The sequence below is a fragment of the Pelobates fuscus genome, chromosome 3 (genome assembly GCF_036172605.1).
Source record: "Pelobates fuscus isolate aPelFus1 chromosome 3, aPelFus1.pri, whole genome shotgun sequence".
NCBI classification, from domain to species: domain Eukaryota; kingdom Metazoa; phylum Chordata; class Amphibia; order Anura; family Pelobatidae; genus Pelobates; species Pelobates fuscus.
The window spans coordinates 12,018,045-12,129,519 of record NC_086319.1 but is presented as its reverse complement, the minus strand read 5'-3'; the positions used below and the strand labels follow the sequence as shown (position 1 = coordinate 12,129,519).

The 111,475-nt window shown below is 44.4% G+C and overlaps 1 protein-coding gene across 3 annotated transcripts; it reads left to right on the top strand.

Moving 5' to 3' along the window:
- Nucleotides 1–24,816: 24,816 nt before the first annotated feature.
- On the top strand, nt 24,817–97,667 carry PACSIN2 (protein kinase C and casein kinase substrate in neurons 2). Of its 3 annotated transcripts, none has more exons than XM_063446706.1 (11): nt 24,817–24,910; nt 65,825–65,957; nt 76,828–76,984; nt 77,150–77,385; nt 81,863–82,018; nt 83,210–83,385; nt 85,811–85,931; nt 88,262–88,386; nt 91,171–91,287; nt 93,435–93,613; nt 94,183–97,667. In XM_063446706.1, exons 2-11 carry the CDS (start codon nt 65,898–65,900, stop codon nt 94,293–94,295), a joined length of 1,440 nt encoding a protein of 479 aa, XP_063302776.1. In that variant the 5' UTR covers nt 24,817–24,910; nt 65,825–65,897; the 3' UTR covers nt 94,296–97,667. The 3 variants fall into 3 exon arrangements, with proteins under 3 accessions (XP_063302776.1, XP_063302779.1, XP_063302777.1); XM_063446707.1 differs by lacking the exon at nt 24,817–24,910 and adding an exon at nt 48,008–48,092; XM_063446709.1 differs by lacking the exon at nt 91,171–91,287.
- The last annotated feature ends 13,808 nt before the right edge of the window (nt 97,668–111,475 follow it).

Genomic DNA, 111,475 nt, shown 5'->3' with positions numbered 1-111,475 from the left:
AATGGTTTGTTTTTGGGAAAGCCATAGATTGTGGATTTGGTGGTGGGTCTGGTTTATTACTTGACCCTGATTAATGTAAGAAACATAGCCCACTAAAACTTTCAAATAATCAATTTTCTGAGAATAAACACTTTTGTGGAATTTTTGTTCCAGGATTTTCTATATATTTTTTGTCGATGTTCATGTACCGCTCTCGATCTGTGTTATTGATGAACTGAAAAATAATCCATGTTGAAAAGTAAATATATATTTTTGAGGGGGGGGTGTTAATTTATTTTATATTCATTTATAGATGTTTATTCACTAGACCACGAGTTGATAACCTTATTCTAACATTTATACCAACTTTGGGAAAATTATGGATTAACTAGATGGCAAATTTAAACGTGCTTTAGTTCACTAATTGCTTTCACTGGATCCTAGAAACGTGTTGAACATATTTATTGAAAAGAAATTAAATCATTCTGTTCTGTTCCTCCATTTATTGAAGGCAGAGCGGATAGCGTGTAAATCATGCAGGATTAGCCAAATTAGTGTTCCCACTTCATCGGAATACAATACACTCAGAAAGTGAACCTTCGTGGAGGCACAGGTGAAAGAGATTTATAGATTCTATTAAGTTTACTATTTAGAGGGCAGCAGTACAAGTTAATTGTAATTCACATAATTGCTAATTCAAGAGATTTGTTTGGTGCTGTTTATAAAACACTAGATAATTACACAGCAGATGTGAATGTCTAATGGAACAGGAGTATTCTAATTGGATGCACAAATGGCACACACCTACGCACTCAAGGAACAGCACGCTACAGAGCTGCAACTCCTGCAAATTGCAAATACTCAAATAGTGATGCTACGGCCTACAGAGGTCATCCCGAGAAGGCTGGAGCCAACGCATACCATCCTGGCATGATCGTGATCCTGGTGTGGCGTGTGCCCAATGCATACCATCCTGGTGTGACCTCTTGGCCAATGGATATCATCCTGGGATGACTGTGCCCAACGCGTACTATCCTGGTGTGACTGTACCCAACACATACTATCCTGGTGTGATTGATCAATGGATGCTGTAGCAGACCACCAGCCCCTCAGGAACCCTTAGAACAAACAGACAGTCATTCCCCCAGTAACTGGACGACACACAATTGGCGGTACAATACGATTTTATTATGCCACACTCGGCTTTTATGCATAGCCCAGGCAAGGGGTCCACTTCACAAACACACAGGGGTTGTATCCCAAGATCCTCTACACCTGGGATCCAAAGTGTGGGAAAGGGGTCGCTGTCCCTTTTTCTCCCAGGTCTAGGGAGCCCGCCACTCAGGTGAGGGGTCTCCCGCCCTGGACAACAGGGGGGAGGGGGTTTAATCCAGGATCCCTTGTGTCTGGGAGTAAAAGCGCGGGACAGAAATCATCCCTTTGTCTCCCAGTCACCGAAAAGCCTGCCAAATTAGCCAGTGCCCCAAAATCGTCCCTACCAACCTCAGGTGAACGCACAACGGCCAGTCTCTGTTTGCGAGGTTCCTGTGCTGAAACCTGCAAGGAAAGCGTCTTCTTTCGGGATACGAATGCTCCCCCTGGCTGGCATTCATCTATAGGAAATGGCGGCCTCTCAGGGGAGCACTCATTAATTACTTACCTTGCAGTTTCACAGTTATGTTGCCAGTGTGAACATTCTGGTTATTGGTGGGAACGTTCTAATGGGGCCCTGGGGTGGTCCGCCTTCGGGAGACCAATGGGTTTTGTTCGTATGAATGCTCTCGAACGGGGAAACATGGTATACTGCACGACAGTCAGGGAAAACACATAAAACAAAGGGGAAAATGCACGAATAGGCAGCGGTTCTGCCACAAATGCCTTCTTGATTCGTATATGGTCAATGAGTTAAAGTTGACATTTGGATTAAGGAGCATTCCCCCAAACGGTAACTAGTAATAGAGTTGCAGTGTTTTTATTATTATTATCTTGAGGTAGTGTGTCCCTGGGTACTGCCCCCACATTCGTACACTGGGAGATTTGCCTTTGAACATAATTGGCTTTTTGCATGACTGCCCCCTCCCCCCTGAATCTACCATCCTGGCATGAGTGCCCCCTCCCCCCTGAATCTACCATCCTGGCATGACTGCCTCCTCTCCCTTAAGTCTACAATCCTGGCATGACGGCTGCCTGAATCTACCATCCTAATGAAGCTCCAGTCTACAGATACCATTCATGAAAGACTTTGGTCTAGAGATTGCCATCTTGGTGAGGCTGCTAAGTAGAGGTGGGCAAATAATTAATTTTATTAAAGGAACACTACAGGCACCATAACCACATATGGCAGTAGTGATTGTAGCGCCCTATTGCTTTACATTGAGGAATAAAACCATGTTTAAACTATTTGACTTCTTACCTAGGATTTCCCAGGCGTCCTGCTAATCATACGCTACTAATGTCACAGATCCATTTAATGCAATAAGCTGTAATAATATAATGAGCTGTAATAATGCCCTGAATTATAATAGAAGAATGAGCTATAATAATACAAGGAGCTGTTATAACACACTGAGCTGTAATGATACTATAAGCTGTAATAATATAATGAGCTGTAATGATACACTGAGCTGTAATGATACACTGAGCTGTAATAATATAATGAGCTGTAATGATACAATAAGCTGTAATAATATAATGAGCTGTAATGATACAATGAGCTGTAATAATACAATGAGCTGTAATGATACAATGAACTGTAATGATACACTGAGCTGTAATGATACAATGAGCTGTAATGATACAATAAGCTGTAATAATACACTGAGCTGTAATGATACAATGAACTGTAATGATACACTGAGCTGTAATAATATAATGAGCTGTAATGGTACAATGAGCTGCTGTAATGATTATGATTAACACGCCCCTTTAACCAACAGATTTCAGTGACAGATGAAGCTACCACTGGCCAGATTAATGATGGCTAACTCTAGCACTGCATTTTTTTGTCCTGTAAATCTTTGACCAAATAGCTGACAAAGTATTATAGAAAATATAGTCCTCTAACATTTGCATTCTACCTGTAAAAGGACAGCAGTGATATTTTTATAGGTTCTGTTGAACAATGAACAGTAATGTTTCTGCTGCTGTGCCTGTGAAGATATGAGAGGAATGTTAAAGGGTGTACTCTGACCTTGAACCTGCTGCTTACACAGAACGATTTCACTGTAACTTACAGGCCAGAACCTGGGGCCCCGGGGCCTATACATACACTGGGTCTCTGTCTGCTTCTCTGCAAAAATACTATTCATTTACTGACACAGAGTGTATCTACCAAGCTCCAGATACACATGTGAAAAGTATTGGAATGTCAGGTGAAATTGCTATTTGTCCATTTACTAAAGGCAATCCAAGGTTTGGGCTTCGCATGGAATGCTTCAATTTTGACTTTTATTTATTTGGTGTCTGATAAAATAAATAAAAAAATGCAAAACAGCATCTGAATTCCTTGCAAACTAGAAGTGTGTGAGTATAAATACAGTGTAGGCGTTAAAGCGTCTTAATGTAGTGAGTTTGCTGTTTCTTTACGTGGACATTGGTTGAGAACATGCTACAAACCGCCACTAGAGGCATTTCCTCCTTAAAATCTGTGATAAAAAAAAAAAAAGAAATATTTCATGTTCTGCATCATTGTTCGCTTTATATTCAATGATTCTCTGGATTTGGTGGAGCTCAGTGATTATAGTGCACGTGCCATAGTCTATAACAGGGGTAGGCAACCTTTTAGCAGCACTGTGCCGATATAGGATTGTGATGTCCCGTAGCGTGCCGGTCCTATTTTTTTATAAATCGAGGTGTATAGGCTGCCGTATTCTGCTTGTGTTATTTTTACTGTAATTGCTTTGTATCATTGTATTTGTACGTAATATGCAGGACTGTCTTTAATAATGACTGGACCCTGGGCAAAGCATTTGCTTAGGGCCCCCTTGACCCTGTCCCCCCTTTCCAGGCATGCAATCACATCCTCCAACTCAACACAGTGGCGGACCTAAAGTAGAGAGGTGCAAGAATTCTTGGCGGTCTCCCTGTTGCACAGTGATTAAAAGGTAGATCCCCATCTGTCGTGCAACTCCAGAAATGCATTGACAGCTGGAGCTCTACCATTTACTCATGTTTGCAGGTCTGTATTTAGCACTAAGCAGTTTTTGTGTGTTTGTGTGCAATATGTTTGTATGTGATGTTGGCATGATTGCAAGCACACACACACACACACACACACACACAGATATACTGACACACACAGAGACATACTGACATACACACAGACATGCTGTCATACAAACATACTGACACACACACACAGATATACTGACACACACATAGACATGCTGACATACAAACATACTGACACACACACAGATATACTGACACAGATATACGGACAGACATACTGACACATACTGACACACAAAGACATACTGACACACAAACATACTGACACACACAGATATGAGACACACAAACATACTGACACACACACACACTGACAGACATACTGACACAGACATACACTTTAAAACTCACCCTCCAGTTTCCTACCTTTCCTGCTGGTGGCTGAAGGCGTTGGGAGTTGGGGTCTAGAGCTCTTGGCCAGCTCCCCTCCAATCTGCCTACTCTTCTTTCCTGCGCGCTCCTCTCTTTGTGGGAGGAAGTGATGCGTGGCCGTCACTTCCTCCCAGCCTGCTGCCGAAAAGCAAGGGGCCCGCTCGCGCTGTTAAAGCACCTCAGCGTGTGACTGGGTCCCTGCTGACAGAAGCCCAGCGGGTGGTCCTTTGTGCATGGGCCACCCGGTGGGCCTCCTTAGAGTGCAGATTACCAGCCAGAGGGTTAGAAATAGTTGAGGCCAGCAGGGCTCACGGTGCAGCTGCCCAGTTTGCCCCGCGTTAAAGAAGGCCCTGCGTATATGAGCTATTATATTGTTTATGTTCATGAGTAGTTTATGGTATTGTGTATGATACATATGAATGTAAGCTGTGTATGGGTGCTGCTTGTGGAATTGTGTGTGTGTGGATGGATATGTCAAAGTGTGTGTTTGGTAGTGTGTGGGGGCTGTTTGGGGTATTGCATGTGGGGTTGTGTGCATGTATGTGGATTGTTAGTGGTGTTTCGTTTGTGCGGATTGTGTGTATGTTTGTGTGTGGGCTGTCCGTATTATTTGTATGAGGGGAGGGTTATTCTGCATTTCTGTGTATATCTAGCAGTGTGGGTGACTTCCCTGGGTTCCAGTGGGGACTAGTCCGGCCAGGTACATGTCAAGGACAGGAGCTGCAACAGCAACTGCGAGCTGCTCTACTACAGTGTGGATTCCCATTCATAAGTGCTGGGAGGAAGTGATCTGAGATCGCTACCTCTACGTGCTGCAATGCATAAATTGAGGATTGTTCTTCACCACCTTTTCGGATTAGCAGATATCTAAAGTTTTACTGGGACTCCTGATAGGCCAGAGCCTGTTTGACTCTAGCAGCCTTGAGTGCCGTGCAAAGACACCTCGAGTGCCGTGCATGGCACTAGTGCCGTAGGTTGCCTACCCCTGGTCTATAATGTAATTAGATTTATTTTAAACATTAAAGTGTTTCTTTGATTAATATAATAATATAACAGATCTGAATAATAAATCAAACTCTGCGTTGGACTCCAGCGAGCAGTGGAGGCATGGTTTCCATGTTTTAAAGCAGGGGTACGCAAATCTCCTGCACTCCAGATTTTACGGACTACGTTTCCCCTGATGCATTGCCAGCATTATGGCTGTAAAATCCTATGAAAGCACCTCGTAAAGGAAGACTTCAGAGGAAAAGTTTCATTTAATTTTTAGCATACCCCGATGAAAACAGGCATGTGTTTAACTATGCATCTTTATATCTAAAAACTGTTTGCAAAAGCTGCAGATTGCTTGTCTGCAGCCTTTGCAAGCCCTCCCCTTCTAGCCCCGCCCAGACTTCCTGTGTCCCTTTAATGTCTGTGATTATGAGATGAGATGTTCTTCCAGCAAGTGCGTCATGAGATGTATTACCCATTGCTCTATCACCGATAACCACAACCACTTATGGAAAGTATATCCTGCAGTGATGTAAAATTCCCCTCCACGATGCCCTTTATGGTGCGTTTAATAATATTATTATAACGGCCTCTGGATAAAGGGAAAGCACCCCTCCATGACTGCCATGAATACATTGTTATATTCGAAGAACCCGTTGTTCTGTAGCCGCGCAGTGCGAGTGAGAGATGATTAGGAAAGTTTAACCTCAGCCAGGAAAAGTGCAGCTGAAAGGAACAGATGGCGACAGAAGGGAGCATTTACCCCTCACTGGTAAAAGAGATAACGGAACATCTCGAAAGGAAACGGCAAATAATACTCAGGATTATTGGAAAGATTTATAGTGCCAGAGGGGAGCCTTGAAACAGATTGACAATTGTCCCTACAATAAGCTCAGCGTCCGTGCATTGTCACCGCGCACCCTCGCTGCGGCACGGATTAACCAGGGATGTACAGAGAATGCCAGCTATGGCTCTGTACCGCTGGGAGGGGGGGAAAGGAAGGGACAGAAAGATCTATAACGTGCTAGAAAAACTTACTGAGAGACTCTAACCACTCCTTATTCTAGACACAATAATCCAAACTTAAAATCCAACTCCCATCACCCTCCAATAGCCTGCAAAAATATACAAGCCGCCTTTCCTGAAATCTGTGATGGCAACAAAACAAAGATTTAAATAACAGATCAGGGATCTTTTAACTAAACCAAGAATCGGTGAGAATCAAATAGTGAATATTAAGCCAAATAGACACAACTTATATAAAAGTAGGTGAGCTGTCAATTCACCAACGCTGGCTGTTTAGTGAATTCACTTATCGCTACATGATATTAATTGTGGTTTGATCCTATTTACATTATAAGGAATGTGTTGGGGATATTAAATAATAAATGTCGCTAGAATTCCCGTGGACGATCACACGATGTGGAAAAGCAGTTTGAAACCGTTCAAGACTAATTATATATCAGATAACAAGAAATGTGCCAAATGGTGGTTCTGAAGAGGTCAATACTGAGTTTAAATGACTGATCCCTCATCCGACTTCTTGCATGGGCGCATAAAAACAGGACAGGACACCATGCAATGTGAAGCTTTAATAAATTACAATATACAAACAAAAAAATCTGGGCTACAATCTATTATACGATATACATTTATCTCTTTTAAGCTGTGGTGAGAGTTGCTGTTACCGGAATTAAATGGACACTCCAGGTACCAATAGAACTTTAATGAATTTGATAAACATTTTTACTAAAAAGATTTGAGCAGGCAAAGAATACTGCATATTAATGAGGCCAAATTCCTTCAAATGCAGTGCAGTCCTATTAGTGCCCATAGTGTCCCTTTAGGCCGGGTTTATCTCTGGTGGTAGAATCCAGGTGCCCAGAGGGATAAATGGGATCAGGGATGAGTGTACTTCATTACTGGTTATTGTCTGGGTAAGGGCGGATGTTTAAATATATTTTTATTGCTGTCTCCTGACGAAGAGGAGAGTCTCCTGATATTTCTCAGATTGTACTGTCAGACATTAGTGAAAACCAGTAAAATCAAAGTTTCTACTGTAACAACAAGACAAAATCAAATCAAAATAAGGTTTCCTTTCTCCTGTTGTGATTGCAGCTAGACTTATATTAGCTCTATCGCTCTTCCATCCAAACACTAGCCGAGACTTAGTGAAGGTTAAGGAAGAACAGTTTTTTTAGATCAATGGTCACACTTTTATACCGGGGAGGGGGGGGGGGGCCTCAATACCAGGTCTGCAGAAGAACAATGGCATTGTAACATACCCGTCACCTTTGTGTCTGTACCTGATAATTTAATAAGCGGCCAGACACCTTGGCATCGGGTTAACATTACATCGAAAATAACTGGGTTCCTGTGCACCCCCCCCCCCGAGAAGCTCTCTTCTAAGTGCCCACTCTGTCCAAAAAGCACTTGGATTGGAGGTGTTCGCTGGAGGAGGAGTTTTTCACTGGGTTTTAACCATCATCGGATCCGGCGCAGAGCTCCACAGCGTCTGTGTCTGAGTGTATAACAGAGCTCCACAGCAATAATACTCCCAGTAATGTGTCTGAGTGTATAACAGAGCTCCACAGTAATAATACTCCCAGTAATGTGTCTGAATGTATAACAGAGCTCCACAGTAATAATACTCCCAGTAATGTGTCTAAGTGTATAACAGAGCTCCACAGCAATAATACTCCCAGTAACATGTCTGAGTGTATAACAGAGCTCCACAGCAATAATACTCCCAGTAATGTGTCTGAGTGTATAACAGAGCTCCCCAGCAATAATACTCCCAGTAATGTGTCTGAGTGTATAACAGAGCTCCCCAGCAATAATACTCCCAGTAATGTGTCTAAGTGTTTAACAGAGCTCCACAGCAATAATACTCCCAGTAACATGTCTGAGTGTATAACAGAGCTCCACAGCAATAATACTCCCAGTAACGTGTCTGAGTGTATAACAGAGCTCCACAGCAATAATACTCCCAGTAATGTGTCTGAGTGTATAACAGAGCTCCACGGCAATAATACTCCCAGTAATGTGTCTGAGTGTATAACGGAGCTCCACGGCAATAATACTCCCAGTAATGTGTCTAAGTGTATAACAGAGCTCCCCAGCAATAATACTCCCAGTAATGTGCCTGAGTGTATAACAGAGCTCCACAGCAATAATACTCCCAGTAATGTGTCTGAGTGTATAACAGAGCTCCACGGCAATAATACTCCCAGTAATGTGTCTGAGTGTATAACGGAGCTCCACGGCAATAATACTCCCAGTAATGTGTCTAAGTGTATAACAGAGCTCCCCAGCAATAATACTCCCAGTAATGTGTCTGAGTGTATAACAGAGCTCCACAGTAATAATACTCCCACTAATGTGTCTGCGTGTATAACAGAGCTCCACAGCAATAATACTCCCAGTAATGTGTCTGAGTGTATAACGGAGCTCCACAGCAATAATACTCTCAGTAATGTGTCTGAGTGTATAACAGAGCTCCACAGCAATAATACTCCCAGTAATGTGTCTGAGTGTATAACAGAGCTCCACAGCAATAATACTCCCAGTAATGTGTCTGAGTGTATAACAGAGCTCCACAGCAATAATACTCCCAGTAATGTGTCTGAGTGTATAACGGAGCTCCACGGTAATAATACTCCCAGTAATGTGTCTAAGTGTATAACAGAGCTCCCCAGCAATAATACTCCCAGTAATGTGTCTGAGTGTATAACAGAGCTCCACAGTAATAATACTCCCAGTAATGTGTCTAAGTGTATAACAGAGCTCCACAGCAATAATACTCCCAGTAATGTGTCTGAGTGTATAACGGAGCTCCACAGCAATAATACTCTCAGTAATGTGTCTGAGTGTATAACAGAGCTCCACAGCAATAATACTCCCAGTAATGTGTTTGAGTGTATAACAGAGCTCCACAGCAATAATACTCCAAGTAATGTGTCTGAGTGTATAACAGAGCTCCACAGTAATAATACTCCCAGTAATGTGTCTGAGTGTATAACAGAGCTCCACAGCAATAATACTCCCAGTAATGTGTCTGAGTGTATAACAGAGCTCCACAGCAATAATACTCCCAGTAATGTGTCTGAGTGTATAACAGAGCTCCACAGCAATAATACTCCCAGTAATGTGTCTGAGTGTATAACGGAGCTCCACGGCAATAATACTCCCAGTAATGTGTCTAAGTGTATAACAGAGCTCCCCAGCAATAATACTCCCAGTAATGTGTCTGAGTGTATAACAGAGCTCCACAGTAATAATACTCCCAGTAATGTGTCTGCGTGTATAACAGAGCTCCACAGCAATAATACTCCCAGTAATGTGTCTGAGTGTATAACAGAGCTCCACAGCAATAATACTCTCAGTAATGTGTCTGAGTGTATAACAGAGCTCCACAGCAATAATACTCCCAGTAATGTGTTTGAGTGTATAACAGAGCTCCACAGCAATAATACTCCAAGTAATGTGTCTTAGTGTATAACAGAGCCCCACAGCAATAATACTCCCAGTAATGTGTCTGAGTGTATAACAGAGCTCCACATCAATAATACTCCCAGTAATGTGTCTGAGTGTATAACAGAGCTCCACATCAATAATACTCCCAGTAATGTGTCTGAGTGTATAACAGAGCTCCACAGCAATAATACTCCCAGTAATGTGTCTGAGTGTATAACAGAGCTCCACAGCAATAATACTCCAAGTAATGTGACTGAGTGTATAACAGAGCCCCACAGCAATAATACTCCCAGTAATGTGTCTGAGTGTATAACAGAGCTCCACAGCAATAATACTCCCAGTAATGTGTCTGAGTGTATAACAGAGCTCCACAGCAATAATACTCCCAGTAATGTGTCTGAGTGTATAACAGAGCCCCACAGCAATAATACTCCCAGTAATGTGTCTGAGTGTATAACAGAGCTCCACAGCAATAATACTCCCAGTAATGTGTCTGAGTGTATAACAGAGCTCCACAGCAATAATACTCCCAGTAATGTGTCTGAGTGTATAACAGAGCTCCACAGCAATAATACTCCCAGTAATGTGTCTGAGTGTGTAACAAAGCTCCACCGCAATAATACTCCCAGTAATGTGTCTGAGTGTATAACAGAGCTCCACAGTAATAATACTCCCAGTAATGTGTCTAAGTGTATAACAGAGCTCCACAGCAATAATACTCCCAGTAATGTGTCTGAGTGTATAACAGAGCTCCACAGTAATAATACTCCCAGTAATGTGTCTGAGTGTATAACAGAGCTCCACAGTAATAATACTCCCAGTAATGTGACTGAGTGTATAACAGAGCTCCACAGTAATAATACTCCCAGTAATGTGTCTGAGTGTATAACAGAGCTCCACAGTAATAATACTCCCAGTAATGTGTCTGAGTGTATAACAGAGCTCCACAGTAATAATACTCCCAGTAATGTGTCTGAGTGTATAACAGAGCTCCACAGTAATAATACTCCCAGTAATGGGTCTGAGTGTATAACAGAGCTCCACAGTAATAATACTCCCAGTAATGTGTCTGAGTGTATAACAGAGCTCCACAGCAATAATACTCCCAGTAATGTGTCTGAGTGTATAACAGAGCCCCACAGCAATAATACTCCCAGTAATGTGTCTGAGTGTATAACAGAGCTCCCCAGCAATAATACTCCCAGTAATGTGTCTGAGTGTATAACAGAGCCCCACAGCAATAATACTCCCAGTAATGTGTCTGAGTGTATAACAGAGCCCCACAGCAATAATACTCCAAGTAATGTGACTGAGTGTATAACAGAGCCCCACAGCAATAATACTCCCAGTAATGTGTCTGAGTGTATAACAGAGCTCCACAGCAATAATACTCCCAGTAATGTGTCTGAGTGTATAACAGAGCTCCACAGCAATAATACTCCCAGTAATGTGTCTGAGTGTATAACAGAGCCCCACAGCAATAATACTCCCAGTAATGTGTCTGAGTGTATAGCAGAGCTCCACAGCAATAATACTCCCAGTAATGTGTCTGAGTGTATAACAGAGCTTCACAGCAATAATACTCCCAGTAATGTGTCTGAGTGTATAACAGAGCTCCACAGCAATAATACTCCCAGTAATGTGTCTGAGTGTGTAACAAAGCTCCACCGCAATAATACTCCCAGTAATGTGTCTGAGTGTATAACAGAGCTCCACAGTAATAATACTCCCAGTAATGTGTCTAAGTGTATAACAGAGCTCCACAGCAATAATACTCCCAGTAATGTGTCTGAGTGTATAACAGAGCTCCACAGTAATAATACTCCCAGTAATGTGTCTCAGTGTATAACAGAGCTCCACAGTAATAATACTCCCAGTAATGTGACTGAGTGTATAACAGAGCTCCACAGTAATAATACTCCCAGTAATGTGTCTGAGTGTATAACAGAGCTCCACAGTAATAATACTCCCAGTAATGTGTCTGAGTGTATAACAGAGCTCCACAGTAATAATACTCCCAGTAATGTGTCTGAGTGTATAACAGAGCTCCACAGTAATAATACTCCCAGTAATGTGTCTGAGTGTATAACAGAGCTCCACAGTAATAATACTCCCAGTAATGTGTCTGAGTGTATAACAGAGCTCCACAGCAATAATACTCCCAGTAATGTGTCTGAGTGTATAACAGAGCCCCACAGCAATAATACTCCCAGTAATGTGTCTGAGTGTATAACAGAGCTCCCCAGCAATAATACTCCCAGTAATGTGTCTGAGTGTATAACAGAGCCCCACAGCAATAATACTCCCAGTAATGTGTCTGAGTGTATAACAGAGCTCCCCAGCAATAATACTCCCAGTAATGTGTCTGAGTGTATAACAGAGCCCCACAGCAATAATACTCCCAGTAATGTGTCTGAGTGTATAACAGAGCCCCACAGCAATAATACTCCCAGTAATGTGTCTGAGTGTATAACAGAGCTCCACAGCAATAATACTCCCAGTAATGTGTCTGAGTGTATAACAGAGCTCCACAGCAATAATACTCCCAGTAATGTGTCTGAGTGTATAACAGAGCTCCACAGCAATAATACTCCCAGTAATGTGTCTGGGTGTATAACAGAGCTCCCCAGCAATAATACTCCCATTCTTTAAACTACAATAAATGTGTTTAGAAATCAGTCTGTGTAAATAAGGTACATTATTCTTGCTATAAATGTAATTTTAGTTCTATAAACTGTTATTTAGTAAATCACCTAATATTTTTCAGCAGAGCCCCTCCCCTGTTCACACCCTAAAATTAAAGTGTCCCTCTTTGTTCGATTGAAATGTTGGGTGATGTGCCAATTCCTTACTTAGTTACGACTTCCAATAACCTGGCATTGGTTTTCCAGACCATTGTGTCTGATTACTGTTTGTATGTACATTGCCTTCTGGCTCCCCGATGATGGGCTAGTTATGTAGTTATTATAGTTTCTGTTTTTACTTTCTGCCTGTTTAGATTTATTGGTGCTATGTCCGTCCATTTTAGTTATTTGTTAATACACTGCTCTCGTCTCTCAGCGGTTAATTATTGTCTTCATTCTACTTTAAAGAACCCGAAACCCTGTTAATCCTAACTTTATTTCAGTCACACAATAGTAAAATGGACATTTACTGCTTGCAAGGCCATGGGAGATTAGACTGGAAGGTTAGACCATCTTATTATCTTAATAGCTCTGGGTTTACAAACATCACTATCAGCTACCCACCTCCTAGTGATGTCAGATCCAAGTGTTTCCCCAGATATGTTTAATTCGTTCATTGTGATGGGTAGCAGATTAAAAGTGCAGTCCTGCAGTTTGTTAAGTTCACATATCTGTGGTAAGACCTCGTATTTAATATATGGTGGCCTGTTGGGCAACTGTTTTAAAGAAACATGTAATGGATCCAGCTTTCTGGTAATCTGTTCATTAACAGGACTGTACAAAGGACACAATGTCACTCGTTTAGACTTGAAGAAAGGAGATTTCACCAGTGGAAAAGGAAGGGGTTATTAAATAAAGAATTCTCTGCCTAAAGAAGATGTCTTATTTAGATCCTATAGATATTTCAAAACACATTGAATATGATACCGGAGAAACTGACGGAAGCCAAGCACAGAGAGATGGACACAGGTTTCTTCAGGAAGGAAGAGATTCTTTATTGGATCACCGATCGGGACTCAGAGGGACTAATGTCACCAAAATACAGCAAGTTCTGAGCCCCGGACAATAGTGCAGGCTCCTTATATAGGCACATAACTCCTCCCATATTAAGCTCCACCCGCACATTCTCTTGACCAATCAATACAAATAAGAATTAACTTCCTGCTTGACCGCATGGCTTGTCCAGCACAATGGAGGAGGGGAATACTACATCCTGTATTCTTGCACATGCTCCGTACACTACTGATCGTATCTTGCCTCGTGCAACCAACTGATCGATACGTCAGCATATGCACGTACACATGCCACGTGGTAATCTCGGCCTACTAAATTTATTTTTACAGAGATTCCACCACATTCCCCCCTTTGATGCCTCTTGATATTTCACAATTACTTGAGGCATCACTTAACCTTGGTTTGCATACACCGCAAGTTACCTTGAACCAGACCAGACTTATCCTATGATGTGAATCTTCAACACTCGTCTTCCTGCATTGGTTCTCCCTGATCTAGAGCCTTATATTTATAAATTGCCATTATCTGTGCAGCAGCCTTCCTGTCTGCTATATTTTCTATCAGGCTTTGCACAGACCTAACTACTAAGGGTATAAGACACGGCAGGAGTAGACACAACATTAAAATCAGTAGGACTCCACCTACCACTGCCTTAAGCCCTCCAAACCACTCATACCAGCTACCAAACCAACTACTTGGATTGTACCCTTTCCATACCTGAGTAGGCACATGCGCTAGTTTAACCATATGGCTAGTAAGCTCAGCTATTGCTTGCCCTTCGTCATCTATTTGAGCAATTGCTCAGGTTAAACTTCCCACATACACCTCCCTCTACTGCCAAAAGGTAATCCAAGGCTAATCTATTTTGGTATACTGCTGTCCTCATCCTGGTATTATGCTTCGCTAGAAGATTGAGCGCTTGTGATGTCTCGTTAGTAATGATCTCAACCACCGCCTGTAATCTTATAATACGGTTGAGCATATAAATTGGGGTTCTATAACCAAAAGTACCATCCTCTGCCCACGTGGCTGGCCCATAATAATCTATAATACGCTGGGGAGGCCATTCATTATCTTCCCAGATGCCTATCTCTATGGGTCCCCTTTTCTTCCTATGATTCACATCATACACCTTAACACCTAAAGTCTCACCTGTTTCAATAGGTAACAAGAAGAAGGATGGTTTGAGCATACCCAACACACATGCCCCTTCCCAGTCCTGTGGCAACTCCGAATAGGCTTTCTTACCACAGATCCAGTACAAATTTGCTGGGGCTCTCCAGGTAGATGTGATGGATAGATCAAACCACACATCCTTTAAATTGGCGTATCTAGCAAACGGGTTAGATGGTTCTGAGACATTTGAAGCCGACCACCAAGTTGTATTCTTCGTATCATCATCATAAGCTTTTTGCCCTAGACAAGTTAATTCTCCTACAGAAGTATTATACATCATTCCTTTCCTTGCTATGCAAACATAACCTATGATGGAGGTCTTTAATCTCCACTCAGATTTACCTCTAACACTCATATGATAATCGGCTTGTGAAGATATTAATTGGCCAACTGCCTCAGAACCGGACATTACCTCCTTTGCTTCCCAAGGCCATTGGTCTCCCATGTTAGTACCTCCACACACATAGCAGTTGGTAACATTAAGACTACCGGCAATACTTTCGGCTAAATCAATAAACAGGTTTTTAGCATTATGGGGGATCTTATTATCTATGCTCATCTCTTCATAAAAGGAATGGTATACTTGATGAGTCTGGGAGGATACCGTATCAGTCTCTATCCCTATAAACAATACTGTCCCAGGGTCTAAACCCGTCCCATATATTTGAAACCCAAATAAATTACCATATTTATCTAAGAACTTGTCGGGGTTATTTATAAGTATATGGACTGGATTGCATTCCATAGACTTACAATATGGGCTGGTAGGCAACTTAGTCACAATCATGTCCTTGTCTACTGTCTGTCCCCAAGTTGCCCACCCCACACAAGACCAATATGGGCAAAAGTTATAATCTCTATTTGGGCATCTAGGACTCACATATTTATTTTTACTACTGGGACAAATATATTTATCGTTAGACCCATACGTCCTCTCCCATCTAAGATCCCCACATACATTCCACGGCTTTCTACCACTTGATATCGCCTTACACGCATCAAATAGCAGAACACCCGAAGAATGTACGGATTCTAATACCGTCTTATTAATTAGGGTCCCCTGAGGATCTCCATTCCTGAGAGTCAACCAAATTGTACGAGGTTGATACTCTGGACTGAAGCACTTAGGTTCTCCTACTCCTAAATGGCACACACTATATTCTATATATAGGTATCTACATCTTGATACATCTACTTTACACTCGTATTGTGAATGCCAAATTAGGGTTTGGGAAATATGGTTACCTGTTCTTGTAGTCTTAATGCATACCTCACAGCTAGGAGTGTCGGTACCTCTACCTTCCTGAATATAAAAATACACATATAAAAACATTATCAGAAACACATCTTTCGTCGTCATCCTCAGTCTTCGTCCGTGCGAAGGCACCTCAGCTTCCAGGATGTAAGGGCTGCAGGGAATGGAGTTCTGCTCGTCTTCACAGGGGTCCCTTCGGGACTTTTCCTGGCTTATACACTATACGTCGGTGAGCGGACAGGCTTTATTATGGCCTTCTCACTCACTTACCAAATCTCTGAAACAATAAAATTTTGTAATCCACAAGGTTCCTCGTCACTCCGACTGAGTCGTGCGCTTTAACCGGATCTTGCAGGGATTCTCTGGATCTGCTGTAACTTGCCAAGAATCGACTGCTGCTGGTTTAACCCTGGAGTGATGTATCCACGGAGTCACTTCGGCTACTTTTATCGCTGTAGGGGTAGACAAAAGAACAACATAAGGACCTCTCCACTTGGGCCCTAACGGTACATTATTCCACTCTTTAATCCACACTTGGTCTCCTGGGTGGTAACTATGAACTGGGGGATAAATATTCACAGGTAATCTATCTTGTACCCATTTCTGTACCTCCTCCATAGTCTTACCCAACTCTACAACCTGCTGCCGGGTAATTCCTTCTCCCAACTGACTCAAATCCCCCCTTAAGTTACCAAGTACGGGAGGTGGTCGCCCATACATGATTTCAAAAGGAGAGAGGCCCATCCTTCTGGTAGGTGTACTGCGGATTCGCAATAGAGCTATGGGCAAGAGAACGTTCCACTTAAGTTGGGTTTCCTGACACATTTTAGCCAACTGATTCTTAATAGTTCTATTCATTCTCTCTACCTTACCAGAACTCTGGGGTCTATATGCCGTATGAAGCCTCCACTTTATACCAAGCATATGAGTCAGTTGTTGTAGGCACTGATGAACAAAAGCTGGACCATTGTCCGATCCTATAGAGCAGGGTAGTCCATATCGGGGTATTATTTCTCGTAGCAGGAATCTCACAACTTCTCCTGCTTTCTCTGTACGAGTAGGACATGCTTCTACCCAGCCTGAATACTGAATAGGTACACACAACTACCAGCAGGTAGCGATGTCCACCCGATTTAGGCATCACTGTATAGTCAATTTGTAAATTGGACATGGGGAGTCCCCCCATAAACTGGACTCCTGGTGGCTTTACTGGTCCTTGTCTTGCATTATTTTTAGCACACGTTACACATCTTCGTACAATGGCCTGAGTCAAGTTGGACAATCTTGGTATGTAGAAATGTTTTCTGAGAGATTCTTCTGTGCTGTCTCTCCCAGAATGTGTCCCGTTGTGATAGTTTTGGACAATTTCTACCGCTAGTGACGCTGGAATGACTATTCTTCCATCTTCTAACTGATACCATTTGTTCTCCAAATACTTTCCAGGTTCAGTCTTTAACCACTCCTCTTCTTGAGCTGTATAAACTGGAGTCCATTGAGACAGTGGAGTTGGTATAAGAGCAGCTATATGCCCCACATACTCCTGTCTTCCCGATTCAGCGGCACGCTTAGCTGCACTATCTGCCATCCGATTTCCTTTGGTTACATCACCATCTCCTCTCAGATGCGCTCGACAATGTATAATACCGACTTCTCTCGGCTCCCACACTGCTTCCAATAGTTGTAGGATTTCGTCTGCGTACTTGATTTCTTTGCCTTCTGAATTCAATAGTCCTCTTTCTTTATACAAAGCTCCGTGGGCATGAGTGGTTAAAAACGCATACTTGGAGTCCGTGTAGATGTTCACTCTTAAACCTTCAGCCAATTGTAACGCTCGTGTCAGTGCTATCAATTCTGCCTTTTGTGCTGATGTTCCTTTTGCCAGTGGCCGAGCTTCTATCACCTTGTCTATCGTTGTTACTGCATATCCTGCATAGCGGATCCCTTCTTTCACATAACTACTGCCGTCGGTGTAATATTGAACATCGGGGTTCTGGATGGGAAAATCACGAAGATCTGGTCTACTTGAAAATACTTCATCCATTACTTCCAAACAATCATGTTGACTTTCAGTAGGTTGTGGCAAAAGGGTAGCTGGATTTAAGGTATTTACAGTCTCTAAATGCACTCTTGGGTTTTCACACAACATTGCTTGATACTTGGTCATACGGCTGTTACTAAACCAATGATTTCCTTTGTAATCCAACAACGTCTGTACTGCATGTGGGACTCGTACATAATGTTCTTGACCCAGAGTGAGTTTATCGGCTTCAGCTACTAGCAGGACGGCTGCAGCTACGGCTCTTAGACAAGGTGGAAGTCCGCTGGCCACTGCATCCAATTGCTTAGACATGTAGGCAACAGGTCTTTGCCATGATCCCAAGTACTGTGTCAATACTCCCACAGCCATTCTTCTTTGCTCATGTACATACAGGTAGAATGGTCGTGTGTGATCAGGTAGACCTAATGCTGGGGCACTCATCAAAGCCTTCTTCACATCTTCAAATGCCGTTTGCTGTTCTTGAGTCCATAAGAAGGGGTCGTGCTCTGTACCTTTGATAGCTGCATACAGAGGTTTTGCCAGTATCGCGTAGCTGGGAATCCATATCCTACAGAAGCCTGCTGCCCCCAAGAATTCTCGCACTTGTCTTCTATTCTTGGGTATCGGTATTTGGCACACAGCTTCTTTTCTCTCTGGCCCCATAATTCTTTGACCTTCAGAGATATGGAATCCCAGATATTTGACAGTTGGCAAACACAACTGAGCCTTCTTTCTAGACACCTTGTATCCTGCCTTCCAGAGAATGTGTAGTAGATCGTGCGTCGCTTGCTGACATATTTCCTTTGTAACTGCTGCTATCAACAAGTCATCTACATATTGTAACAATACACACTCTCCTGGGATGGACTCGAAATCCAATAAATCTTGACTTAGAGCTGAACCAAATAGGGTAGGTGAATTTTTAAACCCTTGGGGCAGTCTTGTCCAGGTCATTTGGCGTTTTGAGCCCGTTACAGCGTTTTCCCATTGGAAAGCAAAGATACATTGGCTTTCTGCGGCAATTCGGAGGCAAAAGAAGGCATCTTTGAGATCTAAGACTGTAAAATAAGTAGCCCGGAATTAAAGCAAGCAGGTTATATGGATTGGGCACAACTGGATGTATACTAACAACCGCATCATTGACTGCTCTCAAGTCCTGCACAGGTCGATACTCATCTGTACCGGGCTTTTGAACAGGCAGCAATGGGGTGTTCCAGGGGGAAGTACAGAATTTTGGGATACCATACCGTATGAACTTATCCAGATAAGATTGGATGTTCTTCTTAGCCTTCTGCGGGATGTGATATTGTCTTAGGCTCACTGGATAAACCCCAAGTTTTAGTTCGATTTTAATAGGTGGAATATTGCGGGCCAATCCTGGTGGGTTGTTCTCTGCCCAAACTCCTGGTATGTTGAATAAGGATTCATCACTCCTAGGGTTTCGGCTAGTCAACGCTGTATAAAGTCGCCACTCTTCTTCCTTTGGTACGGATAATGTCATAATACCTGAAGGTCCATTAAACTTTAAGGATGTTGTTCCATTTGGTAGGAACGTAATCTGCGCTTGTAACTTAGATAGCATATCACGTCCCAGCAATTGGACTGGACATTCAGGCATATAAAGGAATTGATGTTTTACTACGTGGCCTCCCAATGTACAGAGTCGACTTTTAAGAACCGGTTTTGCAGCACTTCTTCCAGTTGCTCCTATTACAGTAATAGTTCTTCCAGATGGAGGAGCAACTAGGTCAGTCACCACCGAATGTTCAGCACCAGTGTCGATCATGAACGCACTCCTTTTTCCCCCTATTGATACATCGACCATAGGCTCCGCTCGACCAAGGGGGATGGAGCCCGGTCGGTATCAATAGTCCTCCATGACCGTGTCAGCCAATCCTACAAAGTCCCTACCTTCTCTATCGCGAGACCTTTGCGCTGCTGGATAGTACCTATCTTCCCTTACACTTCCTCTGTTCCCATTACTCCCTCTATTACCATTGCTCCCTCCGGGGCTTCCTCTACCTCTCGCTCTGCCTCTAAAGTTTCCGTAACCTGCCCTGGGTAGGTCTCTCTCGTACTGCTCTCTTTGCGGACACTCGTTTCTCCAATGCCCTTCTTCCTTGCAATACGCGCACTGATTCCTACTCAAAGGCTCCCTATTCCATCTACTATCGCCTCTATCTGGGCCCCGTCTATCTACGCCTGCGATCGCTACCGCTAACATATCTGCCTTTTTACGCATCTTGCGCTCTTCCTCTTTCTTCGTCTCTGTTTCCCTGTTCATGTACACTTTATTCGCTACCTCCATTAGTTGGGTGATAGACATACCTGCAAACCCTTCTAACTTCTGTAGCTTGCGCTTAATATCTCCGTAAGCTTGGCTGACAAAGGCGGAGTTTACCATTCGGGAATTATCTGCGTCTTCCGGATTAAAGGGGGTATACAAGCGGTATGCGTCCAATAATCGGTCATAAAAGACACTGGGCGCTTCATCACTTTTCTGAATCACCTCAACTGTCTTCGACATGTTAATGGCTTTCTTCCCTCCGGCTTTCATGCCAGCAATTATAGCGTCTCTATAGGCTTTAAGTTGGACCATATCTGCGCCATTAACATTCCAATCGGGATCGGTATTAGGGTAATGTGTTGCGGCCCATGCTGCTGGATTGGCTTGATTTAAAGCACGGGCTCTATCCTCTAGCGCTTTAATGGCCGCTTGGTTAATCCTTGTCCTTTCCTCATTATTAAACAAAGTCATTAATAACTGCTGGCAATCAGCCCATGTCGGATTATGTGTCTGAACTATCGAGGTGAACAGATCGGTCATAGCTTGTGGTTTCTCAGTGTACGAGGAATTGTGGGTCTTCCAATTCAAGAGATCGGTAGTCGTGAACGGGACATATACGAAGACTGGGTCAGCATGTGCCATTTGACCTGCGGCATCGAGATAGGCTGACCCAGGATTCAGACGAAGAGGCATCTGATAATGCTTAAGTTGTTGGGTACCGGTCAGTTGTCTGGTTAGTATAGGGCTACGTGAAGGGGCGTCAGTTATGGGTTCCAGTCGGGGGGAAATAGGGCATGAGGATGTGGGAGCTTGATTTTGGGAAAAGTTAGTAAATAGAATACTCCCAGCCGAGCTAGAAGAAGCTTGACCGGAAGTTTGAAGTGGCGCCAAATCAGGATATTTAGATCTAACGGGGGTTGGTTCTGGTTCCGGAAGGGGAGGTTTAATACGAGGGGGGGTGGATTCTGTACTAGAGGAGGAAGCGGAAGTGGATGAGGGCAATGAGGGGAGGGGTATAGAACTTCCTGCATTCGCGTCATTTCCTCTTAAAGGGAAGTAAGGGGGCGGCAAAGGAATCTCGGACTCAGGGGGCGTGTCCAAAATGGGCCTAACCACAGTCCTAGTGGACAAACAAGTCCTGGCCACCATGAGGCGACATTGCTCCTCGTGGCATATCTGAATCCATTTTGGTCGTTTACAGCCTGTCTCCAGCAATCAATATATGGAAACTGTCCGTAAAGTTCAGGCCTACCTGATACAGCCACGTGTACACGCTGTATCAGGGTTGGATCCAAACTACCACGTGGCGGCCATGCCGCAACCAAAGTAGGCCACTCCCTAGTGCACAAAGTGACCAAACGTACAGGAGACATTTTAACCCCGAAATCACATGTTTTGAATCCCTTTTTAAAATTCTTTACCATACAACCTAAGGGATCCGGAATCGTTGACTCCGACGCGCCCATACTTATCAATGGAACGTCGTTGACAACGAATACTATGCACGCGTACTATTCAACAGTCACACCCGTTTCCTCTGGCAACAGCACCACGTGGTACGGTTACCAAGTGAAACGTACACAATAACACAATAAACACTCAGGGAATTCCCGTACACACACAGCTGTTACACCAGTCACTAGATAATCAATATTATGCCCTTTGGCGAAACTATACAGTCACCCACGCTATAATTCTCTATATATGAATTACCCGTCTATAACACACCCCAGTAACATCGTCTTTTACAAATAGCGGTTACAGTACGGTTAGCATAGGTCAAAGCACAATTTAAGGTCACAATACAATTATTAGTGGTTATGGTGTTAAACATGCAATAGACTACAATGATTAGTACTTATATACAGTGTCAGTAAATATACAGGGTTATGGTACCGTGCACTATGATACAGCAACACACTATTAACACTCTCGCTAGACGGCTGAGCTCGCGCTATCTAACAAGATATACACTTTACTAACAATCTTTAACACATTTACAATCCCAACTAAACTATTGGCCAGTACCTTGAATGGACTACCTAAAACTATGTACACCCGTTTTGGTTAGCCACACTGCCCAAGCACCACATATAGCGAACTAGAGGACCGAATTTACACAGACGCCTCTTAGTCGATTACTCTATCAAAAATCTAGTGGGTTCCAAATTTACACGCCTTACCACTTAGCCAAGATAGGTTGAGAGCTAGCGAACCGAATTTACACAGGCGCCGCTTAGTCTCCCGGTCCCTCCGACCTAGCGAACGTAATATACACCCTAGAACGCTAGTCTAGACAAGACACCGGTGTCCGGCTAGGGCTATTTACACAGGACCCCGCCTGACTAACCAAATCAAACGGTCTTACTAAAGAGCGTTCGATTGAGCGGTGCGCCTTCGCTCCTTCCCTCCGACAGAGGGGGCAGATTCCATACACAATTCAAATCCCTTATGGGCCTACCGCACAATCGGTATACCCCTAGTGGGTCTGCCGTCTAAAACAGCAGTTGTCTTACCTCCTCGTTCCTGAACCTGAGTTCACACTCATCGACGGGGACACCCCAGCACTTCTTAAGTAGAGGCCGATGATCTCCTGGACAACAGACCAGTGGCGCCGAGACGAAGGGAGGTCCACGCAGAAGTTCAGGGGTGCAGCCGTAGAGAACGTGGGCAAAGATAGACCGTCTCACGCCTCTGCCTCTCAGCTACCGTTGAACGATGAGCTTCCCGGCCAATGCACCAAATGATACCGGAGAAACTGACGGAAGCCAAGCACAGAGAGATGGACACAGGTTTCTTCAGGAAGGAAGAGATTCTTTATTGGATCACCGATCGGGACTCAGAGGGACTAATGTCACCAAAATACAGCAAGTTCTGAGCCCCGGACAATAGTGCAGGCTCCTTATATAGGCACATAACTCCTCCCATATTAAGCTCCACCCGCACATTCTCTTGACCAATCAATACAAATAAGAATTAACTTCCTGCTTGACCGCATGGCTTGTCCAGCACAATGGAGGAGGGGAATACTACATCCTGTATTCTTGCACATGCTCCGTACACTACTGATCGTACCTTGCCTCGTGCAACCAACTGATCGATACGTCAGCATATGCACGTACACATGCCACGTGGTAATCTCGGCCTACTAAATTTATTTTTACCGAGATTCCACCACAAATATTTTTAGGATACCGGAATATTGAAGGATATAATAGTTATATGTGGAATAAAAGCCTGTTGATCCAAAGAGAAACCTGACTATTGTGGAATTCAGAAGAAAATTGGCTTCTTTTTCATCAACAGCCATAATCTAAATATGTGAAAAGTTAAACATGATGGATTTGAGTATTTTGTTCAACCAATATTGCCATGTGACTACGTAACATTTATATCATAAAGGAAGTTAATAGATTCTCTTTCCTGTGGATTGATTTTCTCGCTACATTTTATTATAGTTCAAAACAAGAGAAATCTCAATGTATGCATCCTGGTAAAATATTTTATAAATAAATGAATAAATACATAAATCATTTATAAATATTGCCGGCCATTATTTGGAAACCCAGGTAGTGGGACACATGGTCCCCATTTTGGGAGAATCCCGTCGCTGTCAGGTTTGGCGCTTGTCATCTACCTGGAGGCCCCCGAGCCTGGACTAGGTATGTGCTAGTCTGATATGCAGTATGTTTTATTGCACATGCACCGCCTGCATGTCACCTAATAGGTCTCTGATAAAACGGGGTATTTGGTGTAATATCTGTTTTCCCCTAGTCCGGGGTAAGACTGGACGCCTTGTTTTACAGGAATCATAATCCAGCCTACACTCTCTGTAAATATTGGAGAGAGCGGCCAGTCACTGGGGAGAAATGGAAGACTAAGATCCAGATTAGTGGACTTATTGCCCTGCTGCAGCATATGAATTCTACATACTACATGGGGAGACTTGTATACCCAGGGGGACATGGAGCATGTGGCACCATTTTAATGTCACTGTGAGGTTTAATGACTGTAAAGGCTGTTAAAGGGATTTGTTTAATAAAGTTAGAGTTTGTTCTCTCTGCCATCCAGGCAGTCTGAGCGTTCCAAGCCTCGCTCTCGCAGCTGTTGGATGACAGCTGTATCACGTGTGTGGTCCAAGCCTCGCTCTCGCAGCTGTTGGATGACAGCTGTATCACGTGTGCGTTCCAAGCCTCGCTCTCGATGGTGACACCCTTTGCTGTGACTGGTAGGGCGGGTCCTGCCGGCGGCCAATCAGACGGCGCCTTGCGTGGTACCTGGGTGTGTGCTAGGGGAGTGTGGAAAGGGGCGGGACCAGAGACTGGGAGCCGCGGGATCTCTAGACAGGAGACAGGAGCCGGGAGAGGAGCTCGGAGCCGCCGGGAGGGAGGCTGAGCGGGCGGACACAGGTACCGAGTACCGGGGGGAGGGGCCACTGGGTGTACTGACCGACTGACCTACCGACTGTGTGACCCCCCACCTTCACTCACTGCCCCCCCATGTACACACAGCCCCCCCATGTACACACAGCCCCCCACCTTCACTCACTGCCCCCCACCTTCACTCACTGCCCCCCACCTTCACTCACTGCCCCCCACCTTCACTCACTGCCCCCCACCTTCACTCACTGCCCCCCACCTTCACTCACTGCCCCCCACCTTCACTCACTGCCCCCCACCTTCTTTCACGGCCCCCCTGTACACACAGCCCCCCACCTTCACTCACTGCCCCCCACCTTCTCTCACTGCCCCCCTGTACACACAGCCCCCCACCTTCACTCCCGCCCCCCCCCTGTACACACAGCCCCCCCACCTTCACTCACTGCCCCCCACCTTCACTCACTGCCCCCCACCTTCACTCACTGCCCCCCACCTTCACTCACTGCCCCCCACCTTCACTCACTGCCCCCCACCTTCACTCACTGCCCCCCACCTTCACTCACTGCCCCCCACCTTCTCTCACTGCCCCCCCTGTACACACAGCCCCCCACCTTCACTCACTGCCCCCCCTGTACACACAGCCCCCCCCACCTTCTCTCACTGCCCCCCTGTACACACAGCCCCCCACCTTCACTTGCTGCCCCCACCTTCACTCACTGCCTCCCCTGTACACACAGCCCCCCACCTTCACTTGCTGCCCCCCTGTACACACAGCCCCCACCTTCACTCACTGCCCTCCACCTTCACTCACTGCCCCCCACCTTCACTCACTGCCCCTCCTGTACACACAGCCCCCCACCTTCACTCACTGCCCCCCCTGTACACACAGCCCCCCACCTTCACTCACTGCCCCCCCTGTACACACAGCCCCCCACCTTCACTCACTGCCCCCCCGTACACACAGCCCCCCACCTTCACTCACTGTCCCCCCTGTACACACAGCCCCCCCCACCTTTACTCACTGCCCCCCCTGTACACACAGCCCCCCACCTTTACTCACTGCCCCCCTGTACACACAGCCCCCCACCTTCACTCACTGCCCTCCTGTACACACAGCCCCCCATCTTCACTCACTGCCCCCACCTATACTTGCTTCCCCCTGTACACACAGCCCCCCCACCTTCACTCACTGCCCCCCCTGTACACACAGCCCCCCACCTTCACTCACTGCCCCCACCTTCACTCACTGCCCCCCCTGTACACACAGCCCCCCACCTTCACTCACTGCCCCCCCTGTACACACAGCACCCCACCTTCACTCACTGCCCCCCCTGTACACACAGCCCCCCACCTTCACTCACTGCCCCCCCTGTACACACAGTGCCCCCACCTTCACTCACTGCCCCCCCCCGTACACACAGTGCCCCCACCTTCACTCACTGCCCCCCCGTACACACAGCCCCCCACCTTCACTCACTGCCCCCCCTGTACACACAGCCCCCCACCTTCACTCACTGCCCCCCCTGTACACACAGCCCCCCACCTTCACTCACTGCACCCCTGTACATGTACCCCCCCCTCTTCACTCACTGCCCCCCTGTACACACAGCCCCCCCATCTTCACTCACTGCCCCCCTGTACACACAGCCCCCCCATCTTCACTCACTGCCTCCCCTGTACAAACAGCTTCCCCATCTTCACTCACTGCCCCCCTGTACACACAGCCCCCCATCTTCACTCACTGCCTCCCCTGTACAAACAGCTTCCCCATCTTCACTCGCTGCCCCCCCTCTTCACTCGCTGCCCCCCCCCCGTACAGCCAGCCCCCCCATCTTCACTCGCTGCCCCCCCCCCCATACAGCCAGCCCCCCATCTTCACTCATTGCCCCCATATTCACTTATGCACCCTTCTGGGTGTAACCCCTGCTATACCCACAGCAGCCCTACCTTGTTAGTCATATTATTACCTCTGTACATGCTTTGCCCTCTCTGTACTGGGCGATGGCATCTGACCCATTGTGCTTCCCTAATGGAGCCTGGGCCCACAGTTGTCCAGCTGACAGTGCTGTGCCATCATTATTTATTTATTCATTGTGCCCATCCTGGGAGCTCTGACAGTCCAGCCACTGGGTGCATGTTTGACACAATGTCAGGATCCTTGTTGTTGTGTTCTCACCATTCATACCAAGGCATACAATACCAGCCTGCAAAATGCAGGTTTCTCCCTCTCAACCTCCGGGTGACCTTTGTGTAGGTAAAATAATAATTGTATCCTACTCTGACCTTTCTAATATCTGTTTAACTATCTCCTACTGGAGAGGTAACAGGGGGCTCCAACCTGCCGGTAAATGTCTATCAAACCCCTTGCTGACCTTTAATATCTGGTGTTTGCTGAGTGCGAGGGTTTCTGTGAACCCAGGACGCATTGCGCCCGCTTTGTTTATTGACCTCTGTAATGATGGTCGATTCCAACTGCAAACCTCAATCCATATGTCTGTTACAAAGCAGAGACCAGCAGAGTTTTTATTAACCTTAGGAGTCCGAGCTGTTTAATGAAAGGGTTAAACAGGTTGTGTGTTTCTTGATGCCTTTTGCTGGTGTATAGACAATGTGTGATTCATTCATTCAGAAATTGGCTTTTTTTACACCTCCTCCTCCTACCAGCTGTTCTGACGATATAAAATCAGACGGCTGCGTGTTCTTGGCTTTACAAGACTTTACTCGCCAAACATGAATTGAAAACCAAATTGTAAAAAAAATGGACTATAGCCAGTGAGTTTTCTTAATTCTCTGCAGTGAATACGATGTATTGTCCTGGTTCTATTCTTATTAATGATCACTATTGGTTAGATGTGATGCCTGTTCTTTTAGCTGCTCATTTTTCTGGATCAGATCTTAGTCTTCGTTAAACTTGGCTCTGACTGGTGTGACGCAGATCCCCCTCCCAGTTACACTGTAAATTGTGAATCATGTTGATTAGCAACTTGTAGGAAGGATCTTAGCAGAAGCAGTGAGCTTTCCTTCACCCGGTGATGCAACCTCCTTGGTATGTAATACAAAATGTTCTGGATATCTGTGAACTCCTCACTGCAGAGAGGAATTTGAAGGGCTCCTCACTCACCTGGGGCATTCACTGGATTTCCCATTTAATTTTTACCCTATTCTTATTGTTGCAATGGTTTTACAGAACAAAGCATTCGCAAGCACAGAGTTTAAATAACCCTACGATTTGGTTCTGAATAAATATAAATTCTGGGACAAAGTAATAATCAGTTGGAATGAGCTTGTAGGTGACCGCACCAGTTTTATTTTTTTTAAATCTGAATCGTGCTGTAGATCTGTTGTTTTCTTGATTTTAAGACTTTTTTTTTTTTAAAGTTAGTTTTTGGACTGAAACATTGTTACATTAACGCCCCCGTCAAGCACCTCATGTTGAAGTGTGCCGTGCGGGTATCATTGGCTGAATTGAGTCCATATTTGATGTGCTGCTGTTCAGAGTTTGAGGGGGAGCGTTTGTAGTCTGATCGTGTTACCTAATTCTGTTACCTGTTTGCAAAGTAAAGTGAAACTCGCAGACACTTACTGAAGTGGCTTCGCAGATAAGGATTGTAAACATATGGAGAGACTGTCTTGGCGTAGTCCTGAACCTGTGCAAACAATCTAAACGGAATTTTACAAAATAATCATATTTGACAGAAAATCTATTTATCCTACAACATTTTGACTGTTCCCTCCTTCTCTTAATACGTACCTGTTGGGGTTATTGGGGAGCCCCCTTTTACTCTCTAGTGCTCCATTGATGGAAACATAGAAACATAGAATGTGACGGCAGATAAGAACCATTCGGCCCATCTAGTCTGCCCAGTTTTCTAAATACTTTCATTAGTCCCTGGCCTTATCTTATAGTTAGGATAGCCTTCTGCCTATCCCACGCATGCTTAAACTCCTTTACTGTGTTAACCTCTACCACTTCAGCTGGAAGGCTATTCCATGCATCCACTACCCTCTCAGTAAAGTAATACTTCCTGATATTATTTTTAAACCTTTGTCCCTCTAATTTAAGACTATGTCCTCTTGTTGTGGTAGTTTTTCTTCTTTTAAATATAGTCTCCTCCTTTACTGTGTTGATTCCCTTTATGTATTTAAATGTTTCTATCATATCCCCCCTGTCTCGTCTTTCCTCCATGCTATACATGTTAAGATCCTTTAACCTTTCCTGGTAAGTTTTATCCTGCAATCCATGAACCAGTTTAGTAGCCCTTCTTTGAACTCTCTCTAAGGTATCAATATCCTTCTGAAGATAGGGTCTCCAGTACTGTGTACAGTACTCCAAGTGAGGTCTCACCAGTGTTCTGTACAATGGCATGAGCACTTCCCTCTTTCTACTGCTAATACCTCTCCCTATACAACCAAGCATTCTGCTAGCATTTCCTGCTGCTCTATTACATTGTCTGCCTACCTTTAAGTCATCAGAAATAATCACCCCTAAATCCCTTTCCTCAGATGTTGAGGTTAGGACTCTATCAAATATTCTGTACTCTGCCCTTGGGTTTTTACGTCCAAGATGCATTATCTTGCACTTATCCACATTAAATGTCAGTTGCCACAACTCTGACCATTTTTCTAGTCTACCTAAATCATTTTCCATTTGGCTTATCCCTCCTGGAACATCAACCCTGTTACATATCTTAGTATCATCCGCAAAAAGACACACCTTACCATCAAGACCTTCTGCAATATCACTAATAAAAATATTAAAGAGAATGGGTCCAAGTACAGATCCCTGAGGTACCCCACTGGTGACAAGCCCAAGCTTCGAATATACTCCATTGACTACAACCCTCTGTTGCCTGTCACTCAGCCACTGCCTTACCCATTCAACAATATTGGAATCCAAACTCAAAGATTGTAGTTTGTTGATAAGCCTTCTATGTGCAACAGTGTCAAAAGCCTTACTGAAATCGAGGTAAGCAATGTCTACTGCACCACCCTGATCTATAATTTTAGTTACCCAATCAAAAAAATCAATAAGATTAGTTTGGCATGATCTCCCTGAAGTAAACCCATGTTGTCTCTGATCTTGAAATCCATGTGTTTTTAGATGTTCAACAATCCTATCCTTTAACATGGTTTCCTTCACTTTCCCCACTACTGAAGTTAGGCTTACTGGCCTATAGTTGCCCGACTCCTCCCTATTACCTTTCTTGTGAATGGGCACAACATTCGCTAACTTCCAATCTTCTGGGACTACTCCTGTTATCAATGATTGGTTAAATAAATCTGTTAATGGTTTTGCTAGTACACCACTAAGCTCTTTTAATAGCTTTGGGTGTATTCCATCAGGTCCCATTGACTTATTTGTCTTTACTTTTGACAGTTGAAATAGAACCTCTTCCTCTGTAAACTCACGTGTAATAAATGACTCATTTATCCTTTTTCTTAACTGAGGTCCCTTTCCTTCATTTTCATCTGTAAATACAGAACAAAAATATTCATTGAGGCAGTCAGCTAGACCTTTATCCTCTTCTACATACCTTCCTTCTTTTGTTTTTAATCTAACTAATCCTTGTTTTACTTTTCTTTTCTCATTTATGTATCTAAAAAAGGTTTTGTCCCCCTTTTTTACTGACTGTGCTATTTTCTCTTCTGTGTGTGATTTGGAAGCTCTTATAACTTGCTTAGCCTCTTTCTGCCTAATCTTATAGGTAATTCTATCTTCCTCACTCTGGGTTTTTTTATAATTACTAAATGCTAACTTTTTGTTTTTTACTATTTTGGCTACATCTGTGGAGTACCACAGTGGTTTCTTGAATTTTTTGCTTTTACTGACAAGCCTAATGCAATTTTCTGTTGCCTTCAGTAGTGCAACTTTTAAATAATCCCATTTCTTTTGGACTCCATTTAAATTGCTCCAGTCTGATAATGACTCCTTTACACATATTCGAATTTTGGAAAAGTCTGTTTTTCTAAAGTCTAAAACTTTTGTTTTTGTGTGGTGTGACTCAGTCACTGTTCTTATATTAAACCACACTGACTGATGATCACTGGATCCTAAACTTTCACCTACAGTAATATCTGATACCAAATCTCCATTTGTTAACACTAAATCTAGTATGGCCTCTTTACGAGTTGGCTCCTCAACGACTTGTTTTAGAGACAATCCCAGTAGGGAGTTTAGAATATGTGTGCTCCTGGCACAAGTAGCTATTTTTGTTTTCCAATTTATATCAGGAAGATTAAAGTCACCCATGATGATAACTTCCCCCTTCATTGTCATTTTAGCTATTTCTTCAACTAGTAGATTATCTAACTCTTCAATTTGTCCTGGGGGCCTATAAATCACACCTACACGAGTTACTGTGTGATTACCAAATTCTAACGTAACCCAAACTGACTCTATGTTCGCCTCACTAACCTTTATTAGGCTAGATGTTATGCTATTCTTTACATACAGGGCCACCCCTCCCCCTTTCTTGCCTTCCCTGTCTTTTCTATATAAAGAGTACCCTGGTATATATAAAGAGTACCCTGGTATGGAGCTATTACATTGTACAGCAGCATGTATGCATTTGATGCAGAAAGGAGATATATATATAAATTATTGGCCAATTTTCTGGAAGTGCCTGCTGGGCATGTTACTGGGTGTTCTTGGCTGGTTTTACTCTACTGGATTCAATGTTGTGTCTAAGGGATGCTGAGAACCTGCTTTAGTTTATCCAACAGCTGTTACAGTCCTTACCGGTTCTGATGTGGCCTAGTGATGGCTATTGCTCCTGATGGGGCCCAGTTTCCTACTGCTGAACCTTGTATGGTCCGTTTTTATTTGTCCCTTTCCTTCAGCGTCTCTGTAACCATCAGCCGCACTCGAGTTCTCCAGAGAAGAAACGGGGACATTACACATTGGTTATGTCTTTATCTGTAACAATCTTCAAAACCTAGTTACATATTCAATCTGAGGGAATTTGCGAGCTGTCCTTTTTGATACGTGGAGGGAGCTGAGCTGGGTGACCCCTTGCATACATCTTTTTTTTTTTAATTTTTAAAAAAATTTTTTTCTAAAAGTGCATTTGCTGTTGACCAGTCTCCATTATATTGATTTAATTTTTTTTTTTTTTTTTTTTTAAAAGCCGTGTATTACAGTCCTCCATCTGTGAGTCATATCCTCTTTTTCTCCAATCTAGGATTCCCAATGTACAATTTCAACGTCAGTGTATCCCTGACACAAACACAGATACCTTGTGACTTCCTTTTTGTAATTGGGTTTTGTTACTCTCCAGAAAATGATAGCTGAACTGGCACAATAAACTCCTTAAAAGGATTCCTAAGTAATTGCATTGCCCTGCTAGGGTTTTTCCATGTTATTACGTTGAGGAATGATTGCCAAATATTATTTGACATACTTGGTAACCTGTAATCTGTGCTTAGCAGTTACATACGCTGCTAGTTCTGGGGCTTTGAGTGACCCTGACTGCGATTGTACTACACTCCAGTGTAGGTTGTGGTGGAATAAAGAGCTTTTAGTTTTTGATAGCAGCAGCTATTCACATGTCTGATTCATTCTAACTGCGAATGTGTGAAGGGTGTTTTAGATAATTCATTCTTGGTCTCCGGCCCTTATTGGCTGAGCCATGTTTGCTGCTAAACCTGATAACTCAATAACGCCAGCCTGATAATGTAAGTCGCCATCTTTATTGTGTGGAATCCTGCTTCGCTTTCATTTTATAATGTATATAGAGCGTGTGAGCCATGGTGTGATATTTTGTCTGGCATTACAAAGAATAGAGCGTTCTGTGAATCCCATTTGGTCTCATTATTTTTATATTTTATCTCCCCCCCCCCCCCCCCCCCCCTGTGGACCTTTTTGATTTTTACTGAGTGTCAGAGCAGATAGTCTCTGTCCGTCTGCTCTATAGGTCTCTTACTATGCTGGGCCGGAGTTTGGCGTCTGGGTTCATATCACATGTGGGCTGGAGATCTAGCAGTTACCATGTCATTTATCAAAAGATGGCGGTGGTGGCTGGAGAGATGGGTGTATCACATGAATCCAGACTGGTCTCCTGGCAGCAATTCACGGTTTGCGTGATAATCCACTCTTTTCTCGTGAAGTATTTCTGACTGTAATTTAGCAACTCTGCTGCATAGTAGTGTATTTTTTATTTATTTTATTTAATCCATTATTTTATTTGTGAATTTTCTGCCTGTTTTTTATTAAGATACGATTCCTTAATATTTACTTTACATGTTTTTGAACAAGTTAGGGCTTCTGTTATCTTGTTTTTTTTTTCTTACACTATTTGCAAGAAGAGCAAGGCATGATTTGCAAAGAATATTTACTTTTCGTCACTTTAAACACTCCATTGCCAATATTTTGTTTTAAAAATCACTATTTACCCGCAGGCTGCTGATCTCAGGTCTGTAGCATTTTCAAGCCCCTCCCCCTTTTTTTCCCCAGCTCAGACTTTGCCAGGGTATTCTCCAATCAGAGAATCTTGGCTTTCCAATGCTTCGCAATAAGCTGTAGTACGCGTTGCCACTTCCGATAGGGGGTGTTTCTGCTCCCAATTAAAGTGCCAGTTTCTGTGGATATTGACTTTTATAAACTGTCAAAAAGACAATTTTCAGACAACTTCTATAAATCTCCCGCAGTATGTCTGTCCGCGTGTGAGATAATATATCGGATAATCCATCCGATGTGCTGTACAGCTTGCAGTTTCTCATTAAGGAATACAAACCAATAAATCTCCATGTCATGTTTTGGAAAATCCACCTGGAATTTTAAGATGTGTTTATATCAGTCGGGGTCTGGCAAAGATTACAATTTTAAATGTGGTTTGTTCTCAGTGTGCATGTCTGTCCTGCGGAAGAAGATCTCTGGCTTTTTTCATTAAAGGATCACTATAGGGTCAGGAACATAAACATATAGTGTTAAAACCACCATCTAGCCCCCCTGGGCCCCTCATGCCTCCATAAATATAGCAAAATCTTACTGTATTCAAGCCTGAAGCTGTAACTCTGCATGCTGTTTGCCTCAAAAAAAGACCAGCAGTCTGCTGACATCATTACAAGTGGTGGCCTGATCCAATCACAATGCTTCCCCATAGGATTGGCTGAGACTGACAAGGAGGCAGATCAGGGGCAGAGCCAGCATGATTCAAACACAGCCCTGGCCAATCAGCATCTCCTCATAGAGATGAATTGAATCAATGAATCTCTATGAGGAAGGTTCAGTGTCTGCATGCAGAGGGAGGAGACACTGAATGTTTGGATGCATTTTAGGCAGCCACGACCCAGGAAGGATCTCTAACAGCCATCTGAGGAGTGGCCAGTGAAGTTATCACTAGGCTGTAATGTAAACACTGCATTTTCTCTGAAAATAGTGTTTTCAGCAAAAAGCCTGAATGTCAGGACTGTACACTAAGATGGTTCTATAGCACTTCTCCAAAAACATTTTAAACTATTGAATTCTAGAATGGGATCTGGAGGAATGTGTTGAGATTTCTATGAAGTGCAACAAATATCACAGTAATCCTGTTTAGTGCTCGATTTGTTGTAATCTTTCAGCTGCAGGAATCAAACTCCCATTACCAATCTTCCCACTTCTTTATTAGATTCAGAAAGCCAGCCTGATGGGTCATTGGAATGTCTGCGCTCCGGCCTAGGGTGCCACACCACACCCTGCACTCAGTGATCCGCCACCGGGATTGCGATGGATGTTATTCAGTGAAATTTGGACTGGATTCCAATGTGTAAATATTAAGCCAGCTCTCCCATAGCAGCAGGCTTGTATTGATCCAGTCTCTCCCCAAGCTATTCTTACAGAGACTTTTTTGCAGTGGATTGAAAGTGCCAACGTGTCCTGTTCTTGAAGCTTTATTCAGTGAGCCATGTATCCTCTTATTGAAACTGAAAGTCACTGTGTATCCACCTCCCTTCTTCTCACTGTGTGACTCACTGCTTCCCAAGGTCTTGGCCTCAGCTGATCACAGCGCAGTATCGCCATTAACCTGCGTCCATCCATTCTATATCTCTGGCAGACCAGGACTACCTACAATACATTCCCAGAACTGCAACCGTAAGGCCTGTGGCTTTTTAGAGAGACCTTATACACAACGTGCACCTACTTGGTAGTGTTACCGTACTGCTATAGAGAACAGACTGACCTAGAAGAACACACACGCTCACCTCCTCCATTCACCTGTACCAGCTCTGTAGCCTTAGTTTCAGGATTTTGGTGAGACTCGTCTTGGTTGCCCATTGTTTGATGTGCATTGAGCATGCAGAATTTTTCTGGCACGCTCCGCTCCACAAGGCTGTGTCAGGAGGGGAAGGCAGGGGATTTGAGAGGACACGGTAAACTGAAAGAATAGCTGGACACACGGAGAGCAGGTTTACACCCTCTACAAGGGATCCAAGGGTATGGACCGTGTGCTGCTGCGGGGTGGCAGGGCTCTTACTGTGCGTTAAAGATGGCTGATAATATAGCATAAGAGGCTTCACATAGATGCCAATACCTGTGTCTAATATCCAGTAGGCCTTCTCTGTCCCACCTGACCTAGAATATAAACCAATATCTGGAGTATATCAGCATGTCTGCACTATTTCTGGAACCAGCCAGGATGAACTGAATGTTCACACGTTCATTTATTGAACATCTTATTTTAGGGTGTGAATGATATCGCATGATCAGAAATCAACTTAAATGCAAAAAGCCTGCATCCTTGACTGAGCATTGTGGGAGTTGTGACTCTCTAATAATTAATCCAGTTCAGCGTATCTAAATCTGCAGCCGTGTATTAATGTTTGGTTCTGTTTTTTGCTCCAGGATGCCCCGTGTGCAGATTGCAGGTATTCTGGCGCCATTTACAGATTCACTAATCTCTGCAGGGCTCAGGCTACTCAATGTGTCACCGGCGGTTAGTTCGGTTTTTACATTGCAGTCCTCTGCAGCAGGTATTCTTGGTCGGAGGAAAAAAAACACCTTTATGTTACAGCATCTTGGGAATAAGGTTATAGATGGGCCCCATTCCCATGGATGCCTTTAGATTGATTGTGTGTGTGGCTGCAAAATTGCTAAAAGATTTCTGAAAGGTTTATACTTTGCATTATGCTGGCTCAAGGTCGCAATCCGCGCTCGGTCAGTACATGCAAAGTCTATCTGCATGTATCCGATACTCCTGGGTCAATCATCATCTGCTGGAATGTCTGTGCGTCGGTTTTATCGGAAGAGGGCTAATGGGTTGAAGGACTTGTGCGGCCCCAGTACAAGGAATGCCATAGAATAACAGTAAATCCAAAGAGCCGCAGAGCACCACACCAAGACTGGAAGGTTAATGGTAGCTAAAAAGAAAAGAATCTATAAATTGAAATAGAAATTGTAGTTCTTGAAATCTGATTCCGAGATCTATGGTTTAAAGTGTATGACTTCCTTCCTTTTTATTATGATTTATTTATATAGTGCAAACGTACAATATTATAAATAGGAGGAAATGTAACAATAAACGAGCCAATTACAAAATTTTACTGGAACAATAGGTTGATAAGGACTCTGCTCAGTCCAGACTCTAGAGGAAAACGTTAAACTTGCGTCCTAGACTACTTATTCTTTAAAATACTGGAGAAACCGTTAAAGTAAATACATTGCATGGTGTTTGGGGAATTTAAATATTCTGTAAAAGTAAATCTTGACATGCTCTATCACCCAAGGATAGTGTTTTCTCTGTATTTTGCTCCCCCCTCCGCAGAATGTTTCATAAAAGAGCCGGGTTAATTTATTTCCACTGAGCAGCTCCATTGGTGCCAGTCATTATCTCAATGTGCACAGTGTACGTTTATGTTGTATCAAAGGGTGACTAGTGTGCAATCTCTGTTTGGCCTAGCAGCCTGGATTAAGATAGATTTCTCTATTGTGGCCAGAATGAGAGCCATCGATCACCTTCCAGCTGGTGGGATTTGTGTCTCTATTGTGGCCAGAATGAGAGCCACGGATCACCTTCCAGCTGGTGGGATTTGTGTCTCTATTGTGGCCAGAATGAGAGCCATCGATCACCTTCCAGCTGGTGATATTTGTGTGTCTATCGGGGCCAGAATGAGAGCCATTGATCACCTTCCAGCTGGTGGGACTTGTGTCTGTACAGGAAACTCTCAGGTGAACAGGAAGTGTGATACATCCTTAGCAGAACTGTTTTTGTTTCTCTATATACACGCAATGTAGGTGAGTAGACAAATGACTGTTTTTGCAGTTGGTTGACAACACTAATCACTCTTAGCCGGGCCTTTTATGGTTGTATTTACACAACTAAAGTTTCTCCGGTAGATTCTCCCTGTTCTAGATAGGTGGGTGGGTAAAATTTCAAAATGTACCAATGGGAAAACTGCATCTGTTGGAATTCAGTGCAAACAATCAGTGGTGATGGTCTGGGGCAATATCTCTGCGGGGATTGTAAAACCATAATAATATATACATTCCCACTGCCTTTGTAACTCAACCGTCGGACACACTGTAGGACAGATTGTGCGATTCATTATAGGAGGGTTGCTTAGTATCCATCATTGGTAGCTAAACAAAGATTTTGTGGCAGCTCACAGAGAAGATTGTTTGTCCCCGTTTAACTATTCTCCAGGTTTACCGGCAAGGGAAGAGCATATTGCAGTCCAAATATGCTTTGTTGGCAAATAGTGCAATTGGAGAACCTTTCCAGTTTGACTATGTGGAATCCATCTTGGACACATTTGCCCTTTACCATAACCACATTGCTAATTTAGGAAGTATTCGCATTTTTTAAGTACGTGGCACTTCTGTATGTCTGCCGGATAGTTGATGAGCTTGAAGATCAAATTCCCCATTTGTCCACGATGATTTTGTTCTAAATGAAGTTTTTTTTATAACCTGCAAGTGTGGATTGTGAAGAGCAAAAAAAACTGCAAGGTGCGCAGCATTCCAAATTGCAAGAGATCCGTACTCTGCAGTGTGTGCGTTTCCTCTACCCATAGTTTAACCCTGGGATTCCCTGACTGCATACTGTAGGATACAGAATGACATTGTGGCGAAACCAACTTCGCCACTGTGAACTGGAGAAGCCTGGTTGCTAGCCTCCTGCCCTGCGACTATGGCCCCTGGACATATTTGGGGCATATTGTATTTTATCGTGCGACTGCTGGCCCTTTAAGTACAGTGAATGGTATTTTATTGTACTGCTGCTGGCCCTTTAAGAACTGTCTGGGGACCTATTGAGACTTTGGGTAACAATACCCTTTAAGACTATGGCCCCTGAAAACGTATGGACTTTTATTGGTGTGTATGGCCCTTTAAGAACCGTCTGGGGACATATTGTGACTTTGGTGAACAATGCCCCTTTAAGACTATGTCCCCAGACCGGTAAAATAACTTGTTCCTGGCTTTCCCCCACTTGGTTCAGTAAATAGGGCTTACTGAACCAAGTACCACACAGGCGGACCACCCAGAAGCTAAAGTGTGCAGGCAATTTACCTCCCAGGCTGTGAGGTTACTGCCGGTTAATTGCACGTGGCGGCGGCCATCTTGGTTTCCTCGAATGCGGTCAGCGGTGTATGCTAAATATTCTGTGGAACTAAAATCGGCTACACATTTTGCCGAACACCGCTGACCCTTACCTTCTCCCATACGGAACTTGCAGCTCCAGAGACTAAGTCCCGTTCGAAATGGGACTTAGTCGTTTTTTCGGCATGAAATTGACCGACCGCACAGCCCAAATCTATGGAACTGTTTTGGGCAGGAAATTGTGCTTGCGGTCGGTCATAAAGGACTTCCAGCTAACTTTTGATCCACTGGAGGGATTTGGCTGATTTTTGGAAGTGTTTATGTTTGATGTATGCTGAGTCTGAATATGCAACTTTTATTGAAATTGAATGTATGGTTTTAAAGTTACAGTGTGTGTGTAAAAACTGTATTTTTATTGTATGTAATAATTGGTTTAACTGTTAATCTAAGGGGAGGAAATGTGTGGGAGGTACATCCCTGTGATTGGTTAATTTCATCCTCCCCCTGGGAGTGTCCTGTATGTACTTGTTTGTAATAAAAGCCAGACTGGGTGTCCCAGTCCTGAGTTCCTGTTTTACCCTCAAAGTGATGTGTTGTCTCATTATTGGGGGAAGGATTTATCGCATGCTGTTCCAGTTGACTGCTAGGAGTACAAGCCTATTCGTATGGTTCCTATTCAATGGTCTACAGCATTCATACGCTTGGGAGAAGGTAAAGGTTTCTCGGATTCGGTGATTATGGTGTCTGCCAGAGTGCTTGGAGTCCTCAGGAAGCACTAGGAGCATCCATTAACGGAGGTACCAAGTCGGGGTGCCAGGCGATCCGTTACAGACATCATATGATATACTGGAATAATCAAGTTCTCTGTCCTTGGGAGGAGGTGAGCCATTGAGCATAGTCCCTGCAGCCGATTGATTAAAAGATTGGTCACTGTGTCGGCCAGTTGTGCAGCTCTAAGTGAATCTGTAGGTCAGGCCGATATCTTGGGAGCTGCGTGGGCTATAAAACAATAGGTACACGTATATTTTGTAACTATTTTCTGCAATATAAGCTTGTCACATATAAACACAGATCAAACAAATTGCACCAAACTCCTCATACTGTAAATCGGTCACTGTATTAACCGTTCTTTTCTAAAGTTGTCTTTTTTCCAGTCATTTCTCGCATTGTGCCCATATAGAATAAACTGTGAGTTTGGTTTAATAAAAGTAAGCCGAGAGTCTCCCACATTCCTTGAGACGTTCTTGCAAAGTGTTCTGTTCAGTCATGTTTGAGATTAAAAAAGAAAAAAATCTTCAATAACTTGGTATGTGTGTGGTTGTTTTTTAATTTTTTTTTTTTTTGTTATTAGTATTTGCACCTCATTTCTCATTTCCCGGTTTGCCAGAGTTTATGATTTTCTTAGCTGATCTCCGAGCTGACAAATCTGAAAGGGAGCCAGCATTGCCAAAAGCTGAGTGTTTCGTTAATTGAAACCTGTGAGGGTCATTTCATGGATTCCCGCATGCATGACCCGGCAATATTCTCTATTCCTCCAAGCAAACCGTCACGGTACGCCTCTGAAGTTGTGTCTATCAATTGGTGAAATATTAAGTGCGTGTTTGGTCTGTTTTTTTCATCTGAGAGTTCAGAGTTGGCAACCTCAGCTTTTCAGAGTCATGCAGGTACTCTCCCCTTCTTTCACTCACTTTTTATAAGTTTTACACTTGATTATACGCGACCAATAATAACACGGAAAGTTTTTATTGTTGTGAAACGTGCCCGTGGTGTGTTTAGTATTCCCACTGTCTGATAACTAGGTGACCTTACAGCGAGTGAAGTCAGACCGCACTCCATAAATGTGTACCCTTAGCATTTGTTTTATCAGTTAGCTAATAGCAGCCGTGTTTCAGTTGCTATCGATTTATGGGCTAGTTTAATAAATTTCACTGAAAATGCTGAACTACATATTGCTCAATGGAACGTTCCAAGCACCGTAAGTTCCTCCCTGCCCCCAGCCGATGTAAGTTGTCTGATTTCCTACCCTGGGTCCGCCACGAGCCTCCTCTCCTGTTTGGCTTTCACGTCTGGGAAGGAGGCAAGCTGCCTTGCATGCCGGAGCCCAGGTAAGTTAAGCCAATACCATACAATTTGACTACTTAAAGGGCACGCCTGACACCATAACCTTTCAAAGGCTCACTCCATTACATTTTTTATAACTAAAAAAAATTTTTAATGGCTATTTAGTAGAAATATCCTCGAAAATTATCACGTTCCTGCATGTGTTCCATGGTGTTATATGAGAAAACGGTTTGCAAAAGCTGCAGATTTGCTGTCTGCAGCCTTTGTAAGCCATCACCTTTTTCAGTCTGTGCAGGGGAATACACCAATCAGAGCTGTGAGTGCACAGGATCACCGCTTTCTAATGCCTCTTAATGAGGTGTAATACATCGGTGAGAAGAAGGGGAGACAGTCACATTCTAGCACGGCCGTCTCGTCTGACTAATTGCCATGGATGTGTTTCTTCCCAACTTTCCATTAAAATCGCCACTTTTATAAATAAAATATGATTACAGGCACACAAAGCCCCTCCAAGCTGTGTGCACTCCTGGGGGGGAAGGTTCAGGGAATATGCTTGGCCGGACAATTTCCTCGCCTGGGCAGATGTCTCTGAATATTCTGCAAAAGCCACAAATTAAGACATTTCAAAGGTGTTTATTTTTTTTTTTTGCAAGTGTCAATCCTGACAGGCTGCAGGGAATTGGGTGTATCTATGGAGGATTCCCCTGGTCTTGGGCTGAAGTGCCAGGAGTTGAAGGAGGCTCAGGTTGGTAATCCCACATTTACCTGCAGCCACTGAACCACCTGCGTCGATGTCACGTCATGTCAACGTGATTCGGTAAAGTTCCCAGACAGTGATACTGCCAGTCTTTGTCCATAAGGTTTGTGTGCCTTCCCGGGACACAAGTAATCTGCACGGAAAACCCTTTCATGAGGACACTTATAGCTGTATCTCTCTGTACCATGCTGGATATCTTATAACCGTAACCCTCTCATCTGTTTGATAAAGGGGCCTTTTTTTATTTTAATTTTTTTTGCGCCTCTCCTTATTTCAGCTAAAAAGTATGATCTCTAATGTAACAGCGAGACTGTCGCTAAGAGACTGCTTGTTAATGGTCTGACTGTGCCTCGTTCCTAGCAGCCGGTACATGTAATAATATACACATAATTTACATTTACCAGCCCCGAACTCTTGCTCCAGCTGTGTGACGGCCCAATGATGCGTCTAGAGGTGGAGTTCCAGCAGGTGGGGTTAAACTCTGACCATGCAGAGGTTCATAGTAAAATACCGCACATACAAACATCAGGCCCCATGATCACTGAAGTGGTCCTAGTGCTTGAAATAATCCACTAATGTTTGTTTGAAGTGGACCTCTGACCCTATGTGTGACTGAGGTTTTTTTTAATTTTATTTTTTTAAGTCAAATATAGAACCGACGAATTCTAAGCATATAACCTAGATTATTCAAGCTTAATGTAACAGGTTATTGTGCGTGGGGGCCTGGGGGAATGAGTCGTCACCTGTGGACTGAAGAGCTGAGCTTCGTGGACTGGGGGTGTGGGACGACGGCTGAGCTTCGTGGACTGGGGGTGTGGGACGACGGCTGAGCTTCGTGGACTGGGGGTTGTGGGACGACGGCTGAGCTTCGTGGACTGGGGGTGTGGGACGACGGCTGAGCTTCGTGGACTGGGGGTGTGGGACGACGGCTGGGGGTTGTGGGACGACGGCTGGGCTTTGTGGACTGGGGGGTGTGGGACGACGGCTGGGCTTTGTGGACTGGGGGGTGTGGGACGACGGCTGGGCTTTGTGGACTGGGGGGTGTGGGACGACGGCTGGGCTTTGTGGACTAGGGGGTGTGGGACGACGGCTGGGCTTTGTGGACTAGGGGGTGTGGGACGACGGCTGGGCTTTGTGGACTAGGGGGTGTGGGACGACGGCTGGGCTTTGTGGACTAGGGGGTGTGGGACGACGGCTGGGCTTTGTGGACTAGGGGGTGTGGGACGACGGCTGGGCTTTGTGGACTAGGGGGTGTGGGACGACGGCTGGGCTTTGTGGACTAGGGGGTGTGGGACGACGGCTGGGCTTTGTGGACTAGGGGGTGTGGGACGACGGCTGGGCTTTGTGGACTAGGGGGTGTGGGACGACGGCTGGGCTTTGTGGACTAGGGGGTGTGGGACGACGGCTGGGCTTTGTGGACTAGGGGGTGTGGGACGACGGCTGGGCTTTGTGGACTAGGGGGTGTGGGACGACGGCTGGGCTTTGTGGACTAGGGGGTGTGGGACGACGGCTGGGCTTTGTGGACTAGGGGGTGTGGGAAGACGGCTGGGCTTTGTGGCATAGGGGGTGTGGGACGACGGCTGGGCTTTGTGGACTAGGGGGTGTGGGACGACGGCTGGGCTTTGTGGACTAGGGGGTGTGGGACGACGGCTGGGCTTTGTGGACTAGGGGGTGTGGGACGACGGCTGGGCTTTGTGGACTAGGGGGTGTGGGACGACGGCTGGGCTTTGTGGACTAGGGGGTGTGGGACGACGGCTGGGCTTTGTGGACTAGGGGGTGTGGGACGACGGCTGGGCTTTGTGGACTAGGGGGTGTGGGACGACGGCTGGGCTTTGTGGACTAGGGGGTGTGGGACGACGGCTGGGCTTTGTGGACTAGGGGGTGTGGGACGACGGCTGGGCTTTGTGGACTAGGGGGTGTGGGACGACGGCTGGGCTTTGTGGACTAGGGGGTGTGGGACGACGGCTGGGCTTTGTGGACTAGGGGGTGTGGGACGACGGCTGGGCTTTGTGGACTAGGGGGTGTGGGACGACGGCTGGGCTTTGTGGACTAGGGGGTGTGGGACGACGGCTGGGCTTTGTGGACTAGGGGGTGTGGGACGACGGCTGGGCTTTGTGGACTAGGGGGTGTGGGACGACGGCTGGGCTTTGTGGACTAGGGGGTGTGGGACGACGGCTGGGCTTTGTGGACTAGGGGGTGTGGGACGACGGCTGGGCTTTGTGGACTAGGGGGTGTGGGACGACGGCTGGGCTTTGTGGACTAGGGGGTGTGGGACGACGGCTGGGCTTTGTGGACTAGGGGGTGTGGGACGACGGCTGGGCTTTGTGGACTAGGGGGTGTGGGACGACGGCTGGGCTTTGTGGACTAGGGGGTGTGGGACGACGGCTGGGCTTTGTGGACTAGGGGGTGTGGGACGACGGCTGGGCTTTGTGGACTAGGGGGTGTGGGACGACGGCTGGGCTTTGTGGACTAGGGGGTGTGGGACGACGGCTGGGCTTTGTGGACTAGGGGGTGTGGGACGACGGCTGGGCTTTGTGGACTAGGGGGTGTGGGACGACGGCTGGGCTTTGTGGACTAGGGGGTGTGGGACGACGGCTGGGCTTTGTGGACTAGGGGGTGTGGGACGACGGCTGGGCTTTGTGGACTAGGGGGTGTGGGACGACGGCTGGGCTTTGTGGACTAGGGGGTGTGGGACGACGGCTGGGCTTTGTGGACTAGGGGGTGTGGGACGACGGCTGGGCTTTGTGGACTAGGGGGTGTGGGACGACGGCTGGGCTTTGTGGACTAGGGGGTGTGGGACGACGGCTGGGCTTTGTGGACTAGGGGGTGTGGGACGACGGCTGGGCTTTGTGGACTAGGGGGTGTGGGACGACGGCTGGGCTTTGTGGACTAGGGGGTGTGGGACGACGGCTGGGCTTTGTGGACTAGGGGGTGTGGGACGACGGCTGGGCTTTGTGGACTAGGGGGTGTGGGACGACGGCTGGGCTTTGTGGACTAGGGGGTGTGGGACGACGGCTGGGCTTTGTGGACTAGGGGGTGTGGGACGACGGCTGGGCTTTGTGGACTAGGGGGTGTGGGACGACGGCTGGGCTTTGTGGACTAGGGGGTGTGGGACGACGGCTGGGCTTTGTGGACTAGGGGGTGTGGGACGACGGCTGGGCTTTGTGGACTAGGGGGTGTGGGACGACGGCTGGGCTTTGTGGACTAGGGGGTGTGGGACGACGGCTGGGCTTTGTGGACTAGGGGGTGTGGGACGACGGCTGGGCTTTGTGGACTAGGGGGTGTGGGACGACGGCTGGGCTTTGTGGACTAGGGGGTGTGGGACGACGGCTGGGCTTTGTGGACTAGGGGGTGTGGGACGACGGCTGGGCTTTGTGGACTAGGGGGTGTGGGACGACGGCTGGGCTTTGTGGACTAGGGGGTGTGGGACGACGGCTGGGCTTTGTGGACTAGGGGGTGTGGGACGACGGCTGGGCTTTGTGGACTAGGGGGTGTGGGACGACGGCTGGGCTTTGTGGACTAGGGGGTGTGGGACGACGGCTGGGCTTTGTGGACTAGGGGGTGTGGGACGACGGCTGGGCTTTGTGGACTAGGGGGTGTGGGACGACGGCTGGGCTTTGTGGACTAGGGGGTGTGGGACGACGGCTGGGCTTTGTGGACTAGGGGGTGTGGGACGACGGCTGGGCTTTGTGGACTAGGGGGTGTGGGACGACGGCTGGGCTTTGTGGACTAGGGGGTGTGGGACGACGGCTGGGCTTTGTGGACTAGGGGGTGTGGGACGACGGCTGGGCTTTGTGGACTAGGGGGTGTGGGACGACGGCTGGGCTTTGTGGACTAGGGGGTGTGGGACGACGGCTGGGCTTTGTGGACTAGGGGGTGTGGGACGACGGCTGGGCTTTGTGGACTAGGGGGTGTGGGACGACGGCTGGGCTTTGTGGACTAGGGGGTGTGGGACGACGGCTGGGCTTTGTGGACTAGGGGGTGTGGGACGACGGCTGGGCTTTGTGGACTAGGGGGTGTGGGACGACGGCTGGGCTTTGTGGACTAGGGGGTGTGGGACGACGGCTGGGCTTTGTGGACTAGGGGGTGTGGGACGACGGCTGGGCTTTGTGGACTAGGGGGTGTGGGACGACGGCTGGGCTTTGTGGACTAGGGGGTGTGGGACGACGGCTGGGCTTTGTGGACTAGGGGGTGTGGGACGACGGCTGGGCTTTGTGGACTAGGGGGTGTGGGACGACGGCTGGGCTTTGTGGACTAGGGGGTGTGGGACGACGGCTGGGCTTTGTGGACTAGGGGGTGTGGGACGACGGCTGGGCTTTGTGGACTAGGGGGTGTGGGACGACGGCTGGGCTTTGTGGACTAGGGGGTGTGGGACGACGGCTGGGCTTTGTGGACTAGGGGGTGTGGGACGACGGCTGGGCTTTGTGGACTAGGGGGTGTGGGACGACGGCTGGGCTTTGTGGACTAGGGGGTGTGGGACGACGGCTGGGCTTTGTGGACTAGGGGGTGTGGGACGACGGCTGGGCTTTGTGGACTAGGGGGTGTGGGACGACGGCTGGGCTTTGTGGACTAGGGGGTGTGGGACGACGGCTGGGCTTTGTGGACTAGGGGGTGTGGGACGACGGCTGGGCTTTGTGGACTAGGGGGTGTGGGACGACGGCTGGGCTTTGTGGACTAGGGGGTGTGGGACGACGGCTGGGCTTTGTGGACTAGGGGGTGTGGGACGACGGCTGGGCTTTGTGGACTAGGGGGTGTGGGACGACGGCTGGGCTTTGTGGACTAGGGGGTGTGGGTCGACGGCTGGGCTTTGTGGACTAGGGGGTGTGGGACGACGGCTGGGCTTTGTGGACTAGGGGGTGTGGGACGACGGCTGGGCTTTGTGGACTAGGGGGTGTGGGACGACGGCTGGGCTTTGTGGACTAGGGGGTGTGGGACGACGGCTGGGCTTTGTGGACTAGGGGGTGTGGGACGACGGCTGGGCTTTGTGGACTGGGGTTATGGGACGACGGCTGGGCTTTGTGGACTAGGGGGTGTGGGACGACGGCTGGGCTTTGTGGACTGGGGTTATGGGACGACGGCTGGGCTTTGTGGACTGGGGTTATGGGACGACGGCTGGGCTTTGTGGACTGGGGTTATGGGACGACGGCTGGGCTTTGTGGACTGGGGTTATGGGACGACGGCTGGGCTTTGTGGACTGGGGTTATGGGACGACGGCTGGGCTTTGTGGACTGGGGTTATGGGACGACGGCTGTGGTTATGGGACGACAGCTGAGCTTCGTGGACTGGGGCGAGGGTTAGACTGCCATATCTCATTCTGTTGGCTGGAAAGTATTCACTAAAATCTTAAATATGTTAATGTCTATTAAAATACCACCTTGTTTTTTTTCATGTCAAGTGCAATTTAAATATGATGTCCATGACGATATGTTGTTTTAACACCAATCTGTTACCTCCTATCGTAGAGCTGGTTAAATCTCTAATACCGACAGAGCACGTACTTTCAGAGCTGTGAGAATAGAGCCGCGGTAGGAAGTGGATTTTACACAGATAATTCTATCATTCTGCTCACACATGGAAATATGAAACAGAATTGATCTATATTGATCGCGTGAAAGGCTGGCGGAAACCATCTGCCTTTTATCCACCAGTAATACTACCCATGCGAAGGGCAGCTGGCGTCGCAGTCTCTTTATTTACCCCTTTTGGTTTTAGATTCCAGTTTTCCAGAATTGTTTGTTACCTTGCCAAAAATAGCCTTTGCCGTCTAAGATGACTAGGGCAGTTTATGTGATATATGTACAGATCCAATCAATGCCTGCGTGAAGGTTAATGTGTCCTCCGTGACTTTTTAACCCTTTCACAGCTTGTTGGCTAATTTCTGCACCTTTTAATCTAGTCGCCATACATGGAGTATGCTGTTGCTTTTATGGTGTCTGTCTGTTTATTTTGCCTGATGACCGAAGCCCCTCGTTATTATTTTATCTCATCCTATTATTTCATGTCATCCTGTTTTTCCTAAAAAAGCAATCCTTTTATTTAGGTCCTGGGAGCCACAGTGCTCTATACACCGTCTTCTTCATTTTGTAAATACAGAACAAAGTCCTCTCTGTGGAAGCTGTGTTTACAGTTCCGGGTGCGGGTGACTTTCCATATGACTGCAATCAAACCTTCACGTTCTCTCTGATGCAATAAGGGAAGAGTGAACGGCATCTGAAAGAAAGTTGCTTCGACCTTGACCTCAATGTCTGACGCTTAACGTACATAAGGTGGATTTTATTTAGTGCAGAATGTATTCACCAATTGACAGACATTCTGAATCACACAGTAACCTCCTCTTTCAATTTTAGATTTTATTTTCATTGTTTGGAAGGGTGTCGGTGAGCATTCAGCATTTTATACCTGGACCTCGGCACCGTGCAGTTATGGTTTATCTGAACAAGAGAAACTCATTGGACACAAATATGAGGTTCAAGTATATCATCTGATTCATGATCTGAACCCGTGGCTGGGTTGTTGGCAGGAATGTAATGAAATATCTGTTTTTCTAACATGACGCTGGTTGACGCAATGCCTTGACTGGCCAGGTTGAAGGCATAAAGGGCATGGCTGGTGGTTGTGTGGCGTTGATTGTCAGCTCTCTGGACAAGCCAGTTCTGCAATGTGTAAACATGCACAGTACCGAGAGAGGGGGCTGAGAGCAGCAATGTGTGCTGCAGGGACGCCTATATCCCAGGCTGTGAGCAGCTCACAGAAAATGACATGTACTGATAGATTCGTGCTGTGGACAGAAAGGTCACAGCTGCTGTGCGTGGAGTCCAGGTACCTGCAGACAGACTGCTAATAATGCCAAGAGTGGCTCCTAGCCATGCTGGGGCTCTGTAAGTACTCTGCTGGGGGTCCTCACTGACTCTGTGCCATTCCCATCCACAGCAAGTTCCCTGTCTGGAAAAGAGATCCATTATCTGATTCTCTGTTCCCAGAGGGAGCTGGTATCATCCCATCCATACTCACCGCTCTGTTTTTAATATACATTGTATCTGTGGATCTATCAGCCCTTCCCAGAGCTCGGGTCAGGGTGAGGGACTGCGCAGTCCTAGCATTTAATATCTTCCCACTAGATAGTACTTGATGGAATTCTCACTATCCATAATTTGGTTTTTATTCAAGTAACCTGGCAATGAATGGTGTTATTTATTACTATATATTTTATCTGTGAAGCACCGCAGGTTACATTGCATTCTAATTGTGTTTTGAAACCTCAATATTTTAACGATATGATCTTGGATGATTGTTTCTCTTACAGATTTGTATTTGTTTGTTTTTGTGAGATTCCTTTTCTTTGTCAATATCTTGTGAGGTCGTAGTGAATCACAAACTGTATGTTTAGCTCTGTAGTGGTTATTTAAGTAGTGTTTGTATTTTCTTCTCTTTCTTGCTGCAGCGAGTAAATCTTGTTAATCTTTATTATGCCCCAGAAATCAATGACTCATTTGCAAATTCAGTGTGTGTTTGTTTCACATGCCTGCGTTCCCTGGCCACTTATTTTTGCTGCATTCTGAAGGTGAATTGGTTGGAAGATCCATCTGCCATTGTTTGGAGGTGTTAATTCATTGTATAAATAGGATTCTGTATTCCCTTGGAGTTCATTAAAATAAACGCATGTGATTATCTGTTTCCTGCGTGGGAAGACGCAAACCGTGTTACAATTGCTTGTTTGTCAGTGTAAGGAATATCTTATTCTCTTTAAGAAATGAAAGCCGTGTCCCAGATACATGGGACCACCAGCAAAATGTCTAGATCTCAAACGCATTAATAGGGGTCTCTATATACGTGCGCTGAAGTTGTTGAGTTTAATAGTTGTAACTTTATTGTACCCTGTTCAAAATAAATATTACATCTTTTCATATTTAGGTTCTACCAGCCTCTCATTCATAAACATACAATTGTGGGATGGGCACTCAATTACAATTTATATGGCACCAACAAAATCTGCAGCGCTGTACAATAGGAAACAAGACAGACATTTTAATTCATTCACATGTAAATATCCTGCTAGGATGTAAGAACCTGGAACCGCAATTCAGCAGTAACCTATCTACCAATTCCTGTTTAAATTCTTCTTTAATGTGAGTCTTGTTGGACATGTTTTTTTAAAATATCTAATAGGCATTTTTCTAAAATATATAACTTTGCGTTTTTTTTTTTTTTTAATTTATTTTTAATCTCGAACTGAAACTCTCAAGATAAAAGTGCCTCAGTACCTTATCTACTGTCCTACGCTGTGTTCCCTAAAGATGGTTGCATTATTTTGTCTCCATTTATTTATTCCCCCCCCCCCCCCCCCCCATCCCTCCAAAGAATTTAGCCGTTTGATTTCTTTACGTCTTCGCGTGCCGGCAATCTTTCATGACTCCTGATAGCTTTGGTTTTAGTCTTAGTGATCCGGCCGGTGCGCCCCTAATCACGTTGTTTTGGGAGAGCCTGTCCTGCTACAAGATAAGTAAGGAAGTAGGATATCCACCTGACCTCCCGGCCTTTCCTTCTTTCCCTTTTCATTTCATATTCGAAGCATTTAAGGCTAAATATTTAACAGTCTCATTTTAGGAAAACGTGAACTTTTCACTGTCGGCTTTATTTTCTGTTTATGAATGCTCTGTATATCATTTTATTCTGAGGATTTCATGTAAATAGTTTGCTGTGTGTTTCCTTATCACAGCCCGATGCACGGACTCTTCGCAAAGCTTGTTTATACATAGAGTTTGCGGGTCTGAATAAAACAAAGCAAGGTTTCAGTTGGGTTTTATCCTTAAAAACAAATGAATGCCACAAAGCTGATATCTGTAAATATATTTGTTGGTGCCCCTGCTCCGTTACTGGAGGAACAGGACCTGTGTGATAAGGAGCGGATGGAAATAGCGGCGAGTGGTCTTGGGGTTTAAACAGGGACCTTCTATCTGTGCTCGCTTACGGAAAAGTGAACATCCATCATTTGCAGAATAATCAAGAATTCCTTTTATATGGTAGTGTGTTGGTAAAGGGACACTCCAGATTTGTTTTATTTTTTTCCCCCTTTTTACAAAAATTGCTAATTTTCAGTAAACATTTTAGTTTTATAAATTAACCTAGTTACGCCTTGCTGGCTGTCAATCAGACAACAGTCCTGTTACTTCCTGGTTTGTTTAGCTCAGTGAAGCTAAACTCAGAGGCAGCAGTTTCCCAGAGCACCTGCCTTATAAATACTTCTCATTGAGCTGCATTGGGACGGCTGTGATTGGACAACCACAGAAAGTCTGTGCGGGGTTAGAAGAGGGCTTGCAAAGGCAACAGACAATATTTCACATATCCACCAAAAAATGCAAAACAAATGACATGCTTATCTTAGTTTTTGGGGGGCGTATCTACTAAATTGTTATGTTTTATTTTATTCCAAATCTGTCTGATGGACAAACAGTGTGTGGCTGTTCCACAAACAGAAGGCCTTAAAATAACACACTTCCACAGGACTTGGATATTTAGCTAGAAACCTCTGGCGCTTTTATAGCAAGCCACGGAGACATTGTCTGTTTTATAGATCAGAAACCTAAACAAGAGATTCTGTTTGTAGATCGGACTGTGTGCTGTCAGCTAGTAGACCATGAGTCCTTTTATATTTAGGCAAACTTACTTATTACCATTGGGCACACAAGTCTGGGCAGCATTAAAATCAAAGGGCAAACTCACAAATGGTATGCATATCAGCCGAAGGTTGTGATACAAGTTAACTAGAATCCAATGCCGTGTGTGCTTTTCTGTAAATGCAGCTATGATGTTAAAATTGCCTTTTTATTAAAGCAAAACTGTTCTTGGGACTACAGAGCTCATCTGGCCCACCTCCTCCCCTCCAAAGGCAAAGGCTTGGATATCCCTTTTACACTCGCGTTGCACCACCCTGTTACAGTAAAAGCAAGCTAATTTGCATGAAGTGCCTTGCCTGTGCCTTTTCAGAAGAAAGTGTGTTGCTTAAGGTTGTGTATATGACAAGCAAGGGATGGAATTTTAATTAAAATTTTTCACAATGAGATGTACAGAAGACATGGGCGTAATTGGAAATCTCACAGTACGTGAAATGCTTAAAGCATGAGCATAGTACATCAAAAGGAAGCAACTTGCAAACATATAACTTCATCTTGTTTAGTGGAAGCCACACTCGTGCGAGATCTAAAAAGCAGTAATGAAGTAGCAAATTAATGGCACATCGTATATGTATATGTGTATATATATATATATATATATATATATATATATATATATATATATATATATATATATATATATATATATATATATATATTATAATGAGCAGTGAACATATCTTGGTGAGGGGAGGTAGGGAAAGATAACCACATTATCAATAGAGAGGATGCTGTGGCTCAGTTGTCCACTCCTTGTACCCATGGAGACCAGATGGGAGATATGTGTGAGAACCGAATCTCTTCCTTAATTCTTATCGATGCTGCCCTGTTAATCAGTTCCTTAATATGGGGCTTGAAATCTAGGATCCAGCTAAATGTAAGCAGCCAGGGTTTTTATTTATTTTAATTTAAACAAAGCTTAATTTTCAATGAGACAAATACCATTCTTACTGGGACACTAAAGTCACCAAAACCACTGCAGCTTAAAGTAGTGGTTGTGGTGTCTCTATCCTGTGCCTGCAGACTTTTTAATGAAAAGGCCGTGTTTACATTGCTGCCTAGAAACATCTCTAGTGGCAGTCACTCAGATGGCCAGTAGAGGGGACACCTACATAGAGCGTCTCTACATGGAGGCACTGAATGTTCCCCATAGAGATGCATTGATCTGATATGTGCAATAACCTCCCAATGCTTTACTATGGGTAAGCATTGCATTAGCTCAGTTTATCAAGATTAATTAACTCTGCCATGGAGGGGGCGGGGGGAGTAAAAACAGCGTTCCCATTCGATTTAAGGGGGATCTTCTAAACACAATGTCAGACACTTACTGACTCGCAAACAAACACTCAGACACACACCTATTCACTCACTGACTAAAACTCACAAATGTTTTTTTATTTTTTTTCTTATTGCGATTCAGGTCCTTTCAATGAGTTGGAGTAGGTTGGCTTTCCTTGGGGTCCAGTTGGGTGTCTGATCATGTTTAAGCTCTTATTCCTCTGCTGCATCGTGTGCCGTTTAGTGATGCTGTGGGCCGGAGTGATGTCAGTCATATCCCAGGTCCCAGCATCACTGCAGGCCGCCTGTATTCACCCTCAGCGGCCCGACAAATACCCAGGTTCCAGGACAAAATTCCTAGTCGCCATGGCAACCTGGGATTTGTGGAACCCTGCCTTAATGGATGGTGGAGAAGGGTTATCATGGAGTGGGTAACAATGCTTTAGCCGCATTGTGGGGATTACTTTTTAATTTATTTTTAAACTTTTACGTGGACTATGACCAAATCTTGCGAATCTGGTCTATGTGGGTAGTGATAAATTGAACCTAAAAATAAGTGAGATCAAGATAAGCTTGCTGATATTCTAAAACAATAAAAACTAACCTAAAAACTGGCTTGATCAGATGATTCACTGGGTCTGATCTGGTCATGACAATCTTGTTAAACATCCTTTTGATACTTAATTATATAACACTTTACAGACTGTGTTATCACAATAATTGGTTTCTGTAGAACATAGTAACAGCTTCCGCACCAGGAAACCTTGGTAGCTTGTATTAGGTGATGGGGATCCCAGCTCCCACCTTGAAATGGCGACTGATTCAGCTAGACCATGTATATCGAGTATTTCAATTCACCCCACGTGAACTTAATGTATAGAAGAATCGCAACATTATTCTAGTCACATATCCCTGTATTATTTAACTGGTATTTGTAAAAACATTAATCCCTGCGCACATTTAATTACCTGGAGGTTTTTAGTGTCACTCCGATGGCCATTGGGGCTGATGAGTACTTTATTCATTGCTGCTGTCCAGGAGTACTGTGAGTGCAGGGCTTAAATTTGGGGGGGTGGAGGAGGGGATGTTTTTTTGTTTTTTGAAAAAACATTTTGTTATGATGTGGATAAATGATAAAGAGGTACATGAGTCAACATATTGGGTACACCCGGTTCAATGCATCATATTGTCCCTTGTAGGATACATTTTGGCTTAGTGCCACCTGGGGGACCTGGTTGGGCTAGCACAGGGTAGTGGCTTTGTGGTTTAGTTCCCCAGTCTCCTGCACCCCTCACACCCGTATAGATTTGCGCTAGCATATGTCAACTAGTACTAGGGCCTATGGTCTTGATGTTGATAGCCCTGAACTGATAGGCGCCTGTGTGTTGAGATGGTGGTACCTACGCCCATGAAGGAGAGGGGAGGTTAAGGAGAGCCTGGGTTGTGACTCTTTCTCGAAGGAGCCTTAGTAGAGTGCTGCAAGCCTGTGCTTCTGTGGCAGGGTGACGACCCCCCCCCACCCCCCAAGAAACTGTGCATATGTATAGGGCACTATGATTATGCCTCCCATCATGTCTACTCAGGAAAGTACATCTCTCTGGTCTATCCATCATGTGCTACAACTGAACGAAGAACAATTGGGGTATTTTTTATTTATTTATTTTGTTTAGAAAATAAAAATTACGATTTGTAGCATTATCAGAAAGTTGTCACTTAGCCTTGAAGACTATTAACTGAACAGGAGATAAGATATTCTAAATTAAACAGAATGTGCAATAAAGGAAGTGTAAACATTAGCTGACTCTTTACAGGAAGTGTTTATGGAAGGCTGTGCAAGTCACATGCAGGGAGGTGTGACTAGGGTTCATAAACAAAGGGATTTAACTCCTAAATGGCAGAGAATTGAGTAACGAGACTGCAGGGGCATGTTCTATACACCAACACTGCTTCCTTAAGCGAAGGTTGTTTTGGTTATTAATATCCCTTTAAGGAATTGTCATCCCAAGCCTTGTCATGTGACCAGCGCAGTGTCTGAGAAACGAAATAGACAACCTCACATACCACACTTCTGCTAATATCCTGCAATTCATTATAAAAAGCCTGAATCCAATTGTCTGTCTGGAAAGAGGCTTTAAATTATCGGTGTCTCCTGCTGGCATGTGTAATGCAGATAGGATTTCATAAATATATATGTGGGTATTGTCTTGTGGAAAAGTGCTTTTTTATTATATTAGTTATATATATATATTTTATTTTTTTATTCAGAGAGTGACCTGGTCTATGGAGTAGCATTGCTGTCTTTGTAAAGCTCCGCCATAGTCCTTAGCGCTGTAATCCTGGTATGTCCTACAGCCGTGGATTTCCCCCCCCCCCCCCCATCCTCACTTTTTTTTTTTGGCTTGGTGAAACAAACATAATATTTAGTAAAATAATTCTGAAAAGCTTCTTTGCTAGACCATTCTCACGGGGAGGCAAAGCATTTTATTGTCGGCAATTGACAAATATGATGCTTGTGCCGTCAGCAAGCATGCTAAAACTTACCATTCACTTTCCTGGGTGACGCAACTGTGATTTCCGCTGACGTTTTACTACGAACCCTTTCCATTGAACATTCCTGCGTTCGTTTGATTCCTCCCTAAATCTAACCCTGCGCACCGTCACTCCTTCTGTTACCGTCGTTATGCGTGTTTGCTATGTATCTACTGTTTATTGTGGCAATATATTCAGAAATTAGATAAAGGATATTACATCATTGCATTTCCATTCTCTAGGTATTTCACCTCCTGAAAGGTTTACATGTGCCGAATGTAATGCTTGAACCCCTGGTCATTGACTGCACCCGTTGGCCAAGGGTCACTGACTAGAAATGCTGTACGAGGTCTTTGGGAACAGTTAATGCCCCTCTCCCTTAAAGTCACCTCTTTGGATTTGTGTTAAGAACATCTATCCCAGCATTCTCCAGGGCTCCCTCCGCCTTAAAATGTATGTAAATGTTTACTCTACGGATTAACTTTATACCGGAAAATGTTTCTTTAACTATTCTTTTAACATGTTTCAAAAATACAATGGGGGCGATTTTTGAAAATCTTTCAGACACATTTGGAGATTCCCCCCCCCTTCTTCTATGCAGTTTATTTAAGCTGTCTGATATTTGTCTGTTGCTTATTGTGCACCAAATCCGAATTTGTGAATATTCTCCATTTTGTTCAGCAATGCAACATATTTATCAATCTTTGTCATGTCCCCTCCCCAACCCCTGAAAAAAGATTTTCTATAACTTTATTTTTTGTGCGACTCCAAATTAAGTGGTCTTTTGCAAAATGGTAATCTTTGAGAAAAAATATGCTATTTAGAATTTTTGTAAAAAAATTTTTTTGTTGTTTTTTTGTTTTTTTAAACACACTTGGTTAGAACATTTGATAAATCCCCCGCTGTGTTCAAGGTCACTAGGTATTTTTAGAAAGATTACATGCTATATTTGTTTATAGAGCAATATTTAAATTTTATTCCCATTTTACTTCACGATGCCTTGCTCTCCATGTACACTGAACAAAATTATAAACGCAATACTTTTGTTTTTGCCCCATTTTTCATGAGCTGAACTCAAAGATCTAAGACTTTTTCTATGTACACTGCCTTTATTTGCTATTTCTCTCAAATATTGTTCCCAAATCTGTCTAAATCTGTGTTAGTGAGCACTTCTCCTTTGCCGATAATCCATCCACCTCACAGGTGTGGCATATCGAGATGCTGATTAGACTGCGTGATTATTGCACAGGTGTGGCATATCGAGATGCTGATTAGACAGCATGATTATTGCACAGGTGTGGCATATCGAGATGCTGATTAGACAGCATGATTATTGCACAGGTGTGGCATATCGAGATGCTGATTAGACAGCATGATTATTGCACAGGTGTGGCATATCGAGATGCTGATTAGACAGCGTGATTATTGCACAGGTGTGGCATATCGAGATGCTGATTAGACAGCATGATTATTGCTCAGGTGTGGCATATCGAGATGCTGATTAGACTGCATGATTATTGCACAGGTGTGGCATATCGAGATGCTGATTAGACAGCATGATTATTGCACAGGTGTGGCATATCGAGATGCTGATTAGACAGCGTGATTATTGCACAGGTGTGGCATATCGAGATGCTGATTAGACAGCATGATTATTGCACAGGTGTGGCATATCGAGATGCTGATTAGACAGCATGATTATTGCACAGGTGTGGCATATCGAGATGCTGATTAGACAGCATGATTATTGCTCAGGTGTGGCATATCGATATGCTGATTAGACAGCGTGATTATTGCACAGGTGTGGCATATCGAGATGCTGATTAGACAGCATGATTATTGCACAGGTGTGGCATATCGAGATGCTGATTAGACAGCGTGATTATTGCACAGGTGTGGCATATCGAGATGCTGATTAGACAGCGTGATTATTGCACAGGTGTGGCATATCGAGATGCTGATTAGACTGCATGATTATAGCACAGGTGTGGCATATTGAGATGCTGATTAGACAGCGTGATTATTGCACAGGTGTGGCATATTGAGATGCTGATTAGACAGCATGATTATTGCACAGGTGTGGCCTATCGAGATGCTGATTAGACAGTGTGATTATTGCACAGGTGTGGCCTATCGAAATGCTGATTAGACAGCGTGATTATTGCACAGGTGTGGCATATCGAGATGCTGATTAGACAGCGTGATTATTGCACAGGTGTGGCCTATCGAAATGCTGATTAGACAGCGTGATTATTGCACAGGTGTGGCATATCGAGATGCTGATTAGACAGCGTGATTGTTGCACAGGTATGCCTTACGCTGGCCACAATAAAAGGCCGCTCTAAATAGAGTTGATCAGTGCTATAGTATATTCTGATTGTGTTGGGCTTTCAATAAAATACCTGCTTGGGATCCTTATGACAGGCCCATTTATCACTTTGGGCATTCTGGACAAATTTAATTTATGGACCTTGTAAATAAACTGGATTTTCTGTGTGTTTTAGTTTCATTTGTTTCTACTCAAACCATCACAGGCCGAGGCATCTGCTGTGGAACGTGTTTTTGTTCTAAATATGTTTTAAAGGATCAAATCCATTCCTGTGTGTTTTGATAAACAGGCTCTTCGCCCTCACTGCAGCCAATTCTTGCTAATATTTTGGGAGATTAAGCCATAACAGTCACCCTATTGTTCTGCCTGTGTTTATAGAGTTGTTCTGAAACCTGGTTAATTCGCTGTTGTTGGGCCTTTGCCATACCCTCCCTTTAATTCATCCTTTGTCTTCACTGGAACTCTGTCCGCTCTGACTGCCAAGTGACCATCTTCACCATCACTGCCTGGTGCTTGGCTAATCAGAGAAAACGAACACAGCATTTATAGAAACCTTGCTGGAGTGGTTCAAATGACAACTGCCTTTTATTTGCTTATTTCTATTTGTAACGCAGTGTTTGGTATCTGGGTGATCAACGGCTTCATGGACCAAAGGAAAAACCCCACACGAAACTAATTAAAAATATAATAAATAATAGTAAACAAATTAAATTTAATAAAATAAATATATAGATTTTTTTTTTTTTAAAGATATTTTTATATATTCTTATGTATTTAGATCCAGTGCAGAAGGTAGAATACAGGCTTGTTAAAACAACGTGTAGTTTATGAGGGTAGTTCCACTAAGGAGAAGAAAAAAAACCAAAAAAAAACCTAGTGCAATACTGTACACAATAGGCATTCTATGAGCAAATTCCGATTGGACACTCACTATGCTCCAACGTAATATTTTGTTTATTTATTTGATTCTTTTGTAAACTCTAACCCTTGTTTGTCAGGAGCATTCATGGATCGCCTGCTATGCGGGAATACTGTAGAGGTTAGCCAAACAACATCGTTTAAGGACATATTTATAGCTTTATATCAATTCCAATCGGTTTGTAAACTCCCGTTCTATATACAACAAAGTAGTCCCCAGGTGGTTGCCACATCCTTAGTGGACTAACGTGTCATCTATGTGTTGTCAAGGGTTTCCCATAGTAGAGAGGAGTTTGGTTGAGAACCCTGTGGAGAGTCCCTAGATAGGTCACTCATGTGCATGAGCTTGGAGCCATACAGTCTAAACAACTCATTTGTGCCTTGTCTTCAACTATATACAATTCAATATGCCAGAAAAAGGCGGATAAACGGGGGTTCGCCGTGTTCGCCTATGACGTCTTGGGAGGCAAGTATGAATAGGTTAGTAAGATGGTTTGCTTGTTATAAGTCGGTCAGTCGCTCGACCATTCGGTGGGATCGGTCATAATGAATGGCAGGTCTGGTGGCTGATCCAATGTAGGTGTGTGTGTATATAGAAGTATCCCACACCTCTTTGACTCTCCCAAAGATTGTGTAATTGCCCTGTTGGTGTCTAGGTTGATAGAGATTTGTTGCATTAAGGTGTGTCTTGAGGGAGCCTCCACTGACTTCCAGGCCCGTGCTAATAGTGTCAAGGCTGCAATTAAAGTATGAAATACCAGAATAACCTCCCACTTAGGAAATTTGTCAATATTTAAGAGCAACAGACCTAGACCTAGACTTGGTGTAAGTGTTTTCTGTTTTTAGGACTTGCGATAGTGTCCTCTGCGAACAGCCAGAATGGCTGAATGTGGTTACAGGACCACCATATATGGTAAATCACCTGTGACTTATTTTAAAGCGATACTATAATGCTATGAATACAAACCTGTATTCCTTGCACTATACTACCCTCCACCCGTTCCCGGCAGTGTAAGGGTTAATAAAGATCCTAGCAGCGATGGGGGGCTAATGCGCATGCACAGTGAATGATGCAAGCTTATTAGGCCCTCCCCATAGGAAAGCATTGCTGCAATTCGTTCCTATGGGGTTTAGACTGATGCTGGATGTCCTCCTACAGTGTGTGTGAGAGCGTCATGAGACCAAAAGTCGACTAACAAGCAGGAAGTGCCTCTGTAATCATTGCAGTTTCTCAAAAACATGATTTACATTGCAGCACTAAGCATGACCGGGACCGTGCACTTCAATAAGCTGAAGTGGCCTGTACCTAATGTATATAATTTGTTTAAACTTTTTTTTTCTCTAATGGTTACTGTGGCGGACCGCCTGGTACCCCGACTGGGTACCTCTGCCAAACATGCTTCTATATGCTCACAGAGTACCATAAGCACTGCACCGGACACCAAAACCACTGTAGCCGCCGCAGATTGGCTGGGGTCTCGCTGTCCCTTCCCACCCTGGACCAAACACCTGGATCCAGCTCCCAGTGGGAAGACCTTTCTTCCAAGAGAGTATCGCTGTCTAGTATTTCAAAGAGCAGTATAGCAATGAGCCGAGGCTTAATGCTGGGAAGTCCTAATTTGACCAACCGCACACATGGACCTATGCCCATAACCGTTCCAGGGAAAAAGTGGTAGCGGTCGGTCAAGTTCGGTAGTTTAAAAATGAACAAACTGCTGAACGTTGTCAAGTCATACCCCTCATCCAGACGAACGATTCTACTGAACAGTGCCCTTCCAGGTGGTGTAGAAACTAACGCAGGCTATGATGGAAGTCCAGCGGTGTTTGGGAGTTTCCGTGTCCGATTTCAGTTCCATGAACTTGACTACTAAACACCGCTGCCTGCGTTTGCGGGAACAAGACGGCCGCCGCCTCGTGGTCGTTCATACGAACTGTGGCCACCCAGACGAACAATTAGAACACTGCAATTAGAATCGTTAAGAGGTGATGATGGGGCTTAACATGCTCCCGGGAGGTCCATAGTTTGTGCGTCTGTTTGGTTCCTGAACAGCATGAGAAAATGGCACGAACCAAGTCTCTTCCTATGGCTTTTACAGGGCCCATAGTCCTGGGTCAAGAGTCTGGCCAGCAGGCTCCTCCAGGAGCCTCTGGAGAGGTTACTTTCGCCATAGTGGCATCCTATAAATGCAGCACACCACAACCTGCATCGCTTTTGTTGGTTATGGAGCCCAGAATTGTGTGTGTGTGTGTGTATGTATATCATCCAGATAGCACTCTCATGACTATATAGTAAAACTTAACTTTTAGTAAATCTTACAAAAAAATCTACGTTTCAGTCTGTTATACATAGACTTTCATCAGGACTACTACTTCTAGTCCTGATGAAAGTCTGTGTATAACAGACTGAAACGTCTTTTTTTTTTTTTTATTAAAAGTTAAGTTTTACTATATAGTCCTGAGAGTGCTATCTGGATGATCTTTTTCTATACTTCGCTTGACAAGCACCGGGCAAGTACATTTTCATTATATGGAGTGCAAGATTATTTTCTATTTTTGTGTGTATATATGTGTGTATATATATATTTATTTGCACACCCCAATTTAATGAATAGTTTTTCTGTTACTGTACCTCCCTTTCATCCTTGGCTCCTTTTGCCTGTATCGTCTGCTAACCCTGTGTATTTACCCGACAGTATTCAATAAAGTCTAATTATTGGGTGTGCCCCTTGTTACCGGTGCCAGGTATTTCATAACGCATTACTTAATCCGTAGCAGATACAGTGCTTGATCTGGGACTGGAAAAAAATGGAGAGGCTGTCACACGGCACTAAAACAGGTTACCCAGCACTAGGGTTACTTCCCTTCGTTCTGGATCGATCAATCCCATTGCTTCACTTTGTAACATTACGCTCAGAAAATGTTTGTTAAATCAGCAGCCCTCTATAGTGCCTCCTCCCTCCCCACCCCCTGTGGTGCAGAACCTGAGTACCTGAGTCCAGCACTTATTGTCTGATAGACCGCCAGGGGTGTAAAAATGCCACACATTCTTCACATATAAAGGTGTTTTGAGTGTAACTTTAATGTAGTAAAATGCCTCCTGCGCTGTGTTTATTGGCTTTTGTTTTAACTTGAGTAAGCACTTCCCAAAGCAGATGTGACGTTGAGAGATATATACATATTATTCTTTTTATAATGCCAAGTGTTACAAATTCTTTTCTTTTAATAGAGCAATTCTTCTGCAGTGTTGTGGTGTCAGGACTTCATCATTTTATGTCAATGTGATTTTAGTGCAGTTCTTTTAAGGTCTAGAAAGGAATCTGAAATGTCCTGCTCCATGCAGCCAAAAACACTAGTTTCTAAAAGCACACCTCATGCTGCCCCTTATATCTCTCTAATCTACTTGTTTTCAATTCTCTGTTAAGTGAATAATACTGTTCCCCTATCTATTGCATGTGTTCTGTTTAAATTTATATATATACCTCTACTTATAATTTGTATAGAGAGTTTTTGTCCTATGCCTAGGTGTAGGTTACGATCAGTCCAGATGTCATCAAATGTTTGGACGTTCCTTTCATCATTATCGCATTGAGGGGTCTGGGATGGCCCTCGTCTCTGTAATTGTGGCTAGTGAGATTACCACCCTCTTGCCATTTCTCCTGGGCGATGGCCGCGGGCTCTGGCTATCCCTCCTGGGTGAGGCTATCGCTCCATCAGTATCCTGATGGAATCTGATTTCTTTGTGTGGAATTCCATTTCCATTTGTTTATAGATCTTCGTAGTAAGATTTCTGGAGCCAGGAATGTGGCGTGTTTAATGTGCTTTAAGTGGACTCTCTGTGTACCCGTAATACATAATTAGTGATGTGGATGTTCTTGGCAGACCATTGCAATCTTTCTACAATACCTCTCTCTCCTCCGGGATCTCTGATTACAGAAATTGGGATTGTCTCCTGTTCTTCTTTAAAACAAAAAATGGATCACGTTTGGCTCATAGGCTGCATTCGTAAAAAACTGCTTCATTTAATTCTACGGGGATTAGCAGAGTTTAGACCCCGGGGGACTGGATGTGGCTTCAATCTTTCTTAAATGCCTTTATTAATATTAAGCTTTTTATCCTGTTTGGTTAGGCAATGCAGTAAATGTGGTCACAGAGGACATAAAGTGCTGCTCTTACAGGATCTCTGCTTTAAATGGAATATTTATTCACTAAAATCCTAAATTGGTCTCTTTAAAGATTCTGTGTTCTGCCCGTACTTGACTCTAATTCTTTTTTCGTTTGTAAACCCTGCCCAGAAATTATGCTTTAATTAAATCCATTTATTCCCCCATTGATCTTTTCTCTAGGACTGCGTACATTATTCCCTTGGTCAGGTGAAACCGGTTATTGGTTAAATGCTGTGCAGTAATAACAGCAGCGACCTTTCTCAAATATTCTTGTAAATATACATAAACCATTGTATCTGCTTACCGTATGGCCTTTTCCTATTTGACTACAGTTCCCATGATTCTCAGTGACGTTAACGAATATTTGTGGCTTTCCTGCTTTGATCACTGGATATCTTGTTTGTAAAATTCACATTTAATACAGATTTGTGTTTTTTATAACTCTTCATATACACGTGGTATAGATCGGGTTTGCTTTGCTTTTGGTGTTATGAGATGCCACCTTTTCATGGATTTGGGTGTAGGTCTGTCTTCCTTTACACAATGTGACCGTGTACTCTGCTCTGCGTGAACTGTGCACATTGCTGGCTGGCTGGCATTTTATTCAATCGCTAATTGCATTCCTGGCTGATTGGATGACTCAGGGTCGCTCGCTTGGCATTTCAGAATCTGGGTTATTTATAAACCTGGTTTCTAAAACTCCAGCATGCTCCTATTCTTCCATCGGTTGTTGCTATGACTCCATAATCATGGCCCGGGGCGGATCTCACATGATTTTAGAAAGAAATAAAAATAGTCTGTTCTAAAGGCAGTGTACTGTCCGTTAGAGAGAATTATCACACGTAGTGACTGTACTGTCCCCACACACTCCCCAGCTGGTATCCTGAAATCCTGGTGATCCGTCTACGTTCTACCTAAAATCTCCTTCCTTCATCCATGCTCCTGTATTCCCAGTTTAGTGAAGGATTAGATCAGAGGACTGACTTTAATACCCCTGCTTATTACCGAGTCATGGCTCCCCCGGCCCTGATCTAGTGATCTCCTAATATGCTGTTTTGCTTAGCACATTTAATGCCTTCCTTCGCCATCTGTATTGCTGAAAGTCTTAACTTGCCCAAATCCAGGATCAAGTGATTTTAAACCTTCCCAGCAGTCGATCTGAAGTCAATGAGATTTAATTAGTGCTCCGGCACGGAGAGCGTTTAATGCAGTTTTCTGTTTGACAAATGTTTTAACAGATTTTGGGTCTATATCCTGTAAAACGGAGTGTCAGTGTGGTGTCACTGCGTGACATTTATCTCCGGAAAAGCAAAGGTTAAATATTCAGTTCTTAGGCTAGCTGTACTGATGGATTGTAGGTCATTGCAGCGACCAGCAGAACTTGCAATCTAATTAATTGTGCCTGACCCATGGCGCCAATGATGTCACTAAAAATAAAATATAGCTCAGGAGGAGATGATTGGAAAAATGACTTGTCCCACCATTCACATGTGCTGACTTGCTGTCTTGTAAAGAATATCCCCAGCGTCTGTTTTACAGAATCCGATGTTTATTTATAAAATATTTTACCAGGAAAGATGCCTTGAGCTTCCTCTCGTTTTCAGATATGTCCTGCGTGTTCTAAATGAGAGCTTTTCAGCAGATCCTGCTCAGTAATACACTTAGAATATTCTACTGGAACGTCTTTCCATTTTGTTTTTGAAGTTTTATATTTAATTGTAATTAAATATTCTGATAGTGACCTGTTAGGCCCCAGGGAGAGTGCGCAGCTTAGCGGACAGGGGCACATGTATGAGTGTGGGATGGATAAAGCATGATTGGCTATATGCTACATGTGGGAGTGTGAGATGTGAGGAAGTGGGTGGTGACAGATTAGACTGACCTCAGTGCCACTTAGGAGCCGGGCCAGCAACAAGTTTCCCGCCCACCCTCTCTTTGCTGTTTTGGGCCCGGGGGGTTGTCACAGCGAGCTGCGGGGGGGGGGGGGGGGAGGGGGTGTGTCCTTGCCAAATAAGAGATGGTTTGGTAGATTAGATGAAAAAGGGGGATAATGGCCGGGTCTCATCCTCCCCCTGTCTCTTATGGTGAACCTGGAGGAGGTACCAGGTTGGACATGTCACCACTGGGTTGTAAGTCGACCAGTGGGGAGCATTATGGTTGGGCCCCACCGAGTGGGTGGGGAGCCCTAAAAAGGAAGATGTTTTTATTATGCCGAGGGGGGGAGGTGAGAGCCTTGGGGAAGTTAGATTGGCAAGGACGGTTTCTTTGGTTACTGTATGACTATATGCAAATTGTTTGTTAATTTATGATATTTATTATTTCGTTATATGTTAAAGGAGTTATACAGTATTTGGTTGTGTTAATAAATGCTGTGGCCTGTTTTCTCCAAGAAGTTGTCTGTCGTTATTTGAAGGGGTAAGTTATGGTTTTATGGGGGATGAAGGGAATGCTATCCAATGCCCATTACGTACATACATGAATTACAGTTGGATGCGGCTGTTTCATTATGCATCAAATGATTTTTTTCAGAGAGCTCTGGCTTTTTTAAAATTTATTTATTTATTTGGCATCTACCCTGGTGGTCTTGCAGTGCTGAATGCACATAGACTAATGCTCTCATACTTTATATTTGGAGTTTATTTTGTTCTAGTATCCTGAATAATTTGGGACTGGTACTGCCAGATAGCTAAAACATAAATCTTCTTTTCCCCCCAGTAACTGCTTAAACCCGGTTTAGTGAGAGCTCTCCCCTATTCTGTACAGTATGACACAGTACGTCTCTTGATCATACCATCAGTGCAGCCAACTCCTCCATGCTTCATAATCCCTGAATTCTGTGTCATTATGTCTTTAGGAATTCTCCATAGTATGGCTGAACACAGAACACACACACCCTCCGTGCTTGGAACATCTTATTAGTGCCCAGCCTTTGAGGAAAATCCCTTATTTCTTTGTCATTCTAAAGACATTCCAGAAGCATGCAAAGCATCATGGGAGTTTTAGTCCTACACAATCTGGGGATCCATCTTCTGGGCACCCCTGTACTATGTAATACATTTCTGGACGGCTTGGATAATGTTATTACACTGTCATTTCTGGGGTCAGCTGAATCCGCATAAATCACATGTAGCCTTTGTTGTTATAATGTGTATATGTGTTGCTAGGGTTACATAGCAATTTGTTAGTGTCTCTTGTGTCAGCTGTTTGTGTGGGTGTACTATTTACAGTGTACAGTGCATTGTATTAAAGCTTTTTAAAGTGGTAATGGTGCAGAGAAGGCTTTATCTACCTGTTTTCAAGCAGGTTTACCTGGTACCCATTGCCATTCGTGTGATGACCGTTTCAGTGGATCTCTCTTCAGATAAGATCGATCTATGGATTTGCTGAATAGGAGTTGCATTGTTTTATTATTTATATAGCGCCGGCAAATTCTGTAGCGCTGTTCAATGGGTTTTAACCCCTTTGGTGCTGCTTCATTGACACATTGTCTTTTCTCTGTGTGTAGGAGTAATGGTGATCACATTAATCACCCCTCTGAGCTTTGCGTAAAATCTATCTTCTTTTAACCTATAACCTCTAGCTGTACATTGTCTGTATGAACCCCTCCTTATCATTATATGTGTAAGCTATCCATATAGAATGCACAGGTTATTTGTAATACATTGTGAATGTATGTTTTAGAGTAAATGTTTAAAGATCTATGTTTTTCTTTCCTCTTGCAGAATCTAACAATATTATTTGAGAAACTTAAACCGCTGTGAGATTAAACATCCCCCCCCTTCGTACAACAAAACCATGTCTGGGTCATATGATGATTCGGTTGGAGTGGAGGTTTCCAGTGACAGCTTCTGGGAGGTAATTTATTGTACATTTCGTGGTGGTTATGGTGCTCAGTGTGTTCCCTTTTATAGGGGAACCATTATGAAATAAGATTCATTTTGGATATTTTGTTGCCTTCATTTACATAGCCTATCCTGCAGAGTTTTGTAGGCCATAACCCTATAAACAATTTACATGCATTAGTTATCTTGATAGGATGATGTAAATAAAGCATTGTGCAAGTTATGCGTTGATAATGTCCAGCGACACGAAGTCTGTATGTCAGACACGGTGCTGTCTGATCAGTAACTATTACTCGACTTGTGCGGTAAGAATTCCAACGGTCAAACCACTTTTTCCAAAATTTAAATATTTTTGGAGTTTGGGAATATTAACATTCACCCAATCATAACAAAATGAATCTTCGTGTCTAATTACGAAGTAATAGCTGGGATCTGCTGCCGTGTTCCGTTTTCTGATTTGCATTGTTCTACCGGGAAAATATTGACGTGCGCGCATCTGGAAACTCTCTATAGGAAACTCTGGTGAGTCATTGCGAAAACCCTGCCAAAAAGCAGGTTCCTTGCAGAGAGGAACTTCTTATCAGTTAAAAGGAAGCCCCTTTTGGATTCAGTTTTAAATGGAAATTGGACATTGTCTGTTTTTATGAAGTGAAACTAGAAACCCCCGTGTGAACAGTCCTTAGTAGATAGAGGTAAAGTGTATTTAAACTTGTTGCGCGTACGGCCGCTGTGTGTGTTTAGTTAAGCTGTGAACAAAAAGCTGGTTTATTCACTATTTATTCAAACAATAACATTAAACACAGTGAGTCAAACAGACACTTAAACAGACAGCACTATCAAAACACAAATTTACTAATGTCTGTGACATCTATTTAGTTAAATCTCCCCCAATCCCCCAACAGCGTTTTTCCAAAAAGTGAGATTGTCTGCAATTCAAAGTGGATTTCAAATTTAAAGGGACACTATAGTCACCTGAACAACTTTAGCTTAATGAAGCAGTTTTGGTGTATAGAACATGCCCCTGCAGCCTCACTGCTCAATCCTCTGCCATTTAGGAGTTAAATCCCTTTGTTTATGAACCCTAGTCACACCTCCCTGCATGTGACTTGCACAGCCTTCCATAAACACTTCCTGTAAAGAGAGCCCTATTTAGGCTTTCTTTATTGCAAGTTCTGTTTAATTAAGATTTTCTTATCCCCTGCTATGTTAATAGCTTGCTAGACCCTGCAAGAGCCTCCTGTATGTGATTAAAGTTCAATTTAGAGATTGAGATACAATTATTTAAGGTAAATTACATCTGTTTGAAAGTGAAACCAGTTTTACCCATAGCTCTGTCAATCATAGCCAGGGGAGGTGTGGCTAGGGCTGCATAAACAGAAACAAAGTGATTTAACTCCTAAATGACAGTGAATTGAGCAGTGAAATTGCAGGGGAATGATCTATACACTAAAACTGCTTTATTTAGCTAAAGTAATTTAGGTGACTATAGTGTTCCTTTAAGGGCAAACGAGCTGACTGGAAACATAGCTGCCTTGGAGTTCGGTTTGGCTACTTTGGCCTTGAATTTGGAATTTAGTTTGATTTCTGACATTTTTCACTTTAGTAAAAGAACAATGCAGGTTTTTTTTTTTGCTCTGCATATGAATACATATGCCAATGACACGCAGGTCAAAATACAAGGCATTCAGAGAAAGCGGCACAACTTATTTTAAAAGGTTATAGTGACGAGCTAAATAAACCTAAAATCTAAATCTAAATCTAGCTTACAGGGTAGGCTAGCGAAGATGTACATTTCTAGACATGAAGGAAGTTATAGGAGATAAACATGCGTGTAATGGTTCTAACACTACCTCTAGGACTAAACATGTGATCAGGAGGTTGCTCCAGGGAACCTAAAATAAATACAAATAAAACCAGGCAGTCGGCGGATTCCGATGTCTGAAGAACTCCTCCAGCTCGTTGTGGTCCAACACACTTTCAAAGTCTTGTAGTCGGCCAACTTCGATACTTGGTAAGCCAACCAGAAGTTTAGTAAGCTCACTGGGTAGGTCACCATAACGGTAGTGAAACAGGGTACCCCTCCAGCCACAGGCCTGTCAGAGTCCAGATCCTTCAGCTGAGGGCAATAGCGGAAGACTCGTGTTGTCTTTGCTTGTGGTTGGTGGTCCTCTGTTAAGGTGGGTGATGTGGTGGGGTCATCCCCCGATTGGCCCTTGGCCCCGGTGGCACAAGAGAAGGACAGGACCGTGGTGGTGCGTCTTGCCCACAGGGGTCCACCTTTCTCCTGTTTCTAACCCTGGGGTCCACTCCCAGAGGCATAAAAGGAGAGGCAGCTGACTTTTTAAAACCATATTTTTTCATCCTTTTATTTCTTTTTATTTATCTGTTTCAGTGGATGTTGGGGGTATATAAAAGCTCATTTTCCTTTCTTTCTATTTAATCACCCCAATCTGTGGATTTAACCCTTCATAGAAATAGCATAGAGTTTGTACACACATTGCTCTCACCCCCTTGTTTGTTTTTCCAAAATGTTGTTGGAGAACAAAGATTGCGTTCAATCAAAGAATCTTCTAACGGAAAAGAAAAAAAATAGGTCACAACAGGACAAGTGTTTTTCCTTCCTGTGGAGACGTTAGGAATTCTTTTTATTCACTGTATTCTTTGGGGATCAGGTTTCTGGCACACAGAAGCCAGACTGTTGAAGGGTCCTGAACAGTCTCACAAACTGTAGGTCCTTGTAACATCCATTCTAAGGAGCAGTGAGCATCTTTTCATGCCCTGCTGGGCTGTTTAAAAGTAAAACACACTCTGCCAAGTGGAGCTATGAAATGCCACGGTAAAAATACAGAGATGAAGCCCGCCTTGGTGTCGTCGCACCTTGTGCTTGTACTGTAAATATTTGCTATTTGGAATTAAAGTGAACCCTTCATGTGTGGAACTGGAGTGAATTTGTAATGTAAGCAATTCTGTCTCTGTTTTGAGAATGTTTTAATCTTGCTTAGTCTCTTCCTCATTTTATCCCGTTGAAGATATGCATATAAATAGAGATATTTATTAGTACATCTAGAATCTAGAATTATCTGGGTAATGCTAGTGGTGGCAGTGTAATTGGGTGCAGTGTCCTGTGTTCCGATATAAATAACAAACTCTGTAATTGTCGAGGCATTTTGGTCATTAATGTATCTGGGTGATGTGTATGTCAGTCTGAGTGCTGGCCAGCAGCTTTAACTGGACCATGTGCAAGCCATGACATGTTGACAATGGACATAAACCAACACCAAATTAACCCTTAAATGCTATCCACACCGCCGCATCAGGTCCTCTGTCGTTCCTGCGTGCCGCCGCATCTGGTCCTCTGTCGTTCCTGCGTGCCGCCGCATCTGGTCCTCTGTCGTTCCTGCGTGCCGCCGCATCTGGTCCTCTGTCGTTCCTGCGTGCCGCCGCATCTGGTCCTCTGTCGTTCCTGCGTGCCGCCGCATCTGGTCCTCTGTCGTTCCTGCGTGCCGCCGCATCTGGTCCTCTGTCGTTCCTGCGTGCCGCCGCATCGGGTCCTCTGTCGTTCCTGCGTGCCGCCGCATCGGGTCCTCTGTCGTTCCTGCGTGCCGCCGCATCGGGTCCTCTGTTGTTCCAGCACTATACCTGATACAGTCCTCTAAAACAAGGAGCCCCCATTGACCACATGACCAGTTCGACACCACTACAGACTGCTCGTTGCTGTATGGATTCTACTAACACACATGGAAGAACGTCCCAGTCTCCTGCTACATATACAATGGGAAGAAGGATTTTTAAAAATATTCTGTTTATTTTCCAATTCTGCAAATGGACTTGTTTGGTGTCATTAGACAGGAAATCACGCCTGCATTTTAAATCTTTATTGTTGAGACCTGGCCTTATTTATCTGTATTGTGAATTTTTTATTTCTCCAAGTTGCTTCACAGCAGGCTGCTTTGCTTATGTTTTTTTTTTTTTTTTAAACCAGAGTTTCTGTGATTTGACAGGAACCTGGCTCCGTCCACCCATCGGCAGTCCCAGATCTGATACAGAATATCCACAATCATGAGCCATGTCCATATACAAAGACCTGGATCTTTTCGATAAGATGATCTGTTAACCCTGGCAAAGCTGGCACAAAAATGCTGCCTATTTAACCTCCCTCTTGCAGACAGAGGGCATTTGATGGTTAACGTTTCTGTTAGTCTGGTGCTGACACATCAAAACAAAATCCAAAATAAAAGAGAACAGAATGCGTGGTCAGGCGTTTTCAGCTGGAAGAACATTTATTTCAAAGAAGAAATTCTTGTGTTTTCATATATTTTCATTAAATCCGAGTGTTATTAAATGGTATGTAAAGTTATGTGTACAGTTAATTTATTTTCTTTTAATAAAACAGATCAGTTTCCTTCTGAAATGGCAAAGAGCGGGCACTTTTCCCACGACCCTGTGACATTGATTGTGTGCCAGCGTACATAGGTTGCTATTTTTGACCATTTCTGATTTAGACACATTTTTGGGGGGTGGGGGCAGTTGGGTTTATGCTGAATTCACGGCAACAAAAATCATTGCTGCTAAACTTGAGGGAAAAAGCTAAATATTTTTTGTTAAAGTCCATTGTAGCCAGAAGTGCGTTTTGCTGTTCTACAAATACCTTCCTGAGTTCCTTTGGCGTGATTAGATATTTGGTACACTGACCTTTTTAAGCCCCATTGCCCTCTCTTCTAGATTGCGGTGCTTGCTATACCTCCCACGCGTTGCGCTCTTTCACGTGTTATTATAAGATGAGTATACTTAACCTTCATAATTACTTACTGCCTAATGCCACCACTTCTCTCATTAACAAACCTTTCATATCAGACTGTCCCCCACCTCATCTTCAATCTCCTCTCATCTAAAATGACTCTTCAAACTCTTCAAAGGGAACTTTTTTTTTTTTTTTTTTTTTTCAAAATGAAAGTTTTCTGTTGTTTCCCTTTTTTAAACCACTCTGAATGAGGCCGTCTTTTGAATGACTGAATTCAACCATACGTTTTCAGAACCCTTGGAAACTGAAACACTGACAGATATTTCTCAAGTTGCAACGTTGTATGGCTTAATAGTTTATACAAATGTGGAAGGTAACCGAACATCTCATGACCGGTTTTAGGTGATTTCCAATCTTTTATTTAATGATATCCATTCCACTTTCAAATCACTGGGTTAGAATGGAAGATTGTCTGCCTTCATATTTTTATTTAGAACTGCTCTGATTTGGAAAAACTATAGCAGACAGCTAAACCTGTAATAAAGCATGTTTGTCATTCTAAATATAAAATGATAACATTACAGTACTAACTATTCTTAATTCGGTAATCATTTTATATTGGGGTCCAAAAACTGCTACAATATTAAAATCCTTTTGGTCTTGCTTGATTTAGCATAAAAATAAATTCTTTTCTGATAGAGAGCAAAAAACGGGGCGCAAGAGAATACTGAGAACGGGCAGCAGCTGAAATAGCCTGCCCTTCGGTCGGTCCCCGCTCAGAACTCAAGCTGGTTTTAGCTCATTTTGTGCCATTACAGAGAGAACATCTCTATAACATGTCAGACTGGTCCCACCCATACGGGCAGTCCAGATCCGAAATGCCAGCAAGTTCTCTCTGCACGAGAGACACAGCAACCCCAGACAATTGTTTCAGCCTTGTTAGGCATCATCAGTGAGCATAGCTGATATATCTCTAGGCACCGTGACCATGGGGTCCACGTCTGTATTACCCTTTAAACTAAGAGCGAAAAAACAGGGCGCAAGAATATACTGAGAACGGGCAGCAGCTGAAATAGCCTGCCCTTCAGTGGGTCCCCGCTCATCTTGTGCCATTACAGAGAGAACATCTCTGAAACATATCAGACTGGTCCCACCCATACGGGCAGTCCAGATCCGAAATGCCAGCAAGTTCCCTCTGCACGAGAGACACAGCAACCCCAGACTATCGTTTCAACCTTGTTAGGCATAGTCAGTGAGGCATAGCTCACCAAAGGCAAGCTATTTCAGTTGCTGTCCGTTCTCAGAATACTCTTGGGACCTGTTTTTTGCTCTCCACAAGTTTAAAGGGTAATCCAGATGTGGACCCCTTGCTCACAGTGCCTAGAGAGATCAGCTATGCCTCACTGATGATGCCTAACAAGGCTGAAACGATAGTCTGGGGTTGCTGTGTCTCTCGTGCAGAGGGAACTTGCTGACATTTCGGATCTGGACTGCCTGTATGGGTGGGACCAGTCTGATATGTTTCAGAGATATTCTCTCTGTAATGGCACAAGATGAGCTAAAACCAGCTTGAGTTCTGAGCGGGGACCGACCGAAGGGCAGGCTATTTCAGCTGCTGCCCGTTCTCCGAATACTCTTGCTTTTTTTTGTTTTTTTTTTAAATCCTTTCTGATGGTTTAATTGGGAACGTTTTATATGTCAGACCTCTACATCAGAAAACGTTTACCCACGGTTTTTAATTACACCATTTCTTTCCTAGTTCCTTCAGCCAGGATATGTAGCCGTTTCAGTTCTAGGGATGGGTTGGGTGTGCTACCCGCATGTTAAAGGACCCTTGTTAAAGAATACGTACATGTTTCTATGTCTAGTCTTGTTTTACTTTATTAAATCTTTAACTGTTTAGCAGGTTGAGAAATGATGTGGGTTCAAAATAGCCCTGTTGTAGCTGGCTTTTTATATCTTATTTATTTTTTATTTTTTTGCCCATTTTTAGTCTAAGTTTTTGGTTAATCTGTTGCTGACTAACACTGTTGGCAGTCTGGTAAATCCCATTTGCTTTCCATTTTCCTGCCATTCCTGGACCTTTAGTTAAATGACTGCAAATTTTTGATTAATATCCCCTTAAATAAAACTCTGGCATTATGGCCTGTTTTTTATTATTCAATAATTCACGGTTTACCAAATCCTTATCTATTAATTTCCCTGCCTTACAGCGGAGTTGTTTTATTTTTAATTTAGTCCTGGTAATGACGATTTAAAGCAATCTCCTGTATGTGTGCGGCATCCACGCGATCTGTACTGCGTGACTGTTACTTTTTAACAGTGTTTGCTATTGCCTTGTGTCTGGTAATTGCTCCGGCCATAAAGGAACGGTGTTGTTTATTCCAGATTGCCGTCAGAACAGAGGTTATATGGGGGGGCGGAGCCAGCTGCCCAAGCGAACGGACGTGTCCTGCGGGAGCTCCGACACCATAAGCAACCTAAATAGACCAAAAACGGTCTTTTCACCCAAAAAACCTGACCAAATCCGGGCTACAGCTCGCACCCACGATGGGACGCAAGTCTAAGAAATACTGGTCGGACAAACCCCTGCCAACGGCAGATATTGGCGATCTCCTCTGGAGGCCCCAGAGATCCATGAGGCCTGACATGGCGCCTCTCACGGATGGGCCGTCGTGCTCGTCCAGCGAAACCTCCCTCACTGACCTGAGAGACCTGGAAGCACCGGCGCACAACAGCAGAACCGACAAGAGGGCTGACCGACCACAGGGGACACCTGTGACAGAAAACGCCCTAAAGGCCCTCTTGGACGAACTGCGGCGCAACATTGCTACGGATATCTCCACATTCCGGGACGAAATAAGAGGGGTCTCTGCCCGCCTCCATGATACGGAGGTCATTACAACGGGCCACGAAACGAGACTCGCAGCACTAGAGCGAGAACTCACTGCCCTGAAGGGCGAACAAGCTAAAATACAGCACCGCATGGCAGCAGCAGAAGACAGGAGGCGGTGGAAAAATGTGAAGATCCGCGGCCTAGCGGACACAGTCACTGCAGCGGAACTACCTCACTTAATCCGGAGGCTTCTGACCCACTTATTTTCAGCCAAACAAGCTAAATTAATGCAGCTAGATGGCAGCTACAGACTCCCAGCGCCACCCGCAGGTACCCCGGAAGGGCAAAGGGATGTTATAATCCGCTTCCGAAATGGCCCTGACAAGCAAGCGTTTATGGCAGCCACGAGAAATAAATCTCCTTACTCCTTCGAGGAGCACCAACTAACTTTCTTTCCGGACCTCTCGAGAGCAACCTTAGACTGGAGGAGATCCCTGAAACCCCTGACGGCAACACTCGCGAAGTTCCAAATACCGTACAAATGGGGCACACCGAGGAGCCTCATAATCACCCAAGAAACTGGGACATTGAAAGTGATGGAGGCTGAAGAAATACCTAACGCTATACGGAAACTCGGACTACCGGCCACCCAAGAGGGGACACTGACCTCCGCTCCGGACACACAGCAGAGAATCTGGGACCCTGAGAAGATCCGCCCGTTTGTTCCCGCCGCCCTGCGAGGTGACCCAGCCACAACTGCAGTTCCCTGATTAGCTACAGACTGTACACAGAGCTTATGCCTTTTATGGGCCACAGTTATTATGTTTTTCACCATGCTATACGTCTTGTTGTTTTGTTTAATTTTCTGATTATCTGTTGTTTAATTTCGCATATGCATATACTATACCCCCAGGGACACGTCCTAGTCCTAAGACATATGAGCGCTGGCAAAGGGAGTTTACTCCCCCCATAACCCCCCCACTCACTTGACGCCCACTTGCAACACTACTACATGCCAGGAGTGAGTGCCAACCTCTTGCCTCACCACAGGCCCACAAGTATACCCTCATGCACCGCAAGAGGAACGTGACCCGTGATAACCCCATTAACCGGTCACACGTCGCTACAGGTTCCTTAGGGACCACGGGTCTAGTCTCCACTACTCTTTCACACTATATTATTACTTAAACCTAACTACTGTTACACCTTCATCCACAGACGCACACAACCATCCACACAAGGGTTTATGTCACGTCTCGAACACTCTAACCGGAGCACTCTTGTCCTTGATTAACAAGGTGGGGCAACCTACCTACTGAGGATGATGTCACATAAAACAAAAATTTTGTGCTAATATCTGCCACAATATGCCGCTTTACTATTATTGTACTAAATGTTATGCTACGCAGCTGCTGTTGTGGCACTGCCGGCTATGTTATATAACCTGCACACCAAAAATAAAGAATTTCAAAAAAAAAAAAGAACAGAGGTTATATAAGACTCGTCCAACCAGATTGTTAGGTTTTGCTTCAGATCACATTTGGTCCAGATCTAATGAGTCTAGCTGGCAACTTCACTTGTAGCAAACTGCCACTTGGACTACTTTACACATTTCCTTTTAACTGTATAAATCTTGTAAAATAAACATTTAGAGTATGATTTGTGTCACACGTCTGGCGTTCAGTGCCGTAGAACAACACTCGCGGTCCATGACACGTCATGTTTGAGTTTCCCCGTGATTCTGCGCCAGACATGGAGACTGTAAGCTGCACGTCTGCGTTTGCATCGATAGAGATCCATATATAACGAGATCATTCTTTGGGGTTTATTAATTTAAACAGAGACTTTCATTGAAATCCAAATTGTAAAATCTAGGTTGAAATGGCCAAGCTGTAAGGCTAGCAGAGCTGTAGTTTTTCCAAACTCCATTGTTGCCAAGTTCAAACTTTGTAGCATGCATTGTGTGAGCAGCAGAATTTAGAAACTCTCCATTGTGACCGTCTGTGCCAAAGTTTGAAATTAATGGTGCGTTTTATGGCGTTCTATTCTCTGCTGCAGCACAGTCTGTGATACAAAGTCCGTTCTTCGGCTGACATCCGGAGCCTCCTCTGATAGACTGATCCGTAACTTAAATCCCATTTCTAGAAGAGCTGTAACTGAAGTGAGATCAGCGACTTGTTCATTAAACCTGATCTCTTTCAGGTAGACCCCTACGCGTTTTACTACCGCTACTGCATGATCTGGTTTTACAGTGCTCTCTTCCTAATCCAGCTTATTGCCCAAATGATAGATGCCTGTTAGCGGTCTGGAGGGGGTGGTTTTGCCAGCTATCTGTGGAGTGGGGGAGGGGGTGGTTTCGCTAGCTGTCTGTGGAGTGGGGGGCAGTGACTTCTCTAGGATTCATTTTTAGGGGGGGCACATGGTGTGCCAGGGACAATAGAAGGGGGGCACATTTAACCCCGCAGTTTGACCCCGCCCCTGATGCATGTTAAGCCCCGCCCCCGGCACAATTTTTTATATTTATTTATAATCCCTGGTGAAGGATTCATTATTTTCCAAACACATTTCCCTTGTTACAGTGCCATAGTTGGCACTGTATCCGTATACACTATACTGTGGAGCGGGGGGCGGCTTTCTCTAGCCTCTAGCTCTCTGTGGAGCGGGGGGCGGCTTTCTCTAGCCTCTAGCTCTCTGTGGAGCGGGGGGCGGCTTTCTCTAGCCTCTAGCTCTTTGTGGAGCGGGGGGCGGCTTTCTCTAGCTTCTAGCTCTTTGTGGAGCGGGGGGCGGCTTTCTCTAGCTTCTAGCTCTTTGTGGAGCGGGGGGCGGCTTTCTCTAGCTCTCTGTGGAGCGGGGAGCGGCTTTCTCCAGCTCTCTGTGGAGCGGGGGCGGCTTTCTCTAGCCTCTAGCTCTCTGTGGAGCGGGGAGCGGCTTTCTCTAGCTCTCTGTGGAGCGGGGAGCGGCTTTCTCTAGCTCTCTGTGGAGCGGGGGGCGGCTTTCTCTAGCCTGCAGCCCCTATCTCTCTGTGGAGCGGGGGGCGGCTTTCTCTAGCTCTCTGTGGAGTGACTGAACACCACTATATTGTGGGATTTAAATATTCCATGTTCTCCTGCAACATTCACATTTCTAATATATTTGTGTATATATCCGTTGCCGGTCTCTAGGTCAGAAATAACATTCTATCCATTTTGTATTTCAGGATGTGTTCGTGCCCGTCCTTACTATCCCTGACTAGCATTCCTATTATCACCCTTTTGGCAAAGAAACTAAGTGATATTTTTACATGGTTTCCCGTCTCCTTTTTCTCAGATCGGAAATTACAAACGCACAGTTAAGCGAATAGATGACGGACACAGGCTCTGCAATGATCTGATGAACTGTCTGCATGAACGGGCCAGAATTGAGAAGGTTTATGCCCAGCAGCTAACAGAGTGGTCCAAGAGGTGGAAACAACTAGTGGAAAAAGGTATATGTGCGTTTTAATCTGTGTAATCTAAATATCTGTACTGTCTAGGGGTCCTGGAGATATTCTTGACAAAGTCACTGATGTGATATATGGACAGTTGGTAAAGCGTAAGGGAAGGGGGAGATTGAATGTCAAAATACAATGATTTACCTGCACCCCTTGCAGGTCCTCAGTATGGTACGGTAGAGAAGGCATGGAACTCTTTGATGACAGAAGCTGAGAAAGTGAGTGAACTCCACTTGGAAGTGAAAAATGCATTAATGAACGAGGACTTTGAAAAGATCAAGAACTGGCAGAAGGAAGCGTTCCACAAGCAGATGATGGGAGGCTTTAAAGAGACCAAAGAAGCCGAAGACGGTTTTAGGAAAGCACAGAAACCGTGGGCCAAAAAACTAAAAGAGGTAACCGGCCATTCCGTGGCATCATTTCTCTGTTTGGTCACTGTGTCACTTGCTGCCGACCGCTCGCACTTTGTTGGTGTTGCTTTATTGGGGGGGAGGGCGCTATGGTATATCTCTGATCCTCTCACTGTGTTTTGTTAAAGGGACACTCCAGGCACCCAGACCACTTCTGCCCATTGGAGTGGTCTGGGTGCCAACTCCCACTACTCTTAACCCTGCAAGTGTAATTATTGCAGTTTTTTTTATAAACTGCAATAATTACCTTGCGGGGTTAACTCCACCTCTAGTGGCTGTCTATTAGACAGCCACTAGAGGGAACTTCCTGACTCATAGCAAAGATTTTTTGTGAGGACCTCCAGCGTCGCTAAATTCCCCATAGGAAAGCATTGAAAATCTTTTTCAATGCTTTCCTATGGGGAGCGCTAATGCGCATGCGCGGCATTGCCGCGCATGCGCATTAGGTCTCCTCGGCCGGTGGGCGGGATCAGTCTCGCCGATGGAGCCAGTAGGAGGAGCGGCGCGGAGGAGGAAGCAGCGACGAGGGACATCGTCGTTGCCTCAGGTAAGTAACTGAAGGGGTTTTCACCCCTTCAGCAACTGGGGATTTGGGGGGTGGGAGGGAGAGGGAACCTGCAGTGCCAGAAAAACAAATTGTTTTCCTGGCACTGGAGTTTTCCTTTAAGCTGAAGCTGGAACACGGACATTTCTTATTTTAACACACCTCTAAATATAGTGTGTGTGCGTTCTTGCTGTTTCCCGGGGTAGCTGCTGTGTGTGCGTTCTTGCTGTTTCTAGGGGTAGCTGCTGTGTGTGCGTTCTTGCTGTTTCCCGGGGTAGCTGCTGTGTGTGCGTTCTTGCTGTTTCTAGGGGTAGCTGCTGTGTGTGCGTTCTTGCTGTTTCCCGGGGTAGCTGCTGTGTGTGCGTTCTTGCTGTTTCTAGGGGTAGCTGCTGTGTGTGCGTTCCTGCTGTTTCAAGGGGTAGCTGCTGTGTGTGCGTTCTTGCTGTTTCCAGGGGTAGCTGCTGTGTGTGCGTTCTCAATGTTTCCAAGGGTAGCTGCTGTGTGTGTGTCCTCGCTGTTTCCAAGGGTAGCTGCTGTGTGTGCGTTCTCGCTGTTTCCCATGGTAGCTGCTGTGTGTGCGTCCTCGCTGTTTCCCGGGGTAGTTTCTGTGTGCGTTCTTGCTGTTTCCCGGGGTAGTTGCTGTGTGTGTGTGTGCGTTCTCGCTGTTTCCAGGGGTAGCTGCTGTGTGTGCGTCCTCGCTGTTTCCCAGGGTAGCTGCTCTGTGTGCGTTCCCGCTGTTTCCCATGGTAGCTGCTCTGTGTGCGTTCCCGCTGTTTCCCATGGTAGCTGCTGTGTGTGCGTTCTCGCTGTTTCCCGGGGTAGCTGCTGTGTGTGCGTTCTTGCTGTTTCCCGGGGTAGCTGCTGTGTGTGCGTTCTCGCTGTTTCCCGGGGTAGCTGCTGTGTGTGCGTTCTCGCTGTTTCCCGGGGTAGTTGCTGTGTGTGCGTTTCTCGCTGTTTCCCATGGTAGCTGCTGTGTGTGCGTTCTCGCTGTTTCCAGGGGTAGCTGCTCTGTGTGCGTTCCCGCTGTTTCCCATGGTAGCTGCTGTGTGTGCGTTCTTGCTGTTTCCCGGGGTAGCTGCTGTGTGTGCGTTCTTGCTGTTTCCCGGGGTAGCTGCTGTGTGTGCGTTCTCGCTGTTTCCCGGGGTAGCTGCTGTGTGTGCGTTCTCGCTGTTTCCCGGGGTAGTTGCTGTGTGTGCGTTTCTCGCTGTTTCCCATGGTAGCTGCTGTGTGTGCGTTCTCGCTGTTTCCAGGGGTAGCTGCTGTGTGTGCGTCCTCGCTGTTTACCGGGGTAGTTTCTGTGTGCGTTCTTGCTGTTTCCCGGGGTAGTTGCTGTGTGTGTGTGTCCTCGCTGTTTCCAAGGGTAGCTGCTGTGTGTGCGTTCTCGCTGTTTCCCATGGTAGCTGCTGTGTGTGCGTCCTCGCTGTTTCCCGGGGTAGTTTCTGTGTGCGTTCTTGCTGTTTCCCGGGGTAGTTGCTGTGTGTGTGCATTCTCGCTGTTTCCCAGGGTAGCTGCTGTGTGTGTGCGTTCTCGCTGTTTCCCAGGGTAGCTGCTGTGTGTGTGCGTTCTCGCTGTTTCCCAGGGTAGCTGCTGTGTGTGTGTGTGCGTTCTCGCTGTTTCCCGGGGTAGCTGCTGTGTGTGCGTTCTTGCTGTTTCCAGGGGTAGCTGCTGTGTGTGCGTCCTCGCTGTTTCCCAGGGTAGCTGCTCTGTGTGCGTTCTCGCTGTTTCCCATGGTAGCTGCTCTGTGTGCGTTCTCGCTGTTTCCCATGGTAGCTGCTCTGTGTGCGTTCCCGCTGTTTCCCATGGTAGCTGCTGTGTGTGCGTTCTCGCTGTTTCCCGGGGTAGCTGCTGTGTGTGCGTTCTCGCTGTTTCCCGGGGTAGCTGCTGTGTGTGCGTTCTCGCGGTTTCCCGGGGTAGCTGCTGTGTGTGCGTTCTCGCTGTTTCCCGGGGTAGTTGCTGTGTGTGCGTTTCTCGCTGTTTCCCATGGTAGCTGCTGTGTGTGCGTTCTCGCTGTTTCCAGGGGTAGCTGCTGTGTGTGCGTTCTCGCTGTTTCGCATGGTAGCTGCTGTGTGTGTGTCCTCGCTGTTTCCAAGGGTAGCTGCTGTGTGTGCGTCCTCGCTGTTTCCCGGGGTAGTTTCTGTGTGCGTTCTTGCTGTTTCCCGGGGTAGTTGCTGTGTGTGTGCGTTCTCGCTGTTTCCCAGGGTAGCTGCTGTGTGTGTGTGCGTTCTCGCTGTTTCCCAGGGTAGCTGCTGTGTGTGTGTGCGTTCTCGCTGTTTCCCGGGGTAGCTGCTGTGTGTGCGTTCTTGCTGTTTCCAGGGGTAGCTGCTGTGTGTGCGTCCTCGCTGTTTCCCAGGGTAGCTACTGTGTGTGTGCGTCCTCGCTGTTTCCCGGGGTAGCTGCTGTGTGTGTGCGTTCTCGCTGTTTCCCGGGGTAGCTGCTGTGTGTGCGTTCTCGCTGTTTCCCATGGTAGCTGCTGTGTGTGCGTTCTCGCTGTTTCCAGGGGTAGCTGCTGTGTGTGCGTTCTCAATGTTTCCAAGGGTAGCTGCTGTGTGTGTGTCCTCGCTGTTTCCAAGGGTAGCTGCTGTGTGTGCGTTCTCGCTGTTTCCCATGGTAGCTGCTGTGTGTGCGTCCTCGCTGTTTCCCGGGGTAGTTTCTGTGTGCGTTCTTGCTGTTTCCCGGGGTAGTTGCTGTGTGTGTGTGTCCTCGCTGTTTCCAAGGGTAGCTGCTGTGTGTGTGTGCGTTCTCGCTGTTTCCCGGGGTAGCTGCTGTGTGTGCGTTCTTGCTGTTTCCAGGGGTAGCTGCTGTGTGTGCGTCCTCGCTGTTTCCCAGGGTAGCTGCTGTGTGTGTGCGTTCTCGCTGTTTCCCGGGGTAGCTGCTCTGTGTGCGTTCTCGCTGTTTCCCATGGTAGCTGCTCTGTGTGCGTTCTCGCTGTTTCCCATGGTAGCTGCTCTGTGTGCGTTCTCGCTGTTTCCCATGGTAGCTGCTGTGTGTGTGTGCGTTCTCGCTGTTTCCCATGGTAGCTGCTGTGTGTGTGTGCGTTCTCGCTGTTTCCCGGGGTAGCTGCTGTGTGTGCGTTCTTGCTGTTTCCAGGGGTAGCTGCTCTGTGTGCGTTCTCGCTGTTTCCCATGGTAGCTGCTCTGTGTGCGTTCCCGCTGTTTCCCATGGTAGCTGCTGTGTGTGCGTTCCCGCTGTTTCCCATGGTAGCTGCTCTGTGTGCGTTCCCGCTGTTTCCCATGGTAGCTGCTGTGTGTGCGTTCTCGCTGTTTCCCATGGTAGCTGCTGTGTGTGTGTGCGTCCTCGCTGTTTCCCAGGGTAGCTGCTGTGTGTGTGCGTTCTCGCTGTTTCCCGGGGTAGCTGCTCTGTGTGCGTTCTCGCTGTTTCCCATGGTAGCTGCTCTGTGTGCGTTCCCGCTTTTTCCCATGGTAGCTGCTGTGTGTGCGTTCCCGCTGTTTCCCATGGTAGCTGCTGTGTGTGCGTTCTCGCTGTTTCCCATGGTAGCTGCTGTGTGTGCGTTCTCGCTGTTTCCCATGGTAGCTGCTGTGTGTGCGTTCTCGCTGTTTCCCATGGTAGCTGCTGTGTGTGCGTTCTCGCTGTTTCCCGGGGTAGCTGCTGTGTGTGCGTTCTCGCTGTTTCCCGGGGTAGTTGCTGTGTGTGCGTTCTCGCTGTGCGTATCTAGTACTCTGGCCAGAGGAGATCTTACATTATGTATTTAAATTTACAGCAGAGGTTTTTAAATGTAAGCTTAGAGATCACCAGCCATAGATGATGTGATATCCCATAGCAATAATTCCCTAAATTCTAAATACCTGCGTATTTGTTTGTTTTTTGTGTATTCTATGTTTCCTAATGTTTGCCACTTGGCTGCTTTTGACATGTTCAGTGCATTATTTACTCTAAAATTAAAGTATCCTCTCTGTCTAGATGGAGGGCTTTAAAAAGGTTTATCACGCTGCTTGTAAGGAGGAGAAGATAGCCATCTCGCGGGAAAACAACAGCAAAGCAGACCCTGCGCTCAATCCCGAGCAGCTGAAGAAACTGCAGGACAAGGTGGAGAAGAGCAAGCAGGATGCGCAGAAGGTAGTGTTTGCTGTGGGAATCCTCCAGCCTTGTTCTTGTGAAATGCTGAGCTGGGGCTGTGAGTCAGGAACAACCTGCTGAGTAAACACTGTCCCAGCTCCGCCACGTAACTCCAGCGAATGCTGCATTTTCTGAGCGCTTCTCTCCCTTCTGCTGGCTGGCTGGGATTGTAGAATAACCTTTGCTAGTTGTGGATGGCCCTGTGTTTAATTTACGGGTTAGACTGTTTTTTTTAGGGCCTGCAGAGTATTCGATCTCTTTTATAGTGGGCGCTCGATCTTTGTAATGCTGTCAACAGAGCTATGGTTCAGGTGTCTGCCCCGGTGAAAGGCTGTTGTACGGCCACCATCATCACTGCAAGGGTTAAACTGAAAGATAACTAGAGTGCGCCAAGGGCTGAGGCGTTCAGATCAGGTTTTCTGCCCCGTCTGAAGGTTCATTGGTTTACAATAAATAATTCAACCACCAGTTAATCATTTAGTAGGGACTATTGAGAGTAACACTTCGTGTTGTATTTTTAAAGGTGTGGTTCCCCTTTTCATTTATTCAAAAGCCTACGTTTAGTAGTTTCTGAGGTCGGTGGCTGCACGCAGTGTGTTCATGGTGAACGCGAGGGCTTACTTTGGGAATGTGCTATTATTGCTGAATCTGACACTCCAGGCCCACAAATTCATGGTTAACGTAGCTCTCTGTCAGCTTCATCTAATTTCTAAATCTGCAGCACAACAGCCGGAAATCCACCCTCTAGCCGTAATGCTCTAATGGATGGCAGAGAACCTTTCTTTCATTCTATGTAATTTCCTTAATGAATTTACTTGTGATGTCCACTTCCTGGCTCTATGTGGCTACGTTAATGACTGCGTGATGTAATAAATAATGGCAAGTCCAGAAATATTTGGGGTTTCTTAATGAGTTGATATTCTCATAATTAACTATGTGTTTAAAAAAAATATAAAGTCCACATTGGAATGATCTTGACTTCCCCTTTAGCATTGTTTGCCCTTGCTATTGATCTGGTGATAATTGTGTCAGACTGATGGCGTCCTGCTTACATTGCTCTCCTAAACATTTGAAGGATTGTGTCCAGCTTGGACCATCTGATTAATTGATTAGGGGTTTATCCTTGAGGTTTTGTTCTAGAATTACATCCTGGCGTCTCTTTAAACAAATCAATGCTGTCCCCTCTCACAGAGCAAAGAGAAGTACGAGAAGGCATTGAAAGACTTGGACAGCACCACCCCGCAGTACATGGAGAACATGGAGCAAGTGTTTGAACAGTGCCAGCAGTTTGAAGATAAGCGTCTGCGTTTCTTCCGGGAAGTTCTCCTCGAAGTTCAGAAACACCTCGATCTGTCCACCGTAGAAAGGTAACCACCAATCCCACCAGACTCCCTCCCGGGGTCCTCCAAGGCACCCTGTCATGGATGGAAGGAAATGCGATATGTGGGGGTGTTACGGAACACACAACTCTGCACCCCATAAAAATTCTATTGGTGGATATTTGATATTTTCAAGTTAAAAGTTGAAAAATATGAAATAGTTTGGTTTTGGAAAATCTTTCTATAAATTGTATTTGCTTTGCCATAGATACGCTTATCTTACTGCAATGCTCTGGCACTCAGTGTGTCAACTAATATTTGTTACCCCTGCAGGTATAAAGCAATACACCCTGGCAGTCGAAATATGACTCCAGCCTGACCCCTGCTGGTGAAACAAAATTCACTCCGGATCACAGCCTTGTGCAATGTTTAACCCCTTAAGGACCAAACTTCTGGAATAAAAGGTAATCATGACATGTCACACATGTCATGTGTCCTTAAGGGGTTAAAGGAACACTCCAAACACCATGACCAGTTCAGTGCTTGCAATCTGTATCTACATTGTTTCTGTAAGCAATGTTACACATGACGAGTAAAAGCACTTAACTTATGGTGGTGGAACTCCCCCTCCATCTGCATCGTTAGCCAGCCATAATAAGAGTTTTAGGCTGGCTCATACAGTTCATGTTAGTGGTTATGGTACTTTAAAAGTGACACCGTGGGCTGAAAGTGACCCATGTTTTTAAATAACTAATATAGCTATTCACAAAAGAAAGTTAATGAAAAATGAAATAATCCATTTTAAAGTTATTCTTTTTGCTCATTCTAAATCTACCTAGAGGAAGAATGTGCTTATTAATCAGATTAACTGCCCAGGCCTGCACAGTGTCTAGGAAAAGGGGCCAATTAGCAGATTTCAAACTCTCTCCGCAGCTTTGGTTCTGCGCGTGTCAGAGGTCAGTTATCGGTTTTATACTTATGAGTGCTGTTGAACTGCAACTCCCACAAACCATTGTGGTGCTTCCTGATATTTTACATCCTGTAAGTGTTTTATAAGAGAAACCCCACAGGTTGAGATTGTGGCAGAATGTGTGCAATTACATCATGTACAACGGGTACCTTAACTAGAAAGAGGTTGGCAGTTACTTAAAAATAATTGATATATTTGTGTTAATATCTAAATTAGGTCGCTAAGAATACAGCTGATTAATTGGATCTGAAGCTATAACATTCTTTTTAATTTGCCCTGAATACTGGAGAGTTCCTTTCAAGTTTAGCAGACTTGCTTTTGGAAGCTATGTCTCAGCAGTCTGATACTGTCTCCATCTCTGGGTTGTGTTTGGGATTGAATTTGTGCACTTTGCCTGGGATCCCATGGAGTAGAGACACACCATAGCCTTTCTTCTTGCGTTTAGCTTGAGTGCTTGGCTTCCACTATAGATTTGTGGCCAGACGAAACATTATAGAGCTGGCTCCATTTTCCTTAAAGCGAATACTTTCGTATTTTTTTTTTTTTATCTCACCCATTTTAATACAGACATTCTGATATCCAGATGTGCCATAGCTTCCATGCACATACGAGGTCTAGTTTGATTGGGTTTTTCATTCCTGGGCTGGTTACATCGTTTTGTATTTAAATTACATTGTGGGGTGTACGTTCCTTCAAAGGTTCTTCAGCCCCTGCACCCCTCAGCCAAAATATGCGAAGACCCCAGACAGTGACACTTTAAGCTTAGGAGTTCACCCGTATTATAGAATAATGATGAATGTAATTTAATGTGATCCCGCAGGTGCAGCACGCCTTTTTAATTTGTGTACCCCAGTAAATAGACCACCTTTCCTGCATTTAGCATAATATTCGTTATCTGCCCTCACCAAACCAGGAACTTAGTCTTAACTTTCTGAGAGCAGTGTTTAAAGCTGAGTAAAGGTGTGTTTGTGACATGCTTAATACATGCCTTGTGCGTGTTATTTCACATACCTGGGGAGGGTCCCAGGTCTGTGAACCCCCATTTTTATAATTTTCTATTGTTTGCCAGGAGGAAGGAAGACTAGGACAGTGCAGTCCCTCCCGGCTGCACAGCGGACATGTTACCTGTTTGTGATGAATGCAGAGCCCTCACAAGGGACGTGTCTGCTACACTCTATTAGCGCCTTTCAAGGCTTATTCACTAAAGTGAGAATTCAAAGTGATATATTTTTTTTTTTTAATGTAAGGACAATGGAGTCAAACTGTAAGTCCATCGCCTGCCTGTAATTTAAAACTCACGTTGAATTCTCAGTTTAGTGAGTGAGCCTGGTAGTTGCCACACTAACACAAAATTCCCTTCTTCATCCATCTGATGTTTGTGTGTCTATCGGTCACCTGAGAGAAAGCAGCTTAGTATTTTGTTACATAGAGTTCTGCAGGGAGCTTGACTTTTTACCGAGGTGGTATCCCGGGTTTGAAAATTCTCGATATTCTGTTTGTCAGTTATGCCAACATCTACCAAGACCTGGAGTTCTCCATTAAATCAGTGGATGTCCCGGACGATCTGAAATGGTTTAAGAACAATCATGGCCCTGGAATGTCCATGAACTGGCCACAGTTTGAGGTAAGTGGTTCTGGAACTTGTATAGCCATGCTGTGCTTTGGTAGATACAAAGTAAATAAAATAACACCCGTTTAATTTCTGATGTAGTCATTTAAAAATAAATAAATCTTTCATACGATCGACTGTACAAAACACGGAGGCCGAACAAATATTGTGCCCGTCTTATTGCATTCTTCACTTTCCTGCTGTGTTAATATATTTTGTTTGTTCCTTTTGCTTTCATGGACTATAGGATGAAGTAAGTTCTGCATTATATCATGTATTTGCACACGCGGTGTCTGTTGGAATGAGTGACTGCTGTATTCTGGCTAGTGTTGAGCTTTTAATTATTTTAAGGTTAATGCTAAATAATTTCATTCCATTCTACAGAACCCAGGTAATGCTAAATGAGTAGGGTAGTCCATTTTATAGAGCCTGGCTAATGCAAAATGAGTAGGACATTCCATAGAGTCCAGATAATGCTAAATTAATTGGTCATTCCATTTTATAGAGCCCAGCTAATGCTACTACAAGTGGTTGTGTGCCAATTGGCTGGGAAGAATGTGCACTGCTAATTATACCTTTATAACCCTGTCTATCCCAAAAAAAAAAAATCAGATTACTAAAGTCGCCTGGTGTATAGTCAGTCAGTTTTTCAGTGCTAGTATAGTGGTGCAACTATCTGTATGATTTAAATGTAGAAAGTGAAAAGTACAGCGCATTGAGATACACACATATAAATACTGAATATTAATGAATTAACAATTGTATTACAAAAACAACCTGATCTGAAAAAAATCTCCATCTGTGCTATATTCCCAACCTTTTTCAAATCTCCCCCCCCTCCCACCCCAATTTTTCAAATGTAATATCCGGTCACTACTCGATGGTAGGGATTTCAAGAACATGTTAGAATAAGTTCTGGTTGGTTGGCTTAAAGAGTTTCTCTAACCCTTTCTTGTGCTGAAGAGCATAATGTCCTGTTGGCATTATTCTGTATGCTCCCTCCCGATGGAAACGCTCAGAGTTAAACTAGTTTTTACTTGCTTTAATCCAGCGCTGGGCATCGCACCCTGTCTGGGTAGCCATGCTGGGGTCATTGATTGGAGGAATTAATGAGATCAGAACCTGTAAGGGGAGGGGGAAAGGTATGAAGGGTGAGATTAACAAAATTTATATCAGCGGAGTAGATAGGGAGGGCTAATTTCAGTCTGGGGTGAAGGCTCTGGTTGCATGGGAGGAGCAGTTACGTCTGTCGGCAGCGTGCAGTGTGTGCTCACACATGTAATTTATGCACATCCAGGCTCCTACTACCATAACCACATCGAATTACTGAAAACCTTCAAGTTCAGAAAATCCATGAATAAATGTGTATTGTGGAGCCCCTGGATGGGGGAATATTCAGGCTGTGTGTGTGGGTTATCTATACAATTATTACATTTTGTTTGTCCACAGTTTGTTCTACTGTTTTATACACTGATGCCCCCCCCCCCCTCCCCACCACCCTTTTTTCTGTAGTATGCTAAAATAAATATACTTTCCACCACTTTATTTTTAAAGCGAGAATTCAAAATGAGTTCAATGTGATTTTAAAACTTAAAGGGACACTATAGTCACCTGAACAACTTTAGCTTAATGAAGCAGTTTTGGTGTATAGAACATGCCCCTGCAGCCTCACTGCTCAATCCTCTGCCATTTAGGAGTTAAATCCCTTTGTTTATGAACCCTAGTCACACCTCCCTGCATGTGACTTGCACAGCCTTCCATAAACACTTCCTGTAAAGAGAGCCCTATTTAGGCTCTCTTTATTGCAAGTTCTGTTTAATTAAGGTTTTTTTTTATCCCATTCTATGTTAATAGCTTGCTAGACCCTGCAAGAGCCTCCTGTATGTGATTAAAGTTCAATTTAGAGACTGAGATACAAATATTTAAGGTAAATTACATCTGTTTGAAAGTGAAACCAGTTTTTTTTTCATGCAGGCTCTGTCAATCATAGCCAGGGGAGGTGTGGCTAGGGCTGCATAAACAGAAACAAAGTGATTTAACTCCTAAATGACAGTGAATTGAGCAGTGAAATTGCAGGGGAATGATATATACACTAAAACTGCTTTATTTAGCTGCAGTAATTTAGGTGACTATAGTGTTCCTTTAAGGTCGTCAATTCACTTTGTATTCTGACTGTGGTAGATGAGCCTCTATGTATTCCAGTGAAAGAATGCATGCTTGTCACTGCAGCTCTGTAGCGCCACCTTGTGGAAACAAATAGAATTTTTCCAATGTTGCAGATCTGTGTCTAGTTTGTCAGTAGGACGTTGTATTCATCCTGAGTGGTGTTGTCTAACTCCTTGCAGGAATGGTCTGCTGATTTTAATCGATCATTGAGTAGACGGGAGAAGAAAAAGCCTACAGATGGTGTGACCTTAACTGGGATTAGTCAAGCTGGGGATCAGTCTTCTCTCCAGAATAAACACAGCAGGTATGTTCCTAAAATACCCCCCCACCCATGGCAGTATCTGTGTAGGTGTCATATATTCACGCCTTCAACAGGTAGAGATCCATTCTAATCTAATGCACTGTACATAGAGCAGCCATCACAAACGCCGTGAAAATAACAAAGCAATTCCCGTGTGGGAAAGGAGGTGAATGTATTTTGTCACAATAAAGTTAGAGCAGGCTGTTCTACATATGATGTTCATACTGACTGCACCGTGCTGGTTACCCCATTCTCTCATGTACAGTTATGGTTATGTGCCATAAACCAAGGCTCAATCAGGCACCCACGGCACCTCGCCGCGGTCCACGTCAATGTGGAAGGTTTTGGCTGAGCCTATGAGCTGGCACACGTAGGATACCGTCCAATCAATGACAGAACTGATTACCGGTGTAGAACTGTAGCTCCTGCTTGAGCAGTATGGGCGCTGGGAGCAGGCGGGAACCTCTGTTTGTGGCAAATGTTTTGATACATTAACCAGGGGACATACCGGGGGCGCACTGCCACAATCACCCCTATAGCAGCTGTAGAGCTGTACTCTGTGTGCCAATTCCTAATGATGTCACACTGTGACTCTCCTTGCAGCCTGTGTGCTTTCACTAAAAGCAGACACCACTTTTGGTTTTACGTGGAGGAAATGGCTTTGGGTTTACAACGTAAAATACTCTTTTTGCAAACGGACATCCCACACACCATAACCACCACAGCTTGTCTTATTGCTAAATGTGTGACTAAACCATAGGGGACTGCATACATAGCTCCTAGTAATACAATTGCTGCAATAAGTGATGGATATAATATCTGGAGTTTACCTTTACGCTTCCTGTGAAATAAATCCATTAATCAAATACCTTAGAGTTCAACTTGTGTAGTTAAGGGTTTGTCTCGGCAGTGTGCTTCATTGACTCTATTCTCTGATACATTGAAAGCCAAACTTCTCCTTGCCCACTAGATATATCAATTGTCATTATTTAGACCAAATTCACAGGCTGAGAATGAGTTCAATATACAAATATGAAAAAACCAGATACAGCTGCATAATCTAAAATAAAACTAACACATAGTGGTCCATGTTGTGACTATTTATGTGACTATTTATTTATACCAACACCTTAATATGTTGCATCTTAAGGGTGCCTCCACTGATAAAGATGGGGGGCCAGAATGACCATGTCCATCCTTTGTGTAGCTCCCTCTAGGACTCTAAGGAGCCAGGGGTCCAGGTAGGTATAAAATAATTTTGAAAATTCAATAAAAACACTAAAATGAGACCAGGTCCTGCGTGCTTTGTTCTGTATAACCGAACTTCCTCAGGGACCACAATCCATCAAAACCGTTAATGCAATGTAAAACGATCTGCCTGTCCACACTATATAGGGATAGTCCTACAAGATCACTGGTGGCTTTGTGGTCGTTCTTCAGATCATTCGTTTCTCCAGCTGTGTGCGATCGGCAATTGCGTCTTTGTTGTGGCGGAGTTGTTCTGGAACACATCGATTTGCGTGTCAAGCACATCCCTGCCACTTGCATCTCGTTTAATACTGGATATGAGTTCCACCGACATCAGTGTGTGCATTGCATCAAAGTTTTGGTCAAGATCTAGAAAAAATTACTTATTAGGGCCATATAAATTGAAAACACATATTTTTACCAATGATTAATCATTCAAATATAGTGCAGCATGCCCTAAAAGGAGATATATATATTTGTAATAAGTGGATATTGCCATATAAAGTGCATTAATGAAATCAAACCTAATGTGTGTAATTTATTATAGCGTATACCTGACAATCGATTTCATGTATACTAGACAAATAAAATGGAGAACGAGCTGTCCCCATCAATCTTGGCTAAAAGGAATAGAGAAGTCAATTGACCAGAGTAAAGCACAATTGCTCTGAGGTCGAAGACTTTAAGGAACAGGCTGGACGTATTAAACATAGATTAGTACAGAGAGGATACAATAAGAACCGCATAGAGAAAGATTAGAGTCATTTCTACTAAAAATAGGAATGAACTCCTCATGGATTCCGGTAAGAGGGCAACCAATGGCCTTGTAGGTCTCTCCCTATATATTGTGGCCTTCAGAGGGAGGAAGTCAGGTGGGTTTTCTTTTTAATTTAAATCGCATTATTCAGTTTTATTGTTTTGATTGCCCCAGAGAAAGGTGTTTTATACAGAACAAAACGCGTAGGACCTGGTGTTTTAATTCCAGAATAATTTTTTTCTTTATTTTGTCTACAATAAATTATTTTACACCTACCTGTATTCATTGATTCCTGGAAGGAGCTACATAAAGGAGGTAACGAGGTCCTTCTGGCTCCCATCTTCATCAGGGGAGGTACCCTTAAGGTGTCTTTGTCACTGTTGTGGCCACTTAACACTATGTGTTAATATTTTATTTTAGATTTTGCAGCTGTATCCCATTTTTTTTTTTTCGTATTTGTATATTTTTCTATGTGGTAGTCGGTTGGCAAGCTGTTTCAGAAGTTCTGTAGTGGTTATGGTGCCTAGACTGACCCTTTACGTGCCAGCTACAATTTCTGGAAAATGACTGTTTTTACCATTAAAATGATTTAGTAAGTATTTCTAAAGTTCTGTACAAGTAGAGGGAATCTAATCACTTGGTTTTATTCCCTGCTTTATTTTTCCAGTGAATGTGGGTGCTCCACCGGTACCCTAACATTATTTAGAATGGTGAATTGGGATGTAGTTTACGGTAACCGTGGTCCAGGAGGCTCATTTCACTGCTTTTTTTCCTTTAAATAGCAACCTTAGCGTCCAGTCAGCCCCATCAGTGCAGTCAGTTCAATCAAGTAACAATCCCTTTGAAGATGAAGAGGAGTCTGAGAATATCATTGAAAAGGAAGACCTTAAAACAAAAAAGTTGGTGAACATCACTTCCCGTTTCTGTTTTTCTTATTCTCGCTACTTTTAGTAACATCTCAGGAGCACCCGGTGTTGGCATAATGTCTAATATTTAACCCGTTTTCTCCCCTAACTGATACTTTTTCTTGTCTAGCCCTGGACGCTAACACTATTTCCTCAGTCTATTTTGTGTTCGTGTTTGTTCAAGTCACAAACTGTTTGGGGAAACTGTCTCTGAACTTTTTCCTTCTGTGTTTGTCTTGTGTTCTGGGCCGCAGAGTGTGTGTGTTACGTGTAAACCAGCTGCACTGCATAGTATCTGTGTTTAACTGTTTCATTCAGGACGAGCCTGTCTGTAGAGAGTCGTGTCTTTACATTTTTTTTGCTGTCATTAACGTGACGATATAGGAAGCACCGTTAACAGATACCTTCGTAATAAACGTTGCCTCTCCTGCCAAACTATGCCATTCATCCTCACATGACCGAATGCTCCACAACGTCCCAGATATCAAGTTTTAGAAATGTGATCTGAGTTTTGATTTTGACCAGGTTATTGGTTTTGTGTTAAGGGTTATCAAGAAGGAACATTGCAAAAAAACTTTAAAACAAAACTGAGAAAATGTGTTCTTCTCTCCAATGTGCGGTTTTCATTCCTCTTTCCTTTTTATTTAGAACAAAAATGTGCTGAGTGCGCAAAATAATTCCAAGACCGCACTTGGGTACAGATTAATAGTGCCGATATAATAAATGTGTAGAAATAGATTATTATTATTACTGTATAGTGTTATCATAGCTGTGTCCCCGAGTAAAGGTTAGATTAGTATTGAAATTACAAACACCCTGTACAGACCAGCAATTTACATATTGAGAGGCAATGAAATCTTTTCTTAACCCCGTCTCAAATAAAAAATAAAAAATCAGTTGAACTGCCTTCATCTAGCAGAAATAGAGCTTATGTTCGGAAGTAACACTAAAGGCATTTATATACAAACCTGGAACTGACACATCGATGGATTATGGATTTAAAATGACCTGTTAATGTGTGTGGTGTTCCTTTAACCCCTTAAGGACCGAACTTCATGTCATGTGTCCTTAAGGGGTTAATCATATGAAAGTCCCCAAAAATAAAAATCTAATTTACTCACTGCTGCCTGCTTCCTGAATTCTGTCAGTGATGATGGTCTCCCTTTCCCGTTGGCTGAAATTGGCAAATGTGCCGATCATTAAAGCTTTCGATGAAGACCTCCTCACTGTCAGCTTGATGGCTTGCTATAGGGTCCCGCATTCATTTATAAACGTGCTCTAGAAATATGCATTATTATGGATTAGAAGGGCAAGCTGAAGGCGTCTGGAAGGTCCCTTTAATTATTATTGAATTTAGTAGTTCTGAGTAAGCATACTGCCCCTTTCACTTTTAATCATGCCTCTCACTTGATATTATAGTTTTTATTTCTTTCTTTCTCTTGCCTTTTTTTCCCCCTGTTCTCTTCCTTTTCTTTCTTCCAAAAATCAGTCATTTAATAGTGTTGGCCTTGGTGCCAACAGATAAGAATGTAATAATACTGGCGAAATTATAATTAGTGTTTCAGTTCACTACACATAACCATTTACTGAATAAACAAGACTTTAATTGTACCTATTAATATTTAATCATTTATATAGCGCTTACATATTCCACAGCGCTACACACAGAATATAAAAGACGAGGTGAAGGAGCATGCAATCTATACTTCTGCCTCTGTTGGCATGGAGTACAGGTGTCTGCATGCATTGCATGTTGTCCCCAAATACCGGACATAGCTGGTTCAAGAGACTCTTGATTTAACAGATCCTCTTAATATTTTATGGGGTGATTTGTTTGCTTTAAATATTAGAATTAGTTGAGTGCTTTGTTGGATTTGTAGGCTGACAGACATGAAATATTACTTCTTCATTGAACGCTGAGCCGGTAAAGCATGCTTTGCATGTAGGACAATGCACGGATAATCGCTTAATTAACAAACTCATTTCTTTCATTTACAAAAGGTTTCCATATTCCCCAGCTCTGTGCAGTGCGACAAGATGCCAAATAATATGCTTTGCATCCCAGCTGAATAATTGAGCCTTCTAGTGGCTCAAAGCACACCCATCTAATTTCTTACTGGTTATTTGTCTTCACATTGCAGCGTTGGCAGCTACCCCACGGAGTGGTCAGATGATGAATCCAGTAATCCATTTGTGTCCAGTGATGCCAACGGAGACAGTAACCCTTTCGATGAGGACACACCCGCTGGTGTAGAGGTTCGGGTGAGGGCGTTGTATGATTACGAAGGGCAGGAGCATGATGAACTAAGTTTTAAAGCTGGTAAGTGGATAAATTATCAAAATCATCATACATGGCTGGCCACCATAAACGGGTGCCAGCTGTAGTCTATTTATACAGAGTGGCAAATATGTGGCATTCATGAAACCGTTACTGCTAGACATGACGGTTTGTCTCGGGTTGAATTGGTGCCGATCAGGTGACTTGACAAACTCTGAGCTGAAATGTATCAGAATCACTGACAAACCGAACTGCACTATGCTGTGCATGTTCTATTCAGGGTCGTGATTCTGAAATTCACCCACGGCACCAAAAAGTGTTCCCTAGCCATCAGTAATCTAAAAGTTGATTTTTATTAACCAATCAAGTGAGAAGTGTGTGTGTGTTTTTGTGTGTGTGTTTTTGTGTGTGTGTTTTTGTGTGTGTGTTTTTGTGTGTGTGTTTTTGTGTGTGTGTTTTTGTGTGTGTGTTTTTGTGTGTGTGTGTGTGTGTGTGTGTGTGTGTGTGTTTTACAATTTTTTTTACTTATTTTTTTTTAATAGAAGTGTAGATACTGCCTGTCATTAAAATTTCCCTTTAACTGACCTTTTCATTCACTCATTCATTCACAGGAGAAGAGCTGACGAAAATAGAAGATGAGGATGAACAAGGCTGGTGCAAAGGTCGCCTAAGCGGGGGTCAAGTTGGCTTGTACCCTGCAAACTACGTGGAGGCTGTCCAGTGACATTCTAGTGAACCCTTTCCCTCTCTACCTATAGCGTACGCCTAGTTCTTGTAATAACCTTTAATCTATTCACTGGGATCAGATGTATGATATGTAATGTGTGTATATATAACAATACGAGCAATTGGTTAATGCTAGGAATGACATGGATACCTAGTAGGACTGGTAATCTTGACTTTTGATTTTATTCCCGATTTCTGTTAACCCTTGAAGTTTAAGAGCACATTTACAGCACGTGGCAGCTTTTTCTTCAGGAAGGGTTCATTGCAATCTAGTGCAAAATCAGCACACTTAAAGACAACGTAGCTTGTTTTTCTTGCTTTTTTTATTTTTTAAATAAATGTATATTTTATTTTTTTTTCTTTATTGGTCGCTGTTAAGGGCGGTGGTGTACATTCCTGCGGCATCCTTGTAAACAATGCGATTTTTGTTAAGTGACCTTTTGTAAGGTGGAATACATTTTTTTATTTTAAATGTTGCAGTTACTTGTCTGTGTTTTTTTTGTTATTATTTTTTTCTTTTTTTTTTTGAGATTTTGATCTTATTGAACGGTGGGGGTGGCAATTGTTTTTTGATTTGCAGCTTCCCTGGCCTTTACATCGTAAAATGTATAAATTATAAGTTTGATTTCCGATGTCTGTTTTGTTTTATAAGCTTTAGTTCACTGCCCAGCTTAGTTCTAATAATGTCAATAAAAGTATTGTATTAAAGAGTGTCTGTCTCAGGCACGTAAGACAGAGTTGTTGTTTTAACGATCTGCTGGGTCCAGGATTTAAGATGCGCTCTTCCATTGGAGCAGTGACTGCCAACCTCTACAATGCTGAGATTAGCGACCACTGCTAAAGAGCTTCTTCTTCTTCACCCCTTCTGATTCTAAAAACACTGACAGGCAATCTTCCAGTATAATCCACACTTCTCCTGTAATTAACAGCAGCCCAGAGACTCTTCTCGGAACCATTCTATAGACCCAAAAAAGTCACATTCCCTCAACGAAGTAAATAGTTGTGTTTGCCCTGTTTAAATGGGTCGTGTCTGAATGTGTTGTGTGTTTGTCGCATGAATCTGCAACATGGAAAAACTACTCGTATATGCAAGAGGACGTAGCCTGGTTTTGTGATTTCACGATATTGCACTATTTGCAGACTTGCTCCTAATTTGAGCTGTATGTTGATATGACAAAACAGGCCGTGTCAATTAAAAAAAATAAAATAAAATAAAAATTTTGCTACTCCCCCTGACAATTGCAAATTGTATTAATCAGGAGGATGGTTTCTCTTGTCCCCTCTGCTAATATATCTATCTATAGAATATATTTTAATTTATTTTTTTACATCCATGCTTCCTCGAGTCGTCTTACATACTGTACATTACTGTGCCGTCAGGGAAGAGTGCAAGTTCAGTAAAAGGCCATTTAAATTCTCCATAAACGTGCTTGACCCTGATATTTTTGTGCTGTAAATTCACACAGTAAATGGTTTAAAAGGGGATTTTGGACAATCGATGTTAACTCTTCATGTCCGGTATGTTTTTGTTGTGAAAAGGTGTAAAGTCTGTTACTTGCGTCCACCTCGGAACGCTGCTCCTGGGTCAGACAGTGTCTCTGGATTTCATGTGTCTATTAAGCTAAAGGATTTATGGAGTCCAAAGCCTTGTCTGGAGCAGGAGCCATTGTCCTCTTAGTTGATATACGTTGGACTCTCGTGTATACATTGAACTAAAAATCCTGTTTCCCCTCCAGGGGTTGTTAGGAGCTCTCCTCAGCCAGGACCGACACGGGATAATAAGGGCTTCCATATCTCGCGGACCGGCCTGGGTGGGACTGGTCTGCAGATTTCATACAAAGCTTCCTAGGAGCAGCTAGCTAGTATTAGCAGATGCACAAAAAGCTACAGACGTATCAAGACTTGGTTCATGCTCTGTTAGTAACAGTAATGCGGGTTTGTGCTCACATGGAAATAGATCTATTTATGCATTTATATTGAAAAGTTGTTTTACTATTTTAAAGAGGATTTTTTTTCGGGGGGGGGGGAGGGGGGGTTGTGCACGATCTATCGTGGATTCCATGACAGCTATGCTTGAAGACTGTTTAAATTCTAGACCTAAAGTCCTCCTTTCTCTTGTTGTATCATATTCATAAGTATTTTGTGATTCGGAGAAATGTTCTTCTATTGAACTGTGCTGTGATAATTCCTGTTTTTGGGAAAAATATGTAAGTTATACCCAATAAACTTGTAGTCTCACATGGGGTCTTGTAGCAGAACCACTGTATTGTCTCCCACAGCATCTGGTACAATGTAACAGAGAATGCATTGGTAAGCGCCATTTACCTTAAAATCACATGATTTGAAGGCAGAAAGGTCTTCCGAAATTTATCTACGCAAGACAAATTACCTCAAAGAGTAGGAACCCATGCCCTGGGCAAGTTATTTTGCTATCTGTATGAATATTGTGTGAAAAGCAAGGAATGCCAGGGGATGCCTACAATCCCCATTATGCTTAGCTTGCAGAGCCTGCCTGCCCGAGGATAATAGATTTGTATTCCAGACCCAGCAGCCAGGACACTGGCTGTACTGCTGCTTGCCTTGCTTTGGTGGGATCTCTGCACAATGATGGGGGCCGGTTAATCTTCCTTTAAAAGAATTGGACTGTTTAGAACAGGTTTCTTGGTTTAGGGGTCAGTTGGTTTATTCACTAAACAGTTAATTAAAAGGGAATTAAAAAGCAAATCTCAAAAGGTTGCCTGAATAGCAAAGTTATAACTATAGTTGAGTTGGATAATTATTTTCCAAATTGGCATTTTTAGGTTAAAGGGAGCAGTCTAGGAATCATAGCCACTGCATGCCATCATAGTGGGCATTTTGGTATTATTTTACGGGCACCATACCCAGATTCTGTGCCAACTGGTTCTCAATCTGTTTGACCATAACCAGGGATCTCTGAGTGTGACAACCCAGCCCCATAAATTGCTAATGTGGAACTTTCTTTTACACGTTGGGGATATTTTGTTTCTGCCTTTTTTTGGATAACATTGATTGGCTGAAACATTTTACGGTTTGATCATGGAGCAGAGGTTGGGAACTGCAGCCTAGGTAGGATGAAGTGGTTATGGTTGCATCGATAGCCCCTTTAAATTTTACCAATTGGTTTTCCATTCCCTATAATTCGCTGTAAAGTAAATAAACCATAAGCCTCTGTGTTGTCCCTTTACCATAGGATTTTAATGCTGACCAACTATTAAGAAAAGTCGGTAGTGCAATGTATATTAAATTACTGAACACAAATTGATTGTTCTTGCCGGGTAAGTTGTGCTGGCTGTAATACTATTAAAATATATATTTTATTGGAATAAAAGAAGTGTGTCTAATTACTTAATTGGTTTCTGTGTATGTCTCTTCTATCCTGTCTTACGGGGAAGGAAACTGGAGCATTTGGCTGTCCTTTCTGTATATGTTCAAGTTAAAGGAACACTATAGGGTCAGGAACACAAACATGTATTCCTGACCCTATAGTGTTAACACCACCATCTGGCCCCCTCATGCCTCCCTAAATATAGCAAAATCGTACTTGTATTTAAGTCTGAAGCTGCTGGCTCTGCCCTGTTTGCCTCAGAATAGCAAGCTGTCTGCTGACATCAGAAGTGGTGGTCTGATCCAATCACAGTGCTTCCCCATAGGATTGGCTGAGACTGACAAGGAGGCACAGCCCTGGCCAATCAGCATCTCCTCATAGAGATGAATTGAATCAATGAATCTCTATGAGGAAAGTTCAGTGTCTGCATGCAGAGGGAGGAGACACTGAATGTTTGGATGCATTTTAGGCAGCCATGATCCAGGAAGGATCTCTAACAGCCATCTGAGGAGTGGCCAGTGAAGGTATCCCTAGGCTGTAATGTAAACACTGCATTATCTCTGAAAAGACAGTGTTTACAGCAAAAAGCCTGAAGGGAATGATTCTACTCACCAGAACAAATTCAATAAGCTGTAGTTGTTCTGGTGACTAGTGTCCCTTTAAGGATAAATAATAGGGCTATTGGTGCCATTTCAACCAAATATGTTAATGGTAAAAAGCCAAGCACCATAACCACTACATGAAGCTGTATTAGTTATGGTGCTTGGTGTGTTACCTTAATATATATTATAAATAGTTAGAGGCTTGCACTCACGGTTTTTAAAGTAGTAAAAATTCTCATTTATTGCATTTTCCTTAAAATCTGATCGACGTTTCAGCCCTCCATCTGTGGCTTTCCTCAGGTGATGTATTAATCCTGAAGAAAGCCACAGATGGAGGGCTGAAACGTCGATCAAATTTTAAGGAAAATGCAATAAAGGAGAATTTTTACTACTTCAAAAGTGGAAATATAAAGCATTCACCACATTATTTACAGAGCTTGAGGGGAAAATCTATAAATCTATCAGTTCACTCTTTTCTTTAGTAAATTTGTTTTGCATGTTCACATAGGTGTCAAACTTTGTTGCAGAGACTAAAACCGAGGCTGAGTTAAAAGTTCTCCGTTCTCCATACTATAAACTCATCCTGACCCACGACAACCCAAAAACCTTAGCTATGACAGTAAAATCCCCTACCCCGGACTGGAAGCCACACATCATATTGGTGCTGGCCCAAAATGTCTGCACTTTTAAATGTGAATGGTCTTCCAGGCAGTTGAAGGTGATACAGTGACTTGATATATGAAAATATTGCTGCAGTCACCATAGAAACCGGTGAATTATTCCTGCAGATTCCTCTGTATATGTGTCAGTAATCCAACCCACCCAGTCCAAAACTGGGCTACCAAGTAAATCTGAGCACAATCACACCATGTTTCAGCCTCTAATAGGCTTTATCAGTGGGGTATGACTATGCAGTGAACAAGGACTCTGGTTAACTCTCAGGGGGGGCACGATTAGATATATTTCTTTCTAATGTTAGTGTTATTATAGATCGTCAATTGTTAAGAATTCAAACTGAATTGCAAATTGTACTCAAAAATAGCCAAAATGGGGAAAACATTGACTGCAGCTTTTTTTTTTTTTTTTTTACACACTTGTGAGTTTCATTTACTACAATTTAGTGTATAATACTGTTGGAAAATGCAAGTAAGCCAGACTGTGAGAACAAGGACCAAAGCTGGATTGCTTATTAATAATAATAATTACGAGGTGCCAGCTAATTCCGTAGTGCTGTACAATGGGTGGACTAACAGACACGTTGGACGCACAGTAACAGAGGGATTGAGGGTCCTTCTCAGTGAGCTTATGTGCTAGAGGGAGTGGGGTATAGTGACACAATAACAGAGGGATTGAGGGCCCTGCTCAGTGAGTTTACATGTTAGAGGGAGTGGGGTATAGTGACAGTAACAGAGGGATTGAGGGCCCTGCTCAGTGAGCTTACATGCTAGAGGGAGTGGGGTATAGTGACACAGTAACAGAGGGATTGAGGGCCTGCTCAGTGAGTTTACATGCTAGAGGGAGTAGGGTATAGTGACAGTAACAGGGGGATTGAGGGTCCTGCTCAGTGAGCTTACATGCTAGAGGGAGTGAGGTATAGTGAAACACAGTAACAGAGGGATTGAGGGCCTGCTCAGTGAGTTTACATGCTAGAGGGAGTGGGGTATAGTGACACAGTAACAGAGGGATTGAGGGCCCGCTCAGTGAGTTTACATGTTAGAGGGAGTGGGGTATAGTGACACAGTAACAGAGGGATTGAGGGCCCTGCTCAGTGAGCTTACATGCTAGAGGGAGTGGGGTATAGTGACACAGTAACAGAGGGATTGAGGGCCTGCTCAGTGAGCTTACATGCTAGAGGGAGTGGGGTATAGTGACACAGTAACAGAGGGATTGAGGGCCTGCTCAGTGAGTTTACATGCTAGAGGGAGTAGGGTATAGTGACAGTAACAGGGGGATTGAGGGTCCTGCTCAGTGAGCTTACATGCTAGAGGGAGTGGGGTATAGTGACACAGTAACAGAGGGATTGAGGGCCTGCTCAGTGAGTTTACATGTTAGAGGGAGTGGGGTATAGTGACACAGTAACAGAGGGATTGTGGGCCCTGCTCAGTGAGCTTACATGTTAGAGCAGGGGTTCTCAACCCAGTCCTCAGGACCCCCTACCAGTCCAGGATTTGGGGATTACCTGGGTGTGTCTAAGGTGTTTAGAAAAAGGGGGGGAAAAAACACCTTCGACTCTAAGGTGTTTTGTTTTTTTTTTTTCTAAACACCTTAGACACACCCAGGTAATCCCTAAACCCTGGACTGGTAGGTGATCCTTGAGGACAAGGTTGAGAACCCCTGTGCTAGAGGGAGTGGGGCATAGTGACACAGTAACAGTGGGATTGAGGGCCTACTCAGTGAGATTACATGTTAGAGGGAGTGGGGTATAGTGACAGTAACAGAGGGATTGAGGGCCCTGCTCAGTGAGTTTACATGCTAGAGGGAGTGGGGTATAGTGACACAGTAACAGAGGGATTTAGAGCCCTGCTCAGTGAGTTTACATGTTAGAGGGAGTGGGGTATAGTGACACAGTAACATAGGGATTGAGGGCCCTGCTCAGTGAGTTTACATGCTAGAGGGAGTGGGGTATAGTGACACAGTAACACAGGGATTGAGGGCCCTGCTCAGTGAGTTTACATGCTAGAGGGAGTGGGGTATAGTGACACAGTAACAGAGGGATTGAGGGCCCTGCTCAGTGAGTTTACATGTTAGAGGGAGTGGGGTATAGTGACACAGTAACAGAGGGATTGACGGCCTGCTCAGTGAGTTTACATGTTAGAGGGAGTGGGGTATAGTGACACAGTAACAGAGAGGTTGAGGGCCCTGCTTAGTGAGTGTACATGTTAGAGGGAGGGAGTGGGGTATAGTGACACAGTAACAGAGGGATTGAGGGCCTGCTCAGTGAGTTTACATGCTAGAGGGAGTAGGGTATAGTGACAGTAACAGGGGGATTGAGGGTCCTGCTCAGTGAGCTTACATGCTAGAGGGAGTGAGGTATAGTGAAACACAGTAACAGAGGGATTGAGGGCCTGCTCAGTGAGTTTACATGCTAGAGGGAGTGGGGTATAGTGACACAGTAACAGAGGGATTGAGGGCCTGCTCAGTGAGTTTACATGTTAGAGGGAGTGGGGTATAGTGACACAGTAACAGAGGGATTGGGGCCCTGCTCAGTGAGTTTACATGTTAGAGGGAGTGGGGTATAGTGACAGTAACAGAGGGATTGAGGGCCCTGCTCAGTGAGCTTACATGCTAGAGGGAGTGGGGTATAGTGACACAGTAACAGAGGGATTGAGGGCCTGCTCAGTGAGTTTACATGCTAGAGGGAGTAGGGTATAGTGACAGTAACAGGGGGATTGAGGGTCCTGCTCAGTGAGCTTACATGCTAGAGGGAGTGGGGTATAGTGACACAGTAACAGAGGGATTGAGGGCCTGCTCAGTGAGTTTACATGTTAGAGGGAGTGGGGTATAGTGACACAGTAACAGAGGGATTGTGGGCCCTGCTCAGTGAGCTTACATGTTAAAGCAGGGGTTCTCAACCCAGTCCTCAGGACCCCCTACCAGTCCAGGATTTGGGGATTACCTGGGTGTGTCTAAGGTGTTTAGAAAAAGGGGGGGAAAAAACACCTTCGACTCTAAGGTGTTTTTTTTTTTTTTTTCTAAACACCTTAGACACACCCAGGTAATCCCTAAACCCTGGACTGGTAGGTGATCCTTGAGGACAAGGTTGAGAACCCTTGTGCTAGAGGGAGTGGGGTATAGTGACAGTAACAGAGGGATTGAGGCCCTGTTCAGTGAGTTTACATGTTGGAGGGAGTGGGGGTATAGTGACACAGTAACAGAGGGATTTAGAGCCCTGCTCAGTGAGTTTACATGTTAGAGGGAGTGGGGTATAGTGACACAGTAACAGAGGGATTGAGGGCCCTGCTCAGTGAGTTTACATGTTAGAGGGAGTGGGGTATAGTGACACAGTAACAGAGGGATTGAGGCCCTGCTCAGTGAGTTTACATGTTAGAGGGAGTGGGGTATAGTGACAGTAACAGAGGGATTGAGGGCCCTGCTCAGTGAGTTTACATGTTAGAGGGAGTGGGGTATAGTGACAGTAACAGAGGGATTGAGGGCCCTGCTCAGTGAGTTTACATGCTAGAGGGAGTGGGGTATAGTGACACAGTAACAGAGGGATTTAGAGCCCTGCTCAGTGAGTTTACATGTTAGAGGGAGTGGGGTATAGTGACACAGTAACATAGGGATTGAGGGCCCTGCTCAGTGAGTTTACATGCTAGAGGGAGTGGGGTATAGTGACACAGTAACACAGGGATTGAGGGCCCTGCTCAGTGAGTTTACATGCTAGAGGGAGTGGGGTATAGTGACACAGTAACAGAGGGATTGAAGGCCCTGCTCAGTGAGTTTACATGTTAGAGGGGGTGGGATATAGTGACACAGTAACAGAGGGATTGAGGGCCCTGCTCAGTGAGTTTACATGTTAGAGGGAGTGGGGTATAGTGGCACAGTAACAGAGGGATTGAGGGCCCTGCTCAGTGAGTTTACATGCTAGAGGGAGTGGGGTATAGTGTAACAGTAACAGAGGGATTGAGGGCCCTGCTTAGTGAGTTTACATGTTAGAGGGAGGGAGTGGGGTATAGTGACACAGTAACAGAGGGATTGAGGGCCTGCTCAGTGAGTTTACATGTTAGAGGGAGTGGGGTATAGTGGCACAGTAACGGAGGGATTGGGGGCCCAGCTCAGTGAGTTTACATGTTAGAGGGAGTGGGGTATAGTGACACAGTAACAGAGGGATTGAGGGCCTGCTCAGTGAGGTTACATGTTAGAGGGAGTGGGGTATAGTGACACAGTAACAGAGGGATTGAGGGCCGGCTCAGTGAGTTTACATGTTAGAGGGAGTGGGGTATAGTGACACAGTAACAGAGGGGTTGAGGGCCCTGCTCAGTGAGTTTACATGTTAGAGGGAGTGGGGTATAGTGACACAGTAACAGAGGGATTGAGGGCCGGCTCAGTGAGTTTACATGTTAGAGGGAGTGGGGTATAGTGACACAGTAACAGAGGGATTGAGGGCCCTGCTCAGTGAGTTTACATGTTAGAGGGAGTGGGGTATAGTGACACAGTAACAGAGGGATTGAGGGCCTGCTCAGTGAGTTTACATGTTAGAGGGAGTGGGGTATAGTGACACAGTAACAGAGGGATTGAGGGCCCTGCTCAGTGAGTTTACATGTTAGAGGGAGTGGGGTATAGTGACACAGTAACAGAGGGATTGAGGGCCTGCTCAGTGAGTTTACATGTTAGAGGGAGTGGGGTATAGTGACACAGTAACAGAGGGATTGAGGGCCCTGCTAAGTGAGTTTACATGTTAGAGGGAGTGGGGTATAGTGACACAGTAACAGAGGGATTGAGGGCCTGCTCAGTGAGTTTACATGTTAGAGGGAGTGGGGTATAGTGACACAGTAACAGAGGGATTGAGGGCCCTGCTCAGTGAGTTTACATGTTAGAGGGAGTGGGGTATAGTGACACAGTAACAGAGGGATTGAGGGCCCTGCTCAGTGAGTTTACATGTTAGAGGGAGTGGGGTATAGTGACACAGTAACAGAGGGATTGAGGGCCCTGCTCAGTGAGTTTACATGTTAGAGGGAGTTGGGTATAGTGACACAGTAACAGAGGGATTGAGGGCCCTGCTCAGTGAGCTTACATGTTAGAGGGAGTGGGGCAGAGTGACACAGTAACAGAGGGATTGAGGGCCCTGCTAAGTGAGTTTACATGTTAGAGGGAGTTGGGTATAGTGACACAGTAACAGAGGGATTGAGGGCCCTGCTCAGTGAGTTTACATGTTAGAGGGAGTGGGGTATAGTGACACAGTAACAGAGGGGTTGAGGGCCTGCTCAGTGAGGTTACATGTTAGGGGGAGTGGGGTATAGTGACACAGTAACAGAGGGATTGAGGGCCCTGCTCAGTGAGTTTACATGTTAGAGGGAGTGGGGTATAGTGACACAGTAACAGAGGGATTGAGGGCCCTGCTCAGTGAGTTTACATGTTAGAGGGAGTTGGGTATAGTGACACAGTAACAGAGGGATTGAGGGCCCTGCTCAGTGAGTTTACATGTTAGAGGGAGTGGGGTATAGTGACACAGTAACAGAGGGATTGAGGGCCCTGCTAAGTGAGTTTACATGTTAGAGGGAGTGGGGTATAGTGACACAGTAACAGAGGGATTGAGGGCCCTGCTCAGTGAGTTTACATGTTAGAGGGAGTGGGGTATAGTGACACAGTAACAGAGGGATTGAGGGCCCTGCTCAGTGAGTTTACATGTTAGAGGGAGTTGGGTATAGTGACACAGTAACAGAGGGATTGAGGGCCCTGCTCAGTGAGTTTACATGTTAGAGGGAGTGGGGCAGAGTGACACAGTAACAGAGGGATTGAGGGCCCTGCTAAGTGAGTTTACATGTTAGAGGGAGTTGGGTATAGTGACACAGTAACAGAGGGATTGAGGGCCCTGCTCAGTGAGTTTACATGTTAGAGGGAGTGGGGTATAGTGACACAGTAACAGAGGGGTTGAGGGCCTGCTCAGTGAGGTTACATGTTAGGGGGAGTGGGGTATAGTGACACAGTAACAGAGGGATTGAGGGCCCTGCTCAGTGAGTTTACATGTTAGAGGGAGTGGGGTATAGTGACACAGTAACAGAGGGGTTGAGGGCCTGCTCAGTGAGGTTACATGTTAGGGGAGAGTGGGGTATAGTGACACAGTAACAGAGGGATTGAGGGCCCTGCTCAGTGAGTTTACATGTTAGAGGGAGTGGGGTATAGTGACAGTAACAGAGGGATTGAGGGCCTGCTCAGTGAGTTTACATGTTAGGGGGAGTGGGGTATAGTGACAGTAACAGAGGGATTGAGGGCCTGCTCAGTGAGCTTACATGTTAGAGGGAGTGGGGTATAGTGACAGTAACAGAGGGATTGAGAGCCCTGCTCAGTGAGTTTACATGTTAGAGGAAGTGGGGTATAGTGACACAGTAACAGAGGGATTGAGGGCCCTGCTCAGTGAGTTTACATGTTAGAGGGAGTGGGGTATAGTGACACAGTAACAGAGGGGTTGAGGGCCTGCTCAGTGAGTTTACATGTTAGGGGGAGTGGGGTATAGTGACAGTAACAGAGGGATTGAGGGCCTGCTCAGTGAGTTTACATGTTAGAGGGAGTGGGGTATAGTGACACAGTAACAGAGGGATTGAGGGCCCTGCTCAGTGCGTTTACATGTTAGAGGGAGTGGGGTATAGTGACACAGTAACAGAGGGATTGAGGGCCCTGCTCAGTGAGTTTACATGCTAGAGGGAGTGGGGTATAGTGACACAGTAACAGAGGGATTGAGGCCCTGCTCAGTGAGTTTACATGTTAGAGGGAGTGGGGTATAGTGACACAGTAACAGAGGGGTTGAGGGCCCTGCTCAGTGAGTTTACATGTTAGAGGGAGTGGGGTATAGTGACACAGTAACAGAGGGGTAGAGGGCCTGCTCAGTGAGTTTACATGCTAGAGGGAGTGGGGTATAGTGACACAGTAACAGAGGGATTGAGGGCCCTGCTCAGTGAGTTTACATGTTAGAGGGAGTGGGGTATAGTGACACAGTAACAGAGGGATTGAGGGCCCTGCTCAGTGAGTTTACATGTTAGAGGGAGTGGGGTATAGTGACACAGTAACAGAGGGATTGAGGCCCTGCTCAGTGAGTTTACATGTTAGAGGGAGTGGGATATAGTGACAGTAACAGAGGGATTGAGGGCCCTGCTCAGTGAGTTTACATGTTAGAGGGAGTGGGGTATAGTGACACAGTAACAGAGGGATTGAGGCCCTGCTCAGTGAGTTTACATGTTAGAGGGAGTGGGGTATAGTGACAGTAACAGAGGGATTGAGGGCCCTGCTCAGTGAGTTTACATGTTAGAGGGAGTGGGGTATAGTGACACAGTAACAGAGGGATTGAGGGCCCTGCTCAGTGAGTTTACATGTTAGAGGGAGTGGGGTATAGTGACACAGTAACAGAGGGATTGAGGCCCTGCTCAGTGAGTTTACATGTTAGAGGGAGTGGGGTATAGTGACACAGTAACAGAGGGGTTGAGGGCCCTGCTCAGTGAGTTTACATGTTAGAGGGAGTGGGGTATAGTGACACAGTAACAGAGGGGTAGAGGGCCTGCTCAGTGAGTTTACATGCTAGAGGGAGTGGGGTATAGTGACACAGTAACAGAGGGATTGAGGGCCCTGCTCAGTGAGTTTACATGTTAGAGGGAGTGGGGTATAGTGACACAGTAACAGAGGGATTGAGGGCCCTGCTCAGTGAGTTTACATGTTAGAGGGAGTGGGGTATAGTGACACAGTAACAGAGGGATTGAGGCCCTGCTCAGTGAGTTTACATGTTAGAGGGAGTGGGGTATAGTGACAGTAACAGAGGGATTGAGGGCCCTGCTCAGTGAGTTTACATGTTAGAGGGAGTGGGGTATAGTGACACAGTAACAGAGGGATTTAGGGCCCTGCTCAGTGAGTTTACATGTTAGAGGGAGTGGGGTATAGTGACAGTAATAGAGGGATTGAGGCCCTGCTCAGTGAGTTTACATGTTACAGGGAGTGGGGTATAGTGACACAGTAACAGAGGGATTGAGGCCCCGCTCAGTGAGTTTACATGTTAGAGGGAGTGGGGTATAGTGACAGTAACAGAGGGATTGAGGCCCTGCTCAGTGAGTTTACATGTTACAGGGAGTGGGGTATAGTGACACAGTAACAGAGGGATTGAGGCCCTGCTCAGTGAGCTTACATGTTAGAGGGAGTGGGGTATAGTGACACAGTAACAGAGGGATTGAGGGCCTGCTCAGTGAGTTTACATGTTAGAGGGAGTGGGGTATAGTGACACAGTAACAGAGGGATTGAGGCCCCGCTCAGTGAGTTTACATGTTAGAGGGAGTGGGGTATAGTGACAGTAACAGAGGGATTGAGGCAGTTTCGGGGTACGTTGTACAAGTTTAGCTATTTTCCTTCCAGGTTCATTTTCCCTGTTCTCACATGATATCGGACATTAGTGAAAACATCTTGTTTTACCTGATTTTTCAGGAATTAAGGGCAAATTCTCACCTTTCTCTCGCTGTACATACGTGATTATCCAGTTGAACATGTATTAATAAGGTGTGCTGTGCCTTTAAATTACATTATTCCTAAAATTGTGCAGTTCTTAAAGATACAGGTACTAAATAAAATGCACACACACCAAAATGGAGATTACCCTTACAACACTGGAAAATAATATACACATCCGCACCTATAGGAGACAGGAAAACAACACAGTATAAAACCTTTTGCAACAATTACACCTAAAAAATGGAAAAAGGGGGAAGGGAACTTTATTACATGTTTTTTGGGGATGCTCTCGTCTTGTACAGTTTTGGAACGATGTTAATTTAGTAATTCAAATTTTAATGGATACAGTGATACCAAATTTCCCGGAGTTCTATCTTTTACATATATACCAAGAGTGGAGTCGAATAAAAAATAAGGTAGTTATTATTCATATATTAATCGCTGCAAAAATAAGCATTGCTCAAAATTGGAAAAAAACAATCCCACCAAATATCTTGGAAGTGCAGGAAAGAGTAGACAAGACGTATGAATATGAGAGAATAGTAAATAAAATGGAAGGAAGAGAAGGTGGCCATGAAAAAGCATGGCAAGATTGGTTAGCATATAGGTGTAAGGTATAAATAGAGATTATAGCAAAAGGAGGAATAGCCTAAAACAGATATGAGGTTAAAGCATGTACATTATTGCAGATTAACGAATCATTGATAGGGTATGACTGCAAAGCTGAAAGATTTAGGTAAAATAGTGTTAAAACTGTTAAAAGAGGACGAATATGCTGAGCATTCCGCTCGTGAGTAAGAACTAATTGTTAATGTAACTTATTTTTACTTTGCATACTGGTATAAGTTGAATATAAGGATTATAAATTAAATCAAGGTAATAGCAAAGAAAAGTAAAATTGAATTTATTTTGTTTATGTATTTTTATTTTATTTAATTGTATGTTATTGTGTTTTGTGGTTGTTTATGGCTTGTGTTGTTTTTTCTGTGTGTGTAAGAAATAAAAAAAAAATTAACAATGGATAAAAATGGAAAATGGTCACTCACACACATAAAGCAGATACAGTTCTATACATTCTGGCTCGAGGAGAGAGAGAGAGAGAGAGAGAGAGAGAGAGAGAGAGAGAGAGAGAGAGAGTGTGTGTGTGTATATATATATATATTGGATTGATGGAGAGTGTGTGTGTATATATACATATATTGGATTGATGGAGAGTGCAATAGACCAAATGTTTTACTCGAAGCTGCGGCTTCCAGCTTGCCAAACACCATACACTCACAATGGACAAACTTGAAAACGAGAGAATTCGCAATGTATCTTTCCTGGTAAAATATTTTATAAATAAATAATAATGTCACTAACGGGGGGGCGAGGTTGTGACGTCACAGCGTGATCAAAGAAGTTGATGTCTCTGCGAAACGCGCAATCGCTTTCTGAAGTCCCAACCCCGCTCTCGGAAGCTGACGTATCCGTGAAACACATCTGTGACAGAACCATCCGTCTGTCTATTTTTGGTGGATTCCTCTATTTTATTCCCGTCCGTGTAAATGACTGTTTCCAATATCATAGCCATACGAATGACTGTTTGCAACAAATAAAGCTACCGAACGGATGGCCACCCAGAAGAGAAGTGTGCTGCTGGTTAACCTTTTGATCCCAATTAGAACATTGTGGTTAACCGCAGACACTTCTTAATTAAACCGACTTCAGGGTGGCCGTCGTTCGTATGTCGACCACGAGGCAGCGGCCATTTTAAACCGTACGAAAGCCCAGCGGTTTTCGGCTCTGATTCCATGGAACTAAAAACGGACACTCTTTCTGCCGAACACCGCTGAAACCATAGGTCGCCTAGCTGTCTCGACAAATCCGTACGAACACCGGCTGTTCGGGAGTTTTACCGTCGACGAAAAGTACTTAACCCAGATAGCCTTCCCATGGAGTCAATCGCCTGCCGAAAGACCGTAAGAACTTTGACTCCATGGCGATTGAACTATACGTATGGGATCTGAGCGCTATTCGTCAATAATGTGCCCTCAGATCCCGGCTATCTGGGGATATGTGATGTGGATGTGAAATGTACAGTTATTATAAAGTTATGTATTTCTATGTATTTTCTGGTTTTATATTTAAAATGGCGATGGGTCTTTGTCCTGGAGATAATTGTATTTCTTCCCAATTATCTCCAGGGCAGGGAGGAGGAAACCATATTGCATTGTGGGAAAAGTCTATGCCGGTATGTCTGGAATGTCCTACTGTACATCTGTAATTTCAGTCTTCCATTTGGTCCCCTAGGGGAGTCCCCAAGTGGGAGACCCGCATAAATACGGGCGGGTAGCCCACAGTAAAGCCAGATCCTGTTTGACCCTCAATACGGAGCTTCTGTCTCGTTATTGGGGGGATTTATTATTCACGCTTAGAGACTGCTTATTGGAAACGTATGCCGCTTGGTGGATGTCATGGTTCGGCTAGTAGCGGCAGTTAGTGAAGCTCTGTTCGGGAACCGGAGTCCCTTCACGGATCCCATTCGGGAGATTACCGCTTCCCCTGGTTATGGTTCGTGGATTACAATTTATACGAACGGAGAATTGATACGGTGAGAGGGGAAGGTGAACTAAACGGTGCTTTTACTTACAGACACTGAGGGTGTCTTAACAACATCTTCACGTTCTGATGTCACGCCCTTGCCCCTAGAAGTGGCATTGCGAGTATATGGTGTTCACGAGCTGGAAGCCGTGGTTTTGAGTGTAACTTTTGGCCTATTACACTCTCCGAATAAGTAGTGTGTAACTGATAAAGAATATCTTCCAAATTTAAGAGGTAATACCATCTTGATTAACAACAAAGCCAATGTTTCAAACTTAAACTAACCCTACCATAACCCTACCCCAACCACTACCCTTAAACCTAACCCTACCCCAACCCTTAAACCTAACCCTACTCCAACCACTAACTCTACCCCAAACCTTAACCCTAAACCTAACCCTACCTCTACCCCAACCACTAACCCCAACCCTCTCCTATTTTGCCACTTTTCAGAAATCCGAAGCACTTCGGCTATTTGGTTCGGCATTCCGAAATTCGGCACTTCGGACATTGGGAAGCATTCGAATGTTCGAAGTTCTGAAATTCGGCCAAATTTGCATTCGGAATGAAATGAATTGCACATGTCTAGAGGTTACAGAGAGCAGACGGGAGGCATCAGGGCAGTTGAGGTTGGTGATTGGGATGTTTAAGTTCCCAAGTATGAGGGAGTGCTAGAGGAGAGAAAGTGGGGTAGTCTAGGATGTTTGAGGTGGCGATAGATGATGCCAATTCTTAAAGGAGTGGGCTTAAAAAGGCGGACAGTGTGAACTTCAAAGGAAGTAAAGGAAAGGGCAGGGGCAGGGAAGATTGGTTGGAAGGTACATTGAGGGGAAAGAAGGATGCCTACACCACCTCCTTTACAGTTGAGTATGGGAGTATGGGAGAATTGTAGTCCACCGAAACATAAAGAAGCAGGAGTAGCGCTATCAGAGGGGGACAGCCAGGTCTCAGTGAGTGCCAATATTGTAAGTGCGTTAGAGATGACGAGGTTGTGTATGGCTGTTGATTTAATATTACTACAGATTGAACGGGTGTTCCAGAGTGCACACTGAATGTTGGTAAAGGAGGATAAACTGCAGGGTATGTGGATGAGGTTTGTGTGGTTTCTGGTTGTCTTAGTTTGAGCAGACGAGGTGAAGGGTCCCGGGTTGAGAGAGACGTCACCAGATGCTAGAAGTAGGAGGAGAGATAGTGACAGGAGGTGTGAATGGGTTTTATATGAGCGGGGTCTAGATCTGAGCAATGTTATGGATTGCAGCAGGGAGCTTTTTAAAACTCAGACTGTGGAAGAAAAGAATGATAGGGTCAAAAAGGCGTCATTAAAAGTATGGAATGGAGATGCACAGAGGACTGTGTTATACATTGTATCATTCACACACTGTGTTATATATTGTATCATTCACACACTGTGTTATACATTATATCATTCACACACTGTGTTATGCATTATATCATTCACACACTGTGTTATACATTATATCATTCACACACTGTGTTATACAT

What these genes read in the sequence shown, in the direction of transcription:
- PACSIN2 (XM_063446706.1), top strand. Translation starts at nt 65,898, where the DNA reads ATGTCTGGGTCATATGATGATTCGGTTGGAGTGGAGGTTTCCAGTGAC. An exon ending in GAAACAACTAGTGGAAAAAG is followed by an intron (nt 76,985 to 77,149) that starts GTATATGTGCGT and finishes CACCCCTTGCAG; the next exon opens with GTCCTCAGTATGGTACGGTA. An exon ending in GGGCCAAAAAACTAAAAGAG is followed by an intron (nt 77,386 to 81,862) that starts GTAACCGGCCAT and finishes CTCTCTGTCTAG; the next exon opens with ATGGAGGGCTTTAAAAAGGT.